This window comes from Podarcis tiliguerta, assembly GCF_965153285.1.
Source record: "Podarcis tiliguerta genome assembly, chromosome: 11".
Classification (NCBI taxonomy): Eukaryota; Metazoa; Chordata; class Lepidosauria; order Squamata; family Lacertidae; genus Podarcis; species Podarcis tiliguerta.
Window position 1 is genome coordinate 13,880,902 of NC_139544.1, and position 144,179 is coordinate 14,025,080.

Genomic DNA, 144,179 nt, shown 5'->3' on the forward strand with positions numbered 1-144,179 from the left:
CATGTCACGACTCCCAGGCTAGCTGCTGGTGAAATTAGATGCAGAGCAACTGCTAGTTCTTTTATGGAATTCAACAGAATACACAGAGAGAGCATGAATTATGTTCCCCTCAGCCTCGATAGTTATGGATAGGTCCGTATAGTTAAAGCTCTGGTTTTCCCAGTAGTGGTGTATGGAAGTGAGAGCTGGACCATAAAGAAGGCTGATCGCCAAAGAATTGATGCTTTTGAATTATGGTGCTGGAGGAGACTCTTGAGAGTCCCATGGACTGCAAGAAGATCAAACCTCTCCATTCTTAAGGAAATCAGCCCTGAGTGCTCACTGGAAGGACAGATCCTGAAGCTGAGACTCCAATACTTTGGCCACCTCTTGAGAAGAGAAGACTCCCTGGAAAAGACCCTGATGTTGGGAAAGATGGAGGGCACAAGGAGAAGGGGACGACAGAGGACGAGATGGTTGGATAGTGTTCTCGAAGCTACCAGCATGAGTTTGACCAAACTGCGGGAGGCAGTGGAAGACAGAAGTGCCTGGCGTGCTCTGGTCCATGGGGTCACGAAGAGTAGGACACGACTAAACAACAACAGCCTTGATACGTAGCTCAGAGTGGCCGCTCCAAACCCCTTGCAGCACTTCCTAGCTTCCAAACCCCTCCTTACTGCCTACAGTGGCCAGCAATGGAATCTTTCTGTCTCTGTTTAGCCTTCTGCTCTAAGATTCGAAGGGATCGCCTGGTCCTTGGAAAAGGAGGGGGTTACACCAGGCTATCAAGTGACGTGGTACCCACTGTCCGGTGTATTGTTTCTCCCACTTCTGAGTCCTGTCTCTGTTCAGGACTAGAGCATCTGCTAGCTTGCTCTGGTGCCTCATCCTCCATTATTTCCCAACTTTTTGCTTCTTCTGGGGTGTGTCTTGTTTGCCACCACCATGGTCAAGATGGCACCAACATTGTATATGGACCCAGTTCAAGCTGCAACTTTGAGCTCAGATGCCTTGTTTGACTGTAGCTGAATATTTGACCTATGGTTTTATAAGCAGAATATCATGGTTGTGTTCAGTTTTATCCATCGAAAAATATTATATGCTGCAAGCTTCTCTTGAAGAGTGCTGATGATTTTGCACAACCACACATCTGCCACGGAGGAAACCCCATGGCTAGCAAAATGTATGATATATATAAAAGCTCCCCATATTTTATCGCATGACTTCTGTGAAATGAGGCTAAAAGCAGAGGAGAAAGTCTTGCAGTTCATCTGCAATTTGGATAGGGTATTTTTTTCATATAAATCTAAAGCATGTGAATTTCAAAGAGGCCTTTTTATTATTCAGGAAGGGACACACAAAATGCTCCCAGTTGAGTCTTCCTTCTTGCACCTCTGCGCTCTCTCTCATGTTTGTTTATGAGTGTCTGGGGAACGCAATGCTTTTCCTCTTATATTGGAAAAGTTCTGCTTTTAACTTTATGATTATTTTTAAAAGGTTTCCACTCATTTTAGACTTTATTTGAATTCTTTTTGCTGCAAAGTTCAAAACACATCAATGAACTTACAAAACATTAGTCGGGATCAGAAAATGCCTCAAATGTCAAAAGCATAAAACTCTAAAATACTGACATTGCTGAAATGTAACCATGATCACAGAAACATACACTCTGAGCTAAAGAGGGCTACTGTAGAGCAAGCTGAAATTAAACTATAACGTGAGAGAAGGGAGTTCCCCAAAGTAAATTTTAATTGGCCAGTTGAAAGTTCTGGAACGGAATGGCTACAGTGCCTAGCCTGGGAGGTTGTCAGGATCAAATGCCCTGGTGTCAGATCACAGCACAGCTGGCTAAGATCCATCTCTAGCTCCTTGCAGGTGCAATTTCCTACTTGTTCCCATTCTGCTAACGTTGATACATAACTGCCAGGTGCCAGAAGATCCCACACCATGGCAGGTTGCCAGGAAAGGATAAGACAAGCAAAAGTTCTTACCAACTGCATTTGTTCAATATTCACAGAGAGAGGCTTGGAGATGCAGCTTCTTGGATTAATGGTTTTGCCCTGAGTGAGTCTCCACCCCCTTCGTCTCTCATGCATCATAACTACGGGTGCTGAGAAGTGCCCTCTGCCTTTGAGCTCTTTGATCTCCTACTTTCAATGCTTGCCGCGTTCTGGGAGAGGGGGGTGTCTGGAATGCTTTCTAAAGACACTGTGTCTGTCTGCTGTCACCCCTCTGGTGCTTCATCTTCCTCCTCCTCCTCCCCCCTGCTCCCCCCATTATTTCCCAGCTTTCCCCCTCACCTGCCTCTGAGCTGTGATCTCCCTCAAACCCTGGTTGTAATTCTGAACTGTCTTTTTCCTCCTCCTCCTCCTCCTCCTCCTCCTCCTCCTCCTCCTCCCTTCTTCTTCTTCTTCTTCTTCTTCTTCTTCTTCTTCTTCTTCTTCTTCCTCTTCTACTCCTCCTCCTCCTCCTCCTCCTCCTCTGGAAGGGTCAGGCTGGGGAGGCGGTCTCCACCATTCCTCCTCTACCCAGTCCCTGACAATAACTATCTTTGACGGGGACAAGGAGGGCAAATCACAAATCCATCATTGTGCGAAAGAACCACTTGGCTTGTGAAGGCGGCTTGCAGGCCCCTACTGCATGCAAACACCTTGCTAGCCCAAGGAACAAAATAGGGTCGGCTACCAGGTCCAAAGAACAAACCTCCCATGGGCTTTCCCATTACTTTCACTTGTTATGCAAAGTACCCTTAACAAATTCCTCCAGTAGAAGAGTTTCTTTGAACAAATGAACCCCTAATTCCTATCTTGTCTGCTTTGGGGGTGGGGGTGGGGATCACTCAAGTGTATAACTTGTATCCGGCAGATTAATGGCAAACGGAGGGAAATGCTATTGTCATCATCCTTTATGCAACATCAGATTTAAAAGGCTGTGACTGAAATTAATCTGTCCAGCAAAGGAAGCATAATGAAGCAGAACAATATCTTTTAACATTGTCCTGTTCTGTTATTGCTAGGCATTTAACAGTCTTTGCTAATCCATCCTTGGAGGCTCAGCTTTTGTGAGAGGCATTGAAAAGTGCTGTTGTGGCAGCTTGCTTTCAGTGGTGCAGAAAGAAATCCAGGCCAAATCACCTTGCGCCAATTTCCACCCTACCTGCAGCAGCTGAACTCCTTGAGAAATGAATCCACAAAGTCTTCTCGCATTGGACTGCTTTGGCTTAATGTGGAAATGGGTGGCAGTTCACCCCAGCAGATCAAAAACTCTTCCCCATTTCCGAAGACATCATAACAGCGGGCAGCAAAGATAGAAACTGCCAGGTAAATCTCCTGAAAACTAAAACAGGAAATGCAAGCAGATTGGAATATTTCACGAGAGAGAAGCAATTTTAATTGCTTCTCCTGAAAATAACTTTCTTGTAATGCAAAAAACCACTTCATGATCCCCATATCTTCACCAACCACTTCTGTATCCATGAGAATTGCTGCAGTGCAGAAACTTTGACCTGTTCCATCAACAACCCTGTTTGTAATTCTGGAAATACCTTATTTTGTGTTATCAACTTAAAAAGGTAAAGGTAAAGGATCTCTGATAGTTAAGTCCAGTCGCAGACGACTCTGGGGTTGCGGCACTCATCTCACTTTCAGGCCGAGGGAGCCGGCGTTTGTCCACAGACAGCTTTCCCGGGTTATGTGGCCAGGATGACTAAGCCACTTCTGGCAAAACAAGAGCAGCACACAGAATTGCCGGTTACCTTCCTGCCGCAGTGGTACCTATTTATCTACTTGCATTTTTGGCGTGCTTTCGAACTGCTAGGTTGGCAGGAGCTGGGACAGAGCAATGGGAGCTCACCCCGTCATGGGGATTCAAACCGCTGACCTTCTGGTCGGCAAGCCCAAGAGGCTCAGTGGTTTAGACCGCAGCTCCACCCGTGTCCCGAATAAACAAGCACACAATCACTGATAGGTCCACCAGGCATTGTGAGGCTCAAAGCAGTGAAGATGATGACTCCCCAGCTGTTGCCATTGGCTGTGGGTTTCTTGTGATGTCACAAAAGCACTTGGCAACTGAGTGGATATAAAGGCAGGCCAAGGGGAAAGCCCTTTTTTATTTCCAGCAGGACACACCTGGCAACGGATCTGACATTCAGCACTGCCCAGGTTTCTCCCACTTGGAGGAGGCAAAGTGGTGAATGGAAGGAGGCAATCCTCTGGCAGTGGGATGCTAGGGAGCGATAATAAGGTAAGTTTGCTTGCTTGAAGGCTGCTGGTATCCATGGTTGGAAGCTGGCAGATGTCTCATGATGGACCTAACAATGGGCATAATGGGACATCATGACATAAGCCAGAGTGCACAGAAATGCTGTTTACCTTCCCACCACAGCGGTACCTATTTATCTACTTGCACTGGTGTGCTTTCAAATTGCTAGGTTGGCAGAAGTTGGGAGAGAGCAACGAGAGCTCACCCCGTCACAGGGATTCGAACCACTGACCTTCTGATCAGCAAGCCCAAGAGGCTCAGTGGTTTAGACCACAGCGCCACCCGCATCCCCTTTATCAACTTAGATGCCTTAAAACTGATTTGGCAGATTCATGGAACGTACATCTATCAATGGTTTTTGGCAATGCCAGTTAAGAATACAGTCTTCCTGTTCAGTGATAGTATACCCTGAGATTTAGGGACAGAACAAAGTGGGTTGCTACCATCATTATGCAATTGAGTTTCCCAGACCCATCTTGCTGGGTTTTATATGAGGTAAAGAAGAGCTTTTGGCTGATCCAGCAATTAAATGTTTATGTTCCCTACAGCTTTTGTCCCTGTAGCATAAAATCATAGAATTGAAAGGGACCATGAGGGTCATATAGTTTAAGGAATCATTTGCTCAATGTGGGGCTCGATCCCACAAGCCTGAGATTAAATGTCTCATGTTCTACCGACTAAACTATCCCAGGACCTGATGTGTGTGCCAGTCCGATTTTCTGAGCTCAGTTCCACACATCAGCATCATAACGATTCCTCCTTGTCTTCCCACACAATTTATTGGGAGAAGATTTGGAAATATGCAGAGTTGCAAATGTATCATATCTTGCAGTGATATGTGAACTAAAAATCTATGGACTTTCTCTTTAAAAAGTGTTTTTCTTTTGTGGAAAAAAGATTGCAAATGGACGGGGAGAGTCTGTTAAGGAGTCGTGGCCAATTTGTTTCCCTAATTATATATTATTTGAAATGGAAATATGAAAAAAATATGCTCAAAATATACAAAAAATTATGATATAAATTTTGTAATACAAGAATCTGAATCAGATAAATGAAACTCCTCAGAAGCAGTTGACAGCTGTATGTCTGACCATGTCAACATAACAAACTTTGATCTACATTAACCCTCCTTCAGCAAATGTAAAAAAATACAAGCAGCAAGATGGCACTTTTAAAGGACACACTGCCGATCTCTCTCTCTCTCTCTCTCTCTCTCTCTCTCTCTCTCTCTCTCTCTCACACACACACACACACACACACACACACCAGACAGAGAACTCCCAACTCAATGTGACTTCAGTTTTTGGCTCTCTTAGGAGTGCTATCTCCTGTACACTTTGGGAAATGTACCTGGGAAGTATTGTGTCTTACTCAAGTTGCTGAGAAAAATATCAAGAAGGATCCACTCAAACCGGAACATGGCATTAAATAACTTGTTCTGTGCCATATGAATTGGAACATATTTAAATCTTGGGCCTCCGCTCCTTTCAGAAATAGCAAACATTTGTTCATTTTCGGTGGGTATGTTCCACACTTCTCTAAGTAGCACCAAAATAAGTTTTGTTTGTAATTAATCCATTAATTAACCAACATTGAAATCTTTTATGTTTACATAAAAGTAAGTCCCACTGAGTTCAATGTGACTTACTCCCCAGGTAAGTGTGCAAAAAGTACACCCCCAGCCGCCTTTCTTTGTGTCAAGATGTTCTGCCATCTGTTTCCCAGTTGCCATTATTCAAGGCTGCCACTTAAAGCTACTTCTTTCGTCTCTTTATTACTTGAAGCTGTTATTTATATCTGTGAGCCCCAGTCTCCCATAAATAAAAAAAGTTGTTATATTCTGCTATGGGCTTCTCATTGGGAGCAACTTATATTTTCATATTCCTTTAATTTATGTTTATTGCACCACAGACTTGTGTTTCACAGCTGCTTTCCTTTCCTTTTCCCCTATGCAGTTTTTAATTATGAGCTTCAGCTCACAAACCTGAAGTGCTTTCTCCAAATATTATGGGGCACATACAAAGAAACCATGCAGCGTTATTTCCAAACCAAAAATAAAAAATAAAAAAGTTGGCTTTTGCTTTGACGGTGTTGTGAATTTCATTGTGTAAAGTTCCATGGTGGAATGGTTAGTACTTTGGACTCTGAGTCCAGGGATCTGAGTTCAAATCTCGGTGGAACCTACTGTCTGTCTGTGTGTGTGTGTGTGTGTGTGTGTGTGTGAAGGCAAGGGAGCTTTGCAAGCAGCTCATTGGCAGAACCCACGTTTTGCAGGTAGAATGGTCCCCTCATCTGCCTCTGAGCTGTGACCTCCAGCAAACCACTATTGCAAATCTATACAGTGGTACCTCGGGTTACAGATGCTTCAGGTTATGCGATTTCGGGTTGCGCACCGCGCCAAACCCGAAAGTACCGGAATGGGTCACTTCCAAGTTTTGGCGCTTGTATATGCGCAGAAGCACTAAATCATGCTTTGAGCATGCGCAGAAGTGCCGAATTGCGACCCGCGTGTGTGCAGATGTGGCACTGCAAGTTGCGAACGCTGCGGGTTGCGAATGTGCATTCCGCACAGATTACGTTCGCAACCCGAGGTTCCATTGTACTGTCCTCCTCTTCCTCCTCCCTGGAAGGGTCAGGCTGGGGAAGCAGTCTCCACCATTCCTCTTCTGCCCAGTCGCTGACAGATGATGTCACGACACTCAGATCAATCAGTAGTCAATCAGATGTTAAATTATTATAAAATCATCACGAAGAAAGTCAATTAAGAGTGGTGGCTGTGCTACCGAAATCGGCTAACACTCTGCAAGCATTCTGTGGAAAAGGGAACATTTCCTACAAAATACAGTTGAGTACTTTCAGATCAATTCTAAGAGCCTTTCAGATCTGCAAAAGCTAAAAAAAGCAATCTATATTTGGCAAGTTCAGGGCATATGTCCTGGTATAAGTTCAACACAAGGAGAAAACTGATCCCACTTTCTATATCACAGCAGAATGGAGGAGCAGGTGTCTGTCTTTATCACTTGTCTAACTTGAGCAGAACTACAGAGTAATCAAATGGGGGTGTCCCATTTTAACTTTCTGGAAGTATAATGTTAGCACTTTATTCCTTGGTCTGTATTGCTAAGCGGGTTGTGAACTTAATTTAGAAAATAGTAAACTGAAGAGGGCACTTTTGAAAATGACAACTTAGTAATAAAAATGTGTAAGAGCCCCATGGATAAAACATGAAAAGACAATGTTGAAGTGCTTGTGGCAAAGCTATTGTCAAATCATAGCAGGAGCCGAGGAAAGAATTAAATGCTATTTTCAAAAAATCCTCTGCAGCAAAACAATAAGAATGAATCTGACATAGCAAAAAATAATACTTGGATGTGTGGAATTATTTGTAATGCCTAGGGATAATTTCAACACATTATATGTTAAAGAGAGAAAATAAAACAAAACCAGGTGTTGTGAACCTTTTGCATTTTCAGTCATGAGAAGTCGATGAGATTTGTTGCTTACACAAATCACAAATGTGTCTCATGTTACATTTCATAAAGGATGTTGTACCTTTTAAAGATACAAGTCCCTTTTAGATGCTTTTTCTGTTGCACTGAGGAAGCCATCATAATATGGCACTTGTTCAATGGCTCAGAGCCAACATTCGCTGCTTCTCCAATTAAGTGTGCCAGAGGGGTTCAGGTTCCCATCCCGGAGATGATGAGAAAATATGACAATCACCTGCATTGCCAAGCCCATATTATTCAAAACAGAATAATTATCATCATGCAGAAGTTGCATTTTAAGTACAGAAGAGAAGAAGAAGAGTTTGGATTTGATATCCCGCCTTTCACTCCCTTTAAGGAGTCTCAAAGTGGCTAACATTCTCCTTTCCCTTCCTCCCCCACAAAAAACACTCTGTGAGGTGAGTGGGGCTGAAAGACTTCAGAGAAGTGTGACTAGCCCAAGGTCACCCAGCAGCTGCATGTGGAGGAGTGGGGAATCAAACCAAGTTCACCAGATTATGACTCCACCGCTCTTAACCACTACACCACGTTGGCAGTTATACTTCTAGTTACGAACCGTCCTCCTTATGCACGCTTCGGGTTACGAGCTCCGCTAACCCGGAAGTAGGTCTCCTGGTTGTGGACTTTACCCCAGGATGCGAGCGGAAATCACGTGCTGGGAGGCCCCATTAGCAAAAGCGTGCCTCAGGTTAAGAACGGTTTCGAGTTGAGAACAGACCTCCGGAACGAATTAAGTTCGTAACCAGAGGTAACACTGTACACCCTTTTCTTCAAAAAGTGTGGCCATGTCCTAGGTTTTTGCTGTATGGAATTCTATGTACGAACTGGTTGTGCCAAGATTTCATGTGCACTTGGGTTGCTCAGTAGTGCTATGCACAGGGTAGATGTTCATATGGGACGCAGGTGGTGCTATGGTCCAAACCACTGAGCCTCTTGGGCTTGCCGATCAGAAGGTTGGCAGTTCAAATCTGCATTACGGGGTGAGCTCCCATTGCTCTGTCCCAGCTCCTGCCAACCTAGCAGTTCGGAAGCACACCAGCGCAAGTAGATAAATAGATACTGGTTTCTGTCACAGTGTCCCATTGCACCAGAAATTGTTTAGTCATGCTGCCCACATGACCTGGAAAGCTGTCTGTGGACAAACACCAGCTCCCTCAGTGCCAAAACCCCATAGTCATCTTTGACTGGACTTAACTGTACAGGGATCCTTTACCTTTACCTTTTTTAAAAGATGTTCATAGAACACACAACCTCTATATTGGCTGTTGCCATCTTGCTTTGCTAGTCAAACCCAGGACATTCAGTGGGTGCATAAGGAGTTATAATGTTTGTAGCTACTTTAGAGAAGAGATGTTCATGGTTGTCCCTAGTCTGGGAGAGAGAGCCTTTTGATTTCCAGGCCAAGGAGACAACTAAACAGCACATTAGACTTTCCACCTCACATCGAAGGTAAGAGGGCATTGATACCTCAGACGGTTAGTTCATTCATTTTGTTCCTATTTCCCAAACAAACTGAGTGGTGATTCGCCATCCCTTTCAAAGGGCATGGGCAGGTGATTCATTAGTCAAGGGCTCTTGGTCTAAGTGTTCATTCTGACCAATGTGATACCGCCTTGATACGTCCAATTAAGAGCTACTTGCTTTTAGATGGCATTTTTTTCTAAACAGCATTTTATGACTGCCAATAAAACACGCACGTACACAAAGGCACCAAAGGAACAAAATGGTGTTCATGTACATGACCCTTGGCTCCCAGCTAAGAGGGTGATGCAGCGAAATGCAAATTAGGGTACAAATAAATGAAGCTTTAAAAATGTTTATTGTTCTGCAGTTGAGCAGTCTTCCCCAAAGTGTCGTTTTTATTTACGCATTTAAACTCGAATCAGTGCATAGATTCAGAAACAGGTTCTGCTGCTGAGAGTTCTCCTTCCTCCCTAAAAGATTTCTCCAGAGTAGGGGTCAGCAAACTTTTTCAGCAGGGGGCTGGTCCACTGTCCCTCAGACCTTGTGGGGGGCCGGACTATATTTTGGGGGGGAAATGAACAAATTCCTTTGCCCCACAAATAACCCAGAGATGCATTTTAAATAAAAGGACAAATTCTACTCATGTAAAAACAAGCTGATTCCTGGACCGTCCGCGAGCCAGATTTAGAAGGCGATTGGGCTGGATCTGGCCCCCGGGCCTTAGTTTGCCTACCCATGCTCCAGAGGCTGGATGTGACACTTAGCTGACAGGGCATGCTGAGAGTGAGAAACAAAAGCTCTGGGCAGGAGAACTTGTCAGCTCATAAATACAACAAGGACCCAAGCAGAACTCATCCCCAGGAAGTGATTCTGATCATTTGTACAGGTGGGTCTTCCATTGCTTCGGCATTTGTTATTTTCTGTTTCCAATGAGAGTGATGAATGGAGGGGGGGGGGCGGAATGCCACCCTGAGCTATCAGTTCAATACAGATGTCGAGCTGCTATGTGTCCCATCATTTCCCAGCAAAATTCTGCTGGTGATGGTGCTTATCCAAGCATTCTCAATCCAAGCCAGGATAACGTAGCATTTAATTGCCTGAAATGAATACATTAATACAATTTATGATGATCATTAATAACTGCAAGCGGAAGTGTGGGTTGTGGCTTCTTTTCGTGTTCTTCCTAGCTGGGCTAATAAGACAGAATTTGAGAAAGGGTAAATGTCCTCTTCCTGAAGAATCAGGTCTTCGCAAGCATGGGACAAACATGATGTAACAGTGCCAGTTTTGCCGATTGAAGTGGTTGAATGGGCACATGTGGGTTAAGGTGGTCTTTCAAATAAACTGGCCCGAAGCTGTTAAGCTGTATACTATTAGTAACACCTTGAACTTGGCCAGGTAATAAATACACTGACAACAACTCATGCCTTCAGCAACCATGCTGCAGTATTCTGCACAAACTGCAATTTCCAGGCTAAGTATAAGGAAGGTACTGCATAGAGGGCATTGCAGCAATTTAGTTTTGAAGTTACCAATGTAAGGGCTCCTATGGTCAAGCTATCCCAGTCCAGGAATGGCCACAGTTGTTGCACCAGGTGAAGCTATTGAAGGCACTCCAACCACCAAGGCTAGCTGGGTCTCCAGTGTCAAAGCTGGACCCAGAAGCACCTTCAGGGGGGGGAGAACAGCAAGTCCATCTAGGGCAGGCAAATGGCCAGTTTCTTGAATTTGAATCCTCCATCTTGCTGGGATTCAGGATCGATGTATAGATGGTATATCTCACCGGTGAAACTGGTCCAAATATATAAAAATGAACAGAGGGAATGTTGGAGGTGTAAAGAAGTTGAAGGGGCTTATTATCATATGTGGTGGGATTGCAAAAAGGTTTAGGTATACTGGGAAATGATTTACAATGAATTAAAAAAATGTTTAAAATAACATTTGTTAAACAACCAGAAGCCTTCATGTTGGGCATTTTAGGGCAAGATCTGCCAAAAGATAAAAAGACACTATTTATGTATGCAACGGCGGTGAGAATACTGCTAGCACAGAATTGAAAGACTGGAGAAATTCCAACAAAAGAACAATGGCAAGAAAAACTGATGAGTTAAGAAGAGATGGTGAAGCTGACACACAGACTTCAGGAAAAGGACAATAGGATTTTGAAAAAGAGTGGGAACCTTTTATATTATATCTGCCAAAACAAAGGAAGAACATTGAACTGATGGTAGGATTTAAATAAACATTCACAATTTTATGGATAAGGAAAAGGTAATGTAATAAAAGGGGAAAGTATTATATTTGTAGAAGATAGCAGAATATATAAGGAGGTAAATAAATCAGAAACGGAAGCCAAGGAAAGTCCAAAAGGGGGGAGGGAGAGATGTTTATGTAATCTATATATTATAAGTATATTTGTAATGAGAGAAATGAAAAATTATAAAAAATATATTTAAAAAAGGATCTGCCTTTTTAAAAACTGACAGGCTGTGTCATTAGGTGTTTTGACTGCAACCACTCAGAGTCAAGATCATTCTGCAGTTCTGTGACTTTAGACGCAAAATGGGCAGCTGATTGGTCACAACAAGTCCTCAAACGCTCCAGGAGTCCTTCTCCCACCATGGGAGTTGCCAACCATCTGATAGACCTTCTTCCAAAAACAACCCCAACAACAACAAACAAATGAAATGCATTACTAAAAATGGGAGGGCCATAAGACATTGCAGAATTTTACAAAATTTGCGTATGCTAATTGATGTGTATGAACCCACGTGTTGATATGATTATTATAATTTTAATAGTACAATACACCATAATGGGCAAGAGTGTGAGTGGGTGGCCTGCATACCTGTTGAGTAACTGTTGATGTGCAGCTTTGACGCTCCTGCTCTCCATTCTCCTCCTCCTCCTCCTCCTCCTCCTCCTCCTTCTCCTTCTCCTTCTCCTTCTCCTTCTCCTTCTCCTTCTCCTTCTCCTTCTCTGAAGTGGCCTTGGGCCAGGCAACCCTTCAGACAGAGCACTCCTTCAAATAGAGGACTGCCCTCTGCAATAAAGGATATGTAACACCACCACATCCTGCAATGACACACAATCCTTTCTTATTTTGGAATTCCATGCACACACCTACACCACACTTGTGAGCATTCCACATTCCAAGTAGATGTGCATAGAATTGACTGTATAGGTTTCTGGGTGGGTGTGGATTGGAATCATGTCTGTTACAGGAGTTTCATAATGCTGTTTTTATCAGAACAACAAAAGACAGCAAAATAAACGGCCAAATCCTGCTTTATAGATGGGAAGATAGGAGATATTCCCATTAACATTATATGAACAGCACTGTTACTAATGTGACAACTGTCCCATTCAGTGTTTAGATTTTTTTTTAATGAACAACAATTTAGCATTTCAAAAGCCGTTTAATTGTTTTACTATGCATTCAATTTTTTCTCAGTGAGCTAAGAGGAAAAGACGGATAAAGGCAATAAACTGTGATTTCCCAAGACTTCATTGAGATGAATTGCCCTTTTGCTTTTCATTTAGACTTCCTCATTATTTTCCATTGACTTATTTTGTTCCCCTTCTTCCTAATTTGAAGTTATTATTTTTGCTTCACGCTTAATGTGAAAATGTATAGCTGCTTCTTAAAAGAAATGTATTGAGCTGGGGCAAACAGAAATATGCAGCGACTCAAAGCCCTGCTGCTCAGCAGGCCTTTGAACAATAGAGTGGAAACGTTGGGATCTACATTATGCTGTTTCAATGCAGCCGGCATATATGTGAATGACCTTTGCAAGCCAATTTATTCTTCCTCCCCAAAACTCCGGCTTGTTCCTGTGCATGTTTACTTGAAGTGTTCTGTTGAATCTAGTAATTGGATTGTTGCCTTCCACAGTTTGTTTCTCCATTCTACTGCGCCTTCTGCATCCATTATAATTCATGGCACAACCCAGTAAAACTTGAACCACAGTTCTATTATTATTATTATTATTATTATTATTATTATTATTATTGCAGTGCACAGGGTAAAAACAGGATAAAACACAGAAACACAAATGCTAAAACAATAAAAGCTAAAATCATCCATGCAAACTCTACAAAGAAATATTCCATCAAATATAAAACTGGTCTCCTGTAAATGACTGGGTTACACCGAACTCCCTTGAGGCATAGGGACAGTGCTTGGGCAAGGTATATGTAAGTTCTGTCCTGTCCCATTCCAGTGAATATATTGATAGAGAAATAAGGTGGCATTCAATTAACTTTTTGTGCTAGTGTAAGGATTAGCACTGGTGCAATTAGATTTTCCTGTCTCCTGGTCCTGTGCCCCATACTATCCCAAAATCTACTCTGGAGGGTTGGGAGGACCCCCATAACAGATGGAGAGGGTACATGAAGAGGATGGGAGAAGACGTTCTGATGTACAAGCAGAAATCGCTGCATCGAGGGAGTAATTTTAGCACTATGTTGAATACCACCCATAATATTTAAGGATTAGAGTTGGTAGACTTGCCATCACTGCCACCTGCTAACGAATATAATTAGCAGAAATGATGGGCCCCACTCACAGCTTTTCAACAACAATGATCTTTATCAATACTGTGAAAAACCAGGGAAGCTTCTGAATCTTTTTCTTCTTACTGGATTTCCTCTTGGCTAGATGTCTTTCTTCCCATTCTGTGATATCATAGGTCTACTGTTACCTCTGATCTAGCTACTGTTTGGGACCAGACTAACTCACCTCATCATCATCTTCATCATTTTATTTGTATGCCAGTGGCGCTGTGGGTTAAACCACAGAGCCTAGGACTTGCTTATCTGAAGGTCGGCTGTTCGAATCCCCGTGACGGGGTGAGCTCCTGTTGCTCGGTCCCAGCTCCTGCCAACCTAGCAGTTCGAAAGCACGTCAAAGTGCAAGTAGATAAATAGGTACTGCTCCGGTGGGAAGGTAAACTGCGTTTCCGTGCGCTGCTCTGGTTCACCAGAAGCAGCTTAGTCATGCTGGCCACATCACCCGGAAGCTGTACACCGGCTCCCTCAGCCAGTAAAGCGAGATGAGCGCCGCAACCCCAGAGTTGGTCACGACTGGACCTAATGGTCAGGGGTCCCTTTACCTTTACCATGGTTGAAACTACAGGCTCAAGGTGGCTTACAACATGACAAGATTTACATAATTACAAGCATAACAGAAGTCATTAACAATAAATAAAACACATCAAAAAGTATACAACCAAATGGAAACAATTTCCATGTAAATCATAAGATCTAAAACAAAAGATACAACAAAAATATCAATAACAGCAACAGTTCTCTTAACCCCCAGTAAACAATACTCCAGCCCAAGAACCTGCTCAACAGCTTCAGCTTTTGCAGCTGGAGTCAGTCCGCACTCCATTCTCCCAGGCCAGATGGGACTCTCCCTGCCTGGATGTATTTGATGTGGTAACTTTGTTCCATTTGGTTGATTTGCAGATCCTCTAATTTGTTGTATTTTAACCAATATGACCGGTTTACCCATAATACAGTTTGTCTCGAGTCTTCTTTCTGGTGTGAAGGCAATGTGCTTCTTCTGCAAAGGTCCTTACTTGCCAAGAGGACTAATGGTAGCTCAGCACAGATTGAGCAATCCTTTCAAAGTCTGCTGAGCCCTCATATTAGAAAAGTGTGCTTGTGTCTTTAGCTATATCTGAGGAAATATAGAGCTGTTTTCTGGATTTCTAGAAAATCCCTGCAAGACTGAGACTCCAAATGTATGTACCCTTTGATATCAGCCCGTTCAAATATTTTCCCTTCCAGGGGTGCCAACTTGAATAAAATATTGGGAGGGAGGTAAGCCCCACCCCACATAATCCATCACATGACGCGGTGCACACACACCATTTGAATGTCAGTGCCTATCAACTTGGGGGAAGGGTGGCACCCTCAAATATTTTATCTGGAGCACCGAAGAACCCTCAATGCCTAGGAGTTGGCTCCTATGTTCCCTTCTGAGGTATGAACCAAGCTAAAATGCAAACACTGTAGGTTAATAGGCTTTGGGACCAGGTTGACACTGAAACCAATAACCATTGCAAAGCATTACATGTCCCTGCAGCATTCTCGCAAGAGTAACGAGTCTAACGAGTAGAGAAAATAATTAAATATGAATAATTTATTACGTATTTCCTGTTTAGAATAAACAATTTAAACTCTACTTCTGTCTGTTTGTCCGTTCTCGAGTATCCCCTTGAGGATTTAAGCAAATAATTCCAAGCCGGGGGAATCTGCAGGCACGCAAGGGAAAGATGTGAAGAACAGTGGATCTGGTCCAAAGCATTTCAAGATACCAAAGTTAGCATCCTAAGCACACCACCTGGGGAGCAAGAAAAGCTGAGAAGAAAGTTAACAGTGAAGTTGAAGTACCCAATGTATCAGTGCCCCCGCCAAATAATTATGATCTAAGAAAACTCTAGATGCATGCAGATTAAATAAAAGTCAAAGTTAATATTTATAAATATTCAGATGAACACTGACAGGCTTTTTTTTTAAAGAAGCATTCATCCAACTACAGTATTAACCTTGTCAAGCTGGTCACACTCTAAGTCTGCATAATTATGTGCTGCCTACCTTGAGATTCTCCAGCAGTTCAATTAGAGAAGTTATTCACATTTACAATAATTCCGAAAGAGCAGTACTTCTTTGATATGAGGTATAATTATATCCTGCTTATTTTTAACATTAAGAACATGGTGTATATGGAAGATTCATGAAACAGCAGGCTATTTTTAAAGTATGTGCAGGACTTTGGTGTGCCTTTTTTAAATCTCATAGGGTTGCCATATGTCTGGAATTTCCTGGACATAGATTTTGCATCCTGGACTTTTGTGTCCGGACTTTCACTTTTTGAAATACGGCAACCCTATCTCAGACCATAGAATGAAGACGATTAAAAAACCCATTTCTAACTTCCAAATACTGCATCTGCCACTTTAACTCTCAACAAAAACGAGTACATTTTGTTTGGTGGCACATACAGAACATGCTCAAATTACACATAGGGCTGGATCATAAAAAAACACAGGCAGAGTTCTGCATCTTAATGTCTCTGTGGCTCAATGGGTCCGTGCGCCTGGCTATTAGCCAGAAGGTTGGTGGTTCAAGCCTACCCAGGGACTACTGTGGGCTGGATTCTGGCATTGCAGGGGGTTGGATTTGATGACCCTTAAGGTCTACAATTCTATGATTCTATTATTCTTACCCCTTCCAACCCATTAACCCCAAATAAAGTCTGTTCCTTAGGATTGGGAGCTCCTTGGATTGTCCAACAAACTGTCACAGCGTCTGCGACAGAAACTGACAGAAACTGGGGGTGTTTTGCAGTGGTGTAGCGTGGGTTGTCAGCACCCAGGGGAAGGCAAGTAATTTGCGCCCCCTAGAGTGAGTGAGCCAGGTAGGGGCAGAGAGCTGCGAGTGCGAGCGCCCCCCCCCCCCGATGTTGCGGCCGGTGCGGCCGCCCCCCCCGCCCCCCCACGCTACGCCACTGGTGTTTTGGGGCAAGCAGAGTGGGCTTTCAGGCATCAAAGACACAGGGACTAAATATGATGAAGGCCTGTTTTCCCACTCAAAACATCTGTAGGTTAAAAATCTAGAGGTGCCCTTACAAAGAAACCAAACATCTTTTAAGGGATGCCCTTCTTCTGAAATAAATAAATAGCACCTTAGAGACCAACTAAATTCCCCATACGCACGCCATGTTGTTTTTCTCCTTTTAATAAATGCTGAAGGGTTAAAATAATAATATTTGGAAACAGACAGATGGGAAATGATTCTGCCGTTAGAGATTGCAAGTTTCTTCCCGTCCCCAACACTTACTCGGACCTCACAAAATGTGTCATCTACATATCTAAAAACAGTTTAATTTATTGAGTGCGAACCTAACAAAAAGTGTATTACAAAAGGCACCCACCTGGGCTAAAAGCATGTTCCTGTTCTTATCACTTTTCTCCCCCCAGACAGCCACCAAAATTACCTTATCCAGAAGGAACTGCTCCTAGGGTTCCTTTAGGGCTGCCATACACCCGGTTTTCCTCAGATATTACTGGGTTTTCAAAGGTGGAATTGACATCCAGGGGGTATTTCTGAAAGGTGGCGGTTTGTCCTTGATCTTAGGCAAGTCTTTTTTTGTAAAGAAGAAGAGAAAGAAGAAGAAGAAGAAGAAGAAGAAGAAGAAGAAGAAGAAGAAGAAGAAGAAGAAGAAGCAGCTCAACAACTTTCAGGGTGTCCTGGTTTTTACTTTTTGAAATATGTCAGCCCTAGTTCCTTTCCAACTCACTCCGTTTGTAGACTCTGCTGAGAATGACATTAGCTTCTTCTTAAGAACAGAACTGCTGTGCTGCAGAAACAGAGCAGGAGAAAAAGCTGATTTCCTATATGCCACTGATAACGACTCGGCAGTAATGAAAGTGGAGGTCTACTGAAACTAAGGCTGGGTCGAAAAATCCTTCCACCTCCTTCCCACTTTTTTGCAGGGCCGTTCATCTCCTGAGAAAGGGGGGATTTTCAGAGCCTTTCCAGGGAGTGGGGGAACAAAATTTCCCTGACAATATGAAGGTAGGCTTACCTGACAATATATGAGGCAATAGGAGATCATAGTTACTCTTTTGACTCTAAAAATAAGCATTGCCATTTCAAATGGCAGCCAGCCAGCTGTGAGAAGGAGCAGCCCAATTTAAGGATGAGGAAGACATCCCATTTGGTTCACATTTTAAAGCAGACTTAGAGAATCTACATTTTCCAGGTGTTGTTCCTTGTGAATGGGAGATAGAACTTCGCATCACAGGGTACCATTGGCCTTAGGGGCATTCTTTATCTTTATTTTTTATATATTTTAAATAGCTGTGAGCATAATCTTTCCTGTCGGAATAATTCACTGGATCAGAGCCTTGGAGGATTCAAAGCCGTGATCCCTCAACGTGAAGTAAAAACATGTTGGATTGCAGTTTCAGAGGTTATTTCCTTGCCTCCAGCAAAGGGCAGACAAACTGTTTATTTTTGGATATAACACAGCTGAGGCCTAGAGTGTCTTATTGCCAAAATGCCAACAGCCATTTTAGCAATATTATTATTATTATTATTATTATTATTATTATTATTACCTTGCCCATCTGACTGTGTTTCCCCAGCTACTCTGGGCAGCTTACAGAATATATAAAACACAATAAAGCATTAAACATTAAAAACGTCCTGAGACAGGGCTGCCTTCAGATGTCTTCCCTAAGTTATGTAGTTCTTAATCTCCTTGACATCTGCATTGAGGGCATTCCACAGGGAGAGCGCTACTAAAACAAAAGGCTTCTTCTTAATTCTCCAGCTCTTGCAATAAATATGAACTCACTGTTTTCACATTCTGAACTATAGCAGCAGGCCACACAGCAGTGGCAAAACAGGCAGTGGTGGCAGGAACAGGTAGGTGGTGGTAGCAGCAGTGGCAGGGCAAGGTGCCTCTTCCCATTTTGCTTCAAGTGGCGAAATGGGTCGTGTCATCCCTGCCCATCATGCCTGATCACTGGCAGGGCTGATTCACTCATGAGGTGGCTGAGGTAGTCTCCTCAGGTGGTAGATCACTAAGAGGTGGTGCCTCAAATGGTGCCAACCCCCGGCTCCACCACCGGCAGAGAAGCAGCTGTGGCTTCTATCAAGGTCTCATGTGCTCCATGAAATCTCACAAGATCTCACTGGAATGTCTTTCATATGTGGTGGCCCTGTAAAAAGGGTAAAAGAGTATTGGGAAATAATTTTTAATGAATTGGAAAAAAATGTTTAAAAGCACTTTTCAAAAAGAGAGAGAGAGAGTCCTTTTTGTTGGGGATAATTCAGATGGAAATTTCCAGGTGTCAAGAAAGATTATTTATGTATGCCACTACTGTGGCCCGCGTTTCGTTAGCCCAAAAATGGAAAACGATTGAGGTCCCAGCTAAAGAAGAATGACAACTTAAACTGATGGAATACGACACAGGATGAAAACCACACCTTGGCTTATTCAACATCAACATCCTTTCTGTTCCCATTTTCATGGTCCTATTTCTTCAATTAAGCTTTCTTAAATTCAATCTCCACCCCCATCGTTCAGCCCGGACACTGAGGTCCAGCTCCGAGGGCCTTCTAGCAGTTCCCTCACTGAGGGAAGTGAGGTTATAGGGAGCCAGGCAGAGGGCCTTCTCAGTGGTGGCACCTGCCCTATGGAACGCCCTCCCATCAGATGTAGAGGAAACAAACAACTATTTCCTGAAGGCAGCCCTGTTAAGGGAAGTTTTTTATGTTTTTATGTTTTATTATATGATGTTTTATTGTGCTTTTAATATTCTGTTGGGAGCTGCCCAGAGTGGCTGGGGAAACCCAGCCAGATGGGCAGAGTATAAATAAAATGATAATGATGATGAAGAAGAAGAAGAAGAAGAAGAAGAAGAAGAAGAGGAAGAGGAAGAAGAAGAAGAAGAAGAGGAAGAGGAAGAAGAAGAAGAGGAAGAGGAAGAAGAAGAAGAATCCTTCCTTCCTAGGCATGCTGGTCTCCCTGATTTATATACCTGCTGGGATTGACAAGGCATATGACCCCCACCTGAATCTCATAGCTCTCCTGACAGGTGATTTGGTCTGCAGTCACAGTGTGGAAATAAAGGAGGAGATAACAGGCCCACCAGATAACAGGCACTCTATTATTCTAATTAGGCCCGAATGTTTTTCTTACAACTCCCTTGTCAATTAATTAATCAATTTTAATCTAGCATGTAAATTCTCAAAACTTTCTTATTTATTAATTCAACTACTGCTCTCACTTCATTACAAACAGTATTTCTACCAAAACACAGTTGAGCAAACCTGCTCCTCTTCCTTTCACATATATTTTGTTTCCATTTGCAACTGTACCTGCCTCTCATGAGTTATCATTTTACTCTTTGTGGGGGGTGGTGGTGGTGGATTAGCATCAGACATCCTGTGCATGGAAGTTGCCAAATCAATTAACCAACTAGAAGGGTTACTGTTAATAGCACCAGTTTTCCTATAACTTGATATTGCTGGATAGTTCTGATGAACTGCAAAAGCATTTTTAGTTTGCTTTCTGTTGCCACCCTGGAGCTTTTCTATATTAGTCCCACTTTGTTTTGTACAATTCCTTGCAAATGAAGGAAAGCAACTTTTCTGCTTGTTTATGTTGATAATATAATTTTGGTTACTGAGAACAAACAAGATTGTACAAAAACAATATTGGGTCCTTCCTTCCTTCCTTCCTTCCTTCCTTTCTTTCTTTCTTTCTTTCTTTCTTTCTTTCTTTCTTTCTTTCTTTCTTGTTTTCTTTCTTGTTTTCTTTACATATTACAATGGGAATAAAACTAACACAATCCACACCACTGGGAAATAGAGGTATTATATACTTCCTAGCTTTATGTCATCTTTCCTCTACAATAGTGCCTTGGTAAATTTTATCTCGGCATTTATCTGGAATAATGGTTAGGGGAGCAGAGTAAACATCTCTAGCTTCCATGAACCTGGCTGTAAACAGATTTTGATGTTGATCCAATTGATCTTAATATTAATTCATCTTACATGTAGAGTTTTTAATAATAATGCTAAGTGCAAAATTCTGTTTTCCCCATAAGATTTTCTTAAAACTTTTTCATAATACAGTAATATAAAATAAACTGATCTAAACTGAAACAGAAAAAGAGAAAGAAGGGGAAAGAGGAAAAAAAATGCAGAGTCCTCTCTCAAAGGCAGCTCTTAACCCTTGTCACCCACAGAAAGTGGTGGGCCCTCCCAACTCTTACCTGGTAGCTTTCCTTCCTTTTCCCAGTCTCTCACCCTGGGAGATCTTCCATTTCCTACCTCTCACTTAGGGTCCAATCCACCACCTTCATGTGTGTGTAATCCTTTGACCTCAATAATGCTCAGCAAAGGAAGAGGACACCAAAAAAGAAAAAAGAAAGAGAAGATAGAAAACATTTAAAGGCTTGTTGGAAGAAGAAGGTCATAAGCTGCCCTCATGTATTGACCAAATGGCCAATGTGGTACCCTTCAGTTGTCATTGCTGATGGGACAGCTACAACCATATAAAATATGTATAATTAATATGGTTTAAGAGACCTTATTATCACTATTACAGTTATTCTTGTTTTGTTAAGAAGATTCTTTTTGTACTGTTGGAAACCTATTGTGGCATTCTCTGTTCAGCTACAGATATTCTCTTGGCACGTCACATTTGATTGCTTATGACTTCAGGTGCTATCTATCTCACTGTGCGTAACTTATTTGCATAAAAAGAACAAAGCTGTCAGGGATCCAACAAAATAGACCTTCAGCAAGGATGGCATCTTAAATCCCACCGACAGCGCCATTTTAGACTGATATCAGTTAATTGTTTTCTCGTTGCTCCAACCGTGTCAAGGGCAGGGGAGTGATTTTCACAATCTCTTCACAGGTAATCAGCCACAAGTAGCTCGAACACATATAGGGAAATATACACGGTAGAGAAGTTTCTTCTGGGGAAATAACTGAGGCTGACTGTTTCCTAAATAATATTACCCCCCTGCAAAATTGGGTTCAACTTCCCTCTGCTTTCTGGGAAGGAATGTCTCTGAAACTTTCAGAATGCCTTGGCACATTACCAGGACATTCTAGGAAGTGATGTGGAGAAAGCTTTGCACTGCGATTGGTGTGGGGTTTTTACAAAAGCAAAGTGTGTTCTCTTTCATGGAGAGCATGTGTTGCGATGGGGCCAAGCAAGACACCCCACTGTTGCTGGGCAGGTAAAAAATTCTTGGCCACTGCCTTGTCATTGGGAAGATTTTGATGTTGCCATTTGGTGATTGCCCTCCCTCCCTATTTAATTAGGGTTGTTCGTGTTGACCTTGCTATGCCTGTCATGGTGTCATCTGCTTCTGGGGCAGGGGCCCAGTAGGAATTTTGTCCAATTGGCTGATTGGCTGGTGCCATTTGGTTTTTGCCTACTGCATAGCAAATCGTCACAACTTGTAAGGATGCGGTTAGGCATTGGTTCTAGGATTTGGTTGGTGGAGGGGCATGGATTGGCTGTGCCTGCCCCTCCAATGCTGCTGCTGCAAGGGTATTCCATTAAATGAATCCAGGGGCTCACCATGCTCTTGTCCGAACCCCTGTCAAGGAGTTAGGGCCATGCAAGAGCCCCTGGGAGCATTTGGGGGAGAGCTGATGGAAGGTCCCCTTCTCCATTGTTCCCGCCAAAATGTTTCCCCTTTCTGACTTTGCGGGCAGGCGAATGTCAGTCAGTCCCTGTGTGGTGTCAGATGCAACCAATGCCTAAGCAACCACTCACATTTTATATTTTAATAAAGTTGTGGCCAAAGTTATGCCAAAAACCTTACGCAAAAATTCCATGTGAATTGTGTTTTATTTGGGGTGGCTTGGGGACCTCAACGCACAAGAGAGAAAAAATGGGAAAGTCTTGGCTGTCTCATAAAATGAAGCAAGGAGAGAGGCTTGTCCTTACCAAAAGTGCCTGAGAAACTTATTTTCCTCCTTCCACGATTTTCTGGGGAGAGTTTTATTTCACTCCCACTCCCATCTACCCAACGAAGGGTGAAAGAAAGCAAGGGAGTTGGAAAGATAACTGCAGACATAAATGAACAGCATTGCAAAAGGGAGGAAGATCAGAGTGGGAGAGGAAGACAAGGAACAGTCTGGCAAAGCGTGTTCTCCTTCATGGAGAGCACGTGTTGTGGTGCAGTCTAACAGGACACCCCCTCTTGGTTACTGGGCGGGACCGTTTGGATGGCCATGACTGTGATTGGGCCAATTTGGGTTGTTGGGGAGATTTTGATGGTACCATTTAGAGGGTTGGCCGGAAGGTTATATATTCTTGGCACACAGCTTTTTTCAGTCTCTTTTGCTGCGTGCATCTGATCGCCCGCCCACCCTCCCTAATTTAGGGCTGTTGCATTTGACTTTGCTATGCCAGTCATGGGGTCGTCTGCTTTTGGGGCAGCGGCCTGTCCATTTGGCAGATTGGCTGGTGCCATTTGGTTTTTGCCTACTGTGTAGCAAATCATTACAACTTGTAAGGTTGTGATTAGGAATTGGTTAAAATTTGGTTGGTGGAGGGGTAAGGGTTGGCTGTGCCTGCCCCTCCAATGCTGCTGCTGCTATAGAATTCCGTTAAAGGAATCCAGGGGTTTGCCATACTTTTGTCCATATCCTTGGCAAGGGGCTAGACAAGCCCCTGGGAGCATGCGGGGGGGGGGGGGTGACGGTATGGTGCCCAGCTCCATTCTCTCCCCAATATTGTTTTCCCTTACTGGCTTTCACTGGCATCTGGAAGTCAATTCTGTCCCGGGGTAGGGACAGATAGTCATAACCAATGCCTAAGCAACCACTCACATTATGTATTTTAATAAAGTTGTGGCCAAAATTATGCCAAAAACCTTAAACAAAAATTTCTGTGTGAATTGTGATTTATTTGGGGGGGGTGGCTTGGGGACCTCGACACTTAACATTAATGTGACTGAAACCTTGTCATGTTCTATGCCGACACAGTGGTACTTTGGCTTATTCCTGCTTTAAGTACAGGAAGAAATCTGCGTGTGGAAACTGAAATCAAGCCAAGCTGAAAAGAAAGTAATGGCAATGCATTTGGTATTCCCGGGGCCGGCTCTGCCGTTAGACAAGCTGAGGTGGCTGTCTCAGACAACAGAAGCCCCCAAGGTGCCAGCCTTGTGGACATCCCACCTGCCGCACCAACTCTGCCACTGATGCAGAAGCAGCACTGGTGTCGGTGCTGATTTCAGTCAAAATTTCACAAGAGCTTGCAAAAGATCTTGCACAATCTTGCTGAGATCTCTCCTGAAATTGGAGCCAATGTTGGTGCCGCTTCTCTGCCAGCAGGGTGGGCAGAGAAATGGCACGGGCAGCAACAGGTGTGGCAGAGGTGGCAGGAGAGATAGGGCAGGGCAAGGCAGCACTTCCTGTTTCACCTCAAGTGGCAAAATGGGGCACCCTGGGTATTCCTCCTTAGTCTCAAGCTGCTCATTCTTGGATTGTGCCAACTTGTCTCCAACTGAGCCTTCCTTATTTGCGGCTGGTTGTCTTTGAGAACTGCGGAAGAACAGCTCAGAAACCGGAAATATAACAGTTATAGTTATTTACTTCTGATGATTTCCAAAATCCATCATATTATTAGAATATAATTCTGGTCATCTTTGAGGCTATCCTGCTTATTAAAAAAATTCAGGGGGCAGCTTACAGATGATAATGCAATTACGATTTAAATGACAATTTTAAAACAAACATAAAAGCTAAATATTAACAATAAAAAAGGAGCATAGAATCATTCGGCGAAGATGAAGAATCAAGAACCGATAAAAAGACCTGGAAAAATGAACAGGTCAAGGGAACTGCAAGATGAGTCTGTCTGAGGAGAACATTCTGTAGTTGGTCATCAGTAGTTCATTATGTAATATAGATATTCCTTTCCACATAGTATGAAATAATAAATTTGCTATGAGAAAATCATGTTGTTTCTTTTTCATAAAAATGATATTTTTATTGCTATAGTAGATATACACAACAAACTTTTTTCTTTTTCGAAGAGCTGTGAAGTTCCTACAAAAATAAACATTCCAAAAATGTTGAAAACCCCAGGTGGCATTGTAAATTAAGTACAGAACATCTCATGGATATACGATAAATATTTCATTTCTGCTTGCGGAACAACAAATCATCATGATTACGACTAGCAGTTATGACTGGAAAGACAAAACCCACCACTCAGCTTCTGATTTCAATATGGTTTTACTGCTAGATGGGATGGGTAGTTTAATGGTATGGAATTATTTTAAATATAGTGTGGGAGTCATACTTGTATGATCGGTTTTGAATCAGCTTTAAATTTGAAGAGAGACTTTAGCTGGATATTCTTCTTGAAACATGCACTGGTGAGGGCTCATCATCAAGCCTACCTAGTGGCAGTGAAGGCAGCAAAGAAGGCATACTTTGTTGCCTTCAAATTGCATCTCCATTGTGCCATCTGGCAGAGCTTTGCTGGGTAGTGGAGACCCTCTTACAGTCTGGCCTGAAGGAGGTGGTAGAACTGACAGCAGCTCAATGTGACTTGTTTGCAAAATATTTTGAATTAAAAAAATCACTCACATCCACTGTGATCTTGACTCTGCTGTTACAGCAGATGAATCTCAAGGGGTGTCCAGAACACTGTCCAGTGCTGTTATGTAAGATGAGTTTCAGTTAGTAAGACTCAAGAGTGTAGACAAGGGGCTTCTATTGGTCAAGACGACCACTGCAGTCTGTACCCTTGTCCCTCTTGGCTGATGAAAAATAGTACGACAGGTAGCTGGGCCAGGGAGGTCATTAATGCCGCCTTCCAAGGAGTGGTGGTCCTTGCTTGCTTGAAGGAGGCAGTGGTAATACCACTCCTCAAGAAACCCTCTCTGGATTTGGAAAATCCAAGTAACAGTCGACCAGTTGCCAATCTCCCCTTCTGTTTTTTCTTTTTTTGAATTTTTTTTTTGAAAACCATTTCAACATAACAAATTATCAATCCAAATAATCAATTACATTATTTCCCCCCCTTCTTTCACCCCCACCCGCTCCCCTAGGACTTCCCTCAGCTCCCCTCTCTGGTTTTTTTGCACATATTGTTTTCTGCATATTATAAAATTGTGCATATCTTTGCCTTGTCTATCATGTATTCAACTAATAAATTTGTGGATGTTTATTCAAAACCTGCCAAGGAGTCCAAATCATTTTATTCTCTTTTTAGGTAATTTGTAAAAAGTTCCCATTCTTCTTTGAAGTCACAATTGTCCTTATCACTCGGTTCGTATGTCAAATTGGCCAGTTCCGCATAGCTCATCAGGTTTTTTTGCCACTGTTCTTTCGTTGGGATTTCCTCATTCTTCCATCGTTGTGCTAACAAGACTCTTGCTGCTGTCGTAGCGTACATAAATAATTTTTTTATTTTTTTTTTGGCAGGTCTTGTCCTACAATCCCTAACAAAAATGCTTCTGGTTTTTTTTACAAATGTCATTTTAAGCATTTTTTTTTCAATTCATTATATATCATTTCCCAAAAATTTTTAAGTTCTCTACATTCCCACCACATATGATAAAAAGTACCTTCTTTTTCTTTACATTTCCAGCATATGTTTGACCTGTTTCTGTGCATTTTTGCTATTTGTACTGGTGTGGTATACCATCTGTACATCATTTTCATATAGTTTTCTTTCAATAGAGAACAACCAATCTCCCCTTCTTGGCCAAGGTTCTTGAGTAGGTGGTCACAGACCAGATCCAGGCACTCTTGGAGGAAACTGTTTTTCTAGATCCATTTCAATCAGGATTTAGGCCCAGTTTTGGCACAGAAACTGCTTTGGTTGCCCTGCATTATTGCCTCTGTCAGGAGAGAGATTGGGGGTGGGGGGATGCGTCCAAGCGAATTTCCCTCAATCTATCAGTGGCTTTTGATACCATCGATGACAGTATCTTCTGGAGAGGCTGTTTGAGTTAGGAATGGGTGACACCACTTTGAGATGGTTCCAGTCCTACTTGGATATAGTCATTCCCAGAGGGTGATTGTGGCGATCACACACAGGGCCCCTGAACATTTGACAGTCTATTGACCCTGTGCTGCCACTGTGATTGCTTTTTCTACTGCCACCACCCCGTATCTCACGGGAACACACGGAGTCCAGTCATTTGTTAACATAAACAAATAATCAAGTTTATTTTTAAATGCAGGAACAAGCTTATAGTTTCAGTTAATTTTTCTCTTGTCAGTTTCTTATTCTTAGTTCCTAACAACTCCAAACTGATTATTCCAACTATCTGACTCCACCTAACAATTCCTCTCACTCTCTCACAATACAACTCGACCAACCCACACCTAAACCTCCCTCTTCCTTCTTCAACTCCCAAACCTCAACTCTCAACTCCCAAACCTCAACTCAACTGACTCTCAAAACCTCCCACTCTAACTTTTATTCCCCCCTTGCATTCTCACTGGCTAATCACACCACACCTATTTTAACCCTTTCCTTATGACCATCCTAGGAGGCAAACGCCACAGTGATGCTTGGGGAATGAGTCCTAACTTCTGCTGCCAGCTCTGCAGCTCCCCCTCCCTTTTAGAAAGGACATTTGCTTCTACCATAAATTTCACTTTGCCTCTTGGTTGCATCAGGTCAGATTATGAAGGTAACTGAATGCAGTTTGATAGACTGACTTCTGAGTAAAGTTGCAGAGTAGGGGAAATATGAAAAAAAGTTTGTGGGTGCAGCATTTCAGGTCAGATTTCAGGTTGGAAGAATAGTCCACTCCACACAACATCCTTGTGCAATTCATAGCCTTCAACCTGTCTAAAATGTATAAGAAATGCAGATGTGAGAGTCCCTTATTGATCCACTTCCTGCACTTCTGTAATGAGACTTTGACATTCTGGCTAGGAGAAAATGCATTTGAAACAGATCAGGTTTAACAATCTGAGTAGCATGGGATCCTTTCATTAAAGTTGATGAACATCTCTCTTTCAGGGAGGCCTAGGACTGAGCTACATGTGACATTAATTATGTCATGTTCTCTTGCGAGAACAATTTTCTTACTCATTTTTGTTGTTTTTTTAAAATAATATTTATTCCAATTTTCAAAAATACAGAAAAAATTGAAAAAGACAATATACAATAAAATAAGAAGAGAAAAAAATTAAAAAATTAACAATACGTGAAAAAAACACCATCCCTCCACCCCAACAACAAGAGAAAAAAGCAAAAAACAAAAACATTTTAAAAAGAAAACACTTCCATTTTTCAAGATTCCTTCCTTCGATAACTTATTTCCTTGACTTCCTTCCACCTCCCTTTTTGTATTCCAATTTATTAATTAGATCAGCAATTTCTTCCCATCTTTCACTGCTTGCTCGCTTAATTATCATTAATGCATTTAAACCTTATTCTCCTATCAGCATCTAGAAAGTTATCCAAATTCCAATCTAATTCCAATCAATTTTCTTACTCGTTTTTGGTCCTTCCTTATATACTGTATATGATCTAGGAAGCTCTCCCCCCCCCCCTATATAGCTCATACAACAGTATCTTTTGACCTCCACTTTGAAAGACTTTGGTTTATACATTTTCTCACTTCCCTTCTGCTGTGTTCTTTGACCTGCTTAACCAAAGCTTCCCAACATCTTGAAGTGCGGATAAGAAAGCTAGTGGAAAATCTCTTTTTAGCTAATGATGAGCAAATTTCCCTTGGCTTGCCTTGAAAACCATTCTCCCTCTCTCTCCCTCTCTCTGTCTCTGAAGCTCTGAAGCTCTCTCTCTTTCATGGAAAATGCTAACCCACACAAGATTTGTTCCTGGCTGTGGTTAGTGAGGAGAGCAATTAACCATGACACTCAGTTCACATGACATACTAAGCTGAACTTTAATAATAATAATAATAATAATAATCATAATAATAATAATTTTTTATACCCCGCCCATCTGGCTGGGCTTCCCCAGCCACTTTGGGCGGCTTCCAAAAAAATATTAAAATACAGTAATGCATCAAACATTAAAAGCTTCCCTAAACAGGGAACTTTTGCTTAACTCAGTTCAGCAAGGTGATAAAAAGAACCGGAAAAGAGTAGAATAGCTGTGAGCCCCTCTCTTGGAGCCTGCAAGCTCTTGTGGTATAAAGGTAAAGGGACCCCTGACCATTAGGTCCAGTCGTGACCGACTCTGGGATTGCGGCGCTCATCTCGCTTTATTGGCTGAGGGAGCCAGCGTACAGCTTCCGGGTCATGACTAAGCCACTTCTGGTGAACCAGAGCAGCGCACAGAAACGCCTTTTACCTTCCCGCCGGAGCGGTACCTATTTATCTACTTGCACTTTGACGTGCTTTCAAACTGCTAGGTTGGCAGGAGCTGGGACCGAGCAATGGGAGCTCACCCCGTCTTGGGGATTCGAACCGCTGACCTTCTGATCGGCAAGTCCTAGGCTCTGTGGCTTAACCCACAGCGCCACCCACGTCCCTCTTGTGGTATAGTTTTGACTTATTGTGTCATGCGACCCAGGTCACTATGTCTCAGCCTGACTTACAGGGCTGTTGTGAGAATCCTGTGAAGAGGGGGAGAACCATCTATGATGCCTTGAGGTCCATGGAGGAAAGGCAGGCTAGAAATGAAGTAATAAAGTAAAACAAATAAATAAAACCTGGTGATGCTTAGGAGTGCCACATCCAGTTCACAAGAAGGTCAGAAGTCTTCTCCTGTCTCTAGGAAGTTATCTCTGGCATCAGTTGTAACCTTCTCTGTCTCTGTAGGTTTTTTTCTTGCTTGGAAAAAAGGGTGCGCTGCCAGAGAGACCAGGCTCGCAGTTGAGATGAGCTTGATTTTGAAATGGACATGAGTTGGGGGGGGGCTGGGCTTAGTTTGAACCAGGAAGAGGCATTTTTGGGTGGCAGGAGTTTGCAGATTCATCCCGTCACATGTCGCCATTGGTTCATCTAGCCTAGCATTAGCTCCTTTGATTGACAAAAACTAATGGGGTCACAAGTGTCGGACACGACTAATCAGGATCTGAGACAGATCTGAGGCAGAGCAGAGAGGGTCTTCGACAGTTCTGATCCCTGATCCTTTTAACTGTACATGGCAGGAATCACAACTGAACTTTGTTCCTGTAGAGCAGGGCTGTCCAACAGGTTGATTGTGTGATCTACCGATCAATCATGGGCTGCCCCTGGTCTATCCTGGTGAGGAAAAAAAAGCTCAACAACTTTGATGAAGCTTCCCCCAGACAAGCTCAACAACTCTGGTCAATCCAATGGGTAGATCACTGCCAATTTTTATATATAGTGATTGTAGATAGCAGTCTCTTGGAAGTTGGACAGCCCTGCTGTAGATCATGTCTCCTTTTCACAAGCAAAATGCCCAAGAATGGTCTCCCACGGGAGGTAATAATAATAATAATAATAATAATAATAATAATAATAATAATAAATTTATATCCCGCCCATCTGGCTGAGTTTCCAGGTCAGTGCAAGTAGATAAATACTGTAGGTATCGCTGTGGTGGGAAGGTAGACGGCATTTCCGTGTGCTCTGGTTTCCGTCACGGTGTCCCGTTGTCGCAGAAGCTACTGTTAGGACCATCATGAGACATCCACCAGCTTCAAACCACAGATACTAGCAGCCTTCAAGCAAGCAAACATGTCTTATTATCGCTCCCTAGCATCCCACTGCCAGAGGATTGCCTCCTTCCATTCTCCTTCCATTGCCTCCTTCAAGTGGAAGAAACCTGGGCAGAGCTGAATGTCACATCCATTGCCAGGTGTGTCCTGCTGGGAATAGAAAAGGGCTTTCCCCTTGGCCTGCCTTTATATCCACTCAGTTGCCAAGAGCTTTTGTGACATCACAAGAAACCCACAGCCAATGGCAACAGCTGGGGAGGTATCATCTTCATTGCTTTGAGCTTCACAATGGCAGGTGGACCTATCAGTGATTGTGTGCTTGTTTATTCAGGATGCGGATGGCACTGTGGTCTAAACCACTTAACCTTTTGGGCTTGCCAATCAGAAGGTTGGCAGTTTGGATCCCCGCAACGGGCTGAGCTCCCATTGCTCTGTACCAGCTCCTGCCAACCTAGCAGTTCAAAAACATGCCAGTGCAAGCAGATAAATAGGTACTGCTGTGGGGGGAATGTAAACGGCAATTCCGTTGCTCTGGTTTCCATCATGGTGTCCTGTTGTGCCAGAAGCAGTTTAGTCCTGTTGGCCACATGACCTGGAAAGCTGTCTGTGGACAAATGCCAACTCCCTTTGCCTGAAAAGCGAGATGAGTGCCGCAACCCAATAATAATAGTTATAATAATAATAATAATAATAATAATAATAATAATAATAATAATAATAATATAGTATTTATACCCCGCCCATTTGGCTGGGTTTCCCCAGCCACTCTGGGCAGCTTCCAACAAAATATTAAAATACAATAGTCTATTAAACATTAAAAGCTTCCCTAAACAGGGCTGCCTTCAGATGTCTTCTAAAAGTCTGGTAGTTGTTTTTCTCTTTGACATCTGGTAGGAGGGCGTTCCACAGGGCAGGTGCCACCACCAAGAAGGCCCTCTGCCTGGTTCCCTGTAACTTGGCTTCTCGCAGTGAGGGAACTGCCAGAAGGCCCTTGGCGCTGGACCTCAGTGTCCGGGCAGAACGATGGGGGTGGAGATGCTCCTTCAGGTATACTGGGCCGAAGCTGTTTAGGGCTTTAAAGGCCAGCACCAACACTTTGAATTGTGCTCGGAAACATACTGGGAGCCAGTGTAGGTCTTTTTGTGGACTCTCCTTCCTTGGTGGCATCTAAGCAGAGGTTGGATGTCCATCTGTCATGGATGCTTCAGCTGAGATTCTTGAATTGCAAGGGAGTTGGGCTAGCTAGATGACCTTTGGGTCCCTTCCAGCTCTATAGTTCTATGATTCTATTATTCTAAGAACCCAAAGCTATGGTTCAGCTGCCCTCCAATACAAAGGCTTGTCTTATTTCTCCTCCCAGTGACAGAGGAGGCAAATTCTAATTTGGTGAAGGATAAATATGGTATAACTTGTACCTTTTTCGGAAGGGGTCGCCTTTATTTATTTTTAAATGTGCATGCATCAGATAACTAAATAATGTTTTGCTATCAGAACTTCGGCCTTTTTCCTATGTATAAAACAATTGATTCAAAGGTATTCATTAGAAGGCCCATAGAAAGGGGTAAGAAAAGGCTGTGTTCAGTGATACTTGCCTGTGCTGTTACGTTTCTGTTCCATCGCACCGGCTCTTTCATAGCTCCCGGTACCCATGCTCAGTGTCACATTGAGAAAAGACCAGAGCAGCTTAGTGTAGGCCACAGTTTGCTACGCTAATTGACTGATGGCGACTCCATTACACAGCAGTCTTTCTGCATCTTTCATTTATCGGGTTCGCCCAAGAGGGAAGGGCACTTTCCTTTGAGAGGCTATATAAGCCGAGTGCCACATTATGGGGGGACATTTCAAGCTGTAATCAGAGGTCTGCTCCTCAGTCGACATTTAATGGAGACTATTAACAAAAGGCTCTCAATGGGATCCTAAATAATATGCCTGCAATAATTGCAATTATGGCGCCAAGTGGAATGGTTCCATTCATGTGTGAAACAAGGAAATCAGCAGGCCTGCAAGGATGTGATGCTTTGCATTGCATTATAAGCAATTCAGCTTTTTCTTTTGAAAAGGAACGGTTCCAAACCCAAGCGCCAGAAGCGTATTGGGCCCCCAAAAGCCCAGTCTAATGACCCACCAGCCTGATCTATGGCTCTAAGAACTTGAGTAAGGATGGAGTTGCGCAGACTGCTGCGAGTTTTCATAGGACTGGTGCCACGGGAGTTCTGGGCCCTTGAGACTGTTGGGTGCTGGTCAGTGTGGTGTAATGGTTAAGAGCAGTGGACTTGTAATCTGGTGAACTGGGTTTGATTCCCCGCTCCTCCACATGCAGCTGCTGGGTGACCTTGGGCTAGTCACACTTCTCTGAAGTCTCTCAGCCCCACTCACCTCACAGAGTGTTTTGTGCGGGAGGAAGGGAAAGGAGATTGTTAGTCGCTTTGAGACTCCTCAGGGTAGTGATAAAGCGGGATATCAAATCCAAACTACTACTACTACTACTACTACTACTACTCTTCTTCTTCTTCTTCTTCTTCTTCTTCTTCTTCTTCTTCTTCTTCTTCTTCTTCTTCTTCTCCTCTGCTCAGCAGCAATTGTAGCCATTCATAGAAGCTGTTTGAACAAGTGGAGGCTTCCATGAAGGGGCACTGGGAGGCAATTTTCTATTATTCCTTCTTCCTTCTGCAGCCTTTGCCCCCATCCCCAAATCTGATCCGAGGGTTGGCAAAACCTTTGAGACGTTATTTGGTGGGAGCAGCAGAAGTGGCACTGAGAAAGGTGGAATTTGCAAAAACTTCCAATGAGACTCATTGAGACAATGCACATTTGTGAGCATAGCAAGATCCACCCTGATGCAATGCAGGCAAGCATAGAATAGTTCTTTGGTAGGGGAAACCTACGCTGGAGCTATGGTCCGCTCCTATGCCTTCTCTCCAAATGGGCAACATGGCCAGTGCTCTAGAGACACCTAAATGTGTCCTAAAAAGGCCAGAGAATGAGAATACCTGGAGGGAATCTATGGAGGCTAGGCCAGAAAGCGAGTTATTGTGACTGAACTGCATGACGGCTGCTGCAAATGAATGAGTTTTCTCCAGATATTCCACAAATCAAAGTACTATATCATGTTTTTACTACTGAGTAATCTCTTCGGATTCACTGCATGTAGGTGAACAAGATTTATATGCTCTTTCTTTGATCTACAAGGTTAGCAACATGGGCAAGATATATGTACATGTGAAAAACTATGTATATAAAATAGGCATAATTCTTTTGTAGTAATGCCTGTTGCGAACACCATGTTGTCTTCACATTATTAGTAGCAGAAGCACAGCATGAAACAAAGAGGATGCTCAGATAAAAGATGAGCTCACTTACGCTCATTAAACGCTAATTTAGGATTGCTATTAACTTTGCTGGGAGAAGGATGGTGTTCAAAGGCCCTCTTCAGTTTCCCAATATTAGTATCTCTACTGAGCTGTTTACTATTACTGTAAAGCAGAATAAATGTGCACAGTTAATGCAAATTACAAGGCTGCGTACACAGTGAAAAGGAGGCTGCTGTATGAACTTTTTTTTAAAAAAAAGGATAGATTTCCAGATCAAATTTCAGAAATAGTTACAATATTTCATTGATGTTTTTGTTTTTCATCACATGCGTATTCCACCCTTCCTCCAAGGAGCTTGGGGCAGTGCATATGGGACCAATAAGAAGTTCAGGCTAGTTTAAGGGTCAAATCCTGTTTACAGCTACAACTGCCAAGGGTGGGAGGAGAACCAGCACTACTATCCTGTTTACAAGCCAAATGAGACATGGCCACCCCGACATCTAGCAGCAGCAATCCATGTGCTAAAGTCCATGTGTCAATTGCATTCCCTCCTTCATTGTTCCAATAAAAATAGGGACATCCCATTCCATAATGATTACTATTTATACCCCACTCTTCTTATTGGGTTGCTCCAGCACTCCAGGCAGCTTCCAACATATATAAAAGCATTAGAAAAAACATTAAGCATTAGAAAAACTTCCCTATACAGGATTGCCTTCAGATGCCTCAGGGGTTGAATAACACCCAGGGCCGGACTTAGGTTTGATGAGGCCCTAAGCTACTGAAGGTAATGGGGCCGTTTATATGTCCAGCTGTCCTTTGTCAACAACAAATTGATGTTGTTTTTTTGTGTTGAATGGGCATTAGAAAGCACTGCTAATAACAAGGCCAGTGGAAGTGATGGTATTCCAGCTGAACTATTTAAAATTTTAAAAGATGATTCTGTTAAGGTGCTACACTCAATATGCCAGCCAGTTTGGAAAATTCAGTAGTGGCCAGAGGATTGGAGAAGATCAATCTACATCAAAATGCTAAAGAAGGACAGTGCTCCAACTACTGCACAATTGTGCTCATTTCACAAGCTAGCAAGGTTATGGTTAAAATTCTATAAGGCAGGCTTAAGCAGTATGTGGACCGAGAACTCCCAGAAGAGCAAGCTGGATATCGAAGGGGCAGAGGAACCAGAGACCAAATTGCAAACATGTGCTGGATTATGGAGAAAGCTAGGTAGTTCCAGAAAAACATATACTTCTGCTTCATTGACTATGCAAAAGCATTTGACTAGTCAATGAAGCAGAAGTAGATGTTTTTCTGGAACTACCTAGCTTTCTCAACCACAGCAAACTATGGAAAGTTCTTAAAGTGCCTGATCACCTTATCTGTCTCATGAGAAATCTCTATGTGGGACAAGAAGCTGTAGTTAGAACTGGATATGGAATAACTGATTGGTTCAAAATTGGGAAAGGAGTACAACAAGGCTGTATATTGTCCCCCTGCTTATTTAACTTATATGCAGAATTCATCATGTGAAAGGCTGGACTGGATGAATCCCAAGCTGGAATTAATATTGCCGGAAGAAATATCAACAACCTCAGATATGCAGATGACACAACCTTGATGGCAGAAAGTGAGGAGGAATTAAAGAACCTTTTAATGAGGGTGAAAGAGGAGAACGCAAAATATGGTCTGAAGCTCAACATCAAAAAAACGAAGATCATGGCCACTGGTCCCATCACCCCCTGGCAAATAGAAGGGGAAGAAATGGAGGCAGTGAGAGATTTTACTTTCTTGGGCTCCATGATCACTGCAGATGGTGACAGCAGTCACTAAATTAAAAAACTCCTGCTTCTTGGGAGAAAAGCAATGACAAACCTAGACAGCATCTTAAAAAGCAGAGACATCACCTTGCCGACAAAGGTCCGTATAGTTAAATCTATGGTTTTCCCAGTAGTGATGTATGGAAGTGAGAGCTGGTCCATAAAGAAGGCTGATCGCTGAAGAATTGATGCTTTTGAATTATGGTGCTGGAGGAGACTCTTGAGAGTCCCATGGACTGCAAGAAGATCAAACCTCTCCATTCTGAAGGAAATCAGCCCTGAGTGCTCACTGGAAGGACAGATCCAGAAGTTGAGGCTCCAATACTTTGGCCACCTCATGAGAAGATAAGACTCCCTGGAAAAGACCCTGATGTTGGGAAAGATTGAGGGCACAAGGAAAAGGGGATGACAGAGGACAAGATGCTTGGACAGTGTTCTCGAAGCTACCAACATGAGTTTGACCAAACTGCGGGAGGCAGTGGAAGACAGGAGTGCCTGGCGTGCTTTGGTCCATGGGGTCACGAAGAGTCGGACACGACTAAATGACTAAACAACAACAACAACAGGTATCTAAAGCCATTTGCACATAACAAAATATGTATTTTATCAAAGTAATTGTAGAACTGAAATGCAATTAAGAAGAAGTATATTAATAGTGAAATACACACTGTTGCTGTATGTAGGTTTTATTTTTATTTTTTTATCTTATAGTTTGGAAATGTACATCCAAAGTGGGTGTACAGAGTGGGGCCCTAAACTATAGCTTGTTTAGCTTATACGTCAATCCGGCACTGATAACTCCATAGCTCCCAACATTCCTTAGGACATCCTAAGGAAAAGTGGGACATTCAAATCAGAAACTGGGACGATGTCTCTAAATCAGGGACGTCCCTGGAAAATAGGGACACTTGGAGGGTCTGCTATTGTAGTGGAGGGTCCTGAATGCTGAAGGAATATGACTACATTGTGTAATAGGGAGCAATGTATGTGGATACCCATGGCAAGAAATAAGTGAGAGCAAGGCTGGATCAAAGTAACCAGTCATGATTCAATGTTCTGCATGTCACTACACCTCAGAATAGGAAGCACCCATTCATTCACTTCTGCCTCAGGCTAGGATTATGTACATACACAATGGGAATGTAGTGTAATATAACATTACTTAAACATTGGAATAAATACATTAGTGCCCCTTGGAGCCTTTGAATTGCTGCTTTACCTTTAATTATTTTGTTTTTCAAATATTGGATCATGGTATTTTATTACTGGGATGGTTGTGTAAAGTGACTAATAAGCTTAAAACTAACAATCCTGACTAAAAGCACTGTGTCCAAGTAACCGAGTCTCTTGCCTGCTATAATATTTCGTTATGATTTTTTAAAAATATTGCTGCCAGAGATATTAATACCAAACAGATTGAGAAACCTGGTGTTGAAATGATTATTCGCTGTGGGTTGTAACTTTTACAAAATTCGTAGATTCTTCAATAGAATTATTTTTCAATTATTCATATGAAAAGCATTTTCCATTTTTGCCAAAGGGATTGTTTATAACACTTCCTGGGCCTTCCCATCTCATGCCCCTCTCCTGGTAGGCACTTTCCAGCGCGGATATATATATATATAGAACCCCACAATATGATCTGCGAATTGATCAAAAGGTTTATGCAGAACTATGGAAGACTGGAACGTTTGAGTGCATGTCTCTGCAAACAGTATTGAAAGGCATTTGCCTTACACTGCTAAAGCCATATGGATGAACTGGGTTCCACACAGTCACAAAAACAAATTAACCAAAAAAGCCACAAAAACACTAAAATAAATAGCAATAACAAAAGTGCCAAACTTAATCCGTTCCACAAGTCCGTTTGACTTCTGAAATGTTTGAAAACCAAGGCACAGCTTCTGATTGGTGCAGGCACCCTGGAAACAATGGCTGACAACAGCATTGGATGTTTGGCTTCCAAAAAACATTTGAAAACCGGAACACTTACTTCCAGGTTTTCATCATTTGAGTACCAAGACGTTTGAGAACCAAGGTACCACTGTACTGAAACTTCATACTAATAGAAGTCTTCTTTTTCTAATAGGTGTAGCCCTTCCTTGGTTACAATATATTTTTAAAACACTCCCTTGTTTTCGACAAGGGAAGGAAGGCTGGTGTCAAAATGTTGTGACTTCCAAAAGCCAGCAGCTATAGAGGGATGGTTGCAGAGAGTCCTCTCATAGATACAACATGTAAAAGCATTTACCACATCCCAGATTTGCACTCTGCAGACCTTCGCACAAGTACTCTGCTTTCAGAATGGTTTTGCAAGTTGCAAGCAGACGATGGTGGAAGCTTTTTAATAAAAATGCATTTGTGAGAGATCCTGTATCAGAATATAATAAAACTCCAGTATAATCAATACTATCCATGTTGTACAACAAATAACTTCTGTTTTTGTTGACAACTTCCTGCAACAGGCATATAGTCACATGAAGGAGTTTATTAGAAATGTGGTGGTTGGTTTTGTTTTCACAGCCTTTGTGTCCATGGAAGACTTTGAAATCTTTGGGTGGAAAAGTCACCAGTACTGTAAATATAAGTGAAATGGTTCAGCAAGCACGGCTGGCCAGGTAAACATCCTTGTACTGCCTTCTGTATGTTGCAACATTAACTCTCAGTTTCATCTGGTATTTTGCATTCCATTGGAGTAGTTGTGTTTTTTATTTATTTTTTTAAAAAAGAGTAAGGTAAAGGTACCCCTGCCCATACGGGCCAGTCTTGACAGACTCTAGGGTTGTGCGCCCATCTCACTCAAAGAGGCCAAGGGCCAGCGCTGTCCGAAGACACTTCCGGGTCACGTGGCCAGCGTGACATCGCTGCTCTGGCGAGCCAGAGCCGCACACGGAAACGCCGTTTACCTTCCCGCTAGTAAGTGGTCCCTATTTATCTACTTGCACCCAGGGGTGCTTTCGAACTGCTAGGTTGGCAGGCGCTGGGACCGAACAGCGGGAGCGCACCCTGCCGCGGGGATTCGAACCGCCGACCTTTCGATCGGCAAGCCCTAGGCACTGAGGCTTTAACCCACAGCGCCACCCGCGTCCCTTTAAAAAAGAGTAAGTGCATATATATTCTGCCTCCAGCAAAGAGCAAGTTATACACACAGAAAATCAACAACTCTTCAGGAGAAGAAAGGAAAGCAATTCAGATTTGGCTGTCAGTGGGGAAAGGACATTTAAGATTTGAAAAAACAAAGGTTTGGGAGATGGGTGGATAACAAAAAATACATTTTACTTTGATTCAGCCAAATATTTCTTACATTTTTTGAACAAAGGCTTATAATGATAATGTAGAAAAATAGCTAAAGAAGCTGAAAACCAAGACCAAACCAAATGAAGACAACCTAAGAGATAAATATAAACATTTTCTTCAATTTTTCCTTTAGCTATTCTCCTTTTAATTTGCTTCTCCCGTTATTCCCCTCCTTCGAATCCTTTTCCCCCTTTCTGTCAAATAAAGCATTTTTCTTTCTTCCCTGCACTGCCTATTACCCTATTTACTCAATTTACCTTACCTCTATTTTTTTTAAATTGTATCCAAGTATTCTTTTGTAATTGTAACCAAGTGTTTTTTATAATTGTATCCAGGTAATTTTAAATTGTATCTAGTTTCCCCGCCCTCCTGCAATTGTGTCTTTACTACTTGTAAATGTGAATCCTTACTGTGACCCTTATGCAATTGGGTCTTTGCAAATAGAATCGACCCCTCTGTATCCTTATCAGTGTTTGTTCAACTTCTCAATGATTGTAACTACAGTGATACCCCAGTTTAAGAACAGTCCAGTTTAAGAACGATTTGGTTTACAAACTTTGCAAATCTGGAAATAGTATCTTGGTTTGAGAACTTTACCTCAGTCTAAGAATGGAATCCGAACGGTGGAAGGGCACCAGCGGCGGGAGGCCTCATTAGGGAAAGCATGCCTCGGTTTAAGAATGGTTTTGGTTTAGGAACGGGCTTCCGGAATGGATTAAGTTCGTAAACTGAGGTACCATTGTAAAAGTAAAGGACCCCTGACAGTTAAGTCCAGTCGTGAACGACTCTGGGGTTGCCACGCTCATCTCGCTTTACTGGCTGAGGGAGCCGACATTTGTCCGCAGACAGTTTTTCCGGGTTATGTGGCCAGCATGACTAAGCCAATTCTGGTGAAACCAGAGCAGCGCATGGAAACGCCATTTACCTTCCTGCTGCAATGGTACCTATTTATCTACTTGCACTGGCATGCTTTCAAACTGCTAGGTTGGCAAGAGCTGGGACTGAGCAATGGGAGCTCACCCCATCATGGGGATTCAAACCGCCGACCTTCCGATCGGCAAGCCCTAGGCTCAGTGGTTTAGACCACAGTGCCACTCGTGTTCCTAGGTACCACTGTACTTGCAATCAAAGGATCTTTGATTTTAAAAAGCCGCTTGCTTCTTTCTCTCCTTGGCTGGAAAACGCCTGTCTTCTCCATCCCTAGTGGACCCCTCTGTGGCTCTGAACCAAAGTTCTAAGTGCTTTACATCAGTGAGATATTTGCAGTGTGTAGTGGGAATGGTATCAAGGGATGATTGCTGACCTCTCTAGTTGCTCAGATTGCTCTGGATTTTATTATTCTCTTGACTCTATCTATATCAGGGATGGGAAGCTGGTGGCCTCTAAATGTTGCTGGACTCAAATATTTTCTGCTCCAGTCAACATTGCCAACAGTCAGGGATGGTGGGTGTTCCAACCCAGCAGCATCACTGATCTACATGATATTGTATATGGAAAATATAGGTTTTGCTTTCTTGTAATAAAGTTGCATTTCTCTGTCTTCCAGGGACATTTTTTTTTTTTTTTTTGCATGCCTCCAAATTATACTGCACTACAATTTTACTGCAGTAATAACAATTAAAAAAGCAAGCACAATAGGAAGCAGACAGTGGCAACTTTCCCTCCTTATGTCTCAGTGAAGTTTGACACTCTTTTGATTCTCCTCAAAACAGCCAATTAGAGACTTTGTTATGCCCGTAGAGAATGTTTCCCTCATAAACTGTCTTCAATATAGCAGCGTAACAAGACTTTCTGCATTCCCTATCATTAATTTATTTTATTCAGTGTAAAAACAAAGATTAAAACAAACTCCCTCAGTGTTCCTATAGATGGGTCCGTCAGAGGAATTAAATTTGAATTTGGCATTAATTAATGTTCCAGTATGTGCTCAGTTCCTCCTACCCCACATGATATGAAAAGCCTTTTAAGTATTTGTGGGTCTCTGAGGATTTACTCTATTTGAAGGCCTTCCACAGCTAAACAGAAACCACAGATCTGGACTTGGCATGAAGTCTGCTGTATTATAAAATGCCCATCCTGGTCCTGTACTGGTTACAGATGTGCCTGTGCCTGCAGGACTAGAACGGATATTTTATAATTCCCAATGTGGAATTATTTATGCCTTGTACATTGGAGCTGATTCAGACAAGTGCCTTAACATATGGCACAGCCCACAAGCCATTTGCTTCTCGGTAGTTCTCACACCATAGGATGCACTCATGAATTGGGCCAAACCCAGTCAAACAGCAGAGATCCAAATGATTGGTCGTCAGCTCGTTTTGCCATCATACGCCAGCCTGCATCTGCACAACCCATAATATATTTATATCTCTGATGCAGCCTGGGCACCATTTCAATTTCATGCTTTTCTGAAGGCCGCAGATGCGCAATTCGACAACGCGCAGTGCCAGCAACACATAAATACTCAGGAGGCAGCGAGACCAGCATCCAGAAGCTGCACACCAAATCATGGCACAAAGAGGGAGCTGTGGAAACATTGCCTTGGAAGGAAATGCTGGAGAGCACCATGCCAGGGTTTTCAGATGTGTAATAAGGACTTGTCATTTTAGCAAGGAGAGCACCGCCTTCAGCCATGGGATGAGCTGGTTTTGCAATTGAACTAACAGATGTACATACCAGCAACTCAAGCACCTGCTACAGCCATATGTGTGTGTGTGTGTTTGATTTATTTTTATTTTTCCCAAGCGTTTTCACAATAACCTTCAAATCAAATGCATTGTTTCATAAGTTGACTTCCCAGTAGCGCTGCGTCACAGAACCCACCGTGTAAAGCTAGCTCTCACTGCCAACGCTGCCAGGGGTGCACACACGGGGTGTAAAGAAAGCAATAGAAGTTATCAGTCAGAAAATGTTAAATCAACAGAAAAATCAGTCAGATTTTATTGTTAAAAATCAACAATAAGCGAAAACCAGATTAAAGCACACAACAGCTTCACAGGTTTTGATTAAGTTTGCCTGAACTAAAATATGTTCAGCAGGTGCCTTTCCCAGCCTCATTCATAGGCTGTGGGGTGTTCTTAAAGGATCGAGGGGGGCTGGCTTACCATTGTTGCAGGGAGGGGAGTTTAGGGGCAACAATGTGTTTCTCCTTCTTCTGTGTTTTGAGTTTAACAATGAGCAGCAAGTTCAGTGGCAGCAGATGCCCAACTCACAACAGTGCCCTGAATCTCATATACCCCCCCCCCCTTTGGGGCTGCCATTTTGAACCAATTTCAACGCTTCCCCATTTTGACTAATCTAATAAACCCCAGCTAAGTTTTCTTAGGCTGTGCTTTTCAGTGTAAATGATTGGAAAAAGCAAATACAGATGGATGTCAGAGTCGGGATTGAAGTATACGCATACACAAGTAAATAAAAGATAATATAATGCATCGAACACACACTAAAAGGGAGGAAATGCTTTCATTTCATTTCATTTTTTTTTAAAAAAATTGGCATTTTACCAATATCCCAGCAGATGTGTTAATTTAATGCTGCCTGCATAAGTCTGAAGAGACTGGCAACAGAACATAATTAATAGAGTATTGTGCCGTGTAAAGTGGTGCATAGACAAACACGGCTCATTTGTCATGTCCACTTTGCTACATTGAGATTCTGGTCACTGATCTATAGACTTGCTATGGGCGGTTTTTTTCTTTCTCCTTTCCTTGCTCAAGAGACATAGAGAATCAGTTGCATCATTATTCATCTCCTTGACAGCATTCTGTGTATCGCATGCATTCAGCACCACCCTTCCACATATATCTCAGAAGTGCATGCCATTTAGATATGAACAGTATATATATATATTTATAAATAAATAAATAAATATCCAAAATCAAAATTTACATAAAGAAAACACACTGGGGAATGCAATTACTCCATCCACTGTCTTCTCTGTAGTGGTGCAAGGCAGCTACGGCCAATGGCTTGCCTCTCCAAAAGGGTAGGGGAGAATTTGATGCTAATGACAAATACCAAGACATAGGACTACCAGGCTTGCGTGTGAGTCATGGGCAAATTACACCCCTCAGGAGAAACACCTCAATGCCTTCCATATGTGCTGTGTCAAGAAAAATTGGGCATCGCATGACAAGACAGAGTCTCCAACAAATATGAGTCCCCCCAAGCCCAAATTCACCACATGTTTGCAATACTGCATCAGTGACGTCTACGCTGGCTTGGTCATATCCACAGAATGGAAGATGGCAAGATCCCCAAGAACATGCTGTACAGGGAGCTGGCTTCAGGCACCAGGCCCACTGGCAGACCAACTCTGTGTTACAAAGATGTCTGTAAATGCGACGATAAGGCTGGCAACGTTAACTCCGCCATATGGGAACCCCATGCAGATGACCGCAGTGCTTGGAGACAGACAGTTAGGTTTTGTATCCACAGCAGTGATCAGAGGAGGAATGACCACTGAGAGGAGCACAGAGAGAAGAAATGCCATGGTGCATCTGCAGCAGCAAAACTGGACACCTTAACCTGGCCCTTCTTGCAATAAGTTAGAATTCCTGCTCCATGATTGCAGTCATGGGATTGTTGTCTATCACATGACGGTATATGTTTTGGCTCCACAGAGTGGGAAGTGATGGAGACAGGATGTTTGTGTTACTGTGTTCCGTGAAGTGGGACTATTCTCCTTTGTTCTTTTTCTCTTTGTTGTCTGATGCTAGAGAGAGAGGGAGCCATGTTGCAGTGCTCCGTGTGTGTTTATATGTAAATAAAGTAGATTAGCCAAAATGCTGAGTTGCTGAGGTCTGTCAGGCAAGCTGCAAAGACTCTGCAGTTCCCTAAGTGTGCCTATGTCTGTTGGCATCGGTTGCTGTGATGTTCGGGCTGAAGAAAGCTTTTAAACAATCGACCAGGAGGGAGAGAACATGCCAGTCGGGCATGTGTCTCTGCCAGGGTCCTACTTGAGTGTATGACAAGCTCCTAACATAAAGCATGTCTCTCTCATATCAGACTCTACAGCCACAGCAGGTGCTGTGATTCTCCAATGGGTTGACTTTACCCAAAAGTGCACTATTCCATTGTCTTTTGAGACTAATAATAATAATTGTAATAATAATAATAATAATAATAATATGCTACCCATCTGACTAGGCTACCTCAGCCACCTTGGGCAGCTTCCAACAATTTAATACACAGTAAGACATCAAACATTTAAAACTTCCCTAAACAGGGCTGCCTTCAGGTGTCTTCTAAAAGTAAGATAGTTGTTTACTTCCTTGACGTCTGATGGAACGGTGTTCCATGGGGTGGGTGTGACTACCAAGAAGGCCCTCTGCCTGGTTCCCTGTAGCTTTACTTTTTGCAATGAGGAAACTGCCAGAAGGTTCTAGGAGCTGGACCTTGTTGGGATATTGCCAGGGAGACAAAGTCCATCATGACTCCACGTCGTCTCCGGGCGTCCATCGATCTCCCGTAGACACGCAGTATCAGCAATTAGCGACACAAGCTCCAGAAATAGCTTGCCACATTCCAGAGCCGATGCACGCTCTATCAGCAGATAATGCACACAGCGAAAGATGCACTCAGGAGAGCATATTTACAACTTTATTCAGCGTTGGTCAGAACAAAGAGAAAACATGACTGCCTGCTTCAGTGTTCCAGCACAGAGAGAGAGACGAAAACAAAGACACAACAGAAACATCCTGTGAAACAGGAAATACGCAGACTGACACAAACATCCTGCTCCCTTTTAAGGTGGAACGGAAATATCCTAACAGACCTCAGTGTCCAGGCTGAACAATGGGAGTGGAGATGCACCTTTAGGTATACTGAACTGTTGAGGGCTTTAAAGGTCAGCACCAACACTTTGAACTGTGCTCGGAAATGAACTGAATGTGCCCCTCTAGTATTATTTACAGTGACAGTGTTAGACCAAGTGCATTGAAACACGTGGATCAAAATGCTACACTGTGTTTATTTCATTCTATACTCATGGAAATAAAAGGTTACTGTTCCTTAACTGATTTCCTTTGTGCCAGTCCTTAGGAAAACCTTTCTGTTAAATTAGCATTACTTTACATGTATTTTTTAACTCCCACTAATATGTTAAAAGCTTGAGGGCATTTATACATCATTTCCTGAATGCTGGGGTCCTAAAAGATGTCTAATGTCAGCACACAATCGCTAGGCTAGAGATGTGCTTGTAAATTGTCGGATAAAGGCAATGTCACGCTGTGGTGCCTTTCGGATGAGCGGGAGAAAGACATCAGACAAGGGACTGAAAACAGACCTGTCAGTTAACTTCACAGTCACGCTGATAAAGGTGCACTAAAACCACTTAAGGAATGAAAGACTGATTGTGCCTGTTAGATAAAAATTACTGCATTTACTTTGGAAGTTAACCTTGTTCTAAAGATAGATGTTCTTATTGCACCAAATGGCTCTGCTTTCTTGACTAGTGTGCACATTAGTTTTTTGTGTACCTTGCTGCATGAAAAGAAAAGCAACCGTTTCCAAAATATGCTTCGAAACAATTTAGCATTTCACTTGAAATATTTCCCTATTCTTCCTTTGCCATGTGTAAAAACCTGGAAGGGCTTATCTTTTCAGTTTTCTAAGATCCAAAAATGTCCACCCAGTCCTTTTTTCACTTTTCTGTTTTAGTGATCAGGATAAAACGAATCATTCACAACAATCCTTTATTCCCTTAGACTTTTCCACTGCTGTTTCTCTTATGCAGTGGTTTCCTTTCAGAAGCTGTCATATTATTTTACTGCTGGTAACAGTAGTTCTGTTGAAGAAGAATGACATTTCCTAAATCTAGATTGATTCTGGACTGCCAGCCGGCAGTAAAGACTCTATATCAAACAATATATCAAGTTACTTTTAACAGCCTAAAGCTTGGAAGAGCAGTACGCAATGTCAGGGCTACGAAATGTAAAGCCTGGAGACTTATCAGGCTCATTGGGACAAAACACAGCACATCAACACCCTCACCAGAACTACATACTTGCAGTATGGAAACTATCAATGGGACAACGAAAATGGATTTTGTGTGGCCAAGAGATTGATATTAATGAACTGGAAAAATAAAGATGAATTGAATTGGCAATATGACATCACTCACAACCTATGAACGGATTACATACAGGCGTAGACTTTGCCTGGAGAAATATGATAATATATGGAAGGACTTTATACAAAATATAGTAGGCTATTAACGTTCACATAAATATTAGGATAATAACACTATAACAATTTATATAAGAATGTATGGAAATTTTAGATATACCGGTATACACACACACACACACACACACACACACACACACACACACTTTTATATGTATCTTTGTTATTCTTCCTTCTCCCCCTCACTTTTCCTTCTTTTTTCTGAATCACTTTATTTCTTTTAATTGAAATCACTTCAATAAAATATAAATACTTTTTAAAAAAATCACTCTCACCAGACTCTACACTATTGACGTATCCAATCTTCCAATTCCACACATCTGCTCCTTAAGGTGGAATAGAAATGTCAACACCCACAAACCTGGCTCCAGGACTTTTATCCCAACAGCGGTTCCAGAGTGGAAAGAGCATGGGAGAGCAGGTGTCAGCGTCTCCCAGCTGGTTGCCCCAGAAATTATGAAAACAAGAAGTTTCTTACAGGCCTTTTTATTTCAAACTTTACAGAAAGAGGCTACAGACCCCCAGCCTTTGGACAATGGCATTGTCCTGAATGAATCTCCACCCCACGTCTCTCCCACGTCCTCATTTGTCACTTCTATGGCTGCTGCTACATGCCCTCTGTCTTTGAGCTCTTTGCTCTCCTACTTTTAAGGCTTACCGGGTTCTGGGAGATGGGGAGTCTGGAATGCTTTCTAATGACAACGTGTCAGTCAGGTGTTGCTCTGGCTCTCCCCTGATTTCCCAAATTTCCCCTCATCTGCCTCTGTGCAGTGACCTCCCTCAAACCCCTGTTGTAAATCTAAACTATCTTCCTCTTCCTCCTCCCTGGAAGGGGCAAGATGGGGAGGCGGTCTCCACCATTCCTCCTCTGCCCAGTCCCTGACAGCAGGATACAGTAACTTGGACCACCATAGAACTCAAGTAATGATTTAGTGAACTGCCATAAAATCAATAACAGCTGAGGCAAGTCATAAAGCTAAGATAGAACTGAACTAGGGATGAATGAATCTGACAATTTTAGTTTCTCTCTTAAAAAAAGATCCGATCTTAACTGTAACTGCAACTTTTTAAAAACACCTCACCATTTAATACACATTTATTTCTTTCAACAGTCACATTTTTATAAGCAATTTCCCATAATGTAATTCATTTTTTTTTGCATGCTCTTTCCACATTTTTTTGTTCATTTCCCCCTAATATCTGCATTGTTGTGCATAGAATTTGCTTGTATAACTGCACGGCGAAATTCAGAGAAGTGCAAATTTTGAAGGGCAGCTGTGTTTGTTGTGAATTAGGTAGGGTCACATTCAAATGAGATGAATTTCTTCTCTCATCTGCACCCAGTGTGGAGGCAGCCCACTAGATTTCATTTTTGCACTTGCCTCCAGGAAAATTGTTATAGTGGAATGACCCAAATCCAACATCGACCAACACACCATTGTAGTATCAAATCTACCACGGAACTGCACTTGTTCCCTGCATTTGCTAACTTTAATCTAGCTGATGTTTGCTCTTGTAGCACAAATCTCCTAAAACTACTGAAGCTGGAAGTGAATTTGAGGATCTGAAAATGTGAGCCCCAAAATAAGCTTTCAAGAGCTTTAGATTTCAATCTAAAGCCTCCCTCCCCGCCATTATTTTAAGGCTTTGCTCAGATTTTGGTTTGTCACTTCTAAAATGATGGATATTGTGCACCCAAATATTGCATCGACTGAAAGAAGTCCACTGCCCTTGAAAGTGGGAATAAATTTGCTTTTCAGATCCCAGCGGGTCAGAGTTCTTTGCAGGCTCCTGCCGCAAAATCCAACTATTTTATTACATTTATGGGCCAAACAGTATTCATGAAGTACAGGTTATGGCAAAGTCAGCTTTCAGGCCCCTGAAGCTTACTAAATCAACAATCTGATTTACAATAGCTTAAGTTGTAGCGTGAAGCAGAACAACACCAGTCACTCTAATGTTTACTGCTTTTCGAGAGTAGCTGTTTCTGTTTTCACATGACAGGATGACACAAGGTCGTACAGAGCGTAAATAACAATTATTGGGAGCAATATATAATATTTCAGTTACTCAATTTAGGTTATCAAGGTAAACAAGTAAGAAACAAACATGTTTTTAGTTTTAGTTTTAAAGACCCCTTATATAATAGAGAAACACCGGAAGACATTTAATCTTGTAGTCTCCACAAGAAAGGGGAGGATTGATGCCACACATCCAAAAGTGGTGTTTTTATCTACTCTGGTGTCATCAATCAATAGAATTAGATGATGCAGTTCTATTAACCAAAGAGTGGCAGGAGTGTATTGTTGTTTTGTCATTCTGCCACATTATGCATCCTATTAAATATGCAACTGCTAAGTGTGGAGTCTTTCCCAGCTTTTAATTAATGTTCCTGTAAGGACCAGCCATGTATACCTATGAGAAACAACTTCATTTGGGTAGCTCCACCACCCTCTGAAGCATACCCTATTATTTTGATGTAAATTCTTCTAACTGGTGTTCTCGTTGTATGTTCTCCATCCCCATCGTTCTGCCCAGACACTGAGGTCCAGAGTCGAGGGCCTTCTGGCGGTTCCCTCACTGCAAGAAGCCAAGTTACAGAGAACCAGGCAGAGGACCTTCTTGGTAGTGGCGCCCGCCCTGTGGAACGCCCTCCCACCAGATGTCAAAGAGAAAAACAACTACTAGACTTTTAGAAGACATCTGAAGGCAACCCTGTTTATGGAAGCTTTTAATGTTTAATAGGTTATTGTATTTTAATATTCTGCTGGAAGCCGCCCAGAGTGGCTGGGGAAACCCAGCCAGATGGGTGGGGTATAAATAAATTTTTATTTTTATTTTATTTTTATTTTTATTTTGCTGTAACCTGCCCTGAGACATTAGGGTAAAGGGAAGGGAAGTGTCAGGGAACTGCCATCGGAGCGGGAGGCGGAGAGGAGGCTCCCGGACGATGGTGGAGAGGGTCCTAGTAGGAGGAGGGATAGCCCATCCGCTGGGGAAGGTAATCAGCGTAACACCAGTGGGAAAGGGGAGGAGATGGAGGAATCAGAGAGGTGGCTCCAGGACTCTTCGCTGGAGACCAGTGGAGAGGGCACGAGTACTCCGCTGCCCACACCCTCTTTGCGCAGAAGACTTCTGCGCAGGCAGAGTAGGAGGAGACTGGGCGTCAAACAGCTTCTATGCTGGAAGCGGTTTAAGAAACGCCCACTGACGGATTCTGCCAGCGACTGAGGCAGCCACGGAACTTGAGGCTGTCCTGACAGAAAGGGTTCAACCATGCAACCTAGCCAGGAGTAAAGGCAACTTACGCACGAGCAACCCCTAGAACCATTACAGGAAGAAATCAGATAATCAGAGAATTGTATAGTTGGGAGGGAACCTGGGGGTCATCTATGCCAGGAATCTCAGCTAAGACATCCCTGAGAGATGGCCATCCAACCTCTGCTTAAAGACCTCCAAGGAAGGAGAGTCCACAACCTCCCAAGGGAGTTTGTTCCACTTTCGAACAGCTCTTACTGACAGAAAAATCTTCCTGATGTTTAGTTGGAATCTCCTTTCCTTGAAAATTGAATCCTAGCCTCCGGAACAGAAGAAGACAAGCTTGCTCCATCCTCCGTGTGACAACCCTTTAGATATTTGAAGGTACGACTAATCCAGAATGCGGCAGCTAGACTGGTGACTGGGAGTGGCCGCCGAGACCATATAGCATCAGTCCTGAAAGACCTACATTGGCTCCCAGTATGTTTCCAAGCATAATTCAAAGTGTTGGTGCTGGCCTTTAAAGCCCTAAACAGCCTTGGCCCAGTATACCTGGAGGAGCGTCTCCACCCCCATCGTTCAGCCCAGACACTGAGGTCCAGCTCCGAGGTCCTTCTGGTAGTTCCCTCACTGTGAGAAGTGAGGTTTCAGGGACCAGGCAGAAGGCCTTCTCGGTAGTGGTGTGGAACGCCCTCCCATCAGATGTCAAGGAAATAAACAACTTTCTGACTTTTAGAAGACTTCTGAAGGGAGCCCTGTTTAGGGAAATTTCAATGTTTGATTTTTATTTATAAAAAACGATTTTTATTAGTTTTTACACATATTTTCCAGCATAACACCCTTTTAAACCTCATTTTGAATTTTTTTGGCTCTCACAGCCTAAAACTTCCTTCAACCTCAACTGGTGATTTTCTAAAGTCTTTCTAATTATGCATTTTGTTACTATGATTATTGCTTTAACTCAAATTTCCAATACATCTATTCTTAATTCTTTTCACAATAATTAATAAATTACTCCTTAAAAAACATTTTCCTTACAATTGCTTTCCAAATATATCGAAAACTTCCATTCCTTTAGGAAAGTCTGATCCTGCTGGTTCCGAATTTTCCCTGTTAGTCTCACCATCTCAGCACAGTTCATCAGCTTCTCTTGCCACTGAATGTTTTATGTTTTATTGTGTTTTTAATATTCTGTTGTGAGCTGCCCTGGGAGGCTGGGGGAACCCACCCAGATGGGTGGGGTATAAATATATTATTAATTATTATTATTATTATTATTATTATTATTATTATTATTATTATTATGGCTAGCATTTGTTGTACTCAGAATGAGCGCAATCAGCCCCATACTGTGGCCTGACAGATGTATGATAATATTTCCTATTTTTGCTGACCCCTGAGGTAAGACTGCTGCACCCCCAAATAGCCGCCAAAGCCTCAACCAGCAGAGTTCATTATTGCACTGTCACCTGTCCTTGGGCAGCTTGTAGGTGCTATTTTATTTCCCCACAATATCTTGTCCCTGACATAACTCTTTAGAGCGTTGAGGGAAATTAAAAAGGTGTGTGGTTGCCCGCTGTCAGGTACAAGTTGGGTTAACCACTGCTGCCTCCAGACAACACTTTTCTCTGTCACCCCTCAGACCTGCAACAGCCTTTGCAGTCTCCTCCTTCGCTCAGTAGGTGCTGCAAATCGGGTCCTCCCTTAAAGAGGGCACGTATTGCAGTGAGACCTGGAAAACTGACACCTTGTGTTGTGGGTGGGTACAATTGATCAGCCACAACACCCAATTGGTAGGTCCCTCAAAGCTGGGTACAATCTGGCCAATGGGACGTAGTCCAAATGGTTTGAGGGACCTATTTATGCCCATGCATGTGACGCAGAGCTTCCTCTTTTGGCTCGTGCATTGGAACACCCGCCCACCTCTCCCTACTTTTAAGGCTTTGTGCTTGACCTTGCTATGCCGTCGTGCGTCGTCTGTCGTTGGGACAGGGGCACGGCAGGAATTTCCCCCACTTGGCTGATTGGCTGTTGCCATTTGGGTTTGGCCTGCCGCGTAGCAAATCATCACAACTTGTAAGGTTGCAGATAGGCTTTGGTTCAGGTGATAGGGGTGGGAGAACGCTCTCGCCATCCCTATGTGAAGGGTATTCCGTTAAAGGAATCCAGGGACTCAATGGTTTGGTCAACCCCTGAGAGGGGGTTGTGCCCGTGCCTGAGTCCAGGGGGGCATCTGGGTGGGGGACATAGTCTGTTCCCGGCTTTTCGCCTATCCAGGTGTTCACCCTTGGCTGACCTATGCTGGAACCCTGGGTCAGCGCTACCTGCATGGCAGGGAGCTAGTCAAACCAGAGCCTATCACTTTCTGTAATCAATAAAGTTGTGGCCTAAATTCTGCCAAAAACCAAAACCAAAATTTTGAGTCAAGTGTGAATTTATTTAGGGGGGAGGTTTCTAGGTCTGAACACGCAAATCCTTTGCCAGATGAGAATATAGTTCTTTTGTAGCTAAAATTTAAACTTCTGTGAAAATTGGTGGATCTTGGGTCAGCTTCTGAAACATTACTAAAATGGTAAAAGGAGGACTTAAATAAATAATGCCACATATCTCTATATCTATCAATCTAAAACCGGTGCTTTTCTTTTCAGCAAAAAAATGACCACTTTTTACATTTGTGCTATGCAAGCAAATAAGAATACTTTTTCTCTAAAGAGGCACTGAAGCTGCAGGCATTTCCCTTCCACTTAGGTTCCCTATCCATTGTCTCGATGGCACTAGATTTTTCTCACTTCTGCATTAATATTATTTGAGGCCTGCAGCTTCAAATATATCATCATTTCATGCAGCAGCAGAGACGATGGATGCATTAATATTTAAAAATCATTCACTTTTAACAGAAACACATCCCATCTGACGGTTTAATTCTTGCCAACTTTCTCTTTCAAAGAGAAAATGTGAAACAGACAAAAGATGGTGTGGAAATCCTATTTAATCCCCCTCCCAAAGTAACAAGAATCCCACAGTGCAGATAGCGGTTGAGGTTTTCTTTAGAAATGCCACTCCAAAGCAAATCAGCAGAGGTTTGGAATCCAAAGTCAATTACTTTAATCGGCAGTTCTGATTAATAATGACAATTTCCAAACGATACAGGGCAGGTCTTTAAATTTACTAGCAAATCTCTGGGAAGATGATATCAGAGTTTCTGCGCTGGGAAAAACCTAATCTGATTGTTCTGGCGGTGCAGCGTTTTTGCAGGAGGAGCAATTGCTGGCAGAGAGTGAGAGAGATTACTGTTGATAGGAAAACTGCTAAGCAGAAGCACACACATGAAATGAGGAGCAAAAAAGAAAAAAAAGAAAAGGATTCAGAGCAGAGCAGAATTAAGTTTTCTGAGACTGATGGGGTAGGATCTGAAAAAGCACCTACAGGTATCCAGAGTAATTAATCAGTGTCTAGATGCCACAAGAAGACAAAACACAGTGAAGGATAGTTGGAATGATTTATCTTCTGAAATTTTAGGAAATATCAGTAGTGCAGATTGGATCCCACTACTGTTGATACTATTGATTGAGTGATTGGTTGTGTGTTTTTTAAAAAAATATTCTTACCATGAAAACTTCACCTTCCTGGCTTCCTGCTCTTAGAACAGACAAATGATGGTGGTGGTGAAATCATCATCATCAAACCTTTTATTGGAATCACATACAAACATCAAAAACAAATCAATATAGAATTACCACTTCCCCAGTGGCTCAAAACATTTACTAAAAGAAAGGAGGCATGATTTGGCGAAATCATTTTTTGCCAAATTTCTTTAAGGGGAGGAGAGATTGTGTGTCCAGGTCCCCAAGACACATACCCCCAATAACAGACACATCACACAGAATTTTTGTTTAAGCTATTTGGCATAATTTTGGCCACAACTTTCTTAACATACATGGATGTGAATGGTTGCTTAGGCATTGGTTAGGACTATCTGTCCCCCCCGCCTGGGGACAGAACTGACTTCCGGATTCCAGCGAAAGTCAGTAAGGGGAAACAATATTGGGGAGAAACTAGAGCTGCACCACAGGCCCTCACTTTCTCCCCACATGTTCCCAGAGGCTTGTGCGGCCCAAACCCAATTCCAGGGATTTGGATGAAAGCATGGCAAGCCCCTGGATTCCTTTAATGGAATTCCCTTGCAGCAGCAGCATTGGAGGGGCAGGCCCAGCCAATTCTCACCCCTCCTCCAACCAATTTTTAACCAATGCCTAACCGCAACCTTACAAGTTGTGACGATTTCTTGCCCAGTAGGCAAAAACCAAATGGCACCAGCCAATCAGCCAAATGGACAAAATTCCTACCAGGCCCCTGCCCCAACGGCAGACGACCCCATGACAGGCACAGCAAGGTCAACGCACAAGACCTAAAATAAGGGAGGGAGGGCAGGTGTTCCGGTGCACTCAACAAAAGAGAAAGCTGATCGCTGCATGCACTGCTTAAAAAACCTCTGTTCCCTCTCCAAAATTTGCAACATCAGAATTACCCCAGCAACTCGAACTACCAATCCCTACCAGAAATCATCCATCCCAACCTGCCTGGCAACAGAGGGGTGGCTTGGCTGGCCCCCACCGCAACACGTGCTCTCTTTTAATGAGAACACGCTTTATCTAACAGTTTCTTGGCAATGGGGCTCACAACTTCTTTATTCCCCCCCACAAGGCTTTTTCTCTCCTTTTGCTGCCAGTGCAAGAGGAAGCGGCAGCAAATGTCCCAGCAGCTTGGCCACCATTTTGTATCATCCACAAAGAACTCAAGCACAAGGACACAAGAAGAACCTGCAGGATCAGGCTAACAGCCTATTTGTGGCAGCATCCTGCTCTCACAGTGGTCAACCTGATGTCTGTGGAAAGCACACACCATTGTGGGGCATTGTGGGAATGGGGAAATTGCAGCCACTGACCTCCCTGTGACCCAAAAACCTGCATAGAGTTCAAGAAACATTTTGCAAAGTGGCTTTCTTTCACAGGAGTGTGGGTGGGGAAAACTGTTTTCTGGAAATATTTGGTCCAGCAAGAGGAGGAGGAGGAGGAGGAGGAGGAGGAGGAGGAGGAGGAGGAGGAGGTGGTTCAGCAAAATAGTTGGCTTTCCTGAGTGGGTCACCTGTTGGATTGGGTCTCCCATACAAAAGTGGGTTAAATCCATTACTGCTTTTCCACTTTTGGATGTTGGAATGGTTTACGGAGCGGAGTCTCCCTTCCTTGATTAGGCCACCCATGCTTGGTACTCATTCCACATAAGTGGGCAGCAGGTGATGCTGTCAGATCCAGCAGCACCCATAATCTTGGACATGAAGGAAACAACGGCTGGTCCTCCCACTTTTGCGAGCAGGTGATCAGGGCTTTCAGAGCTGACAGTGCCAGCCATCTGTTCAACAGGCACAAATTTGTGGGCCAATCCTTGCAAACAAAATTATTGTGTTAGGACACTTGTTCTACTGATATTCCTGGCACTAGATAGGATCTGAAAGTATTGGCAGCAGCTGAGGTTGCTGTGGCAGAACAAGTTGCTGCGTACGGTTACACCACTTTGATGTATTCATGGCTTTATAAGAGAATACAGTTTTTCCAGAATCTCTGTCCTGTTTGATCTTGAGAGTTAATATGCTCCACGCGATGCCTTGGAAAGCTTCTGTTCCATTTCTGATGCCCTCACCATTTCTTACATTTCCATCTGTCAGTTTTATGCTTTTGCAGCAACTCATTATCTGAACCTCCCTTTATCCTGACTAATTAAGGAGGTATTTACATGAAAAATATTTATGTGTGGATCTAATATTGGGTTTTTTTTTACAACTTCCCATCCTCGCTAGTTTTTGTGGGGAGGGAATGTGCAATGATGAATTAACTGGTGGGAGGACATATAGGATGGCGATTTGGGCAGTACACAACTGTGATAGGTGTCCTCCTCTGGGCATTCGCAATCAAACAAACATTCTTTGTTTTCACCTTTCCTCCTACTCACTATTTACAGGAATGTCCCGGAAGCCAAGCAAAACGTTCTAGGAATAGGCAGTCAAACTTGGGAATTAACTGTACACCCAGCCCTGTCAGTTTTTCTGGGAACAGCAAGTGTCTGATGTTGGTAGACATTTTTTCTGGGTACATGGAGATATTGGGGAGTTGGAAGAAATGGTGTGAGCTTTGAAGGTGTGAGGCTGTCTCCTTCCTTGCATCTGGAGGGAGTGGGATCCTCTAAGGCTGCAGTATTCTACCCCCCCCCCCCAATTATATTTTATTAGGTTCCAACATTTTTAACATCTACAGTCAAAACACAACGTTGTCTTTTCTCTTGTTTTGGTTGACTTCCCACCTCTTTTTTCATGGAATTGTTTCTGCTGCACTCTATCAAATCATAACCACAAAATTATAATCTTATTACTTTTGTCCATTTACTTTTGTTTTGGTAAATAAGGCTGCAGTAGTCTATGGGCACAGGTATTGTTTTTGGTTAGGAAGAACTGTGAGAGATAACTTTGCAGAAAGTCCTGGGAGATGATCAGCCTTTCCCATGTTGCTGATAAAACAGTTTCACTCCATTGGCTCCTCAGTCAAACACTTGTATTACCTCAGGCATCCCCAAACTCGGCCCTCCAGCTGTTTTGGGACTACAATTCCCATCATCCCTGACCACTGGTCCTGTTAGTTAGGGGATGATGGGAGTTATAGTCCCAAAACAGCTGGAGGGATGAGTTTGGGGATGCCTGTATTACCTGCTTGTATATTTCACCCCCACTGGTCTCCTAGGTCCCAGTCCGACATTCTAACTGCTACCTATTGACTTCTGGAAATATAGCGTCCAAACTGACCCTAAGTTCTGTCACCCCATGGAACTCTCAGTAATCCATATATGGTTCTATGTGAAAGAATGCAATCTGTTTTGCAGGGGAAACCCTCATTATCTGTCTGAGGTAAATCTAGGGCTGCCATATGTTCCGGTTTTCCCATACACATCCAGGAATCGGGCTGCAAAATGGCGTCCAGGTGGATTTTTGCTGAATCGGCAAATTGTCTGGGAATTCCCTAAGCAAATCACAGTTCCTGGTTTGTCCCTGTTTTTGCCTTAAGGGAAGGCTTTGTTCAAATGTTATTTGTGCGAGTTGCTAGAGTTGTCATTCATCAGAATTCAGTTCCTTCCCCTGAGTCTCCACAAGCAACATCTCCAATGAGATCTGTATACTTATTGTCATTAGTGCACATGTAGATAAATGCATGTATGTGATGAATACTGACGCAACGTGTGGCGCACAGTCTGCCAACTCACTCTGGGCATATTTTTAAGGGTGATATCATATTGTCAGAGAGCTACATTTTAAACAAAACAAAAATATTGAGCCAAAAGAACAAATGCCATGCTGACTTTTCATTTGCTGCTTTTGCAGAAATACAAATGCAGCAGATCCTTTAGCAGCGTGTAGTGGAAGACAGAGCCCGGGAAAGCAATCGTTTTGGTGGGAATAGGGGTGCTATAAGCATGTCTCCATTTTCACTTGTGAAATGCTGGAAGGTACGGAATTGAACACAAGGATGCTATTTCTGCCCATTAGAAAAAGAGGGCTGTCCCTGTATTTACAAACCTCCGCAAGGCTGGGGATTGGAGAGGAGAGATTATCTTTGGGGACATAGTGCAAGTTGGATCCTCGTAACAGAGGGTCCATGCTGTGCTCGGCCCTGGAACTCTTCCCCAACCCGCTTGTAGGCGGGGTTTGCCCCGCTCCAAGCCAGTGGTGCCACAGTTATGCCGCTGGCCTTTAGCCAATCGGCAGCGTGGCAAGGTTGGGGGTATTTCTCTGGCAGAACGTCCTAGGGACTTCCCTTTGCTTTGCGCTGCTGAACACGTGCCCGCCCACCTGTTAATTAGGTTGTGTTTGGCCTTGCTTTGGACTTCGGTTGGTCACCTGTTTTGGAATGGGGGCCGGGTAGGAATTTTGTCCAATGTGGCAGATTGGCTGTGGCCACTTGGTTTTTGCCTACCTCTTAGCAATCGTCACAACTTTGTAAGGTTTGGCAGTTAGGCATTGGTTTAGGGGAATGTGGGGAGCGAAGGTGCGGCCATCACCTGCCGCTCCAATGAATAGGGTATTCCATTCAAGGAATCCAGGGGTCTGGATCTCGTCCGAAGCCCAGAGAGGGGCTAGGGCCATGCCAGGACCCCCAGGAACCCCAGGGGTAAGCACCAGTCAACATACACTGTTGGAGCTCCTCCTGCTAGTTGTTTACCCTTCCAGGATTCCTGCAGGGTGCCAGTTATAGTTTTGATACCAATGCCTAAGTCAATACCAGTCACATTTGTGTATTTAATAAAGTTGTGGCCAAAATTTGCCCATTAACAATTAAACTAAATTCGGTCTCCGCTGTGTCTTTATTTCCATGGGGGATGGGTTTGGGGGCTTGGAGCACAAAAGCCCCTTCCAGTTTTAAGCACCATTTTAGGGAGCAGCTACAGTTTTAGGACCAAGCTCGATGTGACATAAATTGCAGGAATGCAAATAACGCATATGCTTTCATTTATGTAAATAGTTGTGTTGGGACCATGGGTGTGTGTGGAATTGGGGAGGGGGAAAGGATGGCAGGGTTGACTCTGACATCTGTCAGTTTGCATTTTTCAGTGCAGAAAGTATTGATCTGATGTGTAGAAATCTTTCCTATTCTAATTAATTCAAGAGGGTTCTGGAAGCTTCTCTGTGTGAAAGGAACAAGCAGAAGGTTCATGATGTTTGGGTTATTCTTTTAGAGAAACTGAATACAGCTGGTTTAATTGGTTCTCTTATCTCTTCTGTCAAGGTCATACTGACTAAAATAATAGGCCAGAAGGAGCCTGAGTTTCTCTTTCTCTTTCTATCTCTTTTCCTTCTGGTGTGGTGTTCTGTATATAGTGTCAAGGTTTTAGTCTTATTATAAGTTATTGTTAAGTTTAAGTCTGCTGCAACTGAATTTCTTATGGACAGGGCCAATCCTGAGTGTTGGATTTGTGACCATTATGCTCATTGGCCTTCAGTAGCAGTACAGTGGTACCTCAGGTTAAGTACTTAATTCGCTCTGGAGGTCTGTTCTTAACCTGAAACTGTTCTTAACCTGAAGCACCACTTTAGCTAATGGGGCCTCCTGCTCCTGCTGCGCTGCCGGAGCACGATTTCTGTTCTCATCCTGAAGCAAAGTTCTTTACCTGAAGCACTATTTTTGAGTTAGCAGAGTCTGTAACCTGAAGCATATGTAACCCGAGGTACCACTGTAAAGCTCTGCTGGATGAAATATTAATTGCCTCTGGTCTATTTTGGGGAAATCCTGCAACGTGCTTAAGTTTTTATTCTGCTAACTATACCTTGGAGTTCTGCTCTGGATCAATCTTGAGTAAAATTCCGTAACATCAGCCACACTTTCTCCTCCACTTTCCCCTGGGGAAAACCACTAAACCAGAGCAAAGGTCAATTGGGTTTTATCCAGATGGATGTTTGCTCCAATTTAGCACTAAAGAGTGGGTTTTCTAGGGGGAAACAGTAGAGCAAAGTCAAAACCACTCAGACCCATGACTTCCAGTGTGGGTAAGCCCTTACGTTCTCTTTCTCAGTTCTGGCAAACTTGCATTTCAAGGAAAGCTGCTGTCGGTGCCTGCACTTTCTTTCCCATCCACATTCCAGCAACGTTATAACCCTCCGAGTTTCCTGTTTTCATATCAAGGAAAGCTCCTTTTTGGCACCAATGTTGCCTTCTGCTGAAATGCAGATGGTAGCCTATGAGAGTCAAGTTTCTGTCTGGAATGCGGCAGGGACAAAAAGATCACCTATGGTCCTAAGGCTGCTCATGTCTCCCCAAAGTGCTATTTACATAACAAGCACAATTGCATCCACACAATTAATGCTTCATTTAATTTGGCCCACTGAAAAGCCTGGAATATCAGTTGATGCAGGAACCAATAAATGCTTCCAGTGATTGTGTACCGTGCAAAAGCACCATCCATAAGAGGATTCACATCTTCTAAAAATGATGAAAGATACTGTTTGTCTATTGGAATAATTCAAATAATTCTACTTAGTGTCACAGATGATTCTGGTGTAAGAAAAATCCCTGGCCACAGAATTATAGGACCTAATAAATATGTCTTCCTAAATCATTTTAATGCAATGTCAACTCTGAAACCCAACTATTTTAAATGTCAACATGGTGAATTATTTTTGTTTTAACTGTCATACCGGAAATGTCTGACTGGTATACTCATTCGGGATGGCTGGATGTATCTGTCGCATTCTGGCATTTTATTCCATTGAAAAGTGGTCCCAGTCTGTTTTAAATATTCAAAGTGTAGATGGATTTATTCAGAAAGGCATGCATAACTAATATGCCTGCTAATGACCTGGAAAAGCCATTGGACACAATGTTTAAACAGCCACAAGTAGAAAAAACTTTGAGATTCCAGGGATATGTTCTGCAATGCTTCGGAAAGGTTGGTAATATATGGTCTGCAGCTGTGGTTGAAGTGGTTAATAAATAAGCCAATATCATTAAAACTAATTCCTTTTATATACAGCTGTCAGGAAAAAAGCAGCAATGTTCCCTGCAGATGTAAACTGAAAGTATGTTAACACTGCTTTCCTATTAGGAACCAGCAGCATCCAGGAGATGTAACAGACTGAAAAATCAAAATTCTGTCTAGGCGCTCCTGCCTATACATGGATTTAGAAGGCTACATTTTCTGAATAGTTGCCCACTGAAGTATAGGAGAAGTTGCCTTACTAAGAGCAAAACTAAAAAAAAAATAGCACTCAAGGTTTGGCCTAATAATTCTTGTTGGCATCCATCTGTCTCAAGAGACAATGGAGTGCATCTCTGGGGGTGAAGTTAAACCACTGTGTTAGCAGCACTGACGTGACCGCAAGCCTGGGCAGAGTGTATGGAGGACCTGGGCTGCCCAGGTGACAAGACCCCCCCTCTTGGCCTTGCTGATGTGGTCCAAAAGAAAGCAGAGCAATTTGTTTGGCACCAGCTTGCCTGCAGGAGTTGCTGGAAGGAGGCGTACAAGGAGCCATCCAACCATCTTAGGGTATCCACAAGCCTGGACTTGTGTAGGGTCTACTGAAGTGCAGAGTGTTTGAGGACCGGGACATTCGCAGGGAAACCAAAATGCTTGTTTACAAAGCTATTGTTCTACCAACCTTACTATATGCTTGTGAAACATGGACCACTTATAAATGCCATCTCCAACCCCTTGAAAGATTCCATCAACGGTGTCTCCGAAAAATTTTACACATCACTTGGGAAGACAGGCGAACGAATATCAGTGTATTGGAAGAAGCAAAGATCACCAGTGTTGAAGCAATGATTCTTCAACATCAACTTCGTTGGACTGGTCATGTTGTGCAGATGCCTGATGATTGTCTTCCAAAGCAACTATTCTATTCCGAACTTAAAAATGGAAAGCATAATGCTGGTGGTCAACAAAAGAGGTTTAAAGACTGTCTCAAGGCAAATCTTTAAAAAGTAGCATAAACACCGAGAACTGGGAAACACTGGCCTGCGAGAACTCCAATTGGAGAATAGCCTTTACCAAAGGTGTCATGGGCTTTGAAGACACTCGAACTCAGGACGAGTGAGCCTGCATGCAGGGGAAGTCCCTGACACACCAAGGCTACCATCACCTAGTTTAGGCTAGTAATTCCTGCTTTATTAATGCTTGGATGTGTAAAAAAGAAAGAGTGTGCAATAATATACTAGAACATGAAATTTCCTTTTCAAAAGTGTGATTTCCCACATTCCACTGGTATATTTCCCCTCACCCTCGCAGAATTAGTATATAGGATTGCCCAGTTATTTGTAGTGTTGATGCACTGTCTTAATATGGCTTGAGAGACAACATTAATATGGCTTGAGAGACAACATACCCTTAATATGGCTTGAGAGACAACATACCCTTGTGGTCTCTTCCAACTCTATGATTCTATGATTCTATATGGTGTTTCCTGCTTGGCAGGGGGTTGGACTCGATGGCCCTTGTGATCTCTTCCAACTCTATGATTCTTCTATGATTCTATTTTTCTATCTTGTGCTGTGGCTTTCAGAGGCAACTTTGTCATCTAAAAGAAGTGCGATCTGTGGGGAACTCTGTGCACACTATTCCTTGAAGAAACTCATTTGCTGCAAGCATGCTAAAAGGAAGCAACTGACACAAGATGTTAGATGACTAGCATGTCAAGAAAAATATGACCCTTCTCACATGAAGTCAGAGAAATGTTCTGAGCTATTGAGTAATACATTTGCCACCAAGTTGATGGTCAAAATAGTTTGTGTTTGTTTGGCATGGTTTGGTGATTGCTAGTTTGCTAACTGAGAGTGACATTTAATTAAGTTTTACTCCGAATAGACCCATTTAAATCAATGGACATAACTTAGTTATGTTCTTTCATTTCAGTGGAACTACTCCTGGTAAAACTCAGTTGACTACTGCCCAGAGACTTCACTTGGACTATGCAAATCCCAGCCTTTCCAATTATATATTTTTTAAAAAATCATTTCCAGTTGTTTCTACCATCTGATGGAGAAAGCATTTACCAGCTTGGAGTTATTTCAGCTTTACCCAGTTCTATCAAAATCCACTACATTATCATCCCAAATGTGTTCTTTAATGTAAGAACTCATTCATCATTTATCTCCAGCTATTTTTCAGTAGTCATCTATGATGCTTTGGGCCTCTGTAAATACAGGCTAGCTTCTTGCCACCACCTCAACACAGACAAATAGCAGAATTCATGCGAACTGATGTGGATAACTCTTCCATCCCCACTCCCACCCCCAATGAATGGAGTCCTTCTTTAACAGTCTTTTCTGGTTGAATTCAGTTAGGAGAGGAAGGGGGGATGAGTTTAGCCTAGTAAATGCAAGGTTCATAAAGTCCCTTTATGAATCTTGGCCATAATTGTGTAATAATGAGTTTCGCCTCAGCTGCTAAATGGACTGATTCTTACAAGGAAGTCAGTGAGAGGGAGGAATGAGTGACGAAGGATCTGATGGCTGCCATCCAGACCAAACACTCGGCAGTTGAAGGTAAATAGTTCTCGTCTGTCTGGGTTCTGCACCTGCTGAAAGGTTCATTGAGATAGTATTGTGTGTGTGTGTGTGTGTGTGTGTGTGCTATAGAAATGTGCACCACTAAAGAGATTCTGTCACTCACAAGAAAATGTTCTTCTCTTTAAAGCAAACTAGCTATGCAGAAGTAGAAGCAGTCCATAACGACCACAGCTGCACAGACGTTATTGGTCCAGAGATGGAAAGAAGATAAAGTCCCTACCAGAGAAGAATGGCAGATCAAATTGATGGATTATGCCAGAAATGGTTAAAATGACTGGAAGAATCAGAAATCAGGAAGACCAAAATGTTAATAAGGAATGGGGGAAATTTGTAATTTATCTTAAAAAAACCATTATAAGCAGTTAAAATCATTAGTAGGATTGGAACAACACTTAAAGTTTAATGGTGAACTTTGGACACAATGGAGAGGTAAAATATGTGGTTTATCATAAAAGATGCAGAAGGAAAGGATTGACAATAGGACCCACAAAGGGGAGGAGGGAAGTCCATGTTCTACATGTTGTATGTTGGGTACGTGACTGTAAATTTTTAATCTGAAAAGCCAAATAAACAAATTATTTTAAAAAAGAAGCAGCAGCCCAAAGCTTGTTGACTTCATTTTAGTTATACAGCTAGCAGGGCCAGTCGAAGACAGGAACCACAAAATGGCACCCCCAACCCTACCTGCAAGGGAAGAAGCGATGAGAGAAGATCTACATCAGGAACAAGTGGATGGCGGAATAAAGATTTACATCAGGATAAAGATTTACATCATTTCCTGGAGACCAGATCTGCTGCCCCTGTAGATCTTGCCACCTGAGGTGGTTGCCTCACCTTGGCTCAGGGATGAGCTGGCCCTGGTAGCTAGTAACTAAGAGAACAAAAATTCTGTTTCTGGAGTATCAGGGTTTAACAGACTTTCCAGGTGTCCCTATTTTCCAGGGACAGTCCCAGATTTACAGAAGCAATCCCAGTTTCTGGCTTGATTCTGAAATGTCCTTCTTTTCCTTAGGACGTCCCTGTTTTCATTGGCGAAATGTTTTAGGGCAGGGGTCAGCAAACTTTTTCAGCAGGGGGCCGGTCCACTGTCCCTCAGACCTTGTGGGGGGCCGGACTATATTTTGAAGAAAAAAATGAACAAATAACCCAGAGATGCATTTTAAATAAAAGAACACATTCTACTCATGTAAAAACACGCTGATTCCCGGACCATCTGTGGGCCGGATTTAGAAGGCGATTGGGCCGCATCTGGCCCCTGGGCCTTAGTTTGCCTACCCATGTTTTAGGGTATGGAGTTATGTGACCCCCAAGCCAAGAAGAAAAGTAAATTATAGCTGGGGCTGAAGGTAAATTATAGCTGGGGCACAGCAATCGCACCCAATGGTTGTACATTCCAGGCGAGCTTAGCACCTACCCGGCTCATTATAGGGCTTTCTCCACTTGCCTAAACTTCTGCATATCTAACACTTGCAATGGGCTGAATCCTGATCTCTCAGCTGGAGGAGTGGTGCCAATGGAGCTGTTTGGGCTGGTCAGAGAAAGACCACGCTCCATCCAAACACCTCCAGTGTGATGGACAAGGGGTTTGGATTGCAGCCTAAAATCTTGAATGCATGATGGCAAAACAGGTGACTTTGATATGTATGCTTTGCGAATATCATGGTTTATACCACCAGGGCATGTTTCAGCTATGCAAAATGGGACAGAGTTTTATTTCTGAACATGCCGTGCTATGTCCCTGCTACAAGGCATCACCTTGACGCCTTTCCTTTCCTTACAGCTTTTCGATCCTCAGCATTAGGGCAAATTTTGCTATGTGGCACATGTGTCACGCTAAGTCGCAGATGGAGCACCTAGACAATAGCTCATATGATCAGGATGAAAAAGCAAATAAGTGTGCTGGTCCCATGGGTTACCCGATAGGCGAGGTCCAAGTCCGGTCCGTGGTCTAAGGTGCAATGTGGAGGCAGTCCATAGTAGCTGAAGCTGGGTGCAGGGCAAGGAGTCAGGTGAAGTCAGGAACAGGCTTTCAAGCAGGGAGCCAGGGCGGGTCGGGAGCTCAGGCAAGAAAGCAGGACAGGGTTCAGGCAGGAACTAGCAACCAACAATGTTGCTCCTGCAACTTGGGACTGGGGCTGGCCGGCTTTTATCTGCCCCAAGGCATAGGGCAGCCCTGATCCTCTGGTGACTCGCCTCTCCTGGCATGGAGGCGAGCACTCCTCCTGCGGGAACTTAGTTCCCTCCGCCTCTCTGCCCTGAGCCTCTGTAGCTCAGGAGAGGCTGGAGGGTTACCGGACCCAGAGGCAACCTCAGCTTCCTCTGACGGGGCTGAGAGTGGAGCACCTGTAGGCAATGGGTCCTCCATCACCTCAGGAACCAGAGCAGACTCAGCCGATGCCTGCACCTGAGGGTCCAGCACAGGTGAGGACCCTTCGGACCCAGCCCCAGCTCAGCTGGTTCTGGAGGCGGGGAATCCTGTGCAGGCTGGGATCCCTCAGGTTCAGCATCCGAGTCCGAATCCCAGGCCATCACACTAAGCCTGACTCATTTTGCCCCTGACTCGATAAAGCAGGTGCAGGATCAATTATATAGCAGATAATTTTTTTAATGGGTTGAGATCAGAGCTATAGCTAGGTGATCTTACGTCCCTGGCAGAACTTCCCAGATTGCGCCTTCTAGCCACGGACAAATTAGCTCTTCTTTCTGCCTCTCCTCCAACCCTGCCCCCTTCAATTCACCCTCTATTAAAAACCTTTTCTTATGAGGCAATAATCAATGTTCAGGGAAGTTTTTAATGTGTGACATTTTAATGTATTTTTAATCTTTGTTGGAAGCCGCCCAGAGTGGCTGGGGAAACCCAGCCAGATGGGCGGGTACAAATAATAAATTATTTTTATCATATTATTATAGACATATTTATGGGCATATTTTAAGCTGATTTTTTTTGGGGGGGGGGCCTCGCCTGTGCCCCTGGCACAGGCCCACCCCACCCCACCCTAGCTATGGCCCCAGTTGAGATAATCACTTGCACAAATATCCAAAGAAATCTCTTAGCTGGAAGACCTATCATCTTTTCTTTCTTTCCTTCTGCATTGTTGACTTTGCTGGAAGTACATTTGAGTGGACTCACTCCCTATTAAGTGTTTTCAGAATTTTAGCCTTAATTTTTGCTATATTTAATACCTGACAGTTCTCTTCTAATTATCATAATATTTTACCGCACACTATACTGTACATTATTACTTTTTAAAAGGATAAATAGACTAATATTAAGGCAGTTGAGTCACCTTTATTGGTATGAGTAATTGTATTGATTAATGAGACCTTGTGTGTGGCCCAATTTGCAGAGAAACAGATAAAGAATAAAACAGCTTTTGGCAAAATTCAAAGTACAAAACAAGGGAAAACAACGTTTATTGTGTTTATTGGTTCTAGTCCATGAGGGTAGCATATTAAAGAAATAATCTTGTACACAGAGAACTTTTTATCCCCTTTTACAGCAAACTTTGTAATTTAATAAAACACAGTGGTCTGTTGTATGGAGCTTTCCACGATTCTAGATTTCCAGCAGTCTTGTTCTGGCAAGCCTTATATCAGAATGGGAGCTTCAAAGTATTGGCTATCTCTCTGTTGCAGAGTTTTTACTCCCTATGTGCTTTTTTACAGGGATAGCCGAATATCCACTTGCTTGGTCCAAAAATAATTTGTGCTGCTCAACTGTCCATGTTTGCAATACACACACACACAGCCTTTCATGGGTTCTTTGGCAGTTCAAGCTGAATGCAGAGCAGCTCAGTTGCTCAACTTTCCCAAGCCTAAACTCTTATATTCCAGCCCGATCACCTGGCTAATTTGCAGGAGTGTCATTGGTTGTCCACTAAGTTGGCAAGGCTCATTTGACATGAACACAAAATAAAGTGTTTAGTGGCATCAACCCAGCGCTGGGGAATATAGATATGGCAAAAAGGAAAAAAAGGGGGGAGGGGGACTATAGATACAGCAGGCACATTCTGTTCCAACCTTTAAAACTGTGGAATAACCAGCCTCACATAACCAATATGCTTTAGTCTAATTAATGCACAAAAAGGTTAAAACCATAGAGTAAGAAGAAGAAGAAGAGTTTGGATTTGATATCCTGCCTTTCACTCCCCTTCAGGAGTCTCAAAGTGGCTAACATTCTCCTTTCCCTTCCTCCCCCACAACAAACACTCTGTAAGGTGAGAGACTTCAAAGAAGTGTGACTGGCCCAAGGTCACCCAGCAGCTGCATGTGGAGGAGTGGAGACGTGAACCCGGTTCCCCAGATTACGTGACTACCGCTCTTAACCACTACACCACAAGCTGTTGTGCCAGGCTTAGGTGACCTTCGGAAGGACTAGGTAATCAAGCCTTCGTTCCCCTCCAGTTTTCTTCAGTGTGTGAAGAGGTTTTGAACTGTTTGCTGCAGCTCATCCTCTCTTGAGTTCCCTTCTATACCAGTAATTTAGAAACTTTCACTGCTTTGCAACTAAGCCAAGTTTTACTGCCTGTGCAACTTTTTCATTAATGCTGTGTGGAAAACCACATGAATATGACCTTTGGAGAATTTGTAAGTAAACCGTTTTTATCTTACCAAATGTGTAGTCTTTTTCTATGCTGGGGAAGAGGGAGACTTTGGATGGAATTTAGGAAGACATATTTTAAAGGTTTAATGGCCTATATTTCCTCACTTTACTTTGCTGAATGTTTTGTGATTTTAAATCTATGCTGGTGCTCTCTCACCAAAAAGTACCTGCCCCAGACCTGGATATTGGCATCGAGGGAATTATACTTTTGTATCAAATTTTTCCTTGCACCAACAAGAGCCCTGCTGAACACTCGTCTGTTCCACAGGCAATTAAGACTACACTTTTCCATAATCATCAATGGTCTTTGATTGTAATTGTGTAATTGTGTTCTTAATATATAGAAATACTATTGTAAACACCTTTGATTTTTCTAGTGAAATCACAGTGGTGTGCATACACACCATAGCTGTCAACTTTCAGATTTGAAAATAAGGGATCAGCAGCCTTACCTGTCCCAGGCACTCCTGTCTTCCACTGCATCCCACAGTTTGGTCAAACTCATGCTGGTAGCTTCGAGAACACTATCCAACCATCTCGCCCTCATGGTTCAATGTTACTCGTGAGCAAAGTTACCCAGTCAGGATTTGAACCTTGGTCCTAACTTTTGGGGTTAAGTTTCTATTTAGCTGTCCATTAATACTGACAAACCGTTATCTCCCATTCATCTCTCAGATCCCCTTGTGAATCTAAAGTACTGACCTCACCACATCCTGCAGTAAAAAAATTCCCCAAGTTTACACATTGTGTGAAGGTAAGTGTGTGAAGCTACAGCATTCCTACTATCAGCTTAAGTGACACATTCTCTCTCTCTCTCTCTCTCTCTCTCACACACACACACACACAGAGTAGAGCTCCTCTGAGCCAAAGGCCCAAAGGCAGAAAGCCCAGCCAGCAGCCAAACGAAGCTTCAAGCGGTGGATCCCACAGCGCAGCAACCCGGCAAAGGGGATGCAGCAAGGAAAACCACCGTCAACTCTCCGCTGGGAAGCGCTGAAGCAACGGCAAGTCCCCAGGCAATTTGATTGGCACAAGGCATGCAAGCTCCACCCCCCCATCGTTCTCAGACTCCTTATTGGTGAGCAACGCAGCTGAGCAATGCAGTTGAGGAGCCTCCCCGGTTGGCAAGGAGGGAGAGGAGCTGCTTCCTTTGAAATCCGGGAAATCTACGGGATATCAACAATCCGGGATAGCAGTGGGAAATGGTGCTGGAATAAGGGAATTTCCCGCCAAATAAGGGAAGGTTGACAGCTATGATACACACACACATACACCCACCCACCCAATAAGCCTCTTCATTTCCTTCGCTCCTCTGCCCTCCTTGCCACCATTCTCAACCTTTCTTATGGGGGGAAATTCATTGCATTGCGGAAGGGAACAATGTTCTTGGGCAAGAGAACAGACCAGGGAGTGGAGGATGAATGATCAGGGCACAGTTCAGGGGGGCTGCCAGAGGGGCTGTTGCCCCAGACTCTGATATTTGAGGGGATTCAAAGCTGGCACCCCCACGCAGACACCCCCCGCCTGGTCCAGCCTGGTGCTCCTCTCTGAATTTTCTCCCCTTGAGGAACAGGTAGAGTTTGGCCCAGATTATTCCATTTGAGCACATCGCATTTTTTGAATCGATAAGGGCTTCCTTTTGCAGAGAAAAGCAAAATACACGAAAATTATGAGAAAATAACAATACAATGCAGTTAAATATAGATCTGTAGGCTCCATGGCGACCAAACAGATCAGCCAGCCTAACTTAGAACACTATTCTGAGCAAGAGAATTCACAAGAAAGCTTCGCTGCAAAGGGTTGTGGCAAAGTGGGGCTGCCAGCCTGTGCAATTGTGGTTTAGCGTGTCTGGCTAGATAAAGAAATTCGCACAAGCCTTCATCTCTTTGGTTCCTAAAAGCAGTCTCAGTCAGCTAGGTTTAAAGGGGGCTTTGGGTTCTTTCTCTTGCAAAGGAAGGGAGCCCTTCGATTGCAACAGGGAACGTCAGAATAAAAGCAAGTGAATCTTAGAAGCAGCCTACAGAAAATAGGGATCTCGTTCCCAGTATAAAACAGAACACATGACTGCCTATTTAAGCAAGTACCAAGAAAGGGTGGAATAAGGTTTGACTTGCACTTTCAAAGTGTTGAGCTTGACAAGTCGTAGAAATCCATGTCAGACGGCTGGGAATGGAATGTAGCTCTGTTCTCAGAGAAAACTCGCTTCTTTTCAATATAACAAGCTGTGAAATATTTCAGTGGCTCAAAACTATTTCTGAGCGTAATGTTATGTTGCAAGAGGTATGTTGCAAAAGGAGCTTTCCTGGTAGACTGGTGGTTAAACAGCCTGATCAAAGAAATAATACGGGGTTTCAATAATGAATAAGACTGTGGCTGACAAATGTTTTTTCCTGTCTGGTCTGGCTTTTAGAAAAGGACACAGACGTCAAGAGGACAAAATGATTCCTGACTGGTTTCTCTTTGTAAGTTTCCAATTTAGACATAAATCATATTCTTCCTTTAAAAGACTTTCATTGTTTTTCCAGCTGCTTTTTCTTGGGGGTGACAAAGATAATATTTATTCCAAGAAAAAGTTATAGTGCTTAAAAGCTTTTACCTTAAAAAAAACATGTTTTATTCCTATTTTTAATGACTATTTTATATTATTTTGTGTAAACTGCTTAGAGACATTTTATGATCAAGTGGTATATAAATCTGGCTAAATAGCTTTTTTAAAAAGACAGTGGGTTCTATCTCTATTTTGATAATTTATTTTATGTCTATGGGGGGGGGTTGCACGTTTTTATCGCATTTCTTTTTAAATCAAAGATTCATAGAATTGTAGAGTAGGAAGGGATTCTGAAAGCCATCTAAGGTCATCTGCTGCAATGCAGTTTATTTCATTTCATGTAAATGGCTTAGAGTTTATTATTATTATTATTATTAAGTTGCATATAAATCTTGCTAAATGAACAAAACAAAATAAATAAAAACTGCCATGTCATTGCTGGAAGGACTGTTTCTTAGCTTGGTCTTTCTTCTCCAGGGGTCTTTAAAAAATACCATACTTGTCAAGTGCCTTGGAAAAAATGGGACATCCTGTTTTTTCATGCACGATCGTGGCAGCCATTTGAGCACTGCAGCAGATCTCGCACACACACCCAAGTGCTTTTTTGGGGTAGAGAGCGAGTTGCGTTCCAGTTTTATGTCGAAAAAAGTTGGAAGGTATGAGATACTAAAGAGAGGTCTACCTGCTGAAAGGCTTGCCTTGCTTGCCATCACTGAAAGACCTGATTCTGATATTAGCTGGAATAATACTGCTGGACTACTGCCACGTGGACCCTCTTCTGTTTAGTGCTGATTGAGGGTCAGGGAGGAGCTAAGTTCCTTTTCTTACAGTGCTTGATTTCTCTTTTTGCTTGTATGTCGTCATTTTTCAATGTCAGAGAGAAACTGCAGAGAAACTCCAGTTTGCACTGATGAGAAAGCGATGCATGAGCTGGGAGATGAATTGATTTGAGTGGGGAAGGTTGCTGTCATTGTTTTCCCAGTCACAATGTGGCTAACATCTTTCCAAAGCTAGAATGCCATGGAGGCTTTGAAATGCACACATCTTCAGATTTTGTAATGCAGTTCTTCAGTCAAGTCGTGTGTAGATACTGGGGCAAAAAGTGCAGGAAAAAATACATATACACTGGTACCTCAGGTTAAGAACTTAATTCATTCCGGAGGTCCATTCTTAACCTGAAACTGTTCTTAACGTGAAGCACCACTTTAGCTAATGGGGCCTCCCGCTGCTGCCATGCCGCCGAAGCACGATTACTGTTCTCATCCTGAAGCAAAGTTCTTAAACCAAGGTACTATTTCTGGGTTAGTGAGTCTGTAACCTGAACTGTCTGTAACCTGAAGCATATGTAACCCAAGGTACCACTGTATCATTGAAAATAACATACAAAATTGCATTAAATTAGAGGGAAATTGCTTTACAAATATGCGTATTATGAGTCACAATGTGGCTAACATCTTTCCAAATGCTTCCCATTTGGGATGCAAAATTGCATCCCAAAAATGTGTGCATTAGAAGAAATTTGCTCTTAAATGCTGTTGAATTTTCACATTTCAAAAAAAAAAGGAACATGAGGGAGGGGACAGTCTAGCTTGCCTGGCCCTGTTTTCTCTGAGTTCTTGCATCACCGTCAGCAGTAGCGAAGCCTGCTATATGTATGGATGTTTTTGCATGATGTACAATGCCAAAAGATCAGTGTTCTACAGCATGCAGGGAGACGGCTCCTCAAGTGCTTGAACGCATGGAGAGGGGCAAGTTAAAGCCCTCTGTCGCATTTTTGCTCAATATCCCAGAAGCATTCTTGAGATACAGCATTAAACTGTTTTGGTTCATCCATCATTTCAGCAAGAGAGGGAAATGCATTGATTCTTCTCTTCCCTGAATCCAAATAAATCCATGGTGACTCCGTTAAAACCAATTGGATCTATCTATGTAAGGTGGGCGAATTAACTAGGGCTGCCATAGATCTGGACATTTCTGCAATAAAGCAATAAAAAAATAATACAGTGGTGTTAGACTCCAAACCTGGTCAGCATGGCCAGTTATCAGGAATGATGGAGTTGTAGTTCACCAGCACCAAGGGGGGGAGTGTCACAGATTTCCCACCCCTGTAGTAAAGGAACTGAATGGAGAAATTCACTTTTAAGAACTTTGCTTCAGGATGAGAACAGAAATCATGCTCCGGCGGCGTGGCGGCAGTGGGAGGCCCCATTAGCTAAAGTGGTGCTTCAGGCTAAGAACAGTTTTAGGTTAAGAATGGACCGGAACGAATTAAGTACTTAAGCCGAGGTACCACTGTACTTGAATGTTCAGGTTGCTCTGATCCTGCAAAGCCTACCCCAGTGCTATTTTTCTGCAAATCGGGTCCTCCCTTAAAGAGGGCATGTATTGCGGTGAGACCTGGACAACCGACACCCTGTGTTGTGGGTGGATACATTTGGACAGCCACAACACCCAATTGGTTGGTCCCTCGAAGCTGGGTACAATCTGGCCAATGAGACGCAGTCCAAACGATTTGAGGGACCTATTTATGCCCATGCGCGTGACCCAGAGCTTCCTCTTTCGGCGCGTGCATTTGGAACACCCAACCACCTCTCCCTACTTTTAGGGCTTATTGTGCTTGACCTTGCTATGCCGTCGTGTGTCATCTGTCATTGGGACAGGGGCACGGCAGGAATTTCCCCCACTTGGCTGACTGGCTGTTGCCATTTGGGTTTCGCCTGCCGGGTGGCAAATCGTCACAACTTGTCAGATTGCAGATAGGCTCTGGTTCAGGTGATAGGGATGGGAGAACGCTCTCGCCATCCCTATGTGAAGGGTGTTTCGTTAAAGGAATCCAGGGACTCGATGGTTTGGTCAACCCCTGAGAGGGGGTTGTGCCCGTGCCTGAGTCCAGGGGGACATCTGGGTGGTGGACATAACCTGTTCCCAGCTTTCCGCTTATCCGGGTGTTCACCCTAGGCTGACCTATGCTGGTGCCCTGGGTCAGCGCTACCTGCATGGCAGGGAGCTAGTCGAACCAGGGCATACGCAACCACTCACTTGCTGTAATCAATAAAGTTGTGGCCTAAATTCTGCCAAAAACCAAAACCAAAGTTTGAGTCTTGTGTGAATTTATTTAGGGGGGAGGTTTCTGGGTCTGAACATGCAAAAGGAGGCCCAGAAGTCACCATGAACATCTTCCTTGTTTTCTTACAATGGCAATGGTGCCCACCTGAGAGGTGAGTTCCAGCTGGGGGAAAAAGCCCTGCCTACCCCTATATTTTAAAAGTACATGTTCTGGAATTCTTTACACTATTTGGGTCTTGCAGACATCTTTCTTCTTTGGCGATCACTCATAGCCGAGTAAAATTGTCTTCCATAAACACAGTTTTAATAATGAGTCCATAAGAGGCCAAATCTGGAACCACACGTCCTTCCACAGTGGGGACATAGGGAGTTGATCACGGTGTGGATTTGCCAAACGTGCCTTCCTCTTAGCACATTTCTCCCTTTTGTTCTGGGTTTGAGTGTCTTCAAAGCCCATGACACCTTTGGTAAAGGCTGTTCTCCAATTGGAGCGCTCACAGGCCAGTATTTCCCAATTGTTGGTGTTTATACTATATTTTTTTTAGATTTGCCTTGAGACAGTCTTTGAACCTCTTTTGTTGACCACCAGCATTACGTTTTCCATTTTTAAGTTTGGAATAGAGTAGTTGCAGACATAGCAAGTAATTCAAGACCCCTTTAAACTAGACTGCTGGGGATGGTTGTATTCATCACTAAGGAGAATAATATGAGATGGGAGCGGATTGCTGCTGCTACCTTAAGACTTCAGTGATTAATGTTGTACATCTATTCATATAATCCTCCTGTGGCCATCCAGAATTTCAAAGTCAAGGTCACCTGGATATTGGAGAAGTGTCAGGCAGGGATATTAGCAATGCAAATTCTGCATATCAATAATTGTATTATTTATTAGGCTGAGCAAGAACAAATGCATCAAAGCGCTTTTGTCAAACAGAAGACACTCTTTGAAGTTCCGCAATAAATCTTCTTTTGTAGGCCAATTCCCTCACACATTCAAACTATCCCTTTCCTCTCATTTTAAGTTTGTACGTTCTTCCCTGACTTTAAATAGTGTGCACATCTGATACAAATCTGCCAGAGTCAGGGAGATTGCTGTAATCTGGCTTAACTATTGTCAATAATGCTAATGTATAAAATAATTGAATCAAAATAAAAGCAACGCTGGCCTGGCGTGCCTTTTTGGCATGCCTTTGGAAAAGCTTATTTAGAAGACCTTTGTCACGTCCTAGTTTCTATAAAGGTAAAGGGACCCCTGACCATTAGGTCCAGCCGTGACCGACTCTGGGGTTGCGGCGCTCATCTTGCTTTATTGGCTGAGGGAGCCAGTGTACAGCTTCCGGGTCATGTGGCCAGCATGACTAAGCCGCTTCTGGCGAACCAGTGCAGGGCACATTTACCTTCCTGCTGTAGCGGTACGTATTGATCTACTTGCACTTTGACGTGCTTTCAAACTGCTAGGTTGGCAGGAGCAGGGACTGAGCAACGGGAGCTCGCCCCGTTGTGGGGATTCAAACCGCCGACCTTCTGATCTGCAAATCCTAGGCTCTGCAGTTTAACCCACAGCGCCACCCACATCCCTCTAGTTTCTGTAGACGGGCAGTAATAAACACTCCCACCCACATGATCCCAGTTGCACAATTGTCAGTCTACCAGACACAGAGGGCACTAGACAAGAACTTTATCATCTTTTTCCAACAAGGAGATGCCGGTGATGTGAAACCCCAGACTCCAGCCACATACAACTAAGTCTAGTGCCACCTTGTGACTAAACCACATAATGACGTTATCCATGCACTATTGTCAGGATGCTGTCAACGGCTCCTGACCGGTTGCCCAGGAAAGTATAAAGACAAGGAAACGTTTCTTACCGTCCTTTTTTATTTCAATCTATATTTGGGCTATAGAACCCTGCCTCTTGGATAATGGCCTTGTCCCAAGTGAATCTCCACCCCCGTCTCTCCCACTTCCTCATTCATCACTTCTATGAGCGCTGCTACGTGCCCTCTGTCTTTGAGCTCTTTGCTTTCCTACTTTCTCCCTGGTTCTGGGAGATGGTGGGTCTGGGATGCTTTCTAATGACAGCGTGTCAGCCAGCTGCCGCTCCAGTTCTCCTCCTCCTCCTCCTCTCCCATTATCTCCCAGCTTTCTCCTTCATCTGCCTCTGAGCTATGACCTCCCGCAAATCACTGTTGTAAATATATACTGTCTTCCTCTTCCTCCTCCCTGGAAGGGTCAGGATGGGGAGACAGTCTCCACCATTCCTCCTCTGCCAAGTCCCTGGCAACTATTCCATATGGAGAGAAGCCTGCATTCTGTCTGAGTCTTTTCAGGAATCATTTCTAAATTCTGTCACCAGAGACCACCTGAGCATCTCTGTTCTCATTGATCCCTGTGTCTCACGTGGCAGCAGGAAGAGACTCTTTGGAGGCCAAAAGTGTCTGAACTGGAGCCTTTGTCCCACCCCCCAAGATCTTTATTGAAACTTAACATAAATACATAATAACCAAAATTCCCAATGATTCCCTCACATAAAATATAATATCTAAATTAAAACAGCTACATAATTATACACTTAATTATAAAACCCACCACCCACCCTCTACTTCTCTCCACAGCAATTCAATTCCTTTCTACCCTTTCCCCTTGCATTCAATAATAAATTATTTTTGTTAAATTCTGATTTTCCCTTCTTTCTTTATGGGTTTTGTGATTGCTTACATTTTTTTTTCCTAAGCCTATGAGCATGTCATTTTTAGAACAATATTTTGACATATAATCTTTCAAATACCTCCACTCCATTCTTAACTTTTGATTTGCTTGATATCTTATAATTGAAGTTAATTCTATATACTCACTTAATTTACAAATCCACTCTTCCTTTGTTGGTCTGTCCTGAGATTTCCATTTAGTGGCAATCACTACCCAGCAGCTGTTGTTGCATATAAAAAGACTGGTTTTTTTTTTTTCATATGTGGTATGTCTTTGCCCACCAGCCCTAACATCCTGGACTGGAGCTTTTGCACAATGCTTGTTCCTGTGCTTACAGCCTTGAAGCAGCCTATTTTGCTCCCCTGCCCTGTTACCTGGATCAGCTCTATTGCCAAGTCTGTTGTTCTGAATCCTTCTCAGCCCTGCCTGTCCATTCTGGATTTTCCTGATTATGCCCTCTCCAAATGTATTTCTTTTATTCTGATCCAGCTTTGCTCCCCATGTCCCAAGTTATGCCCTGACAGAGTCTGCACTCACACCATGCATTTAAAATAGTCTTATACCACTTTCAGACCCTCCAAGTGTCCCTATTTTCCAGGGACAGTCCTGGACATGCAGAATCTGTCCCAGATTTGATCCTGGAATGTCCCACTTTTCCTTAGGACACCTCTATTTTCATTGGAGAAATGTTGAAGGGTATACACTTCTCTTTCTCCAAAGAATCATTGGAACTACAGCATGTTAGAGGTGCTGAGATTTGTTAGGAGACCCCTGTTCTCCTCATATAGTTATCACAATCCGTCTTCCCTGGAAATCTTAGCTCTGTGAGGGGAACAGAGGTCTAACAACTCTCAGCACAACTCTTAGCACCCTTAACAAGCAACTGTTCCCAGAATTCTTTGGGGGAAAGACATGACTCTCAAAGTGGTCTGGCGGTGCTTGAAATGCACGGTGTGAATATGGTCAGAATATTCTTTGCTTGGCTGATGCTGCTGAGCAGAATCTGTGTCGTATTACACAAGCAGGGACATAGAAGACATATTCAATGCCCTGCCACTACCAAACAAATATTCCTTTTCAGCAAATAAATGACCACTGTTTGCAAACCATCACCGTAGAAGTATGCAGGAACACAGAGATCTAAGGATCAATGTTATCATTTTATAATGAAATGAATGTTCATGGGGTGAACACGCACACACAGTATTCATTGAAGAGAGATTATATATTGCATTCGTAAGCATTCCTCTTTCAAAATGCAAGCTAAAGTTTTTTACGGATGCTCTCCCATAGGATGTTTCCATATGGATCTCAGAATCTCCTGTCTTCTTTTAAAACTTCAAAGAAAGGATCTACATTTTAATCCTTTCAGTGATTACTACTGTGGAGGCTAAGTGCGAGGAAATACATTATTAGGATAAATGTGGCAGAATAGTAATTTTTAATCTATAGCTCCACATGATCATAACAGGCAGAAACCCTGAAAATCAAATTGCATTGCACATCTGCAACTAAGCAGATATAATCTTGGGCAATCTCTGCTTCTTCCTGCATGGTGATTTCTGCTAATCTTTGACATGTAATATGGAGAGAGAGAGAGAGAGAGAGAGAGAGAGAGAGAGAGAGAGAGAGAGCTTAGTTTGACTTTAAATTTGCTCTTGGATTTACAGTCTGTCTGGAAAATAATTTTCAAGAACTCGTCAGAGCAGCTTCCTTCATTGCAATTCTGCACTTCTTATCCCAGCTAGAAGGAGGAGCTTTGAAAAGTCAAGAAATACTGAGATCAGGGGACGGGGGGAGAGACACTTCCAGAGCTCAAGTTGAGTCATAATAGGAAAAATCTGTTGGTCTTGCTGCCCAATGGCTTAAGTAGCTCCATAGTTCATGGGAAAGGTCCCAGGACATAACAAGGTTATGTATATACACTCCATTTCTGATTGGTGGGTCATCCAGAGTCCTGCTTCTTCTGGAAGGAAGTCACAAGAAGCTTAAGGTATTGTGGAATGTTTGCACACACTCTCTCACACACAAAGCTGATGGTTCACTGAATTTTATTTAGCCTACCTATTTAACAGGATTTATATAGTGCTTTGCATAAAATATATTAGGCAGTTCACATAAAATATACCGTATATACTCGAGTATAAGCCGACTTTTTCAGCACATTTTTTATGCTGAAAAAGCCCCCCTCGGCTTATACTTGAGTGAGGCAGGCGGTGGCGGAGGAGGGATGAGTGGCCTGAAAGGAGCCCTTTCTCGCCGCTGGCCCTGCCACCGCCGCCTGCCTCTCGCAAGGGCAGGCACAGGAGCCACGATTGGGAGAGGCGCTGCGCTGCTCTTGCCAAGCTCATATTCATGCTGCATCTTTCTACACAGTGATACAGCTTCTGTGGGGTGATAAAAATGATGGTTCGGGGGCCATGTTCGGCTATGGCGCTTTGATCTCCCCCAAGCATATCTCTGCTAAATTGGTGCCACAGCCATTTTTACACTTGTTCCCAGCTAAGCGAGAGAATCCAGTCTTCACTTTTGTCTTACAGGCCTCTTTGATGTTTCCTGTGAACACACAACAGTTCCTTTTTGTTTGGTTTTTTGTTCTTAATAAAGGACCCGGTATTCTAAAACACCTGCAATCGAGACCCACGATAAAAGCTTGCTAATTCCAACCTGAAAATGAGCAAACAGTGAGGAAAAAGTGAGATGACAAGCTCCTCATCCATACTTCCAAAAGGATGGTAGGTATGTGATGGAGCCATTGAGAAATGGAGGCCTGCATGAGGCAAGACGAGTCTGAAAAGCTGATCATTCGAGGTTAATTATAAGGTACATTAATTCCATTTATTACTTAGGGGATGAGAAGCAGAAATGGCTGTCCTTGAAACAAAAGGTGAATCACAGAGACATGCCGTGCTTCGGCAAAGGACTTATTCATGCAAGTAGGACCACTCCACTTACTATGATAAATGCCCAATTTACCAACCGCTCAGAGAAGCCCATTATGTCAAGTCAGTGGATGAATTTGACAAGGAAGCACTGGGAGTTGTTCTGGGTTATGTGCCTGAGCACTGAAAACACACTTTGATAAATATAATTTTGATGTATGTATGACAGAAGTTAAATTACTCCACATATGCACATTCGCAAGTTTTGCTGAAGTTTTCACGGTGGCAGGGAGTAATGGTTTGGGAGGTTTTTTTTGGAGGTGCAGTTTCTGCCTATTTCCTTATTTCTTTTTATAGCTTTTCACCACTAACTGTGGTGGAGACAGCAGTAGAGCTCCTCTTAGCTAACCCAACTAATCAGGGGTTTGATTAAAAGTGGATACAAGGTGGACTCATGTCTTTTGTGTGTGACTTCATGCAGCAGAGTCCTGTCCCATTCTTCAGTTCCATCTGGAACTCTTCATTCTGAAATAAAAATACCAGCGATTAGTACAATGTTATATAATCCAAAAACAGGAGGAAGAGAGAATCGGCAACAATCCTAAAAGGATAAAAAGATTAAGGAACAAATAGAAAAGGATTAACAGTAAAATCCTAGGCGTGTCTACTTGGAAGTAAGCCCCATTGAGTTCAGCAGGACTTTATCTCCTTGTAAATTTTTACAGGATTATAGCCTAAACTGATGTTCTTGCCATCACTGGGAACATGCAGATTTTTTTTATAAAAAAAAATTGCGGAACTGAGGCACATAGCGATAAGACGTCATATATCTACATTATTCAGTTATTTGGGAGATGAACAATATCTTTTTGAAGCCAAACTGTCATAAATCAGGTGTTATTTGTGACGTGTTGCAAATACATTCCACGTCCTGGATACTGCTCCAAGCCATTTCCATTTTTCACAGGAAAAGGTTTGCCAAAATAGCCCTGTAAATCAAAAGGGAAGCCAAAACACCCAGAGATGAAGGGGTGGGTTGTAAACACTTCTTTCCCCGTTGCCTCTAGGAGTCAAGAGACATCGGCAGTGGTGGCAGCCCAGGTGAAGAAGGCTGCCCTATGATGCTGCTTTGGCAGCCATGACCTGTCTGGGGTCTCCTGCAGGAAATACTGTGGCTTAGAGATTCAGAGCAGAGTGGCAGTTTGACCATTAGAAGACTAGGGCAGGTTCTAAACAACAGTGCATAGCTGTCAACTTACAGATTTGAAAATAAGGGACCAGCAGCCTTGAAAATAAGGGACAAGCAGCCAAAATAAGGGACCTGCAGCCTCACCTCTTCCAGGTACTCCAGTCTTCCTGTCCTCCTGCAGTCTGGTCAAACTCATGCTGGGTAGCTTCGAGAACACTGTCCAACCAACTTTGTAACCAGAGGTTCAACTGAATAGAATCTGAATCACATGCACCACAAGGCCTATGCAGCCTCACCTTAAGATGGCTCCCCGGCCTGGCTTTGCACTGCAAAGTTTGCAGCAGCACGTGCAACAAAATGGCGTCCAGCATTCAAAAACCCCCTCAGCTTGCATTAGCTAGCCACACACAAGGCATGCAAGCTCCACCCCCCAGTCGTTCTTAGACTTCTTATTCGGTGAGCAACACAGCCAAGCAACACAGTTGGAGCCTCCCTCCTCCCTGGCCGGCAGGGAGGGAGGGAGAGGAGCTGCTTCCTTTGAAATTTAAGGGACATCATTTAAGGGACATTTAAGGGACATCCATCAATAAGGGACAGCAGCGGGACATGGCGCTGGAATAAGGGACTGTCCCTTCAAATAAGGGACACTTGACAGCTATGCAACAGTGTCTTCTCCATCTGGTACCAGGCGCCAAGCTGTAAGGGACATCTGCTGTGGCAGCAGTCCACGTGAGCAAACAGCATCTGGCTGCTGCACCAGCCATTTTGTCCAAGTTCTCCCCTGGCAAAGAGATGCAAGAAGCAGTTGGAATATCTGAGCTCTTGGGAATAAGGCTGGCAAAGTGAAGTGAACACTTCAGAAGGCAAAGGCTGAAAGGAAGCAGCAGCGACAGCTCCCGGTGTTGCTAGGTAAACCTCCCATCACCTCCAGCAGGCATGGCCAATGGCCAGGGATGATGGGAGTTGCAATTTCGCAGTACCTGGAGTGGCTAGGTTCCCTACACCTGCTTTGAGGGGATGTGCTATATTTGCTTCTCTACCTCAGGCAGAAAAATTATTTTGGCTGCCTCTTCTGGGGTAACCTTATATACATCTTGCTTCTCCTTTGTTTTGTTGTATTTAAAATGTATTGCGTGGCAAGTCCCCCTCCCCCCTTGTGAAATGAAGACACAGGACACTTTATTTAAGGTTAATGGGAGTAAAAGGCCACAACTTTATTGATTACAGGAATTGAGAGGTATTGGCCTTAGGCATTGGTTCCTATCGACTACCCGGCTCCAGCCCAATTGCATGAAGACCAGGAAGGGTTAACCACCAGCAGGGGGAGTCCTGCTGAAGTACGCCAACTAGGATCCCCCGGGTGTCACCGCTCCTAAGGCCACACCTCCATAGGCTTCAGACAGGGCACCCCCCCCCCCAGAGTCCTTTACCGGACTACCCTTTGCTTTGGGGGAAGGTGATGGCGCTTCCTTCCCCCCTTCATTTGCATAACAATACCCCTGCCAATGCCTAACCGCCAATACCTGGAAAGTTGTGACGTTTGCTACGAGGTAGGTGAAAAAAGCAAGTGGCTGGAAATTTGCCAAGTGGAAAAATTCCTACCATGCCCCTTGCGGCAACCAACCAGAGTCCATAGCAAGGTCAGGGCTAAGCTAAACCTAAGGGAGGGTGAGGTGGGAAACCGCAGCAGCTGGAACGGGGAAATAAGGAAAATCCCCGGGCGCGCCAGCCTTAAATGTGCTAGGCCACGCCTCCCCGGCCTGCCAATTGGCTGGCCGGGGCGGTGACGCGCCCGAGGATTCCCCTACTCTTGTGGGGGCTGTGAGCCCCACCTCCTCTCCAGCTTGGAAAGTGGCTTTGTAAGAACTTGCATTATTAGGTGGAGTGCAAATACTCTAAATGAAGAAACAGTAAAACTCTGTTGAAGTAATGAGTTCTCCTGCGTTGGCTTCAGCGTTACACGGTAACATTTTCCAGCTTATTATAGGGTTGCCATATTCTGAAGAGCAAAAAAGAGGACGCTATGACGACTCTCATTTTAAATACCCCTACTATATGTAGGCAATAGAAGCTGTGATATATTGCTGAGGGGAACAGGAGAAGAGGAAAGCAAATGTTCAGCCACCAGTTATGTCTATGTCTCATCCAGAAGGTATAACCAGAGACATTTTAAAAATCCACCAGGACAGAATTTTTACCCCTGAAAAAGAGGACATGTCCTGGAAAAAGAGGACACATGGCAAGCTTCTTTTCCTAGGACACATATGGCTGGAGCCTGAAAGAGAAAGTTGAGTAATATTTACACTACCATTTCAGCATTCATAATTGTGCATGACGATGCTAAGTCAATTACAGTGGTACCTCGGGTTAAGAACTTAATTCATTCTTAACCTGAAACTGTTCTTAACCTAGGGTACCACTTTAGCTAATGGGGCCTTCTGCTGCTGCTGCCGCCGCCGTGCGATAACTGTTCTGAGCCTGAAGCAAAGTTCTTAACCCAAGGTACTATTTCTGGCTTAGCGGAGTCTGTAACCTGAAGCATCTGTAACCTGAAGCGTCTGTAACCCGAGGTACCACTGTAGTGGCAAATGATTTATTTTAATTTGTATGGCTTCCTTTTCCAGGAGTACCTTGGGATGAGATTGGAGATAAAGTTCAAAATGAGAATGCGTAATTTCTCTTTAGAATTCCACCAAGTGTTCATAAGCAGCTGCTTTCTCAAGCATGTCGCTTGGCTCAGAAAGTTATTATAGAAAGTTTCTACAATAATTATTTAAGATGGCCTACTTTTGTAAAAATTATCTTACTGAATTCAAGAATTTCTTCTTGAAGCTGAATACAACACAACTCTAGAGACTAGTGAAGAAAATTCACTTTTCTTCTTTTTCATATTCTCAAAATATATCTAACAAACAAGTCAATGCCCATATACCCAGACACCGCAAGACACATTCCATGCATATGCAATGTAAATTATACAATCATATTGACAGGTTAGTGTTTGAAAAATATCACATATCTTATTAATTGCATTGGTACCCTCACCTTTGGCTGAGCCTGGCTTTGGCTGGGGAGGGCGGGATATAAATAAATTATTATTATTATTATTATTATTATTATTATTATTATTATTATTGGGTTCCATTATACAAAGGCAAAGGAAAGCTGAGTGTAGCCGGACATGCATTCTGGACTTGAAGAAGACTGATTTCAAAAAGCTTAAGAACTACGAGGTGAAGTCCCATGGTCAGAACTACTCAAAGAGAAGCAGGGACATTGAGTATAGGGGGCAGAGGGGGCCTCAGCCCCCTCAATATTGGGGGGCAGGGGGCTCAACCTCCCAATATTGAGGGGGCTGCCCCCTTCCACCACCAATCCCTATCCCCTCGCACTGCCAGTCAAACCCTTGACAGATGGGTGGGATGGGCGAGGGTGAACATCACCTTCTGTGGGTCCCATCCCCCCCACTGTGCTGCCAGGCAAGCACTCCCCTCCATGCGCCCCACACCTTTCTCCACCCCTCGGGTCAGGCTTGACCCAGGGATGGAGCTGCCACGGCCAGCAGCCTCTCTCCACTGTGGCAGAGCTGGATAAGGTGCAGCACAGTTGAGGACAGGGGCGCAAGCTCTCTGCTGATGACTCTCAATTCCGAGGAAGTTGCCTCGCCAGCCCCCTTGCATGACGGAGCCAGGCTCCAATGGGAGCCTGTTGAGGGCCAGGATCCTGGTTGTACCCTGTCCAGAAGATGTGCCCGGTGGATGGTGGGCTGAATGGGTCTCGCCAGGTTGCAGGGTGTCATGCACGTGATGTGCCCCCCCCCCCCATATTGGGCACAATTCTGCACACCTGAAGAGAAGGGAGTCCAAGATGGATGGGAGTTTCTTAAAGATGAAATATTAAAGGCACAGAGGCAGACAAATCTAAAAAGAAAGAAAAGTGGGAAGTTCCTAGAGAAACCGCTGTGGCTGCATAATGAGACTACAGATGGGCTGATATGTAAGAAGGGCATGTATAAGACATGGGGAAAAGGAGAAAACATGAAGGAAGAGTATACAAGAGTAGCCAATAGTTTCAAGGAGAAGATCAAGCAGGCCTTGGTCAGCCAACACTGGATTACTGTGTACAGTTCTGAGCACCACAATTCCTATATCTGGAAGTAGTCCCACTGAACTCAGTGACTCTTACTTTTGAGTAGGCATGCATATTATTGTGCTGTTCGTTTAAGGATCTTTTTATCAGTACTAATCATTGCATGTTTAATGTCATGGAGGTGATGCCTTCAGATCACAATTGCTCTTAAACAACTGACTCTCTCTCCACCAAGGTGGCTAACAACTTCTAGAGAAAATCAATACAGTCGTACATTGGTTCTCAAATGTAATCCGCTCCCGACGTCCGTTCGACTTCCAAGAACATTCGAAAACCAAAGCACGGCTTCCAAATGGCTGCAGGAACTTTCTGCACTCAATCAGAAGCCGCAGAAGCCACGTTGAACGTTCGGCTTCCAAAAAACATTCACAAACTGGAACACTCACTCCCGGGCTTGCAGCATTCAGGAGCCAAAACGTACAAATACCAAGGTATACCAAGGTACGACTTTACTTAGAAAAAGAGCTTTATCTGTGGCCCTTAGCATCCTTCACATTCCATACAGTAAATACAGATAAAGCCATAAACTTACAGGTGTCTATTGTTTGTCAGCTTGTGTTTAAGTTAAGAATGGGATGAAAATGTTTTTGCCACATTGTTTCTTGAAGGCTAATCCATTTCAGCTTGCACACTGGGGGGGGGGGGGGCTATGGAAGGGAGCCACAGACACTATCATCAGTTGTATTGCCACAGACGGTATGTAATAGATGTCCATGACACTCATTCAACCACATTTTAGGCAGTGCTCCAGACTGCCTTTTCCCAGCAAGGACATATTTCTCTTTCAAGTGCTGAGAATATGTGGTATTCCAGAAACAAAAGAGCTTCTTTGAAATAAAAAAGCCTGCACACCATGCAACAGATATTCAGGAACAGAACATCTATACAAACTGATTATCTTCCTTCCAACTTCATTAAGTTGCTTGTTGTCGTTTAGTCGTTCAGTCATGTCCAACTCTTCATGACCCCCTGGACCAGAGCATGCCAGGCACTGCTGTTTTCCGCTGCCTCCCACAGTTTGGTCAAACTCATGCTGGTAGCTTCGAGAACACTGTCCAACCATCTCGTCCTCTGTCATCCCCTTGTCCTTGTGCCCTCCATCTTTCCAAACATCGGGGTCTTTTCCAGGGAGTCTTCTCTTCTCATGAGGTGGCCAAAGTATTCTAGCCTCAGCTTCAGGATCTGTCCTTCCAGTGAGCACTCAGGGCTGATTTCCTTCAGAATGGATAGGTTTGATCTTCTTGCAGTCCATGGGACTCTCAAGGGTCTCCTCCAGCGCCATAATTCTAAAGCATCAATTCTTCGGCGATCAACCTTCTTTATGGTCCAGGTCTCACTTCCATTCTATACTACTGGGAAAACCATAGCTTTAACTATACGGACCTTTGTTGGCAAGGTATTTAAAATAAATGCATTTAGGAATGATGCTTATTCTCTCATTGGTAAAATGTCATGCAGCAAAGTTAAGATTTATCTTTTAAGTAAGGGATTTTGTTGGGTTTCTTAAAAGGGGCAAAAATCCTACCTGAATAAAAATACTGGGTTATATTCATTAATTTTACTCAGACTCAGTTATATTCATGGACATAGGCCTATTAACGTCAGTGAGTCTTCATACCAAGCACAACAAATAATTAGGTTGTCTTCCAAACCATAATAAAATGAAATGAGTTTGAGCCTTTCCATAAACTGTCTCATAGATATGATGTTCAAGCCATGTGTAAAAAACCCCCATGTAAACCTTCTATGCATCTTACATCTAAAAACACTTGTAACGTGTTGGTCTATTCACACGAAGCTTTCACATGCCAGTGGTTGACTGTTTAGGCTGTAGGAACACCCTCCTGTCAGATGTCAAGGAATTAAAGAACTACATAACCTTTAGAAGACATCTGAAGACAGCTCTGTATGGGGAGGTTTTTAACATTTAATGCTTTATTATGTTTTTGTATATGCTGGAAGACATTCAGAGAGGCTCAGCCAACCCGGTCAGATGGGCAGGGTATTATTATTATTATTATTATTATTATTATTATTATTATTATTATCATCATCATCATCATCATTATCTCTCCCTGTCTCTTAGAATACACAGTCTCTGCTGATTTAGTGCTGTCGAAGGCTGTTCAATGAGGGCTTATCCTAAATTATTCTTTCCCCACTGCTTTTCCCTGGGAAAAACAACTCTTTAGTGCTCAGTCAGAGCAAACAGCAATTCGGGATTGCCATTTGTTCCAGTCTATTGCTAAAGAGCAGGTTTTCTCTTGGAAAGGAGAACAGTATATTTCAAGAAGAAAAGAAATCAAGACACCCCCAAAGTTGTTGAACTTTTACACCAAAAAAAATGTGATTTCTCCCTTTACTTGCCGAAGACAATCTGCTACCTTCCGGAAACACACACACACACCAGGATGTCACTTCCGCCTTTGAAATCCCGATAATATCTGGGAAATCCCAGACGTATGACAACCCTTGGGCTTCTTGTCATCTCTTTTAGCCTTTATCGATGGGATTTCTGCTTAACAAGTAGCCACTCAAATGCCTGCAGCAGCAGGGCCTGTCCTCTCAGAGTTCATCTGGACAGCATCATGCTTCTGATTCTTCGCTTTGCTGCTCACAGCGAAAGTGTGATGTCGCAAGCTGTGACTCTCGCCTCAGCCCTTGCAGCAGAAGTGGGAAACCAGAGACGCAAATCAGTCACCCTGCTGAAATTTTCAGTACAGATAAACAACTGGATCAGCCTTTAGTGGCGTGTAAGATTAAAAGGGTCGGTGAGTCATAGTGATTTCAATCAGCAGCCTGGGATCTCTGCATTAGAACCATTTCTGCACTTGTTTTGGTTGATAAAGTTCCCGTGTGTGTTGCTCTTCTCTGAGCCTCTGGAACAAGGGGAACTGGACCGACGAGCAATTCAAAATTCACTTCTGTGTGCCTTTTTATTTGCCACTTGTCTGAAGCGCACAGTATGCTTTCAATGAGCAATGACCACATCCTCTGACAGCCCCTGAAGCTTTCTTCCTCCCTTCCTGTTTCTCACTGCTGATACATCTGCTTCTAAGAAGATCATTGTCTGCCTTGCTGATAGCGAGAGTTCAGGTAGCTCTCACTTGTAGCAGCCACGTTCTAAGAACTGTTAATGAACACTACAGTTTTTCACAGATTAATGATACATTGCACACATTCCAACATATATGCTGGTGAAAGATTTCCAGCCTCCCAGAAGGCATTTGGTTTTTGATATGTCCTTCTTTTGTTCCGGATGGGTTTCCTTTTAACACGTGTTTGTAAGGGTTCATGACAGCTGATTATTGAGAGCATTACTTGATATATACGTGTGATATACAGTGGTACCTCAGGTTACAGATGCTTCAGGTTACAGACGCTTCAGGTTTCAGATGCTTCAGGTTACAGACTCCGCTAACCCAGAAATAGTACCTCAGGTTAAGAACTTTGCTTCAGGATGAGAACAGAAATCGCACGGCTGCGATGCGGCGGTGGTGGGAGGCCCCATTAGCTAAAGTGGTACCTCAGGTTAAGAACAGTTTCAGGTTAAGAACAGAACTCCAGAACTTATTAAGTTCTTAACTCGAGGTACCACTGTATACAGAAGAGTAATAAACCAAGGGCAATGAATTCATCCTAGATTTCAAATGGAGGAATCTGCTTAATATTGACTTTTTTGCTCAACTTATAGTTGGTTTACTATACATAAAAATATCTTAAAGGAGTTTATGGTAAAGAGTAGGAGACTCTAAAATAACAAGGAGTCGAGGATTCTAAAACAAGAGCATACAGCTGTTAGACTATGCCGAAATGACAAAACTGGAATGCTCAGAAACCAAGAAGACAAAATCTTTAAGAAAGAATGGGGGGAAATTTATAATTTATTTGCTGTAAGCAAATGAAAACATTAGCAGGATTTTAACCTCAGTTGTAATGTAACAAATAGCAAGGACAATGTGGATAGATACAAAATATAGACTATGAAATAATATGCAGTTGAAAATGTTGACAATAGGAGGGGACGGGGAGAAGTCTCGAGATTTCGAGAAATCTCATTTTATGGATATGTATTTGGTATTGTAATAAATTTATACTTATAAAAACAAGAGCATACACCTCTACAGATAATGCAACTTGCCAATAGGATAAGGGGATACTCACTGTAAGATACTAGAAATAATCAGCCGCATGATCCAGCATTCTAATAAAACTAGAACATAGAACAATATGGTGTTGTAACTGGATTAGTCCCACTTGGAAACCTCAGGTGTTGATTCCAGTATATAACTGTGTGGTGTCGGTTCTTATCAACAGCAGGAGTGACTCTCCTGAGGGAGAAGAATCACAGCAATAGCCTCCAGTCAAGGGCAAGAAGAAGAAAAAGAGGAGGAGGAGGAGGAAGAGTTTGGACTTGATACCCCACCTTTCACTCCCTTTAAGGAATCTCAAAGTGACTAACAATCTCCTTTCCCTTCCTCCCCCACAACAAAGACTCTGTGAGGTGAGTGAGGCTGAGAGACTTCAGAGAAGTGTGACTAGCCCAAGGTCACCCAGCAGCTGCATGTGGAGGAGTGGGGAAGCGAACCCAGTTCACCAGATTACAAGTCCACTGCTCTGAACCACTACACCACACTGGCTCTCCAAGGCAGTGGTAAGGTCAGGGCTGCATGGGTAGAGGAAATTCAGCACTCCCGCCAGTGTGCCTGCATAGCCCCAACCTTGCCGCTTCTAGCATGCGGCAGCAATGGTTCTGCTGGCAGGCAATTGCTGCAGCTCTGCCAAATTGGGTGAGCCATAGAATCGTAGAATTGTAGAGTTGGAAGTGACCCCAAGGTTCATCTAATCCAAGCTCCTGCAATGCAGAAATCCAGCTGCCCCAGGGTGGGCTCAAACTACCAACCTTCTGGTTAACAGCCAGACACACTGACCCGTTGCACCACCTGAGGGCCATGATTAACGACAACCAGAGCTTGCATCACCCATTTCATCAACCTGATCCCCTTCAGATGTTCTGAACCACAACTCCCACAATGGCTCCGCTGGCTGGGCTTGATGGGTATTGTAGTCAGTGTTCGAAACTCTCATTGTTCTAAGCGCATTTTGCTACAGGGAATTTCATTAGCGAGGAGTTTCTGAGCTCTGGGCAAAGTACAGATTTCAGATCAAAACTGCAGAGTGGAAGCAAAGGAGGACCTTTTTCTGCCCCCCCACTTCCAGCTACTCTATGAAGGCTGCAGAGGAGACCCTCTTAAGAATATTAAGGGGGTGGGCAGGGGACGGACTAGAACATGTGAAAAATGAGCACAATATTTTAGCTGCAGTTCATTCATTTTCAACATTGTATTCTTGTTATAAAAAGTGTGCCTAGACGTTCCATTGTTGCACCCATAACCTTGGTTTCAGGTGCCATTCAGCTCCTAGCTTTCATATCTCAGTTTCTAACACTGGTTGTAGTCTGGCTGTGCTGGTCCCGAGGGTTAACCGTGTGGCGAGGTCCGAGTCCAGTCCAAGGTTGAGGGTCCGGTATGGAGGCTGTCCGTCAAAGCTGAAGTGGGGTCCAAGCAGGGAGACAAGTGAGGTCAGAAACTCTGGCAGGAGAGCAAGACAGGGTGCAGGCAGGAACAGGCCAGCAACAATGTTGCTCCCATAACCTGGGACTGGGGCTGACTGGCTTTTATCTGCCCCAAGGCATAGGGCGGCCCCAGTCCATGGGTGACTTGCCTCTCCTGGCCTGGAGGCGAGCACTCCTCCTGCGGGAATTTAGTTCCCTCCACCTCTCTGCCCTGAGCCTCTGCAGCTCAGGAGAGGCTGGAGGGTTACCGGACCCAGAGGCAACCTCAGCTTCCCCTAACGGGGCTGAGAGTGGAGCACCTGCAGGCAATGGGTCCTCCATCAGCTCAGGAGCCAGAGCAGACTCAGCCGATGCCTGCACCTGAGGGTCCAGCACAGGTGACAACCCTTCAGGCTCATGCCCCAGCCCTGGCTCAGCTGGTTCTGGAGGCAGGGACTCCTGTGCAGGCTGGGATTCCTCAGGTTCAGCCTCCGAGTCCAAATCCCAGGCCATCACACTGGAGAGCACCAGGTTGGCAAGTATTGGTTGCATTGATAAGAAAATTAAGGCATTTTCATATCTGCAACGCCATACCCTACACTGGTTTCATGTCTGCATTTATCAGCCACATACACAACTGCAACACGATTTCAAGCAGATTAGCTTATGGGTACCAGTTTTTTCCCCCAAGGAATCCAGGGACACTTTAAAAAATAAATAAATTCATGCTTTATTATTTTAAGAAAGGGTTGCCCAGAGTTCTTGACCTTTTTCTGGGGGGGGGGACCCCAAAGTTGTTGGGCATGCATCTCAACACAAGGCAGCCAGAGAAGCCACCTACAAACACACAAACACCCACCCCCAAAAAACAGGTGGGAGGGGGAGAGAGAGATCGAGTAAAGGCGCTCACTGGTCTTGGGAAAACACGCATTAAAACACATACACACAAGTCTCTCTGTCTCTGTCTCACAACACAGCACAGCTCTTTTCTAGGCTTCTCCTCCTCTTCTTCACCGCCTCAGCGCCTCACTCCCCCCCCCCCACTCAAGTGCGCAGAGCCCGTGGCAGAACAGCGCCACGGGCTCTTCTGCTGAGGGTGGCTCTGCACGATTTCGGGGCGAGCGTTGATCAAGGAAATGAGCCACAAGGAAGCTCTCTGGCTCACACCTCGGTTTAAATAGCGCCCCCCCCCCCCCGCCAGCGTATTGGCTGGCTGGAACTTTGATGTGGCCGAGACCTCCGGTGCTGCTTGCTGCCATAGCACCCACCACATTGCCTCGCCGGAAGTCCCCAAGCACAAATCAGGGGACATTAATTAAAATCTGGGGACAGATTTTGTCTGGGGACAGATTGGTGAATCCGGGGACTGTCCCCAAGAACCGGGGTTGTCTGGTAACCCTAGATTATCTTCTCACCAGTGTCATATATTAAAAGTGTTCCTGGTGAACCGTCCAGTTCGTGTTGCCCGCATGATGCCAACCCCAAGGCAGTGTCCCAAGCAAAGTGGCACTCACACAACATGTGACCCAAGGAAAGCCACATTGCACCAGATTACCTGTGTGTGATCAGCAGCAGGTATGTGGAAGCAGATGTTCTGTGCATGTCAGTAGCTGGCAGAATGGGCAGTCCCTTCATGCAGAAAGTGAGGAAAGAGGGGGAAGTGTGTATGCTTCTGCAAAACAATCAGTGCTATTATCTCATTGCAGTTTTGACCTTGAAATTTGCCATCATCTTTAGAGGGGGCTACATTGCCTTTGAGCACTTTAAATCCCTGACATTGTAGGATCCTGAGCAGATCAAAATAACCCACATTCTTCTGAAAGATCTCAGCAGTGAACCTTTTTCTTTTGCAGCCTCAAAGCTTCTTAGATCTTTTAACCGTTAGACAGCTTCAGCATTCATACAAAAGCAGCAGAATTCTCCCCACAATGTATAAATAGCTGAATTTACTGGCAGCCGTCTTTTTTATATTTCCTAAATTCTAGCATTTACGTTTTCAAATATGTTTTTGGTTTGGCAGCCTGCCATGACATTATTGCTTTATATTCCTCTTCGATGTCAACCCAACTGTTTAAAAAATACGACGTATTTTAGAAACACAAAGGGCTTGAATAGGTAAGGTAGATTTCCCCCTCGTTTTAGGCTGCAATTCTACAGCCTGAAAGTAGGTCCCATTGAATTCAATGGGGTTAAGTTCTGATAGACATGTATAGGATTGTGCTGTTAATCTAACCTGAATTACCCTTGGCTGCAAGCATGAAACTGCTCAGAAATGTGACAGTGTTTCTAGGAAGCGATAAGATTCAGGTGTAGGCACTCTCAAACCCCATTCATGCCTTCAGAATAAGTTTCAAAACAGAATTCTGAGATGTATGAGAATTGTTCAGACAAGCAAGCTTTCTGGCCTTGAAGATAACGTGATTAACATTAATTATTTAATAAACTGGTGCAGAAACTGGGCAAACTGAATTCAAGACTGGAATCATGAAGAACCAGGAAAAACTGAAACTGACACAGCAGCCCATCCTTCAACTGTAACAAAATGTGCTTGCCCACTAAGGGAAAGGCAGGAGCTCAGTTTGAATTTCCATTTGTTTTTCTGTGACTCACTTTCAAGGAGTGACCTGGCTTCCTCACACAGTGTCCTCCTTGTGCATTTGTTAATGCACAGACCAACCATAGAGGAAGGCTGAGCGCTATTTTGCTGCTTTATTTACATAAGCTTGGAATGCAGATGGGGCAGAAATGTACACAAATGGTAATAATGACTAACTTGACTGCTGTCCAGCAACCATCAGCTTTCCGTACCAGACCGGATGATTTCATCTTTGGTGGAAACTCAGGGCTGGGATCCCTGTCACAGAGGTCAGTAATCCTTGGAATTTGCAGCAGTTAAACAGCAGGTCTCAATTATTATACAGATTCACAGGCAGCCTCTGAAAGGAAACTAATGTACTGCTACTAAACAAGGAAAGGTGATTTGCTTTGTTCTACAGCCTTATTTGGGTATTCTTGTCTGCCATGTTCATTCATACAGAAGGAAGGAATGGGGCCATGCCAAGCAGCCCTCCCCACCCCAGATAGCATGTTCCTCCTATGTCGTCATGCACATTACAAAAATCCATAAAAGGGGGCTTTCATATGTGTTGTTGAACACATGAAGTCTTCTCTAGGAAGTAGAACTCTGGATTAATTCAATTATAGATTCCAGGGAAGTCTTTATGTATCTTAGTAAAGGTAAAGGGACCCCTGACCATTAGGTCCAGTCGTGACCGACCCTGGGGTTGCAGCGCTCATCTCGCTTTATTGGCTGAGGGAGCCGGTGTACAGCTTCCGGGTCATGTGGCCAGCATGACTAAACCGCTACTGGCAAACCAGAGCAGCGCACGGAAACGCCGTTTACCTTCCCACCGGAGCGGTACCTATTTATCTACTTGCACTTTGATGTGCTTTCGAACTGTTGGTTTGGCAGGAGCAGGGACCGAGCAATGGGAGCTCACCCCATCACGGGGATTTGAACCGCCGACCTGCTGATCTGCAAGTCCTAGGCTCTGTGGTTTAACTCACAGCACCACCCGCGTCCCTTATGTATCTTACTATATAATATTTTTGTAAGAAAAACATCACACTGCAGTTCATGTGTCTGCCAGTAGGTGACCAAGCAAACTGCAGCATGACAACAGAGGATGGAGTGAATAAGTGAAGTAGGTCAGTCAGCGTAGGCAGGGTTGGTAAGCAGCAGGGCAGCCTCTTGCACAACTATATAGTATATGCATAGCCCAGCCTACATTCTACTACTACTAATAATAATAATAACAATAATTTTATTATTTATACCCGCCCAAGAGTGTGACATTGGGGACAGGGCTACTTCATGCAGCCTTGCTCCTCACTCCTGCACTGATCAACATGGGAAATGACTGTTTGCAAACAGGACTTCTGTATCTCTAGGTCTAGCTATCAGAACATATGCATTCGTAATATCAATAATCACTGTACGGCAAAGATGCAAGAAACTCAAACCAGTAAGTGATGAAAGCATGACCATGTCACTCTTGAAGCTTGCCTATGCTGAGTCGGAAAAAAGGGGTTCTTTTAAACAAAACAAAAATTCCTCACTGCTCAGCGGAATTCAAATAACCAAAGCTATTTTAGTTGACGCTCAGAATAAAATCATCCAGAAATTATTTGAATTTGAATGAAATTTAATAAGTTTCAGTGAAGTATAATTGCTTTGGCATGTATTCAAACACTGTGGTTATTTTTGTACTCATGCAAAAGGATTTAGCTGGGCTCCCTAAAACATTCTGAAGCTCAGAGGAATAGAGAGGCTATTTTCAAACTGCATTCAGTGGCGGAGAAGAACAGGAAAAGTGTTTTTTTTGGGGGGGGGGTGTTAGGGCAGTTAGCAACATCTGGACTTTTTTTCTGAACAGGATCAATGATGTCATCTACTGGAGCACCGGGGTAATCGATAGCTTGATCTTGCCCTGGCAGGTGAGTGAGGTGACAATGAAGCTTTCAAGTTTTAGTATTTCTTTTCTGACAAATTAACATCAAGGAAGTCAGAAAATGAGACGAATAATCGAGCAGAGGCTACATAGTTCTTTCCTTGCTTCTTTGCAAGCTTGCTTGCATTTCTAATTAAAAGCTAAAGGTTCCATTTCAGAAGACAGAGACTTTTTGTTAATGATGAATGTTTTTTATAAATTGAAAATATGCAGTCAGAAAGCACCCCAGAGTTCAATGTAGCTTACTACCAGGTTATGCATAGGATTGCAGTCATAGTCGGAAGGACGCGGGTAGTGCTGTGGTCTAAACCATAGAACCTCTTCAGCTTGCTGATCAGAAGGTCGGCAGTTCGAATCCTTACGACAGGATGAGCTCTCCCATTGCTCTGTCCCAGCTTCTGTCAACCTAGCAGTTCTAAAGCACACCAGTATGAGTAGATAAATAGGTACCGGTGCAGCGGGAAGGTAAACGACATTTCCATGTGCTCTGGTTTCTGTTATGGTGTTTCCGTTGTGCCAGTCATGCTGGCCAAATGACCCGGAAAAGCTGTCTGTGGACAAACACCGGCTCCCTTGGCCTGATAGCAACACCATAGTCACCTTTGACTGGACCAGGGGTCCCTTACCATTTTATACCTTTTGCAGTCATGGCACATGGCTGATCAAGGATCTGAACAGAGATCTCTGCAGCCCAGTTCAAACATGCCCAACAACCCCTGCTTTGCCAGTTCACTATTCTATGACTATCAACTAATTCTAATAAACTGGGTATTATTTTATGCACTGTTACTTAGTTCTGTAGCTATAGCTCCCTGCTTCTGGAGATTCTCCTTGGGGATGATGCAACTTCATAGAATCACAGAGCTGGTAGAGACCCCGACGATCATCTAGTCCAACCTGAATATGCAGATGTCCCATACGGGGATCGAACCTGCAACCTTGGCATTATCAGCACCACTCTTTTATTGGTAAAACCTATTTAGTGTTTCGCAACTTTCTGACTAGTTGCAGGACCTTAGCCAGACCTAGCAGAGTACACGCAGAATCCACAGAAGCAATTGGCAACTTAGCTGCAGACAGGATGGACGAAGCAGGAACCAGGAACTTGTAGTTAGGTGTTTATTATATACAGTGGATTATTTACAGGAACAGAACACGGATCTTTAGCTAGCTCTCTCTGACACGACTCACAACTCCTACACAGACACAGAACTCTGAACTCACAAACTAAGAACTAACACATTCCAGTTAGCAGGCCATTAATTATCACTCCCTTGAGAGAGCTTGACCAAACAGGGAGCAGTCTCCATGTCTCTGTTATCACCAGGCAGACTTACTCCTTCAGATTGCCTTCTGGCTGGCTGCCAAACCTTAATTGACTCTGTGTGAGTAGCTGCACGTACACAGTTTCCCAACAACTCTAACCAACTGAGCAGTCCTTAGGACAGGAAAACAACTCTCTTCCTTAGAGAAGCACTGTTCAGATGAACCCACTTGATGTGCAATGAATGCGCTTAGTGGGATCCTGGGGGCATGCACCTCCCCAACAAACCATGTAGATTTGCAACATGCCTTGGCACATCCAAACTGTATGCATTCGGGCTTCTATATGCTGTTGGAGTTCCTGAAAAAAGCACAGCCCCTGCACATTTAAGTCTAGTTTGTTCCTGTGTTGGCACATTCCCGGTGGGCAAATGTCTAGGAATATGGGATGGAAAGGGCTCCCTGTGTAGATGGCAGGAGTGAGCATTCATTGTAAGTGCAGAGGTACATGTGAAGAGAGCTATCATGCCTCCAGCTATCTGATCTCTTAAAGAGACCAATGTTAAACCTACATGAAAGCAGAATGACCTCACTCTAGGCAAGTTTTTGCGTTGGAGCATGAGCCTTATATCCTCTTGACTAGTTTGGGACTACCATTTAATATGGTCTGTGATCAGGCTGGTGTGTTCGTGCCACTGTCTCCATTGTTCATCATTGCAGTAGCAGGAGGTGGGTACCTGTTACAACAATTTGTGAACTACTGAGCCTATATTGGTGTTGACTTAGAATCTGCCTGTTTGACAGTTAGGGATGCTGAAAAGTTCTGATGAAAATGGAGGTGTAGCAGAAATTGCTGCAGTTCTTGTGCTTGTCTATGGCCAGGAACGGAAATCAGTCATGTAAATATGATTGGTATTCATTCAGGTTGTCATGTAACTTCACAAATGATGCGCAAATAACGACAGGTTTGATTTTCCCCCACCGTTGTTTTGATGTTTCCTTTATATTGAAATAACTGTAAGTTATGTAAATAGCATGACATTAAATAGTGGAAACCGAGACAAATAATGTAGTATTTAGAGGAAACCAAACTGCAGCAGAATGGAAACAGACATGATTGTGACAAAGCCAAAATGCTGCCTTTTTACATCTGTATTGATAGTTTGGCTTCCACCATGTTAAAAAACCCCCACAACTTCATAAACTCCATCTTAAGGGGCCAGAAAATTGCCTTTAGTTCTGTGAATTCATTTTTCAGTCACCATGACAACAAATCTAGCACTTCTATCCATTGCTCAATCAGCCTTAAGTGCCTCTGAATTGCCCTAAAGGACTTTCCCAATGTCTGATCACTGTAATTCGGGGGTGATAATTAGATTTTCTTCCTGCTGTCATTAGCATGAAGAATAGGAAACTGTATTTGCATAACCTTTCCTCATTGGCTTTTCACAAGCCCAGCCTCTGGGATATTGATAAATCCATGTCACATGTAGTGGATAATCCCCTCTTCTACATTCTCAGTCCTCACAATTTAAAAAGAGAGCACTTTCTTTTCAACTCTTCCTCCCTTCTTTTCATTTCCGTAAGTGTTTAGAAGACTTGTGTTCCAGCAGGAGTTTTTCTCAGCTGCCAATGGTCCAGGAACAATGTGGTTGACGCCATGTTATATGGCAGCGTGCATAGGCTTTGGACAAACCCCAAAATTAAAGGGAGCACCACAGAAGGGTTTTTGGCTTGCCAGGGGCAAAATAGGAACTGTACGAGGAGGTGAGAGTTTGGGGACCCAATGAAGTTCTTTGCATTCCAAGGCCCCGTGCCCTACAATTCCCCAGTGATTACTAAGCATGCAGACACGAGTATTTAGGATTATGGGCTAACACAGGCCACAACTTTATTGGTTACAGATGTGAGCGGTTTGGCTTAGGCCAGGCCTCCTCAATCTCAGCTCTCCAGATGTTTTGAGACTACAATTCCCATCATCCCTGACCACTGGTCCTGCTAGCTAGGGATCATGGGAGTTGTAGGCCCCAAATATCTGGAGGGCCGAGGTTGAGGAAGCCTAGCTTAGGCACTGGGTGAAACCAGGCTATATCTTGACTCCTGCCCATCTGCAGGGAGTCAAACTAGGGGTAAACCACCAGAAGGGGGAGCCCTATGGCTTACATCAAATAGGGGCACCCTGAGGTGTCCCTGTTGGAGTCATGGCATGGCTTTAGCACGCGCCCGGGCTTCGGACGGAATCCACACCTCCAAATCCCTTTAACAGGATACCCTGACAGGAAGGATTTGAAACCTGTGGGAACAGAGATTTACAGAAGATTGGAAGAAGTATATTAATTATTTGTAGATCAACTGTCATCAACAAATTACTCTAGTAGGACTACAAGAAGTTTTGGAAGGAGAAATATACAAAGTGTTACAAAGTAGAAAAAGATAGAGGTATTGTTTGCGTGGCAAGTCCCCTCCCCCATGTGAAATGAAAACACAGGACACATTATTTAAGGTTAATGGGCATAAAAAGGCCACAACTTTATTTATTACAGGAATTGTAATGCCTTAGGCATTGGCTCCTTTTGACTACCCGGCATGGAGACCGGGAAGGGTTATCCACAAGCCGTCGGGGTCCTGTTGAAGTACGCCAACTAGGATCCCACGGGTGTCACCGCTCAGGGGCGTGCCGGAGGCCCTTACCTCCCTAGGTTTCGGACAAGGCAATGCTCCCCGGAGTCCTCTACCGGACTACCCTTTCCATTGGGGGAAGGTGATGGCGCTTCCTTCCCCCCTTCATTTGCATAACAATTACTCCTGCCAATGCCTAACCGCCAATCGAGCAAAGCTCGCCGCCAATACCTTCAAACCTGTAACCAATTCCTAATCCCTGCTATGATGTCCCCCAACCAAATATCGTTTCCAGCATCTGACAGATGCACGCCATCCCATCTGTAGAGGGCCTTGTTGCTGTGCTGGATGCCTGGGTGGCCTATGACGCAGCCGCCCAGAGCCGCCACTCTACATGCCACAGCCCACTCCAAGACCTTTCTTGCTTTATTGATTCCAACCGGGCTCACACTATCCCTCCATATCCTCCTCTCAAGCAACGAGGACCACAGGATAGTAATGTTTGGATAAGCCGCCATCAGATCAGCAAAATCGTCAAAAATGTTCCATCTCAAGTCAATAGCTTTGCGGTACGCTAGGTCATTTCCCCCCAGCTGGATAACCAGGGCATCAGGTGGGCCCTCAGCTGTGGCTCTCGCCATCACGGCTGGCTTGAATTCGCTCCAGCGCATCCCCCTTTGCGCTATCCATGCCAGTTCAACATTTTCAGGTAAGTTCAAGTTTTGCCCAAACTCATGGCTCAATTCTTGGCCCAATGCACAATGCTGTGGCCCACCAACCAAATGTGCACCCTCGTGTATTCTGAAAAGCAAATAGACAGAAAAACCAAGGTCAGGAGCTCAACCGCTAGTCATAGATTCTTTCTCACATAAGCTTTGTACGCATTAGATTTCCACCGCCCCAAGTCCTTTACCCTCTCGGCCGAGAGCCCGAGGTGTACTGCGGTGGTAGCTGTCCCAATCCGAAAGGAGTGAGCTGCAAATTCCGCCACGGGCAGCCCGCATGCTGCCAAAGCCATGCGCCTCACCCGCGTAAACTGGTGTCTGGTCAAGAGCTATCCATCCGCGTGAATTAAGAAAGGGCCAGGGCTATTGGGTCTTAAGTAGGGGAAATGCCTCGTATCCCTAACTGGGCAGGGTCCGCTATCCTGCGCAGCTGGTAACCGAAGGATGGCCCCCTACCCTGTTGGTGCATCTTAGAGCTCCGTACTTGAACGATTAGGTCAGTCCTAGATAGGGTTAGGTCACTTAAGAGGATTCCCCTCTGGCAGCGGGCAACCCCTCCCTCACAGACTACCTCCCCTATGTGAAGGGCACCAAAGAAGGCTATGGAATAAGTGGCAGAGAAAAGGCAAGCTTCATATTTTGACCAGCATATTGATCGTAATTTTTTGTGTATCTGGGTCAGAATATTGTAAGTTAAAGGCCTCCTCTTGTCAGTGCTGGGAGGCTGGAGCCGGCGCCAACCCTGTATAGTCTTACGCGCTATAAATACAGCGCACGGGTCGGTGGCGAAAAAGGCTTTACAAAAATATGAGATCCCATCGGACTGAATATTAAGAGTCTTTGGTGCCCTGCCCAGCTCCTTCAGGTGGGCTAAGTAGTGGAGGACCTCCCTCATTGAGGGAATGGAATTCTGCCTCGTGCTGGGTATTCTGTTGCGGAACTTTAGGAAGTCAGCCCACGCTTTCTTGTATGATCTCATTGTGGAAGGGGCAACTGCACCGAATACTCCCGTCATCACTTCTTGCTCCCAAGACTCCAGAGATGCTCCAGGAAAGGCATCGATGATTGTTCCGCATCCGGCGCTAATGAGCGGAAGCACTCCATCTGAAAACGAGACAGAGCATCCGTGATGTCATTATTAATGCCAGGTACGAATTTGGCTGAAAAATATATATTCTGCTCAAGACACAGGAGGACGAAGGACCGTAACAAGTTTCCCACCCTGGTGGAACGCGCTGACTGTCTAGAAAGAACCGCTACTACTGCCTGGTTATCTGTGTTGAAACAAACCCTATGATTGCGGAACTGCTCGGCCCAAAGATGTACTGCCACTACAATAGGGAAGAATTCCAAGAATGTAAGGTCCCGAGTAATGGGCTTGCCCTGCCAGTCTGCAGGCCACTTTTGGGCACACCACTGGCCCCTGAAATAAACTCCGAAACCCAAGGAACCTGCCGCATCTGATTGGACTTGGAAGTCAGCATTGAGTGCCATGGAATCTTGCCATAAGGATATACCATTGTACCTGTCGAGGAATTGTAGCCAGACTCCCAGATCCACCTTAACTTCTTTGGAGAGGCGCACCCTATGCTGTGGTGCCCTGAGACCTGCCGACAATCTGGCCAGGCGGCGCTACCCTACAAGTGAAATTTAGGTGACCTAGCAGGGATTGAATTTGCCTTAGGGTAACCTTCTTTAGGGGCAATAGCTGCTGTATCAGTTCCTTAAGGGCGAACAGTTTTTCCTCAGGTAACCTAGACGTTTGGGCCACGGTGTCTAACTCAATGCCCATATAGACCATGGAAGTGGCTGGACCCTCCGTTTTCTCAGCGGCCGGTGGCACCCCCAGGTCAGCTGGAACGGGGCAAAGAGTGCGGTCCCCGGTCGTGCCTGGCCTTAAATGGGCTAGGCCACACCTCCCCAGCCCGCCGATTGGCAGGCAGGGTTGCAGGCACGCCCGGGGATTCCCTTTTGCCCCCGCGAGTGTGGGAGGGGGTAGCATAATTTTGAAGGAGCGTCTCCACTCCCATCGCTCTACCCGGACACTGAGGTCCAGCACCAAGAGCCTTCTGGCGGTTCCCTCACTACGAGAAGCCAAGTTACAGGGAAACAGGCAGAGGGCCTTCTCGGTAGTGGCGCCCTCCCTGTGGAACGCCCTCCCACCAGATGTCAAAGAGAACAACAACTACCAGACTTTTAGAAGACATCTGAAGGCAGCCCTGTTTAGGGAAGCTTTTAATGTTTGATGTATCACAGTATTTTACTATTCTTTTGGAAGCCGCCCAGAGTGGCTGGGGAAACCCAGCCAGATGGGCGGGGTATAAATAATAAATTATTATTATTATTATTATTATTATTATTATTACCCGCAACCCCCTCTCCTCTCTAGTTCGGAAATGGCTTCATGAGTTTAAAATGTAATAGGGAAAATAAGAAATGCATACTAAGAGATTAGATTGGAAAATTTTCAGACAGGACTGATGGAGGTCAAAAAAATTGAATAAGATGATAAAGTATGTTTAATTACTGTTGAAAATGATATGTTAAAAAACTAATGAAAATTTATATAAAACATAAAACAAAAAAACACATGAGGATACCATTATCGAGGAGGGACAGGCTGAGGCTACAAACAAAGGCCTTTAAACAAAGACCTCTTGTTGTTGCTGTTGTTTAGTCGTTTAGTTGTGTCCGACTCTTCGTGACCCCATGGACCAGAGCACGCCAGGAACTCCTGTCTTCCACTGCCTCCCACAGTTTGGTCAAACTCATGCTGGTAGCTTCGAGAACACTATCGAACCATCTCATCCTCTGTCATCCCCTTCTCCTTGTGCCCTCCATCTTTCCCAACATCAGGGTCTTTCCCAGGGAGTCTTCTCTTCTCATGAGGTGGCCAAAGTATTGGAGTCTCAGCTTCAGGATCTGTCCTTCCAGTGAGCACTCAGGGCTGATTTCCTTCAGAATGTATAGGTTTGATCTTCTTGCAGTCCATGGGACTCTCAAGAGTCTCCTCCAGCATAATTCAAAAGCATCAATTCTTCGGCAATCAGCCTTCTTCATGGTCCAGCTCTCACTCCCATACATCACTACTGGGAAAACCATAGCTTTAACTATACGGACCTTTGTTGGCAAGGTGATGTCTCTGCTTTTTTTTTGCTTTGCTAAAAAGCAAACAAAGGCCTACCCAATGCCTAACCTTACAAAGTTGTGCCGACTGCTACAAGGTAGGCGAAAGCCAAGTGGCGGGTGCCAATTCGCCAAGTGGAAAAATTTCTACCTGGCCCCAAAAATAAGGCAGCTGACATTTGTCCATAGCAAGGTCGTGCATACCAAAGCTTAGAAAGAGATCAGGTGGGTTGGGAGATCTGGTGACGCGCTGCCATGCCCCTTGCTGGCATAGATTGGCCGAGCAGGGGTAACACAGCTGGGGCAGACATGGAAGGAGGTGTTAGTCTCACACCCCCGGGGCAGGTCATCGCAAGGGCCCAACCACAACACCACTGCTCCTCCTTGAGTATCAAGCAGCTGTTCAGAAACCCACTAAATTGCAGCCCTGTCTCTTAATGGAGAACTAAGCCTGGTCTAACAGAGAGTGCATACTTTTTCTGGAGTCGGATAATTTAATTGGGAACTAATAGCTTTATGTAATTAGCAGCTGGCAATTTGTACGATGAAATACTTAATGGATGTGGATAATAACGATGACGACACTGGTGATAACAGAGGTAATGATGGTGCCTATTGTATGGGTGGATTAGATGGGTGGATGGGGAGAGTTAAGGTTATGATCATTCTGGTTTAGCATGTACAATATATTTGTCATACACAATGGTGAATAAGGAGGGGAGAATGCTATATGCTTATTTAGTGGAAATGTCAGAAGTTTCCATAAGACCAAGATTTTGGAATGTGGAGGATAAATTGACCTCAGGATTGGTTTTTAGGCCTGTAACTCTCCTTCTAAGCTAGCATGCTAGGGTGGTTGTCAGGACAATGGCAAGGACAGAAAGAACCTTAAAGAAGCATTATCCTCAGATTCCCGGCTTTCATTAAAAAAAATAAAAGTTTTAGCATCTGGATAACCTGAGATACGAGATAAAATATGAAGGTGTGTCTTTTAATTTGTGTGTGTTATATATAGAGAGAGAGGACAAATTAACCTGCTTTTTTCAGAGAAGGAAGGTCTGGGGAGGTCAGTGACACAAGTTAATGCTAAGATTTAATGAGATAAAAATTGTTTTTACATTTTTTTCTTTTTCTTTTTTTATATGTTGTCAGAGCTGGCTCCGGGTCCCAGCTCACCAAGGACCAACGCTAGCCGATAGTATAGTATCAAAGTCTTTATTGAAGAATAGTTTGCATTTCAAAGCCTCAGCGTCCCAGCTCTACGTCTGAACTCTAGACCGGCGAAGCTCCATCTGAGTCTTCGCCCCCTGCGCACCAGTTTAACACTCTAATCTTACTCCACCTCTTCCTTCTCTCTCTCTTCCTCTGGGTCCTACTACCCCCCGGTGTCTCCTCCCTCCTGGACTCTTCTGATGCAGACGTTGACCCCTCTGACTCTTCCCCCTCTCTTCGGCGGGCTTTAGGACCTGGCTCCCTACCCGGGCTGCCCACCTTGCCGCCTTCCTGTACATTTGAACTTGGCGCGCGCGCGCGTTTAACTTTCCTGATGACCGTTTCCTCGCTCACCGACGAGGGTGTGGTCGCTCCTGCCTCACGTTCTCCCGCTGCCCGCGCGCCACCTGATCCCGATGCTTGGGACTCCTCCCCCCTACTGCCCTCTGGGGGGGACGCTGGTCCGGATTTCCAGCTGCTACTCTCTGAGTCCCCTCTGGCCCCTTCTTCCTGAGGTGCCCCCCTGGGCACTCCCCTTGCCCTGACTATGGGGGCCCCTTTCTGTGAATCTTCCGAGTCACTGGAGAGACTCAGAGACCTCGGACTGCTGTCTTCGCTGACATTTCCTTCAGACTCCTCCCCCTCGCTCTCCATTTCCTCCCTCTCCTGTGACTCTGCTCCTGAACCCCTGACATCCATCCCCCCCTCGAAGCCCCCCGTTCCCCCCTCCCCCTCCTCCGGCGGGGGTGCTGGGTGCTCCGTCGTTGTGGGGGTGAATGGCGGATACAGTTCGTCCCCCGTGGCGTGCATCCATCCGGATAAGTCCGGCTCGTCCTCCTTGTCTTCGCCGACCTCGATCTCCTCTGCTTCCATCTCCGTGCCGCCATGCTCGAACCCAACGTCCTCCCCCAGCCTGTCCATGTCCATCTCACCCTCGGTGTCCTCTGGGTCCGTTGCCCGCCAAGGACCCCTCAGCCACCTCCTGCTCCACCTCTCCTCTCCTCGATCGTCCCACCAAAACGAGCGGTCTGAGGCAAACCCCGAGGGCGAGCCCTCCGGGGAACGTGTTTCCGTTGCTGGTTCCTCGTCCGAGGTGAACCCCTGGAAGGTGCTGGTTGAAAGCGTGGGTGTGAAAAGCCAGTCGTCGAAATACTCGGCTGGCATAGGCCTGTGTGGGAACAAGGCATGAAACTCCTCCTTGAGAAGAGGCTCGTTCAGGGCATAGTCCGGCACCCAACGGTTGGCGCTGGCCGGGGTACCTTCACTGGCGAGAAAGTATTCTACTCCCTCTTCCCCCCATCTCGAGTCTAAAATCTCTGTGACCTGGTTGATGGGCTCCCTTCCTGGCGACTCCCTCCTTGGGGGGGTCTCCCCATATGGGTCTGGTGCCGTGTCCTGCGCCTGAAATCGGTGAGGTGCTTTGTAGGGCGTGAGCACCGACCTATGGAATACTGGGTGCATTCTGGATCCCTCCGGAAGTGTCAACCGGAAAGCCACCGGATTGATCCGTGCTTCAACTTGGTAAGGTCCTAGCTGCTTATGTCCGAGTTTCTTCTTAGCTAGTGATCTGGCCGGCACCGCGTGTGCCGCTAACCACACCCAGTCTCCCACCTTTATGTCCTCCCCAACCCTTCTGTGCTTGTCAGCCTGCAGTTTGTATGCGTGCTTTGCAAGCTCTAACTGCCTCCTAAGCTGTTCGTGAACCTCCTGCAATTCTGCCGCCAAGACTTCCGCTGCCTGTGGCTCTCCCTCCCCCAGTCTCCCTAATCCCGGGAAGGTTCTGGGATGCCTCCCGTTGTTGGCGAAGAACGGTGTCACCCCCGTGGACACGTGCTTCGTGTTGTTGTAGGCGAACTCAGCGAGCGGCAGGTAGTCCACCCATGTTGTCGGCTGCTGATTTGCATAGCATCTCAGGTACTGCTGCATGATGGCGTTGACGCGCTCCGCTTGGCCGTTGGTCTGCGGGTGTCTCGCCGACGCTAGGTTGATCTTGACGTTCAGGAAACCCATCAGCTTCTGCCAGAAGTTCGAAATGAACTGGCGCCCCCTGTCGGACAAGATAGACCGTGGCAGACCGTGCACCCTGAAGACGTGGTCTATGAACAGTTTGGCGGTCTGTTCTGCCGTGGCCACCTTCGCGCATGGAATGAAGTGGGCCATTTTAGTGAACATGTCCACCACCACTAGCACTGCCGTTTTACCCCTTGAGCTGGGTAAATCCGTGACAAAGTCCAGGGCCACCCTCTCCCACGGTTCGCTCGGGGTCTGCAGCGGTTCGAGCAGTCCCGCCGGAGGTTTGTGCACTGACTTGGCCCTTTGGCAGGTGTCGCACCTCGAGACGTACTCCGCGACTTCCCCCCGCATCTTGGGCCACCAAAAATCTCTGGCAACTAGTTCTGCCGTCTTCTCCTTGCCAAAGTGCCCGGCGGTGGGTGCGTCGTGCAACTGCTGCAGTACTTTCGCCCGGAGGTCGTCTCCCGGTACATAGAGTGCTCCTCTGCGGATGAGCAATCCGTCTCGTACTTGGAACTCGTCGTCCTTCACCGTGCCCTTGTGCACCTCCTCCATCTTGGCTTGTGCGAAGGGGTCCTCCTGCAGTGCTCGACGGACCGCCTCCAGGTCCACGGTTGCTGAAGCGCACGCCCACGCTTTTGGAGCGAAAATGTGCTTGGCCGCTGCTGGTGCCGCCTCTTCGAGGTATTGCGGCTTTCTGGACAGTGCATCCGCCATGATGTTGTTGTCGCCTGGGATGTATTCTATCCTGAAGTCGAAATCCGCAAAAAATTCCGCCCATCTGATGTGCCGCTGGTTCAGGAACCTTGCCGTGCGCCAGTACTCCAGGTTCTTATGATCCGTGCGAACCTGCACTGTGTGTTTGGCCCCGACGAGGAAGTGCCGCCACGCCTTGAATGCTGCATGAATGGCCAGCAGCTCCCTGTCCCAGATGGTGTAGTTCTGCTCCGACTTGCTGAGCTTCCTAGAGTAGAAGGCACACGGTCTCCAGTCCCCATGCGGGTCCTTCTGCAACAGTACGGCGCCCACGGCTCTGTCTGAGGCGTCTGTTTCAACCCTCATCGGTTTGCTGGGATTCACATGCAGTAGCTGCCCTTCGGACGAGAAGAGACGCTTAAGGTTCTGAAAGGACTGCTCCGCTTGCTCTGTCCAGATGAACTTCTTCTTCTTGGAGCTGAGCGTGTCGGTAATGGCCGCCGTCTGCATCGCGAACCCCTTGATGAACTTGCGGTAAAAGTTGGCGAACCCCACAAACCGCTGGACCTCCTTCCGATTGCGCGGGCTCTTCCAGTCCAACACTGCGCGAACCTTGGCGCTGTCCATGGCAAGCCCCTTGTCCGACAGCTTGTAGCCCAGGAAATCCACCTCCTTCCTGTCGAACTGGCACTTCTCCAGCTTGGCATACAGCCGATGCTCCTGCAGTCTCTGCAGAACTTCCTTGACGTCACCTTCGTGGGTCTCCTCAGATTCTGAGAATATCAGGATGTCGTCCAAGAAGCAGACGCATGTCTTGTAGAGGAGACCCGCCAGGACGTGATGCATGAAGGCTTGAAAACAGTGGGCGCCATTTTGTAAACCGAAGGGCATAACTCTGTATTCATATGTGCCCAGGGGCGTGAACATGGCAGTCTTCCACTCGTCTCCTTCCCGTATGCGAATCAGGTTGTACGCCCCTCGCAGATCCAATTTTGTAAAAACGCGTCCTTTCCTCACCGTTGCCAGCAGGTCATCTATTTTGGGCATGGGAAAGGCCGTGGGCTTGGGCTTGGCATTTAAGAGCCTGAAATCAACTACAAGCCTCTTTTGGGGCGTGTCCCTTTTCTTCACAAAGAATACAGGACTGCCCCCCGCTGCCTTCGACTCCCGGATGAAACCGCGCTTCAAGTTGAGGTCTATGAACTCCTTGAGCTCCTGCAGCTCGTCCTCAGACATGGAATACAGTTTCCCGGCTGGCAGCGTCGCTCCTGGCAGGAGGTCAATCTTGCAGTCATAGGGCCTGTGGGGAGGCAGCTTGTCCGCTTCCTTCTCGCAGAAAACCTCCAAAAACGCTGCGTACTTGCGCGGCACTGCTTGCAGCGTGCCTAATTGTAGCTGCGGGTCGTCCCCTCCTTCTTCCGGGCTAGGAAGGATGCAATGTTCCGCGCAATAGGAGGAGCCGAAGGTCAGTTGGCGCTGGTACCACGCCAATGCTGGGCTGTGCCTGTGCAGCCAACTCATGCCCAAGACTACAGGCGTGTCCGACAGGTGGGTGACATTGAAGCTGATGACTTCTTGGTGATTTCCAATCCGCATCACCATTGGTTGCGTTTGTTGCACCACCTGCCCCCCTAACAAGTCTCTGCCATCCACCGTGACAACGTTCAGTGGCAGCGTGGCTGGCAGCAGTGGTATATTGTGCTGCTGAATGAATTCCAGTCCTATAAAGTCAGCGTTACTGCCGGAGTCAATGGTGATCGGCACCTCCAGAGTGCGTCCATTGGGCAGTTGGAGAGACGCTGTAAGCTGCACCACTGGTTTGGGTGGGAGGGGGTCTGTGGGTTGCAAAAGTGCTGGGGATTGCTTCATTGACTTGTCTGGCTGGACCCCAGTGCCTCTTCCTCCAGCCAGACTCCGTCGTTTAACTGTTGCTGTGTTTTCAATTGAGCTGCTTCTGCGACTGTTGCCGAGGCTGCAGTGTGCTTGTGGAGCCTCTGGGGACACTCTTTCGCCATGTGTTGAGCACTGTCGCAGATGTAGCACTTCCTGTTCCCTCTAGGAGGCTTCGTTTTGGCTGCTCCCGGTGTTAGGGCTCTGGTAGCTGACTGAGCCCTGGCACCTCCGAGCTCCATCGGCTCTTCTCCCCCTCCCTGCGAGGGTGTGGAGTGCACACGCGCTGCTTCTCTGGGAAAGAAGGGAGGTGCTCTGGCTGGTGCCCTTCCCCAACGCCCTTCTTCCCTGTTCCAAGGACGTTCCTCCAGATGCACCCCGATTTCCAGAGCCCTCTGGACTACTTGCTGGGTGCTCCTTGGTCTCTCCCCCCTTCCAATCTCCGCTTTTACATCTGCATTCAACCCCTCCCAAAAGAGGTCTCTGACTGGCGCAGAATCTTTTTCCCACCCCAGGGCATGAACTAGTCCGAAAAAGCGTGCATGGTACTGCCTCACGCTGGCTTTGCCTTGTTTAAGTCCATGTATGTCCCTCCTGGCAATATCGACGTCTACCTTTGATAAAAAACATGAGTCCATTGCTTTAATAAAAGCCTTCGCATCTTGGAGCGCTGGATCATTGTCTCTCCATAGATTCCTCAGCCACGTTTTGGCTTCCCCATGCAAATGGGACAAGATAAACCCCACTTTCTCTCTCTCATCTCTAAAGTCTTTGTCAAGGAGATCCAGCGCAAACAGCAGGTCTGCTCTGAAGTTGGGGTACTGCTGCAAACTCCCGTCGAAATGCGATACAAGGCTGCCTCCCCTTCTCCCCAAGCCAATGCCTTCTGCCTTGGATCCCGTTTGCCCCTGTTTAGAAAGCACGTCCAACCTGACCTGGAGATCCCGGCAGGCGTTAACCATTTCCTCCTCTCTCTTCCTGGATGCAAGTGCCTCTGTGCTGAGTTGTGTCACCGCTTTTGCAGGGCTTTTATTTGCTCTTCCGTAGTCATCTTGCCTGAGTGTTGTGAGCTCTGGAAGCACCCCTCTTCTTCCCTCGCTGCGTCGACTCACGTGGCGAGGTTCCTGGTGCCAAAACTTTTCAGGAGATGGAGCTTACTGTCAGAGCTGGCTCCGGGTCCCAGCTCACCAAGGACCAACGCTAGCCGATAGTATAGTATCAAAGTCTTTATTGAAGAATAGTTTGCATTTCAAAGCCTCAGCGTCCCAGCTCTACGTCTGAACTCTAGACCGGCGAAGCTCCATCTGAGTCTTCGCCCCCTGCGCACCAGTTTAACACTCTAATCTTACTCCACCTCTTCCTTCTCTCTCTCTTCCTCTGGGTCCTACTACCCCCCGGTGTCTCCTCCCTCCTGGACTCTTCTGATGCAGACGTTGACCCCTCTGACTCTTCCCCCTCTCTTCGGCGGGCTTTAGGACCTGGCTCCCTACCCGGGCTGCCCACCTTGCCGCCTTCCTGTACATTTGAACTTGGCGCGCGCGCGCGTTTAACTTTCCTGATGACCGTTTCCTCGCTCACCGACGAGGGTGTGGTCGCTCCTGCCTCACGTTCTCCCGCTGCCCGCGCGCCACCTGATCCCGATGCTTGGGACTCCTCCCCCCTACTGCCCTCTGGGGGGGACGCTGGTCCGGATTTCCAGCTGCTACTCTCTGAGTCCCCTCTGGCCCCTTCTTCCTGAGGTGCCCCCCTGGGCACTCCCCTTGCCCTGACTATGGGGGCCCCTTTCTGTGAATCTTCCGAGTCACTGGAGAGACTCAGAGACCTCGGACTGCTGTCTTCGCTGACATTTCCTTCAGACTCCTCCCCCTCGCTCTCCATTTCCTCCCTCTCCTGTGACTCTGCTCCTGAACCCCTGACATATGTTGTTGTTGTTTTGTGTTTATATGTTATGTTATTGTATTTTTCTGTTATATGTTGTATTGTGTTTTTCTTTCTGTTGTGTTATACTTATTGTAAAACCCAATAAAATATTTTTAAAAAACAACAACAAATTAACCTGCTTTTCAATATTTTACACTCCTCCAACGAAAAGAAAAATTAAAAATCCTATGGATGCCCTTTGGATTGGAGAAATGAGAAACGGAAGGATAGAACCAGATACTGGTTTGTTAATGCTTGCTGTGATTCAAACATTGTACGGGATGCAGCATTCAGTCAGCCTCCCTGCTAAATGTAGATTGGCATGCCATTTCATTTTGAGCACGCAATCAGCTTGAAATGGTACATTTGTGAACAACCGGCGCTTTTCTGAGAGACACAAAGCATCCCAAATCAATTCATCTTCTCTTCCCGGAGTTTCATTTTTGTTGTGGCAGAACTTCCTGACTCATGGCAACTCCTGTTCCTAATTAAACGGAGCACATTTGCTCTCTTCAGGCATTCGATCTGAATGCGCAGAGGTTGGGGGGTACATGAGGCCCCGCACCCTTCTGTGATGCTGCAAGGGCTGAGCACTCCTTGGCCAATACGTGATCCCTGTTAGTCTGAAGCAAGCGGTTAGTTGGGCGGCCAGTCTGCCTTACTTGTGGAGATTCCAAAACAGGAACCCCAGTCGATCGGGATGCCTCTCCCCATGTCAGAAACTGCTGCACTGGGTGGTAAGCCAATGAGACATGAGGGTAGCAGCAAAGACTCAGTGAAAGACAAAGCAGAACCCTGATTTTCTAGGGTTTTTTAATAGGGCAGGGAACCACCACAAGTAAAGGAGGCTCCATTCTCTACGAGGCTGCCCATCCCCCAAGGTTGGATGGCAATCTGTCATGGATGCTTTAGCTGAGATTCCTGCAGGGGATTGGACCAGATTAACCTTGGGATCCCTTCCAAATCCACAATTCTATTATTCTATAATTCTAAGTTGGGGAGTGATGAGAACAGTAGCAAATGGGGAGACTGTTCACCCCCACTTTCACCTCACTTGGTAACATAATTTTGATTAATAATACCTAAAGAGGGAATGATTTCTTGGGTTTTTTCTTTTCTTAATAAAAAATTTATGCTTTACTTCCCCACCTAAGTTTCAGGTTTTTGGAGCTGAACTTCTGAACACTTTGCAATCCTTTTCACCCTTCTGTGAAGAACAGCCTCAAACTAAACCAGGCACATTACAACCCAAAAGCAAAACACAAAATTGCCGAAACAATTGCATTCCTTCACAGTCATAGACTTGCAGAATATCCCAGTAATTAGGAATGAGTAAAGCTCAACATCAAAAAAAACTAAGATCATGGCCATCACCTCCTGGCAAATATGAGGGGAAGAAATGGAGGCAGTGAGAGATTACATTTTATTGGGCTCCATGATCACTGCAGATCGTGACAGCAGTCATGGAATTAAAAAGACGCCTGCTTCTTGAGAGAAAAGCAATGACAAACCTAGCCAGCATCTTAAAAAGCAGAGACATCACCTTGCCAACAAAGGTCCGTATAGTTAAAGCTATGGTTTTCCCAGTAGTGATGTATGGAAGTGAGAGCTGGACCATAAAGAAGGCTGATTGCCGAAGAATTGATGCTTTTGAATTATGGTGCTGGAGGAGACTCCCATGGACTGCAAGAAGATCAAACCTATCCATTCTGAAGGAAATCAGCCCTGAGTGCTCACTGGAAGGACAGATCGTGAATCTGAGGCTCCAATACTTTGGCCACCTCATGAGAAGAGAAGACTCCCTGGAAAAGACCCTGATGTTGGGAAAGATTGAGGGCACAAGGAGAAGGGGAAGACAGAGGACAAGATGGTTGGACAGTGTTCTTGAAGCTACTAACATGAGTTTGACCAAACTGCGGGAGGCAGTGGAAGACAGGAGTGCTTGGCATGCTCTGGTCCATGGGGTCACGAAGAGTCGGACACGACTAAACGACTAAACAACAACAAACAGCAACAAGCAGCACATCACTGCACACTAAACAGCTGTGTATACTTATGGTTGTGTACTACATGGGCTATATACACACAATCAGCTTTTGTTGTGCAGTACAGGAACAGCTCCCTCAATGAAGGATCATTCCATTAGCACATACGTGCTTTGCGACATGAGCAAATCTCTCACAAAACGGACAGACTGAATAAATACTAAAAAAGAAAGCTGGAATATATCAGGTGGTAGTAAAGTTTAAATCTTTAAATTTGTTTCTTGTTGTTTGACATATTCTGGTAATATTTTGCTGTTTTAGTAGAACTTTATGGATCTTGTAGAACAGCTCATAAATTAAATGTCAACGGTCTACTGCCATGTGAAAGAATGTAACAAACGCCTTGTATACTGCTCTCTGCAGGAGACATGACATTAGTGATGATTGATATTTGGCCTCTTTACAGACAGATTTCTTGTAAGATATTCCCCAAAGCACACTGGCCATATAAGACAACTGGGAAATCCAAATCTAGTGCAAAGTCATAATAAAAACGACAAACATTCTGGGAATAATTTACTCATTTATTACTGCAGTAATCTGTTAAATGCTTGACATCGTATTATTGTGCGATGGAGCAAGAGTTCTTATTTAGACTCCCACCCACCTCCAGTTCCTTTGTGATGTTATTCCAGCAGTAAACATACTACAGTGGTACATTGCCTCTCGAACTTAATCCCTTCTGGGAGTCCGTTCGACTCCCAAAACCAGTCAAAAACCAAGGTGCAGCTTCCGATTGGCTGCAGGAGCTTCCTGTACTCAATCAGAAGCCGCGTCGGACGTTTGGCTTCCGAAAAACATTTGCAAATAGGAACACTTACTTCTGGGTTTGCAGCATTTGGGAGCTGATTTGTTCGGCAACTAAGCCACTCGAGAACCAAGGTATAACTGTACTTGGTGCCAGTGTGGTGTAGTGGTTGAGAGCGGTAGTCTTGTAATCTGGGGAACCGGGTTCGCGTCTCCGCACCTCCACATGCAGCTGCTGGGTGACCTTGGGCTAGTCACACTTCTTTGAAGTCTCTCAGCCCCACTCACCTCACAGAGTGTTTGTTGTGGGGGAGGAAGGGAAAAGGAGATTGTTAGCCGCTTTGAGACTTCTGAAGGGGAGTGAAAGGTGGGATATCAAATCCAAACTCTTCTTCTTCTTCTTCGTCTGCAAATAAAGTACAATCCTATATACCGCCACCAAACCAGGGGAGCAGCTGCCATATTTGACCCATGTTTGGGAGGGGAAAGGACATAAGACCCAAAAACATAAAAATACAGTGGTACCTCGGGTTAAGAACTTAATTCGTTCTGGAGGTCTGTTCTTAACCTGAAACCGTTCTTAACCTGAGGTACCACTTTAGCTAATGGGGCGTCCCATTGCTGTTGCGCCGTCACCGTGTGATTTCTGTTCTCATCCTGAAGCAAAGTTCTTAACCTGAGGTACTATTTCTGGGTTAGCGGAGTCTGTAACCTGAAGCGCCTGTAAACTGAAGCGTCTGTAACCCGAGGTACCACTGTAGAGCGAAAATGGCAACCACATCTCCAGCATCTGTGGAAAAACCACCACAGCCCACCAACCACGGGCTGAGCTGATGCCCACATGTTACCCTCACACAGAGCCAACCAATGAGCTCACAATGACAATGAAAGGTGTCCTGGCACACACACTCAGCCACAACAGCAGGTGTATCCTAGGACATTTGCCTCCTAGGACATTTGCCTCAGCTGATCAGTGCAGTCTGCAAATTGGAAGGAGGAAGTTATTCAATAACTCCTTTTAGTTATATATATGGAAGATCCTTTTTTAAAAGAGAATCATGGTCACATATTTTCCCAGATTTGCAAAAGTGTGTGTGTGAGCTCCTCTGGGGGGATTTTTCATTCGAAGAGCGGGGTGAAAATGTTGCAAAATAAATATTACAAATCAAACTATTTGTATAGAAAACAGTCATTCACTTTTTCAACAGTTCCCAGGACACTGGACATTCTGGAAGCATAAGAGCAGGTGCTCACAGACTTCTTAGAGATATTCAACAGTTTGAGGCAGGAGTGGTATTTGCAACATTACTCTTTTGGCAGAGAATATGCATAAAATACCTTGCGGAGCTGTGTTAAAGGAACTCTATATAAGAAAATGAATATAACTAACCACGCTTACCTGGAAGTAAGCCCCAATGAATTCAAGGGGACTTACTTCTGAGTAGGCATAGTTTGGCTTGCAGCTTGAAACATTTCCCAACAGGTCTTGAATGGTTGTCAACCTTTTTCTTCCAACTTCAGTTACATTGCCTTACTCATAGCCCTTATATGTTGCAGCTCTTTCCCCCTCCACCTTCTAAAATGTAGAGTTCAGCCTGAATTTTGGATAGGTTGAATCTTTTACAGCATTGTGCCATTTCAGGGAAAATGACATTTCTTGCTCAGTTGACCTACCCAAATTTCTGAAGCCTTTCAAAGCTGGGGTTGAGACACCTCAGCACCGTTAAAAGCCTTTTTTTGTCATCTGTTCTCAAGCACCATGACTACAAGAAAAGCTCTGGCACAATCACTAGGCTGACAAAAATGTCAAGCATTGTCACTGCTTCAAAGAAGGCTAAAAGCAAGCCAAAATTACACCAGTCAGTTCAATGCTGTTGGCTAGAGTCTAATTAAGCATGTCTACATAGAGACCTACTGAGGTCAATGAGACTTGCTCCTACATAAGTGTTGTCAAGAGTTGCAGCCTAATGTAAAGGATTGCACAGCATGGATTACATAGGCCAAGATATTCTTCTGCCTGAGGCAAAGGATAATAATAATAATAATAATAATAATAATAATAATAATAATAATAATTTAAAAAAATTATTTATACCCCACCTTCCCCAGCAAAGACCAGGCTCAGGGCGGCTAACAACTGATATAAAAAACAAATTGATTGAAATACAACTTTAAAAAACAAGATTAAAATACAGCATTAAAACATTAAAACATTAAAATGCAGCCTCATTTCAAGGGAAACTCAAATCAAAAATGTTTTTTGGGGGGATGAAAACGTCAAGTCTTCACCGAGGCTAACTATCCTGACTGGTCCTACATGGGCCAGAAAAAAGCCAGGGAAGTCCCCAAATAGGAGTTCCATCACAGGAGGAGGAAGGAAAAAAGAAAGAGGGGAAGGGAATCAAATTGATTACAAACCAAAGGCCAGGCGGAACAACTTTGTCTTACAGGCCCTGTGGAAAGAAATCAGATCCTGCAGGGCCTTGGTCTCATGAGACAGAGTGTTCCACCAAGCCGGAGCCAGTGTTGAAAAGGTCCTGGCTCTGGTTGAGGCTAATCTAACTTCCTTAGGGCCCGGGACCTCTAGGGTGTTGCTAGGGTGGACCTTAAGTTCCTCCATGGGGCATACTGGGAGAGGCGGTCCCGTAGGTACGAAGGTCCTAGGCATTGCCCACCCTACTTCTATGTCCAGAAGCTAACCAGACTACCAGTCTGGTGAGATAGGGGAGTGAGGTAGTGTTTTCCACCACACACTGGGAGCAGCACACTAGTTATGGCGGGGCTTGCTGACATGGTTCCCTCCAGAGGGAGAGACTCATAATCTCTATCGGTGAGACAGTGTCCACTACACTGGAGAGCAGAAGACTGGTTAGGGCAGGGATAGCTGACATTGAGATCTCTAGAGGTTTCTCAGCTGCAGTTCACACCATCCTTGACCTTGGGCTACACTGGCTCGACCTGACCGGAGTTGGAGTCCAACAGCGTCTGAAGGAAACCATGTCAACTACCCCTGAGAAGTGGCGTAGCGTGGGTTGTCAGCACCCGGGGCAAGGCAAGTAATTTGCGCCCCCTAACCTGGGGCAAGGCAAGTAATTTGCGCCGCCCCCCCTGCTGCACTGTCCCTCCCCCAGATAGTCCCTCGCTCTCTCTCCGCACCGCACGCCTGGCACCCTCCCCTCCACAGTGGGCGGTGACCTGGCGGCTCAGATCGGATTTGCACAGCCAGCACTGCAGTGAGAGAGAGTGAGTGAGCCAGGTAGGGGCAGAGAGCTGCGAGTGCGAGCGCGCCCCCCCCAGATGTTGCGCCCGGTGCGGCCGGCCCCCCCTGCACCCCCCACGCTATGCCACTGCCCCTGAGTTAGTGTCAAGGAGCGGTCAAGGAGCAGGTCATCCACAGGGCAGGCACACACCTGGAAGGCATGGAATGCAATGAACTTTTTATCATCAGAAAACAACAACACAGCAATGACCTGGTCCGTCTTAATGGGGGCATTGCTGTAACTAAGCTCTGGCATCCCCTTCCCCCTTTGGTCTTTCACTCTGGTACCCTCCCAAGCAGACCAAGACTGCGTCAAGAGGGTGAGATCCTCCTCTGGGTCACAGGACCATCCTCAGAGGGGTGCAGAGGCAGCACATCTGGGGCTGCCTGTGCACACACTGTGTCTCTCAGCTTCGAATTCCATCCTGGAAGGCTGTCCTTCTCCTGACACCCAGCGCCAGAGCAAGCTGATAGGGCGCCTGGGGAGGTGTGCGTGCCCCGCACCTGGGGGCGAGGCCAGCTGGAGCACAGGGCCTCCAAGGAGACTGCCTGCCTCCTCCCACTCAGCTGCCCTACAGCTGAGGGGGAAGCGGTGGGCGGACCATTTAGGGAGAGATGTGTGGCTCGGGCGTGCTGCAGAACCCGCGGTGAGTGCTGCCTGGCATTTTGTCAACCCCCCCAGTGGTGACACCCGGGGCAGCCTGCCCCCACCTTGCTCCACTGCTGCTGACACACACCCCTTGAATGCTCAAGTCCTCTGCTTTTATCAACTCCCAGCTTGCCCCTTCTGCTGACTGCTCCTCAGTGTCCCACCACCAGGCTTCAGGCCCTAAGGTATCATCTTCAGAGCTCTCCCTGAGGGGCTTTTGGGGGGCAGGCTCCCAGCACCCCTCTTCAGCCAACCAGGCCCTGAAAGTTAGGGAGTGCAGGGAACACACAAACGAAGGGGGAAAGGCAGGGGACACACAAACGAAGGGGGAAAGGCTGGGGGGCTTCCACTCCTGCCCCCCCACAACACTTGAGGCAGTCACTTCACCCTGGCTTATTGTGGGGCTGGCCCTGAATTGTTCTGTGACTCCACAGACCCAAATACAAAAGTTTGCAACCCCCTTTTTGAGCTTCTCTCTCATCAGATCAGCTTTTCCACATTTCTTACGTCCCAAACATTTTTGCTCTGCAAATTATACCTGCCCCCTCCCCCCAAAATAAAAATCTTCCAGGTCAAGTCAGTTCTCAGTATGTTAACTCTGCACTGGCTTGCTTCCTTTCTGACAATTTCATACATATTTGAACAGCTCTGAAGGTTCCCCCCCCCCACCCATATTCAGGGATGTTTCAGAGGAACTGTATGATGGGCAAATAAGTTGGTATAAATTTGAGAGGATTAGCAATTATTTGCAATTAGATAAATTGCCTTTTCCGTGCCTCCTCTAATTAGCATCCCCTTTACATGCTATTATCAGTGGCATGATAAAATCAAACCACAACTTCTGTTTCCCAGCTTAGTTGAATCTCTTGCTGTTTTAAGCCATTATGGCCTGTCAAACAAAAATACATTTCAACTGAAATACCATTTTGATCACAGTGCCCTTCAAAAACTGAGAACACATTTAAATTCATGAGTTTGGAAAATGTCAGTATGGGGCAAAATAAAATTCCCATAATTATAAACAGAGATTTGTGGTTTTGCATATATAAACATTCCCTCTGCCTCCTTGCTTAGATGAGCTTATTTTGCCAATTGATTTCTGCCACACAGACTGCAGACTGACCCCCACAGGCCACCATCGCTTCAGACCAACAGTGATCACATACTGGCCCAGGAGTGCCCAGGGCTTCCTTTATGCATCTCTACTTTGTGCATTCAAACTGAAATGTGATCCATTTAATTCAGCCTGGAGTTGCCATGGGAACATCCTACCACAACAAAATGAAACTTCGGGAAGAAGGGATGAATTAATCTGGGGTGCTTTGGCTGGGCTACTACATGTTCCAGATGTACAAGTGCTATTTAGTGGAAGCAATGGGGGAACAGAGTTGGTAGTGGTTAGGAGAGGAAACCTAGACAGCATCTTAAAAAGCAGAGACATCACCTTGCCAGCAAAGGTCCATATAGTTAAAGCTATGGTTTTCCCAGAAGTGATGTATGGAAGTGAGAGCTGGACCATAAAGAAGGCTGATCACCAAAGAATTGATGCTTTGAATTATGGTGCTGGAGGAGACTCCTGAGAGTCCCATGGACTGCAAGAAGATCAAACCTATCCATTCTGAAGGAAATCAGCCCTGAGTGCTCACTGGAAGGACAGATCCTGAAGCTGAGGCTCCAATACTTTGGCCACCTCATGAGAAGAGAAGACTCCCTGGAAAAGACCCTGATATTGGGAAAGATGGAGGGTGCAAGGAAAAGGGGATGACAGAGGACGAGATGGTTTGACAGTGATCTCGAAGCTACCAGCATGAGTTTGCCCAAACTGCGGGAGGCAGTGGAAGACAGGAGTGCCTGGAGTGCTCTGGTCCATGGGGTCTCGAAGAGTCAAACACGACTAAATGACTAAACAACAACAGGAGAGGAAAGGGGGGGGGAGAGTTTAAGTAGTTTGCATCTCTCCCCTCCCTGTTATGTTATTGTCACAGTGGCAGAATGGGAAATTGGTGGGGAGGGAGACACGGAATGAATGATAGGTAGGAGTGACAGATGAGGTGGACTGTGATAGGGCGATACTTTGCTTAATACTCAAGAGCATCTTCACTTTACCAGTGTTTAGGTGGCTTGCAGAGCTTGGAAAGTTCATTTTAAAAGCAACTCGTTCGCATCCAATATGTCCAGAAAGAAACTAATTTCAGTTCACATTTGTCCCTTTGCAAAACTAAATACTTCTGTTCATAATTCATTTCAATTCAGTCTATTGCCTTTCAGGATTCAGAATGTTACAAGCTGCTGTGCTGATGTATCAAATATACCTAAGACCAAGAAAACATCAAAACACACTCCCAGTGGCATGTGAGATATTTTTGTTCCATTTCCCAACCAGGTATGATCTTTAAGCTTAAAGACCCAAAATGTCTAAAGAGTGAAGAAGAAAGAAGAAGAAGAAGAAGAAGAAGAAGAAGAAGAAGAAGAAGAAGAAGAGATGAACTTGAAGATGAATCAGAATTTTTCAAAGTCCCCCCCCCCCCCCGTGAACTTCATTCGTGTTCAATTCATCTAGTAATTATTGGAACTACTTTAAGGTGTAGTTCAGAGGGTTTTTTGAACTATTTCGTTAAATATCATTAAACCAAATTAGTTCATTCCAAGCATTGGTGGCAGGTAGAGCATCAAATGCTTAATTTATCTACTGATTCAGGATTTGAGGGTGTGCCTGTTGTCTTTGAAAGTGAAACCCCTGAATCATAATGCTCTGATGTGTGCATATTCCATTCATATGATCTGCCACCACCAACCCTTTTTTTGTGGCAGAGCAGCTTTAAACATGGAACTGATACATGGCGTTCTTCTTCCACCCAAGCATGTGATCTGTTGCTAAGCCGTATGCTGAATTGGGAAATTACTTACTTTTCAGGAAAAACCATGGAAAGGGAAGAATGCTGTGCTCCAGATGAACAAAAAGAAGAGGTTGTGCTGACCTGAGAATACTCTGCAGAGATTTGTACATTACAGCGTCATAGCCAATGCTGCTTATACCATGACTGATGCAATTTCTGGACACATTTTTTTAATTTTTCTGTTTCCATTGGCAAACCAAAGCTTTACCTGGTGGCATAGCTGCCAACCCATGATTTCAAGGCCCAAAGTTTTTCACCATTTCCCTGTTGCTCATCAGTTGTTGTTCCTTGTTTATTGCTCGGAATATAGGTCATTAAAAAGCTTACACTGAAAAGGCAGAATGCATTTTTAGTCAAGCTGTTTTTAACAGCCTGAAGGCAGAACTTTATCAGTCTTTCTTCCAAGCTGAATTACTGAAAGAATTTTAATGTGTTAAAATATTTTTGGCAGCAAATGCCAGTGGAAAGAATATCTGATTAAGGGGTTTTGGGTTTTTTTTCAAAAAACAAAAACAGATATTGCTGCCACCCCAGACAGTCCCATTGAACCCAGGGGGCTTGCTAAGCAAGCAAGGATTCATTGGGATGGGATGGATATTACTGATAAGAGACACTCTTTGAACATGCGCACCTAAAAATAAATGAAATCTACTTAATTGAAATATATCTCCAAGTCAGCTTGCTTAGAATTACAAGAAGGCTGTGTTCAGAAAGAGAGCTGAAGGGCATACAAAAAATTAAACAAAATATTGTTCATTAATGGAGCAAACATAGGTTATCAAGTTTGTACTGTTCAGTAAAAAATAAAAGTTTTGAAAAACTTACACAAGTGGGAAAGTTGCTGCCTCTAACATTGTTGTTGTTGTTGTTATACAACCCTTTATCAAAAGATCTCAGGGCAGTGTGCTACCTTAGAAACACATTACAAAACATCAATGATAAAAACATAAAGGTAAATGTAAAGGGACTCCTGACCATTAGGTCCAGTCGTGACCAACTCTGGGGTTGCAGCGCTCATCTTGCTTTATTAGCTGAGGAAGCTGGTGTACAGCTTCCGGGTCATGTGGCCAGCATGACTAAGCCGCTTCTGGCGAAACCAGAGCAGCACACGGAAACGGCGTATACCTTCCCGCTGGAGCGGTACCTATTTATTTACTTGCACTGTCATGCTTTCGAACTGCTAGGTTGGCAGGAGCTGGGACCGAGCAACGGGCGCTCACCCCGTCGCGGGGATTCGAACTACCGACCTTCTGATCGGCAAGTCCTAGGCTCTGTGGTTTAACCCACAGCGCCACCCGCGTCCCGATAAAACATAATAACACTCTAATCCAATGCTACTACAGTTACAGTAGTGCAAAGCCAATTTTTGTATCAGAAAGTGGTGGCACAGCATTGCATTAATTCAGCATAATGCTGGTGGTCAACAGAAGAAGTTTAAAGACTCTCTCAAGGCAAATCTAAAAAAATGTAGTATAAACAACCGACAACTGGGAAGCACTGTCCTGCGATTGGAGAACAGCCTTCACCAAAGGTGTCATGGGCTTTGAAGACACTCAAACTCAGGACGAAAGGGAGAAAGACACTAAGAGGAAGGCACGCTTGCAAATCCACACCGTGATCAACTCCCACCCGGAAACCAATGTCCCCACTGTGGGGACGGTCTCACTGTTAAGACCATGTTTAGGGAAGACAATCTTACTCAGCTATGAGTGATCACCAAGGAAGAAGAAGACATTAATTCTTGGGAGGCAGGGTCCTGTACCTTGATTCTCTCTGTACCTGTCTCCCAAAGGTCCTTTGTACAATAACACTTTGCACAGGAGCTTCCCTGAACTGCTAAGCCAACATCAACACATCAAGGATGCAATACATTCTGTTGCACTAGTGATGGGAGCCTAACACAGCACCATCTGTTTTCATGAGTTCCTTTGTGGGCACAAGCTCACACAACAGGGGCTTATTTCTCTCAAGCTACTTATGGAGAGTAAAGGGGTTACTTTAAAGGCTTCCTCGGAATAGAGAAGCATGGAAGGTGTTTGCTGTTTTCCTTGGAGCCAGCTATAAGTAGAAAGTCCATCAAAGAAACTGAAAATAAAAACCATCTGCACACTGGTGCATACAATTTGCCATAGGGCTGAAGCCACCTTTGAAAGGTCCTACAAGACCAATTTCAGTTGTGCATTAAACACATGTTTGCATTAAGTACAGACCTGAGCCATTTATAGAATGGCGGCTGCTGGGAGCTTACACCTAAGTAGTATCACGCCCTTATGTAAAGTTTCAGGGGATGTGCATAAAACAGAAATGTTTCTTTATCAGTATGGGGCACTCGCCAGATGTCAGTTCTAGATCATGCCTGGAATCATTTCCTGTGGCTTTCTAATTAGTGCTGGGAAGTTGAAGAACCTTGGCAAATGCATGCTGACATTTCTCTAAAAGAGCTCAGCGTGTATGCCAAGATTATGAGCCTGGAGTGCCGTGAAATCTTCCGAAAAGCAAACTAAAATCCACATAAATATATCTCCCTGTAATGGAAAGAGATCCCAGGCTAAGCCAAAGGGTTCTGAGTCACCGATGCAAGTTGTAGATATGGACTTTGCGTGAGAACCGCACAGCAAGGGAGCTCTGCAGCAGAATGGAAGACTCATTCATTGATTCATTTGATTGCACAGCAAAGTCAAAGCCAGACGACTGCCCTTGTCACCGTCATTGATATTGCTGGCAGAAAGAGCAACAAAATGTGGCTTGACTGCATTTCCTTCTGTCCTTAGGCCAAATTACTCCCTTGCTAAGGAAACAGTAGTTAATGGAAGAAAGATGAAAACCTCTTAACGCTTAACCCCCCAAATTGTGCCCTTGCCTTTTTTTATTTCATAGAATCGTACACAAAATACGTCATTTATTTATCAACTGAGGATTGTGAGAAACATTACATTTAGGCTCCCCCCCCCACACACACACTTTCATAGAAAGTTGCAATGCTGGGTTTAAACAAAAATAACAAATATGCTTAGTTTAAAAATATCAAACATATACATTGTACTACCTCTATATAAAGTTGGATATCACTGAAATTGGGATATATGGGTATATTGATGCTGGGCTCAGGACATCAAGAGAGTAATCCAGTTCTCTGAATTTTCCCTCTCTCACCATTTTATGGCATTTCATTTCCTGTTAGTGAGAGCTTCTGCTATTTTAAATCAGAAGACCTTCTGCATTCCCTTTCCATATTTTATTTTATTTATGATTTTCAAATTTATACATTTCAGCAATTTTATAATCCTTTTAACATTTCAAAACTTGACTTCCTTCCCCCTCTTTCTGCGGTTCCTTAGATTTATTTTTCATACTTTCTGCATATCCAAATTAACTTAATTTACTCATTTATTCATCTATTTTAAATATATACTCTTATAAAACTGCAGGTTATTACAATAATCCTGCCAATGTTCTTAGCTGTTTGTAATTTGCTTGTAAATATTCAATAAACCCAGTTCCATTCTTTTATATGAAAAACTGTTATCTAGATTTCTTATTTTTCCTGTAAGTTTCACCATTTCTGCATATCCCATAAGTTTTTGTCTCCATTCTTCTTTCGCTGGGACTTCTTCTTCTTTCCATTTTTGGGCAAGTAACATTCTTGCCACTGTAGTCGCATACATGCATAAACTTCTATACAATTTAGGTAATTCTGTCCCTATAATTCCCTTTCCATACTTAAGCAGTCTTTCCTGTTTTGTTATAGTTAATATATCTAACACACAAGCTCTTATCATGTGTATAGATTGGGGTTGTCCATGTGCTGAACCCAGGGTTATCGCAAGACATTACGCTGCTGGAGATAAAGGACAAGATACACACATGCACCATTTCATGTATGGAAGCCGGCTGGAGCAGTTTACTTCAACAATGATGAAAGAACCACATATTCCATTGTACCTGAGGCAACAGGCTAGATATGGGAGCGCAGGGCAGGCCATGTTGTGTACAGAACTCTGTCCTCCAGCACCTGTTGTTCTCTGACTCAAAGCATCTACTACCTGAGACAGTTGATTCACCCTGCCTAATGATAGAACCGCCCATCTGGCTGGGTTTCCCCAGCCACTCTAGGCAGCTTCCAACAAAATATTAAAATACAGTAATGCATCAAACATTAAAAGCTTCCCTAAACAGGGCTGCCTTCAGATGTCTTCTAAAAGTCTGGTAGTTGTTCTTCTCTTTGACATCTGGTGGGAGGGCGTTCCACAGGGTGGATGTCACTACCAAGAAGGTCCTCTGCCTGGTTCCCTGTAACCTCACTTCTCACAGCGAGGGAACTGCCAGAAGGCTCTCGGAGCTGGACCTCAGTGTCCGGGCAGAACGATGGGGGTGGAGACGCTCCTTCAGGTATATAGGGCCAAGGCCGTTTAGGGCTTTAAAGGTCAGCACCAACACTTTGAATAGTGCTCAGAAACGTACTGGGAGCCAATGCAGGTCTTTCAAGACCGGTGTTATGTGGTCTCGGCAGCCGCTTCCAGTCATAGGCATAAGGCAAAATCATATCATCTTTGCGATGTCTTCTTTCCCAGATCTACTCCTTGACATCTCCTGGATTTATAACCTCTTCGATTTTCAGAGGTGAGGGGACTCTTAGGCATGTTTCTCCCTCAAATTAAAGAGGTATCTGAGACTTCCAAACAATATGACTGTAGACTATGTGTGAGTGAGTGCTTGTGTGTGTAAAGGAGGGTCTAGCTTTGTGGACCTGAAGTTCTCACCTAAGACCAAGCAGCTGAATAACTTTACCTCAGGTCTGACCCACTTGACATTGCTAGGTTCCATTTTAAGGGGACAAGCATCAATCTGAACAACCAGCAGAACAAACAAGCCTTGGGCTGGTGTGCTTCTTTGGCCTGTCACCTTCCCACCCCCACCCCCCAAGAAAGACTAGGTCCCCCATTCCATGCAAGCAGTTGCCTACTCAGCCACGAATACCTGTAAGTTCTTTTGAAGGACCAGGTTAGACTGCTTTTCCCTTTCATATACTGACCTACTAACCAGACTTGTTGTCAGGAAGAAGGAGATTGCTCGGCTCTGGTCAATGACCTAATTCATTTCTTGGCGAGCTCAATTCTACTTTTTACAGGTTGGTATGATGATAATTGGACGCGGGTGGCACTGTGGGTAAAAGCCTCAGCGCCTAGGGCTTGCCGATTGAAAGGTTGGTGGTTCAAATCCCCGTGGTGGGGTGCGCTCCCCTTGCTCGGTCCCAGCGCCTGCCAACCTAGCAGTTCGAAAGCACTCCTGGGTGCAAGTAGATAAATAGGGACCGCTTACTGGTGGGAAGGTAAATGGCGTTCCGTGTGCTGCGCTGGCTCGCCAGATGCGGCTTTGTCATGCTGGCCACGTGACCCGGAAGTGTCTCCGGACAGCGCTGGCCCCCGGCCTCTTAAGTGAGATGGGCGCACAACCCTAGAGTCTGTCAAGACTGGCCCATACAGGCAGGGGTACCTTTACCTTTACCTTTTTATGATGATAATTGTTCCACTTCTCTGGGGAGGTAGAGCCAACCTTTCCCCTGATCAGGACTCAAATTCTGCAAAGATTTAGATTGTAGATTAGAAATATCGGTTTCGGCTACAGTCCCCTGCCATGCTGTGTTCCAGTTTCTTTCTTAAGAAAGGAAATGTTCCCAGCCAGAGTAAAGACTAGTAGGTGACCTTCTAGGTCCTGAGAAGGAACTATTGATCCTTAGAATCCGAATACTTACAATTCAAGTGGCAGAGAGAACTTTTAAAGCAATATATTCTTTTGTTTTTCGAATAGTTTAGAAACAGATCTTTAACACTTAGAATCCTATCGGTATGCAATTTCAAGGTGGTCCCCAAATGCTTGTAATTTGTGCATAAAATTGCTGAAAAGTGTTGCTGGGGTGGATCATTTTATATTTATTGTTGCATCCTCCCCGCCCTCCCCTAGCAAAAAACCTGTTGCCCCCAGGAGTCCTGTGGGGTGGGGGGTGGGGAAAGACACTGCAGCTTGTGGAATGCTGATCGAAGCTGCACAATCACCCAGAGTGTCTCTAGCCAGTGTCATGCAACTAACCATTCTTCTGCTGCCCTTTCTGGCTGCTAGCACTATAGCAACATATAGCAAAAGCACCAAATGGTTTGACAGCTGCATACCTCAAAGGACTGGTATAATTCAAGCAAGGCTAGGCAGTCATGTTTTACACTGATACTCAAGTTTTGCCTGAGGAATTTAGGCTCCCCTGCTGTGACGTTAACATATGAGAGTGCTGGAGGTGAAATAGTTAAACAGGTTACCCAATCAGAACCCAGTGGGTGGAGTCAGAGGGACTATAAAACCAGCTCTGGGAGGGTGCGAAGGAGGAGTTCGTTGGGAGTTGGGTTGTTGCTTGGAGTGGAAGTGAATTGGGATAGAGTCTGTGGGTAGGTTGAGTTAGTGTAGCGAAATAAGTTGAGTCAGGAACAGTTAGGAGTTAGGAAGGCAAGTAAGTATCTTAGAGGTGGTTTAGTGAATGAGAGCAGGTGGCGGAAATTATAGGTCTGGATAGGAACCCCATGATTGTAACTGACTAATAATAATAATAATAATAATAATAATAATAATAATTTATTATTTATACCCCGCCCATCTGGCTGGGCTTCCCCAGCCACTCTGGGCGGCTTCCCAAAAAAAATTAAAATACTGTACTACATCAAACATTAAAAGCCTCCCTAAACAGGGCTGCCTTCAGATGTCTTCTAAAAGTCTGGTAGTTGTTGTTCTCTTTGACATCTGGTGGGAGGGCGTTCCACAGGGAGGGCGCCACTACCAAGAAGGCCCTCTGCCTGGTTCCCTGTAACTTGGCTTCTCGCAATGAGGGAACTGCCAGATACCATTTATGAAACCACACGCTTGTTAAACTGCAATAAATAAACAGAAGTTTATGTTCCAATTTAACCCTGACTGGACTCAGTATTGTACCAGGTAGGGCCTGGATGGGGGCAGCGAGAAATAAAGTGGTGGCACAGGGATCAATAGATGGTGAAATGTCTGGGGACCCTGTTTGCTATAGCAACGTATAGCAAAAGCACCAAATGGTTTCACAGATGCATACCTCAAAGCATTGGTGTAAGTCAAGCAAGGCTAGATAGTCATGCTTTTACACTGATACTCAAGTTTTCCCTGAGGAATTTAGGCTCCCTCCTCCAGCCATGTTGGCAGACCTTCAAGGAAAACGTCTTGGGGGTGACGGCAAGGCAAGCCATTGTTGTGCTTTATTGTTTCATATTAACCAGAGAACTGACGGAGAGTGCAGAACCTAAGAGGTTGGCTTTAAAAGACCCTATTTGGCGCCATGACTCCACTTACAGAGCTCTTTTAAAAATCAGTTCATGTATTAGTCTTTCTAAATGAAATAGTCCCAGTTAATTGTGGCCATCTCTGCTGTCAGAGATGGACAGAGATGTAGCACCACAGATTTCCTGGTGCCCTTGAGATGTTTTGAATTGCAGCTCTCATGATCTTTGACCGTTGGCCATGCTGGCAAGAGCTGATGGAAGTTGTAGTTTTAAATAAATGTAGGCTGGGGTAGCCAGAGGGAAAGGAAACAGGAACAGGCAAGGGAAATGAGCTATGCATTCTGTTGCTGCTTCTCTGAATGTTCTGCAAGTCTTGAAAACTTCTGCCTATGTCAAACAAAGTGAGAGGTACTGTAGGGAAATTGAGGCAACATCTCCACATTCTTTTGTCTCCTGTACAAAGACAGAACAGGGGCTCCTACTGTCCCAAATATATCTTTAAAATATTGGATTTGCCCGAGATATCTTTTAAAGTTTTTCTGTCTCTTCTATAAACCTTTATGAAATATTTCCTACTTTAAGCACTGCTACCGGCACAAACCCACAGACGGACCCCAGTTGATTTCGATGGAAATTCCTTTTCCTATTTATTCTTCTTTGTGAACACAGCAGCTTAATAATAGATCACAATGGATTTCTCGGATAAGAAGAGATTGTACAGGCTTTGTGTGCCATCTTTTTCCTTGTTAAATATTTTAAGAACTGTATCCAGGCAACATCAGTGACCCAGAAAATCTGAAAGTTTATGGACATATAATAGGTTTTGAGAATGATGCTTGTTCACAAAAGAAGCATTCTTTCCTGTTTTGACCTATCAGTATTTTTCAAAAATAATGCACTGAGAAATAGCTTTGACTCAATTCTGAGAGGCTAAGTGTGACTTTGCATGTTGCAGGACAGCATCAAAACAGGAAGAAGGAGTGAGTCATGAATCCTCATCCCATGCTTCTACAGGTATTTAATGTATGGAGGCAGTTTGGGCTTCCTATAGACAACTGGTTGGTCACTGTAGAAAACATGATAGGCCTTCTCATGAGGTCTTATGACAGCTCATCGATGTCACCATAGGAGAAATGCAAACCTCCCATTACTCAGCCCCCCTTTCCTTTTGCTCACTCTCCTTCTTTGCCTACTCTATAAACCAGGTACCTGAAACCAAGGTGTGATATGCAAAAGGATACGGAGACCGAGGTGTAGGCAGATGCCATAACAATGCCTCTTGGTCTTCAGTGGGAAGTGGGAATCACTTTGTCCCAGTTTTTATCTTATGAACCACCCTGATATCTAGGGTGGTATATTATTATTATTATTATTATTATTATTATTATTATTATTATTATTATCATCATCATCATCATCATCATCAATCAGTATGCAATTATGTTTAGGAGCACTTGAGAGGTGAGCTTTTGTCTATCTTAGACAAAATATCTCAGTTATTATTGAATGTGTTGAAAGCAGTATTTAAAACAAAATTTGAATTTAATATACTCAGAGCTTGAATGAGCACAAGTCAGTTCTACTGTTGTGCGGTAATCAAACACATTTTGAAGAAATTAATGACTTTTCACACATTAGATTCTAGGTCATATAACTAGGCTATTGAAGTGTCTACCTAAATATCTATAAAGTGTTTGCACTGAACATGCCATTAGATTGCAGACAAGATATTCACACTAAAGTGCTGAAGAATTCTCATGGAGATTTTTTTAATGAGGGGGGGAAAAATCACAAACTGCTGTGAATATGTGGAACACTGACCATAAAGCTAGAAAAATGAGAAACCGAGATAGACATTAAATGTGCAACCCTGAATTTGCCAGGTCTGAAAGTATGCAATTGCATCCTGCCTGAAAATAGCATCTGTCTGAAAGTGCCCTGGGCCAGGCAGGCCATTTGAAAAGGGCTTCTCTTTCACTTCCTCTCCTGTTAAACTTATGAATGAATATTGATGTGTTGCGCCTGGTGGTCTGTTTTAATAATCCAGACCTAATTGATTTTTCAGTGACGGCTATGCTATGACTGTCCACCTGTTGCTCCAGAAGGGCTGTGCTCAGTTGGGGGCCGAAGGTGAAAGTTACTTTCACCTGCTCCTCTGCCAATGGAATGCCTCTTTAGTTGAGAGTTTCACACACTCCCATTCCACATTCAGCACTGCAGTGGAAAACAGTGTTTATTGATCAATATTGTCTCTTCAAAGTAACACCGCATGATCCCAAATGCCAGACTCTTCAAAGTGCTGTAAATTGAGACGGCAACTCCAAGGACAGGGAATAAAGCTCTGTCAATGGGAGGTGGCCCTGTCTGAGCTCTAGTAATGCCAAACAATACACATTGATCTAACCTTGAGAATGAGAAATGACTCTGCCTCAAAAGGGGAAGCATTTCTTCCCCCCTGTTTTACAAGCTATTCGCATGATGGACTGTCACACCTCCCCAAAAAAGAGGAACGAGCATTTTACACATGCCTGCCTCATAAATGTTAAAACCTATTGACCATCTACAAAATATCGCCTCAGTGCTGCCAGAAACTTATTTATGGTTTTGATCCACCTCGAATGGTTTGCAGCGTGAGCAGAATAGGCTGGCGAGCTCCCCCAGGTTTAGTGTGGATTGGGATTATTACGAGCAAATGTGGAAGCTGCTTGGGGAAACTTCGCTTCAAGCACCCCCCAAAAGTATTGAATTTGTGCATAGTTTTCTCCAGTGTGGTGTAGTGGTTAAGAGTGGTAGACTCGTAATCTGGGGAACCGGGTTCGCGTCCCCGCTCCTCCACATGCAGCTGCTGGGTGACCTTGGGCTAGTCACACTTCTCTGAAGTCTCTCAGCCCCACTCACCTCACAGAGTGTTTGTTGTGGGGGAGGAAGGGAAAGGAGAACGTTAGCCGCTTTGAGACTCCTTCGGGTAGTGATAAAGAGGGATATCAAATCCAAACTCTTCTTCTTCTCCTCCTTCTCACCCATCCACCCATCCCTTTGTACAGTAGGCTAATTTGTTCACTGAGTCACACATCCCTCTGTCTTCTCTAGCCAGGCTAGCAATAGGGATTTAACAGGGTTGAAAGACACCTATCGAACGCCCTCCCTTCAGCCCCGTATCAGGAAGTTTTCAATGTCTGATGTTTTATTGTGTTTTAATATGTATTGGAAGCTGCCCAGAGTGGGCGGGGTATAATAATAATAATAATAATAATAATAATAATAATAATAATAATTCCAGCCAGGGGAAAACATTCAAGGACAACATTGGCGAAAGAGTGTGGCTGGTGGGAGAGTGTGGTCTCAGGAAAGTTTCAAGGGCCAGACAGAGATGTCTGGATTTGGCCCACAGGCCTGAGGTTCTTCACCCCTTATTTAAGTCAAAGATTCAAGACACCAAAAGAGATTACACAGCAGCTAATGTCAGCGGGTTAGTCTTTAATGCTTTGACATCTGCTGCGCTCTCTCTTTCTCTTGTTCTGTCCCTCTCAGTTTCTTGTTTCTCTGAACAGTTAAAATCAGGAAGGGAAAGCGGAGGGGGGAATTGGGTGTAAGAAATAAATCGCCACCCGTCCTAGGCTTATCCACATTCCTCCTGGGGAGCACAAATACAATTGCAAACCACTACCTGCTCCGAGTGGGGAATTTCAATACAAGCTAGAACGCTGCATGTTATGAACTAGGTCTCCAGAGGTTCCTTTAGAGCCAGATCTCTGAAGCAGCTTAATGGCAACCGGGAATTGGATCTATAAATTAACTGCTCCATGGCTGTCCCTTTAATTGAAGAAGATTGCCCGGTCTGAGCTACCAAATGGCAGTCGTTTAAGTTCTAAAGAAGCAAGTGATTGAATGTGTTAATAAACATGCTGATGATTGCTGTACTGCATCCAGCAGCTGTCAATAAAGGACTGATTTCCATTCAAAATTGTCTTGTTTCATTATTGCTCTGGGCTTCAAGAAGCTCCACGGAATGTGCTTGTCAGACACTTTTGGAACATCTACCTCTTGCTGTTGAAAAATAAAAGTAGATTCTAATTAGTCGAGTATCAGAGGTGACTTTTACAGGCAAGAGAGAGCCTCAAATAGCCTTATTGATTTCCCCACTTTTGTGTCAAAGAGCAGGAGTCTTTCAACATTTCGCTCTTAGGCTGCTAATGAAAGAGAACCTTTGCTGCAATTTACATGAAGGGCAATGGTTGTGGTGTCCCCAGTTTGACAGAGCGCCTTTCCTAATTCAGGCATGGGCAAATATTGGGAAGCAGAACGAAGGCCATGTAGCTGGCTTGGGAAATGAATTTGGAGACTGCTGATCAAATGCCCGGCCCTGGCAACAGCTAAGAAGAATGACAGCTGCCAGAAATGTGAAAACTGGTGGTATTTGCAAACTCAACAACCCATATTCCTGCATCCTTCAGTTGTGACCAGGCCAGATTCAGGGTGTTCCTATTACAGTCATACCTTGGAAGTCGAACAGAATCCATTCCGCAAATCCCTTCGACTTCCAAAATGTTTGACTTCCAAAACTTGGCTTCTGAAGCTCCTACAGCCAATCAGAAGCCATGGAAGCCACGTCAGACATTCGGCTTCCAAAAGAACGTTTGAAAACCAGAACACTCACTTCCAGTTTTTGATCATTCGGGAGCCAGAACATTCAACTCCTAAGGTATTCGGGAGCCGAGGTGTGACTGTAGTGTGAAAAGCCCTCAGACAGTTTGGGACCAGTTTACTTGAAGGATAGGCTTGCGCCAAATGTGCCCATTCAACTGCTTCAATCTGCAGAACTGGCCACTTTGTAAGTGTCACATAACCTGTGAGAAATTGATCATTTAGTGTGTCAGCACCTACTCCTTTGCTGTGCTGTTTCCAATGTCTGCTGATAAACTTAATGCTTGGACAACTTACCCAGACGTGTGGCTCTGTTATGTTGGTTTTATCTCTGTGTTGATATTATGATGTCTACGACTTCCAAAGTCTGCTTTAATTGATATTTCAAATTAATACAGTGGTACCTCGGTTTAAGAACTTAATCCATTCAGGAAGTCCGTTCTTAAACTGAGGCGCACTTTCTCTAATGAGGACTCCCGCTGACAGTGCCCTTCCACTGTTTGGATTTCATTCTTAGACCGAGAATTGCATCAAAAATCTGAAGTTATCCAATTCACTCAAAAATGGTGCCAAACTGTTGCAAATTCTCCCCTGCAACTTTTGGCAGTGCAAAAAGCACGTTTTATCATAGACCAAAAAAATCAGCCCTCGGCACCTTAAACTGCAGAAAAAACTTTTTTTGGAAAAAAACCCTAACCCACAGGGTCACAATTGCACCAAAAATCTGACGTTTTCCAATTCACTCAAAAATGGTGCCAAATAGTTGCAAATTCTCCCCTTCAACATTTGGCAGTAGAAACAGCACGTTTTATCATAGACCAAAAAAATCAGCTCTCAGCGCCTTAGCTAGTGGAAAATCTTTTTTGCAAAAAAAATCCCTAACCCACAAAAAAGTCCCTAACCCGCAGGGTCACAATTTCACCAAAACTCTGACATTATCCAATTCACTCAAAAATGGTGCCAAACTGTTGCAAATTATCCTCTGCAAGGTTTGGCAGTGCAAAAAGCACATTTTATGCACATTTTATCAGAGACCAAAAAAATCAGCCCTTGGTGCCTTAAACCACTCCTGACAGTAAGAGCTGTTCGACAGTGGAATTTGCTGCCAAGGAGTGTGGTGGAGTCTCCTTCTTTGGAGGTCTTTAAGCAGAGGCTTGACAACCATATGTCAGGAGTGCTCTGATGGTGTTTCCTGCTTGGCAGGGGGTTGGACTCGATGGCCCTTGTGGTCTCTTCCAACTCTATGATTCTATGATTCTATGAAAACATTGTGTCAAAAAAAAAAAAAAAAATCCCTAACCCATGGGGTCACAATTTCACCAAAAATCTGATGTTATTCAATCCACTCAAAAATGGTGCCTGCAAGATTTGGCTGTAAACCACTAAGAGAAATGTATTATTTTGTTCAAACAGTATATAAAATTTGCTGCATACAAAAATATCAAGACAAAATAGAGGCAAATTGATATTAGCTTGTGATCCACTGGGTTCCAGCACAAAAGGGCCACTGAAAGAAGGGAACAATAAGACCACCAGCTTCCCAAATAGTATAATATTATAGCTACATAGGACCTGTGGTAGATTACTTTGAAACTCCCCTATGGATTCGTTCTAATGGTCTGTAAATAAGCTGAGACTTACTGAACCTTTTATCTCAGAGGAAAATTTTACAGACAGGATTATAAAGGGAGATGCTAAAAATGTGGCACTGTAATGAAGCACATACAAATAGAATAACATGCTGAACTGTGGTCTTTGGGGAAATACACCCCTGATAATAAGTCCAATATTTATAAGTTAAACTGGAGAGCCGTAGAACAGGAATCGTCAATCAAAATTACATAAAATCTGTGCTCAGCTAACTAGGTCCACTGGTGTGCATTAAGCTTTTAAGCTGTTCTCTGGTGGGAATGGAGAATGAAGCCATGTATCCAACTGAGACGCAGGCCTCGGGAAACAATGTATGGCAACTTGCAAAGTCTATTTTAAAAAATGACAATAATAAAATGATGGATTTCACTAGCATAAATTCTCGAGGCATTTGAGTAAGCAGTTATGCACTTCTGGACATTTTATTTATTCACAGCTTAATTGTATTTGTATTTCACTTCAATAATAGATTGCTCAATGGCCAGTGAAGACTGAGAAGGGGGCGGGCGGGGAGCCAAACTGAATACAGTGAAATGTACTTTATGCAAACCTGCACAGGTAAACTCAAATTAACTTGTAGTGCTGTACATGATTACCTGGGCGTAAGTCCCACTGTGCTCAACAGAACTTACTTCTGAAAAAACGTGCCCAGTGTTTTTTTACATGAGTAGAATGTGCCCTTTTATTTAAAATGCATCTCTGGGTTATTTGTGGGACATAGGAATTTGTTAATTTTTTTCTTCAAAATATAGTCCAGCCCCCCCCCCCCACACCAAGGTCTGAGGGACAGTGGACCAGCCCCCTGCTGAAAAAGTTTACTGACTCCTGTTCTATTGAAATAGAATCACAGGCTCACTTGCGGTCAGTAGATACTGGGGCCGTTCCTCTCTGCCTTTCCCTCCAAGTATTCTAAAACAAGAAGACAGCACAGACGATATCAGTTTTAATCTTCTGCAGCCTAAAAGCAGGTCCCTAAGAACCACTGTCTAAAACATAATTATATTTCCTTTCCCACAATTTCATTACATGGTTCATTAGGTTATTGCCATTGTAATTTCTGTAATTGTGAATGCCCTTCATATCCTTGAAGGATTGCAACTGTGCTTCAGAATGCTTCTGGTACCTTGCGAAGTGAATCCATGAATGACATGGAATGAATGCATTCAAGTCTTCCATGTAACAGTCCTCTCTGGCTCTGCTCTTTCCTAAGCACAATCTCTTCCTCATCCTTGGTTATCATCTATCCTCTCTAGCTATGTGTCAGGCTGCAGGTTATTCTTTCCTGCTTGCTTCTTCCAAATTAGAATATTATTTTTTGCGTTCTTCACCCATATCTCTTTTCAAGAAGACAATCTACTAGGTCTCTTCTATCTCTGTGATACCAGTGAGTTATTTATAACTACTTTTTTTGCTCCCTCCATTTTTATTTTATTTTTTTAACTATATGGCATCAGTACACAAAATAAACGTTGAATAGTTATATAAAATAAAACTATTCTATATCCACCTTTTCTTCCTCTGCTTTTTGTCTCTTTACATCTATCAAATGTTTCCTACCTTGGTTCAAGGTTGCTTTTGGAATATCTATCATGGCCTTTTTATGTGTACCAGGAGAGCAGGTATTATCCTTTTTATGATTAATGTAACATGAGGTTTGCAAAGAGTTGCTTGGAATAGAATCAAGGTCAAAACGCTCTTACCCACTCAAAAGATCCCTGCTTACTAAAATAACTCTCTCTCATTCTCTCTTGTTACCACTTGTGATGAGAATGCTCTTCAAAAACACCACAGTCCATGTCATCCCCTTTCTTTAAATTCCTCCTCCCAAACAACATTTTCTATGAAAGCTTCAACTTAATCCCCATAGTTTTTTTCATCAAATGAAATAAGGGTTTATAACAACAACACATATAGGACTGTAACACTTAAATTAACACTTACCTGCAGCAAGTCCCATGGAACTCAGCTGGGCTGACTTCTAGGTAGATATTTACAGGATAGTACTGTTCATCTGGGAAGGCACAACACATGGTTTTGATGGGAACTGAATCTGACATGACACAGTAACATCCAATCTGTAACTGCTTCTTATCAGATGTCTAAACAGAGATTCAGTTGCTGAATCTTGGCTAGTCAGAAAGAATCTGTGTGGCCAGGGGTGCCAACTTGAATAAAATTGGGGGGGGGGGGGTTCAAGTAATCTCTACCCCACAGAATCAATCACATGATGTGGCACATGCACATCTTTTGAAAGGCAATGCCAATGTCAGGAATGAGCCAGCTCCAAGCGAAGGTTTGCAACCAACTGCAGAAAGCAGCCAGGAATAGAGAGGCTTTGATGATAGTCAGGTAGGGGGCAGCCGGCAGCTGCAGAATTTGGCTCTTTCTTCCTGAACTTGATGGGAAAGATGATAAGACAATAGCTGAAAGTGGGCTAGAACGCAGTCAAAGCTCGCCGGAAGCACAATCAGGTACGAAAGAACTCAGAGATAGCCTCTCAGAAAAGGAAGAGGTGGGATCTAATCCACCAAGTCTGAGAAGTCGGCAAATGGGAGGGTTGCAAGACAGGAAGCAAAACAAGAGATGTAAGGTTCGTAAGTTCAATTGCTTCTGGCCACGCCGGAAGGCATCTTCAGAAGGGTCATCTTGAGTGATGATGCCGGAGGCTTTGTTAGAGCCGTCTGGAACTATCTGTTTGTTTTTGTAATAAATCCTCCTTTTTAATTAGCTACGCTTACTGTGTTATCAAGCTGGGAACCTGGACTCCTAACGGTCCATCAACTGCGGGGGCCTCAAATATTTTATTGGGGGTCTGAAGGGACTTTGGCCCCTAGGAGTTGGCTCCTATGTGTGTGGCAGCATTAACCCATCCTTTGGCTGGATCCCTACCCAGAAAGGGATTCTGGTTGATTGAGCCTGTGATTCCCTCTCTAGACAGATGGTTAATCGAATCTGACTGAGTTATTAGATCAAATCATCAAATGGAATCTGCATAATTGATGTAGTCTGTCTACTTTTTCCTGCCCATAGTGAGCATGCAGAAATTCACTTTGTGGGTCGCAGTTGAATGTGAGAGTTTGATGTGTGGTGATCTAAGGTTCTTGAATATAAATCAGAGAATGGGGCTTGCTTTATTTTTTTCTTCCCAAAAATTTACATCCTAATTCTTTGTACGGAAAAGATGAAGCCATAACCATTGTTGGGAAGACTGATGCTTCATTCTCTTTCTTCTGCTTGGAAATAGCCCAAAAATTGGACTCCTGTAATTAAGGGAACAAAGTGCCTTCAGTGTTTTCTTTTCTTCTTTTTCTGCCGAGCATATCATATTTCAGGCTTTTCACACAATCATTTGAAATCATGACAAGGACAAGGTCACTTCTAAAATTGGCTTGTGTTTCACTTTATAGCATGGCTCAAATGAATGGCCTATTTAAACAAATGACAAAAACAGACTGCCAGCCTTTTGGAGCATTGTCGAAAACTCCGGCTTGTTAGCATTCATTTCAAGCATCTGTAAGTAATTTCTAGCTGGTGGTAAAATGGAGGTTTGAAGAAAATGGTATTAGAAACATCTATTCTTTCTGAACAAGGGCCTTTCAAAATATTATTTACTTAAAACAAAGGTTATTGATGCCACCCATTGAATCATATCCATTTACTAGCACTTGAGCAGGAGATTCCAAAAGTCCAAGAGCCAGTGTCAAAAAAATGCAAGTCATAAGGATCAATAGGTTTGGCTATCGAGGCACCTTTCAGAAGCTGTGGCCTTTTCTGAAACTGCCAGTTGTATGAGTGATTGTTGGCACTTGGGAAGAAGGGGCATCAGATTCCACAAACAAAATCTATCAGTCAATCCATATTTATTGCGGTCAAAGACCAGACAGCAGAATTAACAACAGCAACATATACTACAACAGCACCAAGGAGCGGATGCAGTAGACGAAACTGAAAATTCCCTATAAACTTATTTGCAATAAAAATAAAACGCCTTCAGCTAAAATCTATTGTCAAGGCTTTAGGGAATCCTATCTCTCTCATGGTGGGATGCCAAGAAGCAGAAAAACAAGAAGAGTTCTTACCAAGTAGTTTATTCAATATTCACAGAGAGAAACGAAGGAATGCGGTCTTTCTTAGATAATGGCGTTGCTCCAAGGAAAGCCCAACCCCCTCAGTCCCTCCTATTTTATGTCACTCCTGCACTGGCTGATTTGTGCTTTCTGCCTCTGCGATTTCTGTTCTAGTACCCTCAAGGCACTCCTGGTTCTGGGAGAAGAGGGTGGGGAGGAATGCTTTCAAGAGACACTGAGTCTGTTAGCTGTCTCTCCCCTGGTGCTTCTTCTTCCTGCTACTCTCCCAATATTTCCCAGCTTCTCCCCTCTGCAGCCTCTGAACTATGACCTTCTGCAAACCACTGTTCTAAATCTATACTGTCCTCCTCTTCTCATGAAAGTGCAGGAAGAGAAGGGAGCAGTTCCCACCATCCTCCTCAGTCCAGCCCATGACATCTATGTTCCAGAGTTTAAAATCCGTACTCATTCATCGACCATCGCTGTCACTGCAGCCTGTTTTGTCCTTGTTGCCATAAAACAGAATTTTGCAACAGGCATTGTGGTATTCAGATCTTTGTCAGCAAGAAGGTATTTAACATAGGTTTCCTCTGGGTGGCCAGCTAGTTTCCTCCAAATGGCTGAATCTGCTCCCTTCGGGTATCACTCTATGGCAGGCAATATAGAAGAGCATGCCCAATGGATTCAATCTTATCAGAATTACGATTGCATAATCTCTGTACGACTGGGATATCATGACATCTGCCCTCTCATAATGCAGAAGGGAGGACATTAAAGTGGGCTCTTGAAAATGCCCAAAGGTGTTTACAGTTGTCCAAATAAAATAAAATATTGCACTCGAAATTTTTGGTTGACTAACAGATTTGCATGGTACTTTCATCTGTTTCCCTTAATCCCATTTATGAGAGAATCACACAGGGCTGCTGACCTCCCTTCAGCTGTATTCCTGGGCCTACCAGCAGGATTGGGGTGGCAGGAGCTCCATGTGATTTAGGTGCAGTGGTGGAGCCATGAGATTGCCTCCATCATTGCACTAGCAATGCACTAACCTTCCCACTGCATTGCCCCTCTCCCTCCCAGTAATCCAGTGATACAACTGTTGGGAGGACAGGTGCATGGGAGTTCCCCTCCCACCTGTCTGTCCCTGGAATGAAACCTTGCTTTGTACATATCCTTGCATTTCCGCATCCTTGCCTCATTGGGATATGGATTAGATATTTCCACTGATAATGTGTCAGGGACTGGAGGAATGCTGGAGAGTGCCTCCCCCTTCTCTTGAACCTCCCCAAGGAAAGGAGGACAGTATTGATCAGGGGTCAGCAAACATTTTCAGCAGGGGGCTGGTCCACTGTGCCTCAGACCTTGTGGGGGGCCAGACTATATTTTTTTTGGGGGGGTGAACAAATTCCTATGCCCTACAGATAACCCAGAGATGCATTTTAAATAAAAGGACAAATTCTACTCATGTAAAAACATGCTGATTCCTGGACCACCCGCAGGCCGGATTTAGAAGGTGATTGGGCCAGATCCGGCCCCCGGGCCTTAGTTTGCCTACCCATGGTATGCATTTATAATGGTGGCATGCAGAGGGTCAAAGCTCAGAGATAGAAGAGGGGCAAAGCTGGGAGATAATGGTAGAAGCAGAACAGGAACAGTTGGCTGACACCTTAATACTAGAGAGCATTCCAGACCCCCCTTCTCCCAGAACCCAGTGAGCAGAGAAAGTAGACCAGAGAGCTAAGAGACAATTGGCCTAGGCAGCCACCGTAAAAGGGGTGGAATGCTTGACAATTGAGAAGGGAAAGGGGGAAGAATATTACTCAGAGCAACACCATTACAAAAGAGGCTGCGTTTCTATGGCTCTCTCTGTGAATATTGAATAAAAGGCATTGGTAAGAGCTTCTTGGAAAATTACCGGCAGCCTGCCTAGAGGGAGGGAGATAAGTTTCGCTGAAGCCTGAGATGGTGTTGGGCAGCTCCTTGGACAATATGCCATCAGCGGCCCATCCCTCCAGGTGGAACCATCTCCTTGTTACTGTCTCCACTATCTTTCTCCTGCTTGGTCCAATGTGCACCATTGCCCAGAAGAAGAGGACAAAACTGATGGAGGCTGCTACTCCATCTCCTTGCTCTTGCCATTGGAGATCATGACACTGGAGATCATTGGAGCAAGTGAACAGTCAGCAACAGCAAAGCAAAGATCATGAAAATTAATCAACAAAGAAGCAAACTGAGCTTAACTGAGCTTTAAAAGTGGGAGCATACAATTCTGGTCTACTAGTTTAAATCCTAAAAACTAGATCCAAAAAACGGGAGGGGGGAACACTCATTGGACGTGATGACACATGCAGTAAAGAACATTGCTGTCTGTAGTATATAATTTCCTTGCATATAATATAATTTCCTTGCAGAGTTCATGCCATCAATAAGAGCCCTTAGCTGCATATTCATCAATGAAAGTTTTGGCAGGTATAAACTGAACGTGCATCCAATGATGGAATCAGAAGCCAGCAAAATGGAGCTCTCTTTATTATTGTTATTGGATTATTCATATCTCAGTTAAGCTTCCTCTGCAGTAATTAAAGGCTAAGGCATTCATCTAGAGGATAAATCATTCCAGCAAAAATAGCAAGATTAATATATGAGAGTAGGAAGGAGCCGAGAAGCGGGGGGGTTAACTATGCAAATAGATAAGTTGTTTGACTTATTTATATTTTTTCTATTAGGCATTAGATGGTACAAAGGATTATGGAAATTACTTGGGATAAGAGATGATGAATACTGTCTTCTGGAGTCAAATGACTTTCAGGACAGAAGTTAATTGAACTGTTTATCAATGTGTAAGGTCATAGGCAACATTACGGTTAGAGGACTTTGGCATAAAATGAGAAGGCTGTTTTATGTCTAACCCCAAAAACACAGTACTGTAATTTTATTTATTCTTTTTAATTTTTATTACATTTTATAATCAAACAAGAAACTACAAGAATACTTACAAGAATAAGCAGCTGATCAGCTACTGTATCGATACAGAAGATTTTTTTAAAGCTTTTTTATTATTAAGTACTGTGGTCAACAAGACAATTGTCAGCTGAATCACTATATTTGCCGATGATGGAAAGGCACATGCGCTGAATGAGAAACTGAAACATTTGATCATGAGGTAATCCATTGGATTGCATGCCGAGTTAACACAAATCATTACACATGGTTGTAATAGACAAGGTGTGACAACAGAATCATGAAGTTTATCTTCGATAGGGGTGTTTAATATGCAGTGGCTGGAATCCAAAGACAAGAGGGGACATAAGAGAAAACAAGGAACAATACACAGCCAATTCCTTGCTTGCTTTATACTTTGCAAGAGTTCCTGCTGCCAAAGATACAAGCTGCCTTTTGCTCCAAACAGTCCTGCGTTCCTTCTTCAGAAAGGTGGAAATTTGCCGAAATAATCCATAGTGATTTTTTAAAAAATGTTTAAAAGTACTTCCCCAAAAAACCCAGAGTCCTTTCTGTTGGGGATAAATTCCCAGGTGTCAAAAAACGTTTTTTATGTACTACTGCAGCCCGTGTTTAGTTAGCCCAAAAATGTAAAACGAGTGAGGTCCCAACTAAAGAAGAATGGCAACTTCAACCGATGGAATATGAGCAGCTTCCAGGCTTAACATTTAGAATAAGAGAACAAGAAAAACATACGTTTAGAGAAGATTGGAAAATATTTATTAAATATATGGGAAACAATTGTGTACAGCTGAAAACGCTGGCAGCATTGAGATAAATTCAACAGTGTAAATAGGTTTTGATGGATGCAATAATGGAATACTGAATGGTATAGTTTTTTGTAAAATCTGCAGGGATTTATGATATATAAAATGAACCATGGAAAGAGAAGGGAAGTCATTGATATCTTAAGGATGTAAAATGGGTATTTTAAATTGTAAAACAGAATATATATATATATATATATATATATATATATATATATATATGCTGCCTTTTGCAGCATGAACATGCTTCTGGAGTCCATTATCTCTTACCTTCACAGCAAGTGGCATGCTGAAGAATACCCAGGAGTATCTTAGCACCAAGGCAGCACCCGATCATCTCACATGAACAGCACATTTTAGCTGGGATACTCTGGCAATAAAACATCCCTTTGTACAGGGATTGTGAGGGATTGTGGGGAAGGATTGTGAAGCAGTACAGAGATCACAAAACAGTACGGAATGAAGAGTGCTGTGACAGTTACTGCAACTGACTAAGCAAAACCAAAATATATGGGGATAAGTGAGGTGAAGTTTTAACAAAAGGTATGTTAAGCGGGGAATCCGGCCGTGGCAAAGGATTTATATTGTTCTGAGTTTGGGGGAGGCTGTATGTCTGAGTTCCTTCCATTCCCGGAATCCAGCAGGGATTCAAATTGCTGGAATAGCCGACCAAACTAGTTTGGCTTGGTTATTTTTGGTATCTGAAGAAGTATGCATGCACACGAAAGCTTATACCCAGAACAAACTTTGTTGGACTCTAAGGTGCTAGTGGACAATTTTCTTACTTGTCTCTTTTTTTTTTTATTTAGTTTGGCTTAGGTAATGGCCCGAGTATGAGTTGTTAAGGTAACAAAGGAAATGGCTCTGTGCCAGAGGAAAAATAGGTGGGGCCTCTCCATCAACTGTCTAGTTATTAGTTAGAAAGACAAAGAGTTGAGTTGTGTGAGTGAGTGAGCAAGAAGCTGCAGACTGCAGGCTGGGCAGTGGAGAGATGGAGCCTTGCCTGATTATTTCTGCTGTGGCTATGGGAGAAGCAAGAGCCTCTTTGGGAGTTACTGCTATGAGCCCCTTCATCGTAGACTCAGGTTGTAAAAGGTAAAGGTACCCCTGCCCGTACGGGCCAGTCTTGACAGACTCTAGGGTTGTGCGCTCATCTCACTCTATAGGCCGGGAGCCAGCGCTGTCCGCAGGCACTTGCGGGTCACGTGGCCAGCGTGACAAGCTGCATCTGGCGAGCCAGCGCAGCACACGGAACGCCGTTTACCTTCCCGCTGGTAAGCGGTCCCTATTTATCTACTTGCACCCGGGGGTGCTTTCGAACTGCTAGGTTGGCAGGCGCTGGGACCGAGCGACGGGAGCGCACCCCGCCGCGGGGATTCGAACCGCCGACCTTTTGATCGGCAAGTCCCAGGTGCTGAGGCTTTTACCCACAGCGCCACCCGCGCCCCCCAGACTCAGGTTGTATATACATGTAAATAAACCATATATCATCAAGATATCACCATCTCTGCTGTCCATCATTCTGAGGAAACAACCCTGGGTAAACGCCCGGAACCCCTGGAATTTCTCACCTCTTGAATATTAGGGTGACATGTATCTATTCCTTGTACATAAAAATTGTTAAAAGCATACAATCAATAAAATCAATTAATATTAATCATAAAAGCGGAAAACTACCTTAAATAGATATGAGGGGAAACCAGTAGGTCTGTGTAAGCTGCATTGAAAGTCTTGACCTCTGTGTCATGTAAACTGCTAATCTATTAGACTTGGTAATTAAGGATAAAACTTTAATATCACAAGTGGTCTGTCAGCCAGGGACTGGCATTACCATTCAATAATTAGAAAAAGATGAGGAACTGTGATCTGAACCAAAGTCCACTAGAAGTAATTTGCTGCACATCTCTTGTGAGTTTATTATTTTTTTAATAAAAAACCCCACCTTGATTATATATTTAATCTCCAAACCAAGCAGTTTGCTTATGTTATCAAACTTTGTGGAGATTTAACTTTACACAACTGAGCAAAGTCAGATGGAGTTCTCAGGGATCGAAATCAAAGGCTTTCTCGCGTGTACCATCCCAATGGGTAGCAAGTTGATAAGAGGGGATTCTTGTGGCTTTCATTTACTTCACAATTCAAATATAGTGCAGCTGGGGACCGAATCTGCATCCTATTTACTAGTAGGTCATCTGGGGAATTAAAGATTTGGAAGAGTGATAAGAGTTTATCACACCAGAACAGTCCCCGCTTCCAAGGCAAAGGACAAGCATGCTAGCAAAGAATACTTTAGGGAAAAGTTGTTGGCCTGTTTTTAAGAGAAGAAAATGGAGTCAAATTGTCCCTTTGAGACTGCATAGGGGCTTAAGCATCTGGCAGTGCCAAAGCTTGAAACTGGTGGTGATGGGTGTTGCAGAAGTAGATTTAATGGTTTGCCCACGGAGTTTATTATAAATCGAGTCCAAATGCCACAGAAGTTCAGGCATGGCTCATAATGAGCTTTCTCTGGGTCATCACTCTGCCACCACTAGGATTCCACATTTCTTTCCTTAAAATTTGGCAATTTAGATTGGTTTTCTCAGAGTGGTTGATATTGACCCCCAAAAACATCGGGTTGATGGGACTGTACAGTGTGTGACAGAGCAACAGGAGCTCACCCCGTCAAACTGGCGACCTTCTAATCAGCAAACCCAAGAGGCTCAGTGGTTTAGACCACAGTGCCACCTGTGCCCTGCCAACCTAGCAGTTCGAAAGCATACCAATGCAAGTAGATAGATAGGTACCACTGCGCCGGGGAGGTAAATGGCGTTTCTATGCTCTCTGGTTTCCGTAACGGTGTCCTGTTGCAGCAGGAGCGGTTTAGTCATGCTGGCCACATGACCCGGAAAGCTGTCTGTGGTCAAATGCCAGCTCTCTCGGCCTGAAAGTGAGATGAGCGCCACATCCCCATAGTTGCCTTTGACTGGACTTAACCGTCCAGGGGTCCTTTACCTTTACCTTTTTTTTTGTCACCATTATATCACAACAGTACACGGGTGGTGCTGTGGTCTAAACAACTGAGCCTCTTGGGCTTGCTGATCAGGAGGTTGGCGGTTCAAATCCCCATGATGGGGTGAGCTCCTGTTGCTCTGTCCCAGCTCCAGTGCAAGTTTACTACTATAATTACTATTAAAATTTGAATACTGCCCTTCATCCAAAGACCACAGAACAGTTCACAACATTACAACATGAAAACACAAAATATAGGATACTTTTAATTTAAGGGTCATGGGTTTGAGCCACACACTGGGCAAAAGATTCTGGTATTGTAGGGGGTTGGGCTAGATGACCCTCATGGTCTCTCCCAAAGTCGATACTCTGATTCTCTGAAACCTATCTCCCTCCTCCCATGGGTTTCATCTATTCTTTCACACATCACATTCGTGAACATGCAAACACAATTCTGCCTCAACCACATTTGAAACCTCCTATTTACTCACACAAACATATACCAGCCGACATCTGAAAAGATTACATCCATTTACGTTCCTGCCCTGGCTTCAATCCACAAAGATCCACTGGCTTCTGTTGACTGTCTTCCAAAGGGAAACTTCCATCAGCCAACATCCACAAACATCAGTCTGCTTTAGCCTTGTAGCCTCCACCAACTTCTGAATCCAAAAGCCACTGGTTTCCATCCACCAACATCTGCCAGCTTCTCTTAGGTCCATCATGAGACGTCTGCCAGCTTCCAACCACGGATACCAGCAGCCTTCAAGCAAGCAAACTTGCCTTATTATCGCTCCCTAGCATCCCACTACCAGAGGATTGCCTCCTTCCATTCACCAGTTTGCCTCCTCCAAGTGGGAGAAACCTGGGCAGTGCTGAATGTCACATCCATTGCCAGGTGTGTCCTGCTGGAAACAGAAAAGGGCTTTCCCCTTGGCCTGCCTTTATATCCACTCAGTTGCCAAGTGCTTTTGTGACATCACAAGAAACCCACAGCCAATGGCAACAGCTGGGGGGGCATAATCTTTATTGCTTTGAGACTCACAATGGTGGGTGGCCTATCAGTGATTGTGTGCTTGTTTATTCGGGACACGGGTGGTGCTGTGGTCTAAACCACTGAGCCTCTTGGGCTTC